This window comes from Ceratotherium simum, chromosome 13 (assembly GCF_057802395.1).
Source record: "Ceratotherium simum simum isolate JZ-2026a chromosome 13, ASM5780239v1, whole genome shotgun sequence".
Classification (NCBI taxonomy): domain Eukaryota; kingdom Metazoa; phylum Chordata; class Mammalia; order Perissodactyla; family Rhinocerotidae; genus Ceratotherium; species Ceratotherium simum.
In genome coordinates this window covers 7,540,095-7,675,386 of record NC_141912.1, presented here as the reverse complement: position 1 = coordinate 7,675,386, position 135,292 = coordinate 7,540,095, and the positions used below count along the sequence as shown (strand labels likewise).

Here is a 135,292-nt window from a genome sequence, read left to right as displayed (position 1 = left end):
CAGTTGCAAACAAAGCTGAATTAACTATGACAGTCACACTTGCATGAAAACATCTGTTCTTACATGTGTGTCAAGATATCCCAACATCTAAAACTGAAATATGAATGATCCATTGTTTAATCTGCAAAAGGGCAAGATTGTGTAAATGAAAATACAATAGGAAAAAAGGTAGAAGAAAGAAAGTTTCCTCTATGCAGAAATAGAAGTATAATGATGTACGCCTGAAATTTATACAATGTTATAAACCAATGTTACCGCAATAAAAAAATTAATTAAAAATTAAAATAAATAAATAAAAATAAAAATAATCACGCTGACGTAAAAAAAAAAAAGGGTTCCAGTAGAAACCCTCTAATAAAAAGTCAAACACATCCACAGAGACTTCACCCAAGATGTGGAACAAATATCCTGAGGAAGAAAGCAGGAAAATGAGAAAAGGCCATTCAGTGGCTCAATTGCCTGAAACAAAAATAGAAAGCAGGAGGGGTCCGTTAGGCAGGCGCAGCGGGAGGAAGGGGCGCACGCAGGAGTGCCCGGAGGACTTCAGCCTCTGCAATCCACCTTGGTTCCCTGGCAGAGCCACTCCCCAGTACACATCAGTGAGAGCCAGCACAAGTCCCCCAGTCCCTTTATCCAGGGTTGTTGCCCCGCGCCCTTGCTGCAGGAAATTTTTGGGGCTGCCACTTCAAGGAGGCATACAAAATGCTAGGGGTTGCTTAAAAAAACAAACAAACAAACAAATGAGCAGGCAGATTAAAAAGCAGTAAAGAAAAGAGGTGGAACGCCTCGTAGCATTATCTTCCTGGTATAACAGCAATGATCATTTCATTATTCTGATTATGATGAATAGCTCAGACTATATATTTCAACCTCATTTGTTTTGCCATCAAGACTCGCCAAAAAATAAAAAAGCAATCAAGTCAACAATTAAAGCCAGAGGGACTCCCGGTTCTCCCATTTCCAACATCGCCTTGTGATGTGGTAGATCCTTGTGGGGGAAAAAAAGGATCATCTACAGCCACTCCCTTCAGAGCCATTTGGTCCAGACACTACTAAACTGCTGCTGAGCAGCCGAAAAAAAAACAATGGAAGAACAGCCAGGAGGAACGCTAGGTTCCCCCCCATGTGCTGCCTCAATAGCAGGCTCAGAGAGCTAATTCGAGGGTGGGGGTGGGGACCCTAGCAAGATAAGCAAGCACCTTCAAAAGCACCGAGTCTTAGTACCAAAGACTTCCACAGCCACATTCACTTACTATAGGCCATTTTTAACGCGCGCATTCTAGTAGCTAACCAGGTCAAGAGTAAGGAAGCTATCCGATCACCAGCTATCCCCAAGGTCTGTCTTACTGAATGGATATGTCCTCCACCTCTCCTCTCTGTTTTCTGATTTGTCTGTCACGTGAAAACCTCTCCTGTGCTTCCTCAGAAATGTTTAGAGTCAATTAAGTACAGTCTCTGTGTTCTGCATTCAAGGCCCTCTGCAAATTGCCTACGTTCACCATTTCAGTCTTACTTTCCCTGTTCCTCTGTACACCCCCTGTAACCCTGCTCAAGAGGAACACTTGCTCTTTCCAGAACACACTCTGAGTTTCCTTCCTCGGTGAAGCTCTCCTCCATCTCTGGTGATACGTGAATTCACTTCCCTATGGGCCCGCATTCTACTTTCCTTCCCTCAGCACACAGCCTCTCCCCCAGTTCTAAGATATGAAGGGTCACCTTCCCAATATGAAGGCTACAACACTTCCCTCAAGGAGTTCTGGAACTTTCTTACTTCATGTCACACCTTCCACCCCTTCTGAGAGTTTGCTCCTTGATGAAAAGGGAAGCGGTCATACTCACTACCTCAAGCAGCTAATGTAGCATCTTGCACATATAGTCCTCTCTCAGTATCCATGGGGGAGTGGTTCCAGGACCCCCTGCCCCCTCATACCAAAATCCGCGGATGCCCATGTCCTTTACATAAAATGGTGGAGTTTTTGCATGTAACCTACGCACATCTTCCCATATACTTTAAATCATCTCTAGATTACTTATGATACCTAATACAGTGTAAATACTATGTAAATAGTTGTTATACTGTATTATTTAGGGAATAATGACAAGAAAAAAAGTCTGTACATGTTCAGTACAGATGCAGCCATCACAGGCCTTTCAATTGGTTGACTCCATGGCCGCGCAGAACTGACTGTACTCGTTACTTATATATTTGCTTGAATGTTTATGGTTGAACTGGATTGAATGGTAAAATAAGGTTTATGTGGTTTAAGCTTCGGGTACCCTGGAGCTAGTTTCATAGAATCCCGGAATTTTAATGACAGAGGGAATTTAAAGACCATCTGGTTGACCCTACATGTGAGGAGACTAAGGCCTGGAGAGATGACTGACTTGCCCAGGGACACATGATCAGAAACAAAAACCCAAGACTGGGAATAAGTTCCCCAGGACTTAATCCTGACAACCCTATGGAATTTTAAGGCACAATATCAATATGTTAATTTTAGAATATCTCTTGAGGAAATTGTCTGATTTCTCAGCCATATATGTAGAGCCTGCTGTGTCCCAGACACTGTGCCAAATGTTCAGGGGAGGGAACCACCGCCCTACAAGTGTGTCCGTTAAAATAGTTATTATCATCCTTAGAAAGGCTGAAAGTAGACGGTCATTCCACCAAGATCCCACATGGTCAGGCTGCGTGGAACCAGAGAGACCCTTACTCCCTAACTCAGCATTACTGGGTGTTTTTAACTAATCATATTTCCTCCATACATGCGAATTTCACTTCCGTTCCCCTATTTGTTCTCATCTGCGCCTTCTGAAATAAAAGTCTTAGTTTTAGATCCACGACTATATGGCTGTCTGCTTTCATTTTTAACTCCTCTAACATCATCCCTGGCTACAGCTGCCTGCGCTGTGGCTTGGGCTTTAATGTGGATGATAAAGAGCCTCAGATTTCTGACATCGTTGAGGTTATGTTGGGTCATTTTAATCTAGGAGATACACGCCACCTCCCCAGCTTCCAAAAGAAGGAGAAAAAAGAGAGTACATACCAATGATTTGAATGATTTTACTTCCTATCTTGACCCATTTTTTTCTTTCCCTTTTTAATCTTCCCTTTGCTTTTTAATCTGTTCAAACTCACTGTCTTCTAACAGAATATGAAAAAGAAAGGGATGCTTAAGATGTATGCTAGACTAGAAATTTGTAAATTAACCTCTGTTACATGTAATTCTTCACGGCTTCTCCTTTTCACTTTAATTCCTTCAACAGACATGAGTGCTTTTTTGAAGTGTCACAAGTACAGCTACATGAGCAGCGTGACTTCTTTACAGGACATGGTTCCTTCCACGTGCATTATTTAGGAGGTAATTCCTCCTGCAATCCAAATCACCTCCATAAAGCTGACATTTTATTCTTGGTATGACCCTTCTTTTTCAAATACCCAACCATTTTCCAAGCATGGAACATCACACAAAGTGTCAGAACTCCAGCCAAGTCTGGGCGGAGAGGGGTAGGTCAGAGACAGTCTCAGTCATATTTTAAATTTTCATTTCTTCCATTGGCTTGTGTCCTAAATTCTATTTAATAGTAGTTAGTGCCAATTTCCTTTGTTTCTGGGGATGTATCTAATGTGTACCTAACATGAATTTAATTCCTTATCAGAGTCAAAATAAGAGTTTACAGGAAGAATCCGCAATCCTCTCCATAGATTCAAGAGTGAACAGTCTTGGATTTATCGCTGGGTTATGGGTTCTCCTACCTAAGAGGGTTTTGGCTGCTCTCCCCTCAAGCAGAGAATGCAGAAATGGGACACATCGTAAAGGATTTATAGAAAATAGGAGAAGCCTGAAGACAGCCAAACATAAATCAATAAGAAACATTAGATTCCTTGATCAACTGGGTGGGTATCTCTCAAAGAACATTCTGTAGGTGTATAATTCCAAATGTTTTAGATGCAAATTAGTAAATATTGTCTGTTTTCCTTTGCTCAGAAAATATGTCTGTATTAGTCAGGGTTCTTCAGAGAAACAGAACCAACAGGATATGTGTACACACACACACACACATACATATGGAGAGAGAGAGAGAGGGAGAAAGAGAGAGCGATTTCAGGGAATTGGCTCATGCAATTGTGGGGGCTGGCAAGTCTCACATTTGCAGGGCAGGTCAGCAGACTGGAGACCCAGGGAAGAGTTGATGTTGCAGCTTGAGCCCAAAGGCAGTCTGGAAGCAGAATTCCTTCTTTCTCAGGGTACCTCTGTCTTTTTCTCTTAAGGCCTTCAACTGACTTGATGAGGCCCACCCACATTACAGAGAGTAATGTGTTTTATTCAAAGTCTACTGATTTAAATGTTAATCTCTAAAAAAATACCTTCACGGCAACATCTAGACTGGTGTTTGACCAAATATCTGGGTACCGTGGCCTAGTCAAATTGACCTATCAAATTAACCATCACAAAGTCATATGTTCAATTTGAGGTTCTCTATAAGAAAATAAAAACATTATTATCTTTTGTGCAGTATCTTATAGTTTTCAAAGCACTTTATTGTTTTGACCTTTAAGACATTATGACATGAAAATTTTACAGTTGGAACCGCTTGAAAATTGGAAAGAATAGGCCCTTTTTCAAAAGTTTAAGTTCTTTGCTTGGAATTTGCAACATAGCAATTGCAACAATTAATGTAATTAATAGTTCGATTTCACCTACTTAATCCATCATATACCTGAAAAGTGTAAGACTGGTGGTTCTCTTCCAGGGACACCTAATCATCATTTGTAACACTGTGTCTATGGGGAAATACATTCAAAACTGTAAATCAAAACACCAGTGATCTCCTGCCTGTGCCGGCCTCCATAAATTACTTATGACTGTGGGGATGCAAGAGGAACAGAAACGGGGAGAGTGATGGTGCTCTCGGCCACCAGTAACTTATTTTCTCTCTCTATTTGCATAATCATGAAACGCAATCACTCTACATTTTTATCAGCTGATATTCCCCAACCCAAACACTCTCTGGTACCCAGGTGTCCACCCCAAAGACCAAAGGAAAAGTGTTCTAGTAAGAGATCCTCTACTACACCTGTTTCCATATAAAGATTGTTTATAAAGAAGGGCCAGCCTGTCTAGGTAAAAGGCGAGAAGTCGTTTTAAATGTTAGACTAACAGCCTTCAGCTGTGGATGTGAAAATAGGAGTTAATTTTTTTGTCTTTGAATATATAAAACCATGGAAACAAGGACAGAAAATCTAAGCTGTGTGAGGGAAGGGGAAGCCTGCAAATCCCGACTGTGTGCCAACACAGCTACTCTGTTACTGGGCTAGAGCTGTAAATAGAAGCGCCTGAGCAGACAAGGGCAGCAGACGCAATGCTCTGCATTGACCCGGTCCCCCTTCACTTCCCTCCTCCCGGCCCACATTTCCCAGCCTTGGAGCAGTTAGGGACGCGTGACTGGAGAGTACTCCAGGAGAGCTGTCAATGATTAGATAAGCCTCTTTCAGGCCAGGACAATGACCCACCCCGCCCCCACCAGCAGTGTTGTCCACAATCTCTTCTCTTCTCTTGGCAGTCTCTTGGACCACACATTTAAGTGTCACAAGATAAAAGGATCCTGGAACCCCAAGACACTGCTTGATAAAGAGCCACCAAGGAAAACCATCTGACTAGCATTACATGAGCAGGAAAAACCCTTTGTGGGGGTAAGCCACTGAGATCTGCGGTTTATTTATTAGACAGCATGACCTGTCCTCTCCCAATAGAATACGGTACCTGATTGTTGTTATCTGACAATAGAAAACAACATCTCTTAAAGCAAGTGGTATATTCTCAAGAAGATTTGTCATGTGAAGCATCATTCAGAGAACAACAAATAGCATAATGGATTACGTACACTGTTCACGGCAGCTTTGCCACACATTTGGAAGCTTCCTTCATTCAGCTGATTCTTATATTAGCCAAACTTTTAGCATGGCATTCAATTCCCTCCGTGGCCTCGTCATTTCTGCCCTTTCTAGTCTCATCCTCCACTCCCTGCTTCTCATTTTATTTCTAGAAATATCAAGCCACCAGTGGTTCCCTGCGTATGTGTACTCTGCCATTTCATGACTCTGCTTTTTCTTTTTCTCTGCCTGAATCATTTTTTCCCGGCCATCTTTAACTGGTCTACCTGTCAAGCTTCGACCAGAGAAGTAGAACCACTGGAGTGATACAGAACAAAGGGTTTATTAACAGGGATTTGCTCAAATGCAACTGTGGGAGCTGGTTAAAAGATTTACTCATGGCTATTGTTTCTGCATCTGGTGCTGAGCCTGAAGTCAGCAGGGCAGGCAGCTGGGAAGGAGAGATGGAAGTGAAGTGGGGAGAGCAACGGGAAACTAGAAGCCACATAGATAAGCTGGAGCCCAGAGGGTGAACAGAGCCCACGTTGGTCTCTCACACCTCTAACTTCAGTGATGCTGTAGGGGAGGCTGGCATCCCCCATCACAGAGCTAAACACACGTCCGGCCCAGGAGTCAGAGAAGCTGAAGGAGGAAGTGCGGCGGAAGTGGAAGGAGCGGCAGGCCTGGTCGCTGCCTCACCCCAGCGAGGTAGCTCCACAGATCTGCAGCCACAAGTGTGAGCTACGGCGACGTCTGGCCCTGCAGGGACGTTCCAGGCATCAGCACGGCTGCTGCTTGCCTTCAACCTTCCAGACCCCACACAAATTTCTCTTACGTCAATCCTACTTCAGAACCATACTGGAAGGGAATTCTGGGGAACGTAGTTCCATCGTAGTACAAGATCACCACATTCGCTAACTTCGACTTGTCTTTTAAGATTCAACTAAGGCAACACCTTCATCAAGAAGTTATCTTCAGCTCCCAGACGATGCTCATTGTCCCTTCTCTGTGCTTTCTTAGCATTCTGTGCATACCACTGTCATAGCATTTAACATGTAATGTTTAACTTGCTTATTTATGCGTCTGTCTCTTCTGCTGGAATGCAAGGGCCTTGAGGGCAGGGGCCATGTGTTGTTCATTTTTCTGTCCCGAGCACAGCGTCTGGCACATGGTGAGTCTTCCATAAATGTGAAACAAAACTGTCTACCTCCATGCTTCAATGATCTACTCCTACCACTCCTCGGACTAGGATGATATTTAGAAACACGGGAGAAGAGGGCAGGAAAAGTCCCCCTTCTCCTCTCTGTGCTCAAGTCTGAATGCAGGTGTACCCCACCTTGAGCTGACCCAAGAGAGTCACAATGTGGAACAATCCCCCCAACCAAGGGGCTGAGGATGGGTGAGTCTAGAATAGGAACTAACAGTCACTGAATGTTTCTTAGGCGCCAGACATTATCCTAAATACCTCACATGCTTGGACTTCTTTTGATTCTCACAAGAGTTACATAAAGTGGGTATATTACCCCAAGGAGGATGCAGGGCTGTTAAGTAATCTGCCCACAGCTGGTCCAGATCACAGCTGGATTTGTCTGACTCCAAAGTGCAAGCTCACTCTGCAGCACTGCCTTCCCTCCCAGCCCCAGTCTGGGGACTGCAGGTGGCTGGAATGGGGCTGTGGCTCAAAGGGGCTTTAAACTAGAGGAGAAGGAAGTGGTGCCATCAGCTGGTGTGGTAAAAAGTCCTGAGGTGCTTATAAACAATCCTCCCTTAAAGGGCCCCACTCTCCTCCCACAGAGCCTGGCAGCAAGGGTGGGACTGAGGCTGGCTGTCCAGAACACCGCCTCCCTCCCATCCCCATCTCTGTCCTCCACACCCTGGGCATCCCCTTCCCATTAGCTTCTTTCTTCCTCCCACATCTTTTCCTAAAGCTGGCTGGCGTTGTTGGTGGTTCTGCTGCTGAAGCCTGCCCTGGGTAGTCATATTTTAAAGAGATCCCTCCAGTGACATCAGGGAGTGGATCATAGGCTGAGATTTACCCGTATCCCAAACACCCCTCAGGCTGGCCTGATTTTATTCCCAAGCTCTTCTACTGTGACTATACAGTATTTCAAATTGCTTGGCTTTATGAAGGCAGCATGATCCCTTTGGGAAGATCATGGAGGGCAGCATGGTGAGGTGGCCTTTGGACTCAGACCAGCCTGAGTGTGAGTCCTAGTCATGTCATTGGCTAGGTGACCTCAGGCAAACTGCTTACCCTTTCTGGACCACACTTTCCTCACGTCCAAAATGAAGGCGATGCCCATGCTTGGCTGGTTGGGAGCGTACTGGAATGGAGACACGGGCAACACTTAAGCACAGAGCTTGGCACACCGCGATCGCTGTTGGGGAGACATTGTGGCGGCTGCTAACAGCGCTATCCAACTGGGAGACGTGGAGGGAAGCGGCTGGCCTGAGAGCAAGTTCCTGGTTCTCACAGCACTCAACTGTTCAACACACGGAGGGCTCAGAACAATGCAGCTAAAATGAAACTACGTCCACTTTTCAGTGCAAAGAACAAACACTGCTTCTCTCCTTGATCAAATGGGAGTCAGTCATTCCCTTGAATACCTACTGCGTGCCAACCACCGTGTCACCCACTGGATGTGGGGAGATATCTAAGGATATTTCCTGGCTTCAAGGAGCTTTCAATCTAAATGTTCCTTAAAAGGAAGGGATTGGGTCATGTGAATAAGGGGTTAACAGCAACTCTTTCTGCTTTTATGCAGTGTTACTTAACAGCAGTAAATTCTCCTCTGAACTGCAACTGACCCTGTGCACACAATCATGTTATTCATATTCTTATAAACAGAGGGTACAGTATGTATAATTTCCTAGATTTCTGGGAGGGGATGTATCATAACTAAACTCCAACTTTTCCTTTGGAGAAACAGTCCCATTTGTTTCTGGTTAGCTTCAAAGCAAAAACTAATTTTTTCCTTTTATGTGTCAGTAACTTGAGTGAAATTTGTCACTTGTTTTTATGAAAAATTCTTTGCCGTTGCCTTCACTGCTTGAAAAAAAAACACCCACAACAACTCACACTTCCTACATGGTACAAGGCACTTGAAATGCAGTGACAGGATGGTGGTGTCGTTTCTAGTCATGGAAACTAACAAGAGTCCCACAGAATGGCCTGAACCCGTCTGTCTGACAAGAAGCTATTTTCAAGTGCCTACTATGGGAGCAAGACCACTGGTGACATCTTGTTCCAATTTAAGCAAGGTTGAGCTGTGGGCCAGCTCCTTCAAATCATAACCAGCACAGAAATTACCTCCTACCAAAAAACCACACGGGTTAGACTCTGTAAGAATGACTCCCGGAAAAATTGGAACTCTCGGATCCAAGCATATTTCTGAAGCAATCCAGGCAAGAACAGCGTTTTCATTTTCTTTAGTTGGGGGATTTCTTGTTTGTCCTGGGATGAAGTATAAGGGCGGTTGGGGATGATGAAGAGCAGCTTTATTTTGCCTTGAAAAGAACTAACAACTCTTTCACTACTTCACTTGGAGCCAGAGCTATTTAGAAAATGCTCAACCTATTTTTACCTTTCTATATACATATTTAATAGAGATACCATGTCATTAGCAAATTACCAAAAAACACGAGCTGACACACTCTCTCAGAAATGACTCAGAGTGGACAGGATGTCTCTCTAGGAGCACAGTTCTCCCAAGGGACGGCTTCCTCTGGGCTTCATTCTCTATCCCTGGGCATGCCTCAGTTCACCCAAAGGACCATGAAGATTGTGACATTCCAGGGAGGTTCCCTGTTCTCATCCCAAATCCCAAACTTTATTATATACACTGTGGCTTTGAACTCTCAGTTTGCTTAACCTCTTTAAGTTCAATGACCAATGAGCAAGGAAAGAAATAGGAGTGGCCTGAGATGATTCAAATATGTTGGGTACACCCAGGATAAATGAGGAGCAGTCAGTTCCCATTTAGGATCCAGGAGCGTAATGTATCTGTCACTATGGGGGATGATGTAAGGGACTGAGGAGGGAGGGAGAGAGCTGAGGGCCATGCTCAGTGGTGGCCACCTGGACTGCTCTTGCAATACAGATGGGAAATACTGATTGTAGACAACCACCTGGCTCTACAGCCCATCTGAGATGGTCACTAGTGTTATGGCCTGAATTGTGTCCTCCCTCCCAAAAAATGCATGTTTTAAGTCCTAACTCCCAGTACCTCAGAATGAGACTGTATTTGGAGATAGGACCTTTAAAGAGATAATTAAGTTCAAGTGAGGTCATTAGGGTAGGCCCTATTCTAATCTGACAGGTACCCTGATGAAAAGATCAGGACACAGACATGCACAGAGAGGAGACCATCTGGAGACACAGGGAGAAGATGCCATCTACAAGCCATGGAGAGGGGCCTGGAACAGGTCCTTCCCTCACAGCCCTCAGAAAGAACCAACCTTGCCAACACCTTGATCTTGGACTTCCAGCCTCCAGATCTCTGAGACAATAAATTTCTGTTGTTTCAGCCACTCAGTCTGGTATTTTGTTCCAGAAAGAACGGCAGCCCTAGCAAACTAATAAAATTATCTACTAGGATTTGCAAAGTCAAATTATTCTGGAATTGCTGCCAAACTTCATATATTTTCAAAATTTTCTCAAATTAAGCAAATTGAGAAAAGTCTTTCTTTGGGATTTTAAAGTTAGGAAAAGCGATAGCATTTGAGACGCTCTTATGACCACAGTCTCTATCTATTTCTATTTTCCTCACTCCTTTCATTGTCAAAGCTGGGCCTCTACTTCCTCTAATCGAATCCTGGGTCACCAGGCTCCATCCTCCCTCCACACCACCGAACATGCCCCCGAGTCACCAACAGCATCTCTGAGCCACTTCTAACTGCTTTCCCAACGATCATCTTTGTCTCTGTAGTATGACATCATCATCTCCCCCAACTTTTCTTTAAAAGAAGGAATACTTGCTTTCTGTGGAAATTTCACACACTACGAAAGCATATGGAGTTAAAAGTGAAGACCCCCCCCTGTTCCCCAGCCTCAGCCTCTTCACAACATTGGTGCGCAACTTGGGGCAATTTTGCCCCCAGGAGACATTTGGCAATGTCTGGAGACATTCTTGGTTGTTACAACTGGGAGGTGGGAGGGAGGAGGGAGGGAGGTGGGACATGCTCATGGCATCTAGTGGCTGGAGTCCAGGGATGTCACTAAACATCCTACAATGCACAGGCCAGCCTCCACAACAAAGGATTATCTGGTCCAAATGTCAATAGTGCTGAGATTGAGAAACGCTGCCTCAGGGATAGCAGAAGATGTGCCCTTCTCTCACCTCCATGATGCTGCACTGTGGTTTTCTTCCTCTGTTTTCTTCTGCTGGCACATTCATTCATTCAAAAAATATTTATTCAGTACCGACTATGTGCCAGGCACTGTGCTAGGTACTGGGAATGAAACAGATATGGTGAAAAAAATAGACAGGGTTCCTGTCTTTAGAGCTTAGAGCCCAGGGGAGCAGACTAACAAGTGCACACACAAATAAACATGTAAAAGTGTACAATGTAAAAATATGAAAGTAGAGAGAAGTGTTTCATGAGAAAATAACTAAAAAGACCTAATTTAGTTTGGGGCAGTCAGGGTGGGCCCCTCTGGAGAGGCAACATCTGCGCTGAGACTTGAAGGATGAGTAGGTATGAGACAGGAAAGAGGGAGAACATTCTAGAGAGAAGAAACAGCATATGTAAAGGCTCTGGGGCAGGAGCTTGAAGCAAAAGGCCATTGTGGATGGAGCTTAGTAAGCAACGGGCAAGAATACCATGAAATGACATGAGATAGTGCAGGGACGTGCTCAAGATTATATATTTTAACCCAAGTGTGAGGGACACCTGTGTAACCATTATGAGGAATGAGCAGGACTCACAAAACAACTTTTTTGTTGTTGTCCCCTACTAACTCTTTTATGGGTTTAGTTCTTCCCTACTCCCTTGGACAAAATCTAGGACAGGCCCCATGAGTTTTCTGGTCACTCCCAAGAAACAAAATGTCCTCTGATCACTTCAAGTCACAGAACAGACTCATTTCGGTAACTAAGATGTCCAGTGCCATACAAAACTCCAAGCTTCATTGGAGCTAGAACTTCTCCATTCTCCAGCTCAGCCTGCTGCCACCTGGCCACGCGCACTGGGAAGGGAGAATCTGAGGAGCGTCTTCACTTTTCCCTGGCCACTGCTCGTATTTTTCCTCCCCTGCTCTTTCGCCTCCTTGGGGGACAAAGCAGGATGACAGAATGCGAGGGCAGGAATGGTCTCACTTGTCTCATCCTATTGTGACCTGGACTTCGCAGATGTTAAAGCTCATTCTTTCTTTCACTGAACACTATTGTTAGTTCTTTAGAGACCACCCCATCTCTTCCCATTTCTGGATTGTTCCCACCTATGTGTTCTTTGAGATAAATGCATGTTCTCCTCCAGTTGGTCTCTGATGCCTCCTTCCTCAGCCCTTAGGGATCTGGAAGGTTACTCCCAGCTTCCTCCTGCTGGGACTCCTCAGGCCTCCAGGCAGCCCTCTTGAGCAGAGAATTAGTTTTCTAGGGCTGCTGTGACAAATTGCCACAGACTGAGTGGCTTAAATAACAGAAATTTATTGTCTTACTGTTCCAAAGGCTGGAAGTCCCAGATCAAGGTGTCAGAAGAGTTTCTTTCTTCTGAAGCTTCTTTCCTTGTGTTATGAACTAAATTGTGTTCCCCCAAAATTCATAGGTTGAAGCCATAACTCCCAATGTTTGGGTGACTATATTTGGAGATGAGGCCTTTAGGGAGGTAATTAAGGTTAAATTAGGTTTTATAGGTGGGGCCCTAATCTGATAGGATTAGTGTCCTTATATGAAGAGGGAGAGGCATCAGAGTATGTGCTCGCTCTCTCTCTCTCTCTCTATCTCTCTCTCTCTCTGCAGGCAGACAGAGGAAAGGTCATGTGAGGAGAGAGTGAGAAGGCAGTTGTCTGCCAGCCAAGAAGTGAGCTCTCACCAGAAACCAACACTGCCATCACCTTAATTGTGGACTTCCAGCCTCCAGAACTGTGAGAAAATAAATGTCTGTTGTTTAAGCCACCTGGTCTGTGGTTTTACGGCAGCCTGCGTAGACTAATACACTTTGGCCTGTAGATGGCGGTCTTCTCTGTGTGTCTTCACGTGGTCTTTCCTCTTATGAGGACACCAGTTAGGTTAGATTAGGGCCCACCCTAATGACCTCATTTTAACCTAATTAAAAAGACCCTTCTCCAAATAAAGTCCCCTTCTGAGGTACTGGGGTTAGGACTTCAGCATATGAATTGGGGGAGGACACAATTCAGCCCATGACAGGCAATATCTAAGATAACCCTGTAGGAACTATCACACAGCAAGGCACACATCTGCTCCATGGAACTCTCTACCCTTGAGAGTCCAGGCCATTCTCGGCCATCGTCTCACACCCTTTAGATTTTTTAGGCATGAATCACACATCAGTCCATCATGTCTCTTAAGATGTAGGAATTAAATATCCAGCTCTTCGAGGGGTCCCATGAATGCCCCTTTGCCTTGGGCTGGAAGTGAAGGTGAGAGTGGGAATCACAAGACACTAACCACACTCTCCAAAAACCTTTTGTAATCACAAACCTCCTGGATACGCGCTTCAATCTTTTTATACTCTTGGATATATGAGTGGCCAAAGGTTGCAAGCCTGGTTTTTTGACATCTCTCTTTCAAGTCCTGATAAGTGGTCTTCCTTTGGCTGTGGGAGTAGTTGCCATCTGTTGTCTCAGTGCCTTGGCTGAATACGAAACAGACATAGCTCTGCTTTAACATCCTCTTATTCCTGTGGTATGGTTCGGATGTCTTCAGCTGCAAGGGATAGAAAACCCTAACTCACATTGATATGGGTAATAAGATCCGGAATTTTTCACATAAGAGTGCCCCAGGAGGGCAGCTTTAGGGCCATCGGGATGCCAGCTCAATTCTCTGTGATTCTCTTGGCTCTGCCCTCCTCCGTGTGTTGGCTTCATCCTTAGACTGGTAGCAAGATGACTATAGCAAGCACAGACATCACGTAGACAGGACAGGATCTACGAATCTTTTTACAGAAGTTCCCCTGGGGATATCTTGTCAAGTCCCACAGACCAGAATTGGGATATATGTCCTCCTTTACACCAGTCACAACCACATGGGAGTGCTGTCACCATATTATTTTAGTTTTTTTAGGATTTCCACCTCCTGAGTGTGTCCAGAGTGGAGGAGAGACCAGCTCTCCCCCGACCCCCACCCCCTGGATCAAACCCAGCAAAAGTCTATGTCACCTCACGACGGGACTAGCCAAGTAAGACAGTTCCTGCCCTTCCGTTCTCTCCCTCCCACACTCCAAATCCTGAGGGAGCCAAATGAGGGGGAGAGAAGGAGCATCTGCCGGCATTATTTTTAAGACACACAGACTTCTATGAATTTAGAGGAGAGTCTGGTAACCAAAGAAATGGAAGCTGAGAGGGGAATTTGGGTCTGGATCACTGCTGCCCAGCTGCAATGGTGACCTCATCATGGACAGCAGGTGGAGCACAGATTGCCCCAGGGACAAAGTAGCTGAATTACTGGGACTTCTACCAGAGGCAAACTGGCAAGGTATGTTGGTTAGAGCATCAGTTGGTGCAACATATCCGGTGTGTGCTCAACCTGGTGCGTGCACATTTAAAGACATGATTTTTCTAGGAAAATATAAATTGCAAAACCAACCCCAGAAGAAGGGGGAAAAGGTGGCAGTCTAATTACCATAGAAGGAATTAAGACATCTGTCAAAGAGCTAACCACCCCCACCACACACACACACGCGCGCGCGCGCACACACACACACACACACACACACAGAGAAAGCACATTGACCTCACAGAGGCCTAAGTCCATAAGGACTAAATAACCCCCAAACCTGTTTAAACTTTTCTAGAGCATGGACAAATAAGAAAACATCCCAATTCTTTTTTATGAAGCTTTCATGCCTTCGTACAAAAACCTGTCAAAGATAATAACAGAAGAAAACTCCAGATCAATCACCTTTACAAATATCAAAGAAAAGATCAACATTGGGAAATCTATTAATATAAGCCACACTGATATAATAATATATCACTATAAAATATAGGCAAATCGACTGAAAAGTGTTACACAACAAGAAAATGCAGTATAATGTGGCTATATACATATAAACAGCATCCAGTCAGAAAAAGATGAAAAAAATTAGATTTATAATAATAATAATAATAACATGAAATACATAAGAAACCATTGCCTAACCCAAGTTCACAAATATTTACACTTTTATTTTCTTCTAAGAGATTTATAGTTTTAGATCTGAATCAGAAATGTAAAAGATCTTTATTAAAAATTTTTTGGAAACTGAGATTTGAGTAGAGGATAAAATATATGCTGTTTTTAGATAGGAAGCCTCAATTTTATTAAATATCCGTTCTCTCCAAATTAATCTATAAAGTTACTATGATTTTGACCAAAAAAATCAGATTTTTTTAAAAAAACTGAATTCTATATGATCCTTAATTGGTTGTAATGTATTCTTTTTAATGTGCTGTGGACTGGAAGGATGTGTGGCTATGACATACAACTATCTACTGGGGCTTTGGGAAAAAAAAAAAAAGGAGGAGGATTGGCAATAGATGTTAGCTCAGAGCTGGTCTTCCTCAGCAAAAAGTGGAGGATTAGCTTGGATGTTAGCTCAGGGCTGATCTTCCTCACAAAAATAAATAAATAAATAATGTTCTGTGGGGTTCCCTTTGCTAATTTTAGAATTTTTACATTGACATTGTTTGAGAAATATGGAGGAAATAGTAACTATAAAGACAATGGCATTGGATGGCTATTGCCAAGCTCAATAGAGCTCTGGGGGAAAAAATAAAAAGCTGAGAATGATTAAAACTGGCAATTAAAAGCTGAGTGTGATCAAGACAATTAAGTGGAGAAAGAATAGTCTTTTCACCAACTGGTGCTGGGACAATTGGAAATCCACGTGCAAAAGAATGAAGTTAAACTCCTACCCTACATCATACACAAAAATTAACTCAAAATGGATAACAGACCTAAATGTAAGACCTGAAACCATAAAACTCCTAGGAGAAAACAAAAATATATCTTTGTGAACTTAACTTAGGCAGTAAGTTCTTAGATATGACACCAAAATTACCAGTGACAACAGAAAAAATAGATAAATTGGCTATATTAAAATTAAAAACTTTCATGATACAAATGATACCCTCAAAAGTATGAAAAGACAACCCACAAAATGGGAAAAAATATTTGCAAATCGTATATCTGTTAAGGGACTTATATCTAGTCTAGAATACATAAAGAACTTTCACAACTCAACAATAAAAAGACAAATAACCCAAATTTAAAAATAGGCAAAGGAGGGGATGGCACTGTGGCCTACTGGTTAAGTTTGGTGCATTCCTCTTTGGTGGCCCAGGTTCAGTTCCCAGGCATGGACCTACACCACTCATTGGCAGCCATGCTGTGGTGGTGACCCACATATAAAATAGAGGGAGATTGGCATGGATGTTAGCTCAGGGCAAATCTTCCTCAAGTGAAAAGGGGAAGATTGGGAACAGATATTAGCTCAGGGCAAATATTCCTCAGCAAAAAAAAAGAAAAAAAAAGTGGCAAAGGATTAAATAGATATTTCTACAAAGCAGATAGACAAATGGCCAATGGGCACATGAAAATATGCTCAACATCATTAGTTAGTAGGGAAATGCAATCAAAACCACAGTGAGATACCGCTTCACACTCATGAGGATGGCCATAATTAAAAAGACAAATAATAAGTGTTGGCAAGGATGTGGAGAGATTGGAGCCCTCTAACATGCTGGTAGGAATGTAAAAATAGGGCAGCTGGTTTGGAAAACAGTTTGGTAGTTCTTTAAAATTCTAAACATAAAGTTACCACATGATCCAGCAATTCTACTCCTTTGTATATACCTAAGAGAAACAAAAACATACGTCCTCACAAAAGTTGTGCGTGAATGTTCATAGCAGCATTATTCACTTATAGTCAAAAAGTGGAAATGAATGTCCATCAACTGATAAAGGGATACACAAAATGTGGTATATCTATAATTGGAATGTTATTTGGCAACAAAGAGAAATGAAGTATTGGTACATGCTACGGTATGGATGCACCTTGAAAGCATTATGCTAAATTAAAGAAGCCAGCCATAAAGGACTACATATTATATGATTCCATTTATACAAAATGTCCAGAATAGGCAAATCCACAGGGTGGAAAGCAGATTAGTGGTTGCCCGGGGCTAGGGGAAAGGGCAAATTGGGAGTGGCTGTTAATGAGTATGGGATTTCTTTGAGGGGGAATGAAAATATTCTAAAATTAGATTGTAGTGATGGCTGCCCAACCCTGTGAATATATTAAAAAATACTTAAATTGTACACTTTAAGTAGGTAGATTGTATGGTTTGTGAATTATATCACAACAAAGCTGTTAAAAAATAGCTAAGTGTGGGGCCGGCCCAGTGGCTTAGCAGTTAAGTGCATGCACTCCGCTACTGGCGGCCCAGGTTCAGATCCCGGGCGCGCACCGACGCACCGCTGGTCCGGCCATGCTGAGGCTGAGGCCCACATACAGCAACTAGAAGGATGTGCAACTATGACATACAACTATCTACTGGGGCTGTGGGGGAAAAAAGGAGGAGGATTGGCAATAGATGTTAGCTCTGAGCCGGTCTTCCTCAGCAAGAAGAGGAGGATTAGCACAGATGTTAGCTCAGGGCTGATCTTCCTCACAAAAAAAAAAAAAAAATAGCTAAGTGTGAAAGCCAGAGGGTCTCCTTGGTAGTTTACAGAGTGACTCTCATCTCCTGCAGTGAGAGGGCAGAGCAGGCCCAGGACAGGCTCAAGAGTTTAAATCCTAAGAGTAGGATTGAAGTCCTAAGAGTAGCTCAGCTCAAAAGAAGTTTAAGCCAACAAAGGTAGGTCGTCTCTCCCAAGGTCAGGGCCCTCTTTGAGAAACAGCAGGACCCTGACACATGTGATGAGGACATCTGGGTTGATGCATCCCCAAATCTTGAATTCCCAGATTTCCCTAAACGCTCTGAGCCCACAGAAGGGACCCTCCCTCTCCCTGTGAAGGGCTAGCACTCCTCCTTTGCTTGAAAACAGTGCAAATGCCTCTTCCTACAAGATAACACATCTCCCCCTCTCCACTCAGAATCTGTCCACCTCCCTTTTTTGCCACCAGGTTGATAAGCAGGGCTAAGTCACTTCGTCACAAGGCTGGGGATGTGCCAGTCCTGCTAAGTGAGGAAAAGGAGGCCAAGCTGCAGCTCCTGGCCTTAATGTACCATCAGGAGCGGGGTGCACACACATAGCACTGGTTCTGAGGGTGCTCTATCGAGGGAGCCAGGGGAGAGGGTTGGGTGAGGGAGGGTTTATTGCTTTGGGAGCACCCTCCTGGGAGATAGGATTTAACACCCTGCAAGGCCCCAGGAGATGGTGCAAGCACATCCTGAAAGCATGGAAAAAGCAATGGCCCCCACTGAGCACGGTAGATATGCCAGAACCACCACGGCAGGTCACCACCTGCCATGAAGGGACTGAAAAGCTCAGAGAAGTGGGTGTGCTGGCGTGGACAATGTTACAGGGGAAGCCCAGGGGATACCCCACTTCCCAAGGCACTAAGGAAGCCACTGGTGAGAGGGGCTCCAGCTGTGCTCGGGAGTTCAGTGGTGGCTCTGCAGGAGATGCTGCCACAGACCTGGGCTCACTGACAGGAAAGGGGATGATAAACCATGTGGCCACATCACCATCAGAAGTCAGGTGGAGGCAATTATCAGCGTGAGTGTCTAGGTCAGAGCGGGCAGTTGGCGGCCTGATTCACAGATCAGACGGATGAGCTAGAGGCTGAGAGCAGTTGCCCCAATAAGCAGTCATCATCACTTTCTCTGTTTGTAGACGTCAGGCAATTTTCAGACCCAGAACCCATTGATTAAAGGAGAGGCTGGGTCCCAAGAAAAAGAACCTTGAAATACTGCAGGAAGTGTACATGGTAATGAGTCTCCCAGCTCTTCCCTAGAAGGACCTGCAGCCGTTAACTCAGGTAGCTGGACACTAGAGAAAGGGAAACGCTCAAACATTTCAAGACTCTTGGTTACAGAGTCCAAGCTGACACTGATACTTGATGACCTGAAGTGACATCTTGTCCCACCCCTTGTTAGAGCAGGACACACACGGGGGCCAGGAGTCCTGGCCTTGGCCCAGCTCTCTGTGGGTCCCCTGGTTCCACAGACTCACCCAGTGGTCATTTCCCCAATCTCTGAATGTGTAGTTGCAATAGATGTACTTGGTAGGCACTTCCACCAGTTCCTTGGCCTGTGGGATAAGAGCTCTCCTGGTAGGGAAGACAAAGCAGAAGCCTCTGTAACTGCCTCTCCCCAGACGACAATATTATATCCCAGGGAGAATGGCTGAGATTACTGCCAACCTTAAGGACTCAAAGATGAAAGTGTGGTGATCCCCGTCATATCTCCAGTCTGACCCCTGTACCTGACAGACCCTGGAGGATGACTGTGGATAACTGCAGGCCCAACTATTGAGTAGCCCAGTTGCAGCCACTGTGCCTGATGTAGTGTCTCTCCTGGTGCAGATTAGCATGGCCTCAGGTACATGGTCTGTGGCCATCGATCTGGCAAATGCATTCTCTTCTATTCCTATCAAAGAATAGACTTAGAAACAAACATTCACTTGGAAGAGACCACCATGTCACATTAGTGGCCTTGGTGCAAGGCTATGTTGATTTTCCTGTGTTCTGTCACAATATAGTCTGAGGATGACATCATGTTAACCAAACTGGATAATCAAGAAGTGGCTAGTACGTCGCAGGCCCTGATAAGATACACGCACTCCAGAGGGTGGCGTAAACCCTGCAAAGATTAAGGGCCTATTTTACATCAATAAAACCTGTTAAACATCTCATGGTCTGGGGCCAGGACACCTCCAAAATAAAGGAGAAATTATTATACCTTGCACCTCTCACCATAAAGAAAGAAATGCAATGCTTGGTAGGCCTTTTCAGGTTCTGGGGGCAGCGTGTTCCACACCTGGGAATACTGCTCTGGCCCACATCCTGGTAATCTGAAAAGCTACCTGCTGTGAGGCAGTTGCAGAGCAGGAAATGGTGCTGCAGTAGGTCCAGGCTGCAGGGCAAGAGGCCCTGCCCCTTGGCTATACAACTCAGCAGACCGTAGGGACAACATAGGGTGTTAGAGGCGTTGGAGGTGGGAAAAGTTGCCATGTAGAGTCTGTGGCAAGAATTACAACACAGACTCTAGGGTTCTAGAGCAGAGATGGGTTAGCAAACTTTTCTATAAACAGCCAGATAGTAAATACTTTAGGCCTAATGGGCCCTACAGCCTCTGTTGCAGTTACTCAGCTCTGCCATGACAACACAAAAACAGCCATAGACAATACATAAATGAATAAGCATGGCTATATTTCAATAAACCTTTATTTATGAACACTGAAATTTGAATTTTAAGCAATTTTCACATCATGAAATATTAATCTTCTTTTGTTGTTTTTTTTCATCCATTAAAAAATGTAAAAGCCATTCTTAGCTCAAAAACAGGGAGTGAGCCAGATTTCACCCACAGGCCATAGTTTGCCAATCCTGTTCCAGAACAAGGCCCTGGCATCTGCAACAGCCCATAATATACAGTTTCCAAAAACAATAGCTTCTGGTATTCTGCAAGGCCTGAATAAAGACAGAGCACTTGATCACACAGACACAACTGCTTGTCATAAGCTGGGTTCTATCACGTATACCAAGTTATAAGGTCAGGCAGACCCAGCAACAATCCATCATAAAATGGAAGCCGAGTACCCAAGATTGAGAATGAGCAAGACAGGAAGGTACAAGCAAGCTGCATGAGCAGGTAGCTGATATCCCCACGTCACCCATCACTATTGCCCTTCTCCCTCTACTCATATCTATGGTTATAGGGTCTTCTTTATGACCAACTGACAGAGGAGTAAAGAAAGCCTGAGCTTGGTCATGAATGGGTTAGCGCAGTTGGTGGGTTCAACTAAAAGTGGATGGCAACCGTACTCCAGCCCCACTCAGGGTGGCCTTGAAAGAGAGTAGTGATGAGAAACTCCCAATGGCAGAGCTTCCAGCGGTGTACCTGGTCATCCACTTTGTGTAGAAAGAGAATTGACCTGAGGTTGGAATATACATGGACTCATGAGTAGTGGCAAATGGTTTGCCAACTGCCTAGATGAAGAAAGATTGGAAGATCAGAGACAAGGAGATCTGGGGGAGAGACATGTGGATGGATATATGGGAGTGAGCAAAAGTGTGAAGATTTTTGTATCGCATGTTAGTGTCCAGCACAGGAGTCCACGTAGCATCATATCAGAAAAGGAGATCTACTATATAGCAAAGGAGATGTGAGAATGAGTACATGGCCATGGGATCCACTGGCTATATCACAAACTGCCCAACTCAGAAGCTGCTGCCCTGAGAGAGGGCAAAACTGAAGTGCCAGCTTGGACGTGATGTCTTGTGAGAATGGGTGGCATTCTCCAGGATGCAGTGTACATTTTAAATAAACGACCTTCATATGGCTCTGTGGTCTCATTTGGAAGTCCACATGGTCCAGGATCCAAAAGGCAGGTGCAGGAGTTACCAGATGCAGTGACTTTCCATCACTCCCAGTAATCCACTTGGGAAGTTGGTTCTTCCTATCCCCACACCTCTGGGCTCTGCAAGTTTTGAGGATCCCAAAGGTAAGATTCCCACTAAACTTTAAGCTGTGACTGCCAAGTGGACACTTCAGACTCCTCCTGCCAAAAGACCAACAGGCACAAAGAGGAGTCACTAACTTGGAAGGAAAAATTGATTCTGATTGTTGGGAGGAGGTATGGCCACTGCTCTACGATAGGATCAGGAAGTAATATGTTTGGTATTTGGGTGATCTACTTGGGCATCTTGGTCCTGCCTTATCATATTTGACAGTAAATGCAGCAGCCATGGTCTGGAGAAGGCATGGTGACCAGAAGTTCAGATCCTCAGGGATGAGGGTTTGAGACACGGCCCCAACTAAGCCACTGAGACCAGCAAAGGTGCTAGGTGAGAGTGAAAGGAATCTAGAATGGATAGTAGAGGAGGGTGGTGATGAGCATTAGACCAGCTCCAATGGCAAGAGCTGTAGTTTATCCCACTATCTTCCCTCTTCTAAGTTTCCCTGGAAAAGAGACCCATCGGAACCCGGAGGAACTGCTCCCAGATCTTATAGGAGGAAGTGGATTCTAGCAACACGGGGTAGACTGTGGTGGATGCTGTGATGTACTGCCCAGATCCCCCTTCAGCCCCCACAGGGATTACCTCAGCTGAAGGGAGGTGCTTCACTCAAGACCACACCCACTTCCCAGAGTGACTGGAATCCAGTGCCTGATTATTGCAGGCATACAAAGGCCTGGCACCCTCACCCCAATTTGAGACAATTCTGAAGGCTCATCTCAGCTCCAGAACAACCTGTAGGGCCATCTGAGGCCTCATTGAGACTGCACCACAGCTCAGCTTCTCCCTCTGCCCAATCCCAATTCCTTCCTTTCCTGAGTACTGATCCCAAGAGCATCCCAAATAAATCTCCTGCATACCAATCTCCTTCTCAGAATCTCCTTCACAGGGAAGCCAACCTGTGATAAGACAGATCTGGGTCTTCATTTCCTCTCATATGTAACACCCATATAATATTCATTATTCCCCCTACATGCCCTCTTTCAAGAAACTACAGAAAAGTGCGCTCCACCAAAACACGGGAGCAAACCAGGAAAGAGAGCTGGAATCCAGGAAGCAAGGGATTCAGCAAAGGAAAGAGGTGAAAGGAAGCTCCAGATATGTCTGTGAAGTGGGCCTGCAGGGTGACCGTTCATTCTGGAGCTGGAGGATAGAGATATCCAGGAGGGACAGCTCCAGGAAAGAAAAAGAATGGAATCAAACACCTGACGTGCTTGGGTATATTTAGAACATACTGGACTTTCACAATTCCAGCAGGGGGTTTGGAGCCATAGGTTCCTAGGAAACTGAGCTAACGAATAGATGACCAGATGAGACAATTATTAACATCTGAGAAACCAAAACATTTCACAAGACAGAAAATAGTCTCTGAGTTCACCTTGGCTGGGCTGTGAGTATTTACCTGGTTCTCATAGTGCAAACACTGAATATTGATTTAACAAAAAAATGAAGCTACTGGGAAAATAGAAAAAGAGGCGAGTTTGTTTGTGTGGAGAGTGAGGTAAGAGGGCTAAATCCTCCCTTTCTTCAGGAGGAGGCCAAAGGGTTATAGCTAAAAATTGGAAAATAAAAGGGAAAAAATAGGATAAGCAGATTATTTTGACATATGGAAATAAACAACCTGAGAAAGAGCTAAAAGAGCTGGAAGTTGCCACTCTGGCAAAAGGAAATCCATGTGGGAAAGACAGGAGCAAACACCACAGCCACTTGCTCATTTTTGTTGTAAATTGTGTAGAACTATTTGACTTCTTACAACTTTGTACATGTGTTACTTTAAAAGAATAAATATTAACTTCTTAAAAGTAAAGGAGTCCCATAAATTCTTGATTGATTGAACTGATTTGTCTAATATAAACCAATGGATTATTTGATTTTCAATGAAAAGTGCCAGGAGTAAGGAGTGGATCCTAGCTATCGAATGAACTCCCAGCTCATCTCATCCTTCTTTAACCACAGGCCCCTCCCACCCTCGCCCAGCGGAGAATTAGGAAGCCAGCCACAGTCAGGGCCCGGAGTCTCCGCTGGGCCTACCAAAGATGCTGCACCGGAGTGCTGGCGCTGCGTCTACTTATTTAAGAAAGTCTCCAATTCAGTCCCTTCGTTCAGAAACTATTCTCTCTTTTTTAACTTTTGTTATGCACATGTCCAAACATGCACAGAAGTGAAAAGAACCGCCATTTATCCACTTCCTACCTTCATCAATTACCAACATTTTACCCATTTGTTTTATTTGCCCTTCACCTCACCCCAACCCTGTCCCATTTATTTTGTCTGGAATATTTTAAAGCAAATCCCAGACATTACGGTATTTTACCCATAAATAGTTTAGTATGCAGCTCCAACTGATGGGATATTTTTCTTTTTTTTGCATAATCACCATGCCATCATCACACCTAATAAAATTAACAGTAATTCTTAATATCATCTAACACCCTGACTATAATTAAATTTTGCTACTTTTCTAAAAGGTGTGATTTTGCAGCTGTTTTGTTTGAATCAGGATTCAAATAAGGTCCACACATTGCGTTTGCTTGCTGTGCCTCTTCCTTCTCTTTTATTCTCTAACAGCTCCTCTCTGTTGATTTTTCATACCATTGATTTGATGAGGAAACAAGGTCATCTATCTTGTAGAATGTCATGCATTCCGGATCTGGCTAGTTTCTTCTTTGTGCCATGTAACTTGTTCCTCTAGCTCTTGTGTTTCTTGTAAATGAGTTGTCAGGTCTAGATGTTTGAAGAGATTCAGGATCAATTTTTGGCCAGGAATATTTGCTAAGTGGTGGCATGTGCTTCCTATCATCCTGCATCACAGGGCTCATAATTCTGGTTGCCCTACTTGGAATACTGCCCAGACTGGATATTAGATTCACATTGTGTCAGCCCAATCGCTCCAGCGTGAAGTTCTCCACCAACTTTTCACCTAAAGACTTTACAATATGTGATATATTGTTTCTGAAGATCACCACCAGCAATTCCTCCCACCTCTGGCCCCAGATTTATGGGAACTGGTGACGTGAGTCTGTCTGGATTCAGAATTGCTATGAACGAGTAACTTCTACGTGCTTCCTATTCTTCCCTCTTTTCACCAGGAATCCTATTGCAGTCTCACCATTGCGTGTCCCGTGTGTGGAGGGGAGATAACTTGCCTTCTTAGTTCATAGGTCTCAGATCAGTAAGAGCCACTCCTGAGGACTTGATTTAAATAACAAGATCCTGGGGGCCGGCCCGATGGCGTAGCGGTTAAAGTGCGCACGCTCCGCTTCGGTGGCCAGGGGTCTGCAGGTTAGGATCTCGGGCTCACACCAACACACAGCTTGTTAAGCCATGCTGTGGTGGCGTCCCATATAAAGTAGAGGAAGATGGGCACAGCTGTTAGCCCAGGGCCAATCTTCCTCAAAAAAAAAGGGGAGGATTGGCTTCGGATGTTAGCTCAGGGCTAGTCCTCCTCACAAATAAATAAATAAATAAATAACAAGACCCTGGACTTTGAACTGATGCCAAAATGGAGACATTTGGGAGAGAGGTAAGTGCATTTTGCATGTGGAAGGGATGTGGACTCTTGTGGCTAGGGGACAAACAGTGGTAGATTGTTCCCAAGGATGGCCATGCCTCCCATCAGAGCTGGAGTCTCTTTTCCTTCCCTCTGAATCAGGACTGACTTTGTGATTTGCTTCAACCAATAGAAGGTGACAGAGATGACACTGCGTCCTATGCGGGTTTAGTCCTTAAGAGACCTGCCAGCTCTAACAGCTTCTGCCTCCACCCTCGTGGGAGCCAACCACCACATGAAGAAGCTTGAGACAGAATATGAATGATGAGAGGCCACCTGGAGGAGAACCATGGCTCCCTGGTGACAGCCAGCACCAAGGCCCCCAATGTGAGTGGGGCCATCTTGGATTTTCCAGCCTTGGCTGAGTTCCAGAAGAATGTAGCTACATGAGTGACCCCAGCTGACCCACATGAAGGTGATTTGTCTGCATCAACAGAGAGCTGAGATAGGTGATAGATAGAGAGATAGAGAGATAGATGATAGATGATAGATAGATAGATAGATAGATAGATAGGTAGACAGATAGATACATACGTATAGACATCTATGACTATTGCTACTGTTTGACTACTGTTTGACTACTGTTGCCTGGACTCATTAATGGTTGCAAAATGTGATTTTTCTAATTTCTTCTTCATTGATTAACTGGAAATCTGCTAAAAAAAGGAGAACTTTCTCCCAACAAGTATTTGGGTAAATATAAGAAAGCGAAGACAAACACATGATGCGTCCCTTTACTTTTGAATTTTCGTAGTGCCCTATAATTCCAATTCACCATTGAGGTTTAGGGTTTTTTTGCTTTTATTGCTTTTATTTTTTTAGTATCATTATGAGTCTGTGGATATTTATATATGTAAAGTATTTCAATCCATTGCAGTTATTATCCTTCCTGATACTCAAATTGTCCCCTCTTTGTCCCATGGGAGCCTCCTCAAGTTGGATCTGCATCCTTGTGACATGGCCCCATTAGTCTTGATAGCTTCCTTGCTTTCTGGCATAACAAGATGCCCTAGGTTCACCATATACATTTCCTACCCCAGACCTGGAGTCAGCAGTTTCTCCAAGGAGTCTTAGTTCCTTTAGTGGGAAATTATTCTTAATTTACATTCAATTCAAACAAACTTAGAAATTAAATTTCCTAGCCCCAGATGCTTAGAAATATTACACTAGAGATGGGCTGCTATAGACATACAGTCACGGGTGACAGGGACAGCTCATAGCCTATTAATAAGAGAGAAAACTGGAAAAAAAATTTATGAAAGGCAGACATAAGAACTCAAAAATTTCAGCAATCTGGCCCAGCTGCAAATTTGCATTCTCCAAGAAGAGATCTTCAATATTCCCATTTGAAATTAATCTCCTCTTCCAGCCTTTCCTTACATCATATTTGTACCTCTATTATACTATTTATCAAATTGTTGTTGTTTTGGTCTGTTTGTCTAGATCAGTACCCCAGAGGCCCATTAGAATCATCTAAGGAACTCTTGATTAAAAAAAATAAAAATTTTTTTTTAAATTGAAACCATAGTTGACATATAACATTGTATTAGTTTTAGGTGCACAGCATAATGACTTCATATATGTATATATTGGGAAATGATTACCAGAATAAGTTTAGTTAACACCCATCACAACACATAGTTACAATTTTTTTCCTTGTGATGAGAACTTTTAAGATCAACTCTCTTCACAACTTTCAAATATGCAATCCAGTGTTGTTAACTATAGTCACCTCTTGACCACCTTCACCCATTCCGCCCGTACCACATGCCCTGTCAACTGCCGATCTCGTCTCTGTGTCTATGAGTTCAGCATTTTTTATATTCCACCTGTAAGTGAGACCCTACAGTAAAAATAAAGTAAAATGATGTCTGGGTCCTACTCCCAAAGAGTCATATTCGGCTGGTCTGGAATGGGGCCTAGATATCCACATATTTTTAAAACTTGCCAGATGATTCTGATAGATAGCCAGGGTGAGAATCACTGGTCTAGCCTGTGACCGTGGTAGAGTAGAGACTCACTAAGTAGTCCTTGTATCTCCCATAGCTGTGTCACCCAGAACTGCCATTCAATAATTGCTCACTGATCTGAAATGAGATCGAAGCGACTAGGAACCCTGAATCAAAAATGACTAACCACTTCCAAGATAGCAAATTGAACAAATTCCTCTCCATCCCCTCAAAGGACTGGACCCATAGCTACCTGGGAAACTTGACAGCTCAGAACAAAGTATTTCCAGAGGTGTTCAAATAGCTCAGGCTTTCATTTATTTAGAAAAAATTGCTATCTTTGAGAAGGTTTTGTCCCAAAACATTAAATCTCCAGAAGCATAGGTTGGAAAGACCCCTACAGATGCAGAGTAGAAATCCACATGTAGACAATACTAATGTGGGAGGTACGGTAATGTGGCTTGGAGATAAAGCTACTGTGATATGGCCAATGGTCAACAGAAGGTTTTCTGAACAATGCCACAGTGACCATCATGGTGGCACATAATCCTAAACTGCCTTACAATGCTTCCTATCTATCCTTGGTGCATATGTGGCTCATTGGAACTTCTGGTGAGAAGGGAATAAATGTATCTTATGTAACATACTTTTTTGTATTCCTTCAGCACTTAGCAGTGTTGTTAGATGTAATACATACTCAATAAATAAATGTTCAGTCTTTTAGAAAAGAACTATGCATGTGCTTCCCACCTGCCCTCTTGTATGAGTGCTGTATCTAACCACAGATAGGGTCACATATTTTTACTATCCTCATTAACATGATACAGCCACAAAGGCATTGAAAATATGATCCTTTCTATTTTAGAAGAAACAAAGAACTACAATTTTCTCTAAAAATAACCTAGATTGGAATTTTCTTCCACCCATGAGAGCACTATGTTTATGAACACACAGTCCCAAGACCTGTGTCAACAACATTCTGAAACAATGCTTCACTTTGATAATCACATATAATAAGCATTTGGTTTCTTAAGTTTTCATTAGTTTTGGAAATTGTTTTTATCCTAACAAAGCCAGGATCTTTTTTTCCTCTTATAACACAGCCTGTCTGGTCAAAAGCAGCCCTACGCTAGGGTGCCTGCAGAGGGATGGAAGTAAGTGATGGATAACAGTGCCCCACCCCCTGAAACTGGCCCAGGCCAGGAGGGCCAAGACTCCAGCACCTGTTCCATACAGACCAGATCTGGTCCTGGGAAAAGCCCCATTTTCAACTCACATCTCTATTTCCAATCCCTAGAAGCAGAATAGCTTAGGATAAACTCTAGACTAGACTCAAGTGCAGCTTTGAAATGGGATTAGGCACCTGGGGTCCCTTAGGAGAATTTTCTGGAGCTATTCTGGGCGTGGATCGAAAGCTTGACCAATCTAGACTCCAAGTTACACTATGCAGAATGAGCTACTTCTAGTAGAGAATGAGGGAATTATTTATCTGTTGTCTATCCTTCAGGATTCTTCAGGAAGGTAAATGTAGATTTGCCATTTAACTCCCAGACACTCTTCTGAAAGTATGTCCTTATTCCTCTTAGTGCTCCTCAACCAAGTGAGGTGTTTGACAGGTACAGGAGCAGTTTTGGTTGTCACATTAACTAGAAGGGTGGGACCCAGGGATGCTATACATCCTGCAGTGCATAGGACAATCCCTCTTGCCTACATACTGGGAACGCCTCCTCTGAGCTTAATAATTAACCTGCTTAATTACCAAGTTGGAAATTAAGACACTAAGATCCATAACGCTTATTTGGCTCTTCTATTGTAGGCAGGTTGTGAGCATCTATATACTATTTTATTGAACAGAACAGCCAAATCCATCTGGAAAAAGGAGAGAACAATATAGCTCTCTCCCAAGTAGACAATTATCCATTGTTAGGGGACATACTCATCAGTATCTGTCTTTAGCTGAGGCCACTGTTTATCATTAAGAAACATTCAGGGAATGTGACAGTAATTCCACCTTCTACTCAGCCCATACTCTGAATTTGAGGATGGCAATAGGAAAATCTAGAAACCAGCTTCAGCAAAACTATGCCAACAAAAAGACAATTAAACCAAAAGCAAGTCCAACGCCAGGCTAATGAAATGGAGACAGTCTGGGAAATTATCAGATGAATTAAATGACTGAATACAATGATTATTTACATGAAAGACGTTTTCTGTAATGAAGGAGCCTGATCTAAATTCTCTTACATGTTGATAGTTACTAAATTATTCTGCTTATGAGGCAGAAGGGCCTGGTTCTCTTTTGTATTTTTAGTTCATATTTTTTGTACCAAAAAATAAAAATGAGCACTTATAAAATTGAGTGGAATTGCTTTCAGGAAGATACAACCCAAGGTGGAAGTCTTGAGATTCAGTGCTTTGGAGAGACATGCCTCTAGAGGAATCTGCACTGTTTTTACCTGGCTCAGGCACAAATGATGAGGAATGTGCTCAGGACAGCCTTTAGGTGGGAAATAGAATCCAGAATCCCAGATAAGTTCTGAGTTTTAAGGTGGTGCTCCAAATGAAAAGAAGTGAGGTGCATTTTGATTAAAGTACTAGATGTCTAGGAATGTTATAAATGTCTGCCAAAAATATGTAAACAAACACATGTTCACGTATTAATCAAATATTTGTTGAGCTCTACTATATATCTATGTCATGGTGCCAAGAGAACTAGAGATTTTTTTTCCAGTATTCATTCTGATTCCACAGAGCTCAACAAAAGAATAAGGAGCAAAGGAGTGGGGTAGCGATAGAGCAGACTAGCAGAAGACAGGAGAAAATGACCCAAGCAGGATGCAGCAGGGCTGGTTGACTCCATGATGCAAGTTATCATTGGAAACAGTCTGTCAGTTTTCAGCAAAAGCAGATGGTATAGTTATGTCCATAGAAAAGCCAGCAGCATCTGGCTCCTTCAATGATCAATGATCTCTTCTGTTTTCTGGAGCCTGTGCTTTGAACAGCCTCTTGGTGCCCTAAAGGGTGGGCCGCATCTCTTCTTGGTAGGCCTACAAGATTCTGTGATACAGAGAATCTCAGTTTGACTCTGTGTCTATTATACATATAGCTATTGAAATACTCTTCCAGGTTATATTTGAGGATATGGTGGAATTTGGATAATACTTTCCAGAACCAGGATATAAACTGGGCCATAATAAGATGGCTAGGATGCTCTATGAGGCAGAATCTTACCTCTGTTTACAGGCTACTGTGGCGGGAATGGATGGAGACCCAGCAAAGGGGAAAACACAAGCCATCCCTGGAAGTGCCTGACCTTGCTAAAAATTCTTGTGGGTCCAGGAAGCAGCAAGAAGTCCATGTGGATGTTTTCCAACAGAGTTCAGGAAACACGGATGGAGCTAACTCTCTAGATCTTCCATTGTCTGAAGTAAAAATGTCACAGTTGTTTTAACAAAGGAAATCATCCTGGATGCAAGGCTTCCAGAAATTTCTGCAGACCAGGATCAATATTTTGTAGAGTAAGGTCATAGCAGAAATGCAACCCTGAAGTTTGAGCTCTCCTTTCCCTGGATATGTTAACTGGTTATTTTGGCAGAAAAAGTCCTTCCTGAATGCTAGATCTTTTGGGAGATATAGAAGAATATTATCAGAACTTGAAATATTGAGGTAAATGCCTAAAATCATGCGGGAAAGTTTAAGGATCTCTTGGATTGAAGAGGCTTTTGCCCCTTCCTCTTCCCTCCTTAGAAGGGACAGAGAACGGGAGTAATTTAATTCTATAGGAGACACCATATGTTTCTACTTCATAACAAGATATTTTTAACTGAAGACAAAACAACTCTCAAGACAGGATATAATTGCTTTCACTTTTACTGAGGCCATTTAAAAGCAAAACATTCAAACAATTAAGCAAACAACAGGAAAGAAGGAAGATACAACCAAGTGGCGATGTCTACTACTTCAGCAGTGACATCTGGGAAGGCTTGGCTACCAGTGAGAGGTCGTCTGGGTAGTAGATGGCCCAATAGGTGTGCACAGGTGAAGATCCGGCTTTAACACATGCACACACATGCACGCACACTCACACACACATACTGTCTGCTCCCTGTCTGCTATCCCACTGGCCATTTACCCAAGGCAGGCTTCTATGCCCCAAAGTTAGGTTCTCACAGCCTTGCTGTTTGGGGGCCTCAAGGCCCCCAAATTGAAGTAAATATCCCATCAGTCTACAGATTTCATATCTACTCCTTTCTCAGACCTATGTCAAGGACAAGACAGGAACAGATATACCTGGTTGGCAAGCCAACTGTCACCCAAGTTAGCCTCCAAGATAATTTTTACATTTACTGATTAATTATTCTACTCCTAGGCATACACAATTATCTACAGACTCTAAGGAAGAGACATCTATTACACAATATTTTTCCAGGAGGAAGGACCCCCAGACAAAAATCCTCAGGTTATCTCACCACATTCTGTTGCAACACATCTTGACCTGGTTTCCAACCTATATGAGTACAGATTAGATTTGGAATTCAAATATGTCAAGGATTGGACTCACCTCATCAACAGTGAGCTTCAGCTGTCCTGTATTGTCTCAGTTTCCTCAGAAGAGGGTAGTCAGATTCCACGTTCATTGAGTTCTGGATCCATCCAAGTTTGGGTCTTCACTGCTTCAAAGTTTTGGTTTTGAAAAATGTCCCATATTCCACTGGTAAATTACACTCCACCCCTTTTGACTACCCGGAACACACAAACACACACACACACGCACACACTCCCTTCCTTTCACACCTTAAAATTTCTGTACCTACTTAAAATACCCTTTCTGCAAAAGAAGATAATTCAAATCTAATCCAGCACCAAGCCTAGGATCTCTGGATGATGTGCAATTTTGTCAGTCAAGGAAAAATGTCATGACTCATAATCTGATAGTCTATAACTAACTTGTCATTTCAATAACCCCTGACACACTCGGTATACAATGGTGGGGAGAAAACAAAATAACTGCCATAAAATCATCATTTGGGAGAGGTGAGAATTGGAAATAACTCACAGTGCTCACCAATCCAAAGCACATTATCATGTCCTGCTGGACAGGAACAACAAGGCTTACTTCCTGACATTGGACTTTAATCCTTGGTTAGCTAATCTGGATGGTCTGGGGAGGCTCTCTCTTGTCCATCTCCTTCCATGGCCCTTGGTTTCTCCCTCTTGGAAGATCTGCTTGTCCATTATCCTCCACAGTCACATCTGAGGTGGTCTTTAGAGGTGATGCGTTATTTCTAGGCTATACTCTATCAACTCATTTCTTAGTGCCATGAATTTAGGCCTGGGAAGTGTCTTCATAATTAAGCAATCACAAATTGTACTTGGCTTAAGCTTGCATTTTTCTTGTAAGCACTCACTGACGGCCACAAAAAGTAACCAGCAGTCTCCAACACCTGCATCTCTTCCTAACAAGTCCCCTGAGGTTACCCTTGGTAGTCTATGGTGTGAGCGCCAGCACACAGCAGGTAAAAATTTGACGAGGATTTTCACTACCCCTAACAAGTATCACCAACTTTACAGCCTGGGATATAGGATTCCTTGTGACTTCCACTCAATATTTCCTCAGCCACTTCCCTGTTCCAGAATCTGCTACTTGCTAATTCTTACTCCTGGTGCTAATTTATCTATCACCCATTCATTCAACAAATATTTCTTGAGTATCTATTATGTGCTGACCATTGTCTCAGGTCTATGGGTACAGTGGTCAGTTAGGCAGGCAAGATCCTTGTTTGCATGAAACACACAGTTAGAATTCATGCAGTTCCAAAAGACCAAAAATCCAACCCAAATAGGCTTAATCCAAAAAAAAAAATCTAACTTATTAGTTAAGATAACTGAGAAGTTCAGGGGTAATATTGGCTTCAAGCACAGCTTTCTACAAATGCCAAACAATGTTGCCAGGACCCAGTTTCTCTTCATCACACGGTCTAATGGCCATGGTCTATTCTGTGTTTTGGCCTTATTTTCAGACAGTCTCTCTCTTCCTGATCATAACATGTCTACAGAAGATCTAGACTGTATATCTTCCAGGCTTTAAGCCCAATAGGATTTTATTGTATTTCCTTTGATTGAGTCATATTGGGTCCCTGGCCAAGGAACTGAGACACCCTGATTGGCCAGACCTAAGTCACATGTTCTGCACCTGGAAGGAGCCAAAACCACCAGAAGGAGATGGAATGAAAGTAGATTAGGGGTGGTTCCCCAGAGGGATATGGGGTGTGATTATCAGAGAAGAGTGAATGGATACGGAGCAGCACAACACATCCACCAGACCCAGAGGAGTGTGGACGTCCTGACTCACACACACATCCAACCCAGGGTCTCCACCCCCTGGCTTTCCAAGTTGACCAGGAGTTGGTGGTGTTACATTCAGAGAAATATTTGATTCAACGATTCACAAGAGGACAGTGATTACATGAAGTTGAAGTCTCAAGTCAGGAAGTCATTGAAAGAAGGTATGGGTGCTGCATATGCCGAAGGGCATTCTGACTATCTTGAGCTTGTCTGGAAAGTTCTTTTCCACTCGTCACTCTCTAAGATCTGGATGAGGTTATGTGTCCCAAAGATTCAGTTTTACAAAGGCTTGGGCTCCTCAGATTTTCTCCAGGAGATCGGAGATTGGAGGGAGGGAAGTACTAAGGCTGTAATTCCATATTACCAGGCTTCTCTAACTCATTGCCAAGAAGTACTCAAAGCAAGAGAATAACAGGATATCAAGATGAATATGACACGTCTTTTCAGAAAATATATTTTGCTCGGTAGAGTGTAACTCAAAACATTATTTACATAATAAAAAGATATATCATAGAGTAGAATGCAAAATTTACATTAATTTAAAGATAAACCATAAACTTCAAAGAAATTTTCAAGCTTTCTGTGGATACCCAAAGTAAAATAAGTTGCATAATGGAGAGGGAAAAAACCAACTTCTTTTCCCCAGATTAGGAAGCATGAGTCTTATCTAAGAAGTTAATCCAGCCTCTCTAAGCAGACAATTCAGTATATGGGCAAGGTCTTTTTAGTAGCCAAGAGAGCAGCCATTGAGTAGGGCTGAGTAATGGGCCTGTTTATCATCCCCAACAGACCCACAGGGAAATAGTTTGAAATCTAAGGTGAAGAGAACTCCATTGTAAGTAAGCAGGCCTTGTAATTACAGAACTGTGAGGAAAGCATTAATCTCTTTCTTTCTGTTAGACAATCAGGAAAACTCACACTTTTGCAACTCACACTAGTGAGTAGGGCAAAAAAAGAACAACCTTGGAAAGTCTGCCAGGCCAGTCTTGTATAAGAGTCTGGTACAGGATATATTGATGCAGCGTTACCAAAGTCCATTGCTTGAACAATTCTGGAGGACTTGGAGAGGCAAAGGCCACACAGTCTGTTCTCCCAGAGCCCCTGGGATGCTGTTTCTAGACTGACTTGCTAAGACTTTGGGAAATTACTGGTGGAAGGAGACAAGTGTATCCTGGGGCACAACAATCTCTGTGATGGGGCTTCCCAAATAGCAAGCAGAGAGTCAAGGTGGAACTTAGAGGAAGGAGGCACATGGCGCAGGGGTTGGGGACCTGAGGGCAGAATCTGGCTGTATCAGAACAGAGTCCCCTGTGGAAGGCTGACTACCTTGCATGCTTGTCCTCAGACCAATGGCAACGTCAGCAAATGGTCTGCAGTTCTTTCCACCATATGTTGTCATTCCCTTTAGTGTTTTTTCTCCAATCCTTCAATAAAATCTGATCCGCCCTATAACTATGTGTGGTAGGTTGTAAAGAGAAGCTCCCCAGAGCTACAGAGAAGGGCATGAGGCCTGTCTCACTGTAGTAGAAAGAGATTGAGAAATGGGGTGGCCGCCCAGCTCACAATTCCCATGGTGATCATGCCTTTGCCCTCCTTCCTTTTTAGAGAAATTGCTTTACTCTAACATGTGGTCCATGTGTAAGTTGCACAGTGCCACCCTCATGCCACACGAGTCCAAGGGAAGCTCTTGGCCAGAGCGAGGCTCTTCCAGCTGGTCCAGGATGCAAGCCTGGCCCATCAGAACCCTTTCCCAGTTTTGATCAGCTGAAGCTGGAAGAAATCTTCTCCTCTCAGAGGGAAAAGTCATGAAGATGTGTGCCCAGTGCTACCAGCAGCCATAATTCTAAACCTAAGGAGAAAAACAATTCAGGAGAATGATGGCATGTAAAAAGAAAGAGGCGAAAGAGAGAGCCTTGGTTATGGGCACCCCTGTTCTTTCTACCACTTGCTTATGAGAGTCAATACATTCCCCCTTTTCCTAAACTGGTTAGTGTTGGATAATTACCACTTGAAAACAAAGATCTTGTTTAATCAGTGTCCTTTACACCACATGCGCAGGTGCACGCACACACACACACACACACACACACAAGCACTCATGCACACCACAGTCAATGGATTGACTGAGACCAACAATGAAATAAGTGGATCCTCAAGTAAAATTGGTGGGAACACAGCTCTGAGAAGTCAAATGAACACCTTTGGGAGCAGATGGGAGACATCCATCCTTCTTTCCCAAATATTATGGAGGAAAGGGACTTTTTAAAAGTGGAAAATTGACAGTTTAGATTTGCAAGTTCCAGAGTCAGAATAGAACCCAAGCTTTGAGGCATGTAGACTAGAATTCATTCTACTACACCAAGTGGACCCCACAAGTTAAAAAGAATTTTGAATGGTAACAAGAATATGTGTTTATAGTAACAATTTCTCAAAAAAATGATAACAATCATTAAAATATACCTCAGTTAACTTTTACACCTAAGGCATCAGAGTAAATCTGGTGTTTTATAATATGCAGTCATTATCTAAATAAACTTTGACATTTCTGAGAAGTTTCCGGTAAAAATCACTTTTCAGATACTGTTAAAACCAAGGTACTGAGAAGTAATTCTCTTCCTAAGGATGTCCCAGAAAACCAGAGCTGACATTCTATTCCAGAAGAAAACTTACTAACAGAAGCTGAAATGGACTGAATTGTGTCTCCCAAAAATTCATATGTTGAAGCCCTAAGCCCCAATATTAGGAGATGATATTTGGAGACAGGGCCTTTGGAAGGTAATTAGGGCTGATGAGGTAACAAGGATGGGGCCCTCATGATGGGATTAGTGCCCTTGTAAGAAGAGGAAGAGATTGCCCTCGCCCTCACCTTCACCCTTGCTCTCTCTCCACCATGTGAAGACGTACCAAGAAGGCACTCATCTGCAAGACAGGGAAAGAATTCTCACCAGGAACTGAATCAGCTGGCACTTTGATTTTGGACTTCCAGCCCCCAGAACTGTGGGAAAATGAATTTTTGTTGTTTAAGCCACCCGGACAGAGGTGCTTTGTTATGGCCACTTAAGCAGATTGATACAGATCTTACAATCTCAGGCCCCGGGTCTTTAGCCTCCAGTCTGGACTTCCAGTAGTCTATCACACTGTCATAAGGCCCCAGACCACATGCCCCCTCTTCCTCATTTGAAAAAAGAAAGAGATGGGAATGGATCAGCCCTGAGGGTCTGGATGTGGTAACACATAAAGATCTTTCTAAAACTCTGAGACTCAACCTAGCCATCCTCAGTGGCTTCTTATTAATAATTCTTGACCTAGAGATTAGTTTGAGCAATTTAGATTTTTTAAAAATATGAAACATCACTATAGATAAGATCCATTTTCAAGGGAAGGGGAAAAACCTATAAAATTGGAACAAAAACCTCTTGGTTCAGAAAGTTCCTGGTCACTTGCCTATTCAGAAACTGTCAAAATCTTACCTTATATTCCAAAACTATATTTTTATTCTATTGTGGAGAAGTGAAAGGTTGGTTTTTTTTTTAAAAAGCATTTAGTACTAGAAAATGAACAGATTCCTTAGTCAAAAATCTTTTTTTTAAGACCTGAAATAATTAAAATGGTTTGGATAGTGGGCTCTTGCAAGCTTACATTTTTGAGTCACTCTCCTGACCTCATGTGCTCATTTTGAAGTGCAAAAATTATTTCTGAAAATTGGTTGTAAACACAAGCAATGACGGGGTAACCAACCATGAAAGCAATTAATTAAAAGAGCTCCCACTTAGTTGCATGTTTTCTCTAGTAAAATACTTGCAGAAAATTGCTCACATTATAGAGTCAGACGTACTATTAGTGAAACCTTAATTTAAGAAAATTACAACAACATACAGTTACCCTCAGAAGCCGGCATCAATGTAGTGTCCCACCCCAGCCATGACAGCTAGTTTTCTAGGAGCCCCAGGCCATGGTGCAATTTTGAGAAACACTAAGGCAAAAATAAGTTGGGAAGGGAGAAATTGCAAGTAAACATATGAATGCCATTATAACAACATCTTATATTCACGAAATTTAAGCAAAAAGACAACATGGGGAGTAAACAAATTGCCAGTGATATTTTTTATTGTGGCAAAAAACATGTAACATGAGATCTACCCTTTTAACAAATTTTTAGGTGTGCAGTATAGTATTGTTAACTATAGACATAATGGTATACAGTAGATCTCTAGAACTTTTTCACCTTGGAAATCTGAAACTCTGTACCCATTGAACAGCAACTCCCCATTTCCCCTTTCCCTGGCCCCTGGCAACCCCCATTCTACTTTGTATCAGTTTGACTACTCTAGGTACCTCATGTAAGTGGAATTATACAGTATGTGTCCTTTTGTGACTGGCTTATTTCACTTAGCACATCTTCAAGCTTCATCCATGTTATAGCATGTGTCACAATGTTCTTCCTTTATAAGGCTAAATAATATTCCATTGTGTAGTCACATTTTCTTTATCCATTCATCCATCAATGGACATTTAGGTTGTTTCTACCTCTTGGCTATTTTGCATAATGCTGAAATGAACATGGGAATGAAAATATCTCTTCCAGATCCTAATTTCAATTCTTTTGGGTAAATACCCAGAGTAAGATTGCTGGATCATATGGTAGTTCTATTTTTAATTTACCAATGATATTTTATGCATATTAAATCTGCAGTAATGGTTTTCTACTATTAAGTTCTATTTAGTATCCTCTAATAGCTGGAAATCTTTCACAATCTCTCTTTTGGTTTTAGCAAAATGCTTGTTGGTTTTCCTTATTACAGATAAAGAGTATGGAAAAAAACTTTCATTTTTTGTAACTCATGCTATGACATGGAATTTTTTTTCATTCTTGTTGTGATTCTAGAGACACAGAGGAGCTCGGATGTTTGAGAAGCTTCGTGTAGCCCTTACTCTTGGGCAGCGTGGGTGAGGAGGTATTTCTCCATGCCCTTTCCTGCTGCCCGTAGTGACACAGCTGCACTTGCCCAGCATCCTTCAAGGCAAATCAGAAGCTGTCAGCAACTCTGACTAATGTCTCAGCTCCCTCCCTCCCAGAGGCAGGAGAATAAGTTCCAAGGCCCAGCTTAGACTTTCCTCATCTTCCTTCCTTTCTCCCACATTTTAGTGGAAAAACCTCTCTTTCTGATCTGCCATTCACTTTATCCTCCTTTTCTATTCCCAATCTCACAATTTTATCCTTTTCTAACTCACAAACATGAGAAAAAAAGTTCTTGCAGTTGAAAAAACAAACGGTACTCAGACATAAACCGTTGCATATGCAAGCATAGCGGGGAAGGAATTACTCCTCTCCTCTGCAACCATGTGTTAAAGAGGTCAGGTGAAATTTGAAAGCAACTGCAATGGGTGTCCATAAGCAACTGTGTAGGCCACTCCTTAGATGTTAATTCTGTTTTAACGATCTTGAGAACCCATGAATAACAGAAGTATAGAAATTGTGGCAGATTCTGTTTTCCAAACATGGTCACAACAATATCTCACATCTCACACCATTTACTTGCAATTGACTTTGATAATCCTCCCACAGAGATGTGGGAACTTTCACAATCCTCCCACAGAGATGTGGAGTCTATGTTTCCTACCCTTAAATTTGGGTAGGCTCATAACTCCAGTGAAAGGGATGTTGTGTGACTTCAGAGACTAGGTGGTAAAAGGTGAGAGAGCTTCCCCCTGGTTCTCTTGGGACCCTTGCTTCTGGAGGTCTGAGTTACCAGGTCAACCATCTATCTGCTCTGAGGCCACCATGCTGGGAGGGAGCCCAAACTAGCCCATGCAGAGAGACCACATGGAGAGTCTCTGAGACTAAATGAAAGGAGAGACATCTGGCCAGCCCCAGGCTGCTCTGACCACTGTTTGACCACAACCACACAAGAGACTGGAACCAGAACCACCCAGACAATCCCTTCCTGAGTTCCTGACCCACAGACAGCATGAAAGATAAACCATTAGGTTTTGGGATGATTTGTTGCACAGCAATAGATAACTGATACAGAATTACCTATCTTTTTCTCTTTCTCCTTTTAAAATATTCTTTCACATGGTCTTTCTTAAAATTGAGTATTGAATGGACTTGATGTTCACTCAAATAATTTTTATTATAAAGATACTTAGTTATGTATTATGGAGGTTAGAGAGGTGACTCTGGAGTCAATCTGCTGGACTGGAATCCTAGCTACCACTTATTAACCACATTACCTTGGGCAACTTACTAGTTAGGGTGAAAATTATAATTACTTCTACCCTCAACTCCATTTCAGCAGATCTCCATTGTGTAGCAGCCACACAGTTTGTGTGGGACTAAGTCTCCCTCAACTCCATGGCTAGACGTTGTTGAATCGATGGAGCCAATCATGATAATCCCATCCCCAGTGGCACAGTGATTACCTCAAGCCTATCCTAATCAGTGTGGGACATTCTCCTGGCCACAGAGATTGGTTTGAAGCAACCCAATCACAGCAAAGCCAGTAGCAATGAGGAAGTGACTCTTTCTCCCTTGATGTAAATGAGGAAACACATTGTCCTGGCAGATGAAGGTAGCCATCTTGTGATTCTGACAGAAGCCAACCAGAAAATGAAGCTGAGAGATAGTTGGGGTTGAGCCAAAGTAATTACAGAGAAACTGAGCCAGAGCCCTGGCCAAACCATACCTGAAGTTCACTATACCTCTCGACTTTTCAATTGTGTGAGTTGAAAAATCTCCATTATTATTTAAGAAATTTTGAGTTGAGTTTTCTGTTACTTAAGGTTTACCTCTCTGTGCCTCAATTTTCTCATGTACAATGTAGGGATAATTCTAGTACCTTCTTCATTGATTTGTTGTGGAGAGTAAAGGCAATAATACATGTAAAGATTTTAAATCAGTGCCGGGCACAAGGAATTGAGCTTAATAAAGTAATGTATATGCAAACATGAAGCTAGGACTAAAGTGGTGGGTATAGTTCTTATGCAGCTATAAATTAAAAACAAATTTATATGCCATATGATTTCCTTCATTAAGTAGTAGATAATAACAACAATAAACAAACACATAGAGACAGAGATTGGATTGGTGGTTACCAGAGGGGAAGGAGGGAGAGAGGAGGGCGAAAGGGATAATTCGGCACGTGTGTGTGGTGATGGGTTGTAATTAGTATTTGGGTGGTGAACATGATGTAATCTATGCAGAAATAGAAGTATAATGATGTACACCTGAAATTTATACAATGTTATAAACCAATGTTACTGCAATAAACAAAAAATTAACAATAAATAAATAAAAATGCAAGTAATTGAAATATTAAAAAGAAAAATTTATAAATTAAATTCAAACAAGCAGAGGCATTGAAAGTATGTGGCAGTACTTGGTTATAATGTAGTCATTCAGATAATTCAGAATATGCTAATATTAATTTTCTTATAATGTCATAGAAATTAAAACAGAAAATATAAACTCCTCATAGAACACTCCTGAGTCTCCTAGAATACACACACTACCCTAACAGAAACCCAAATGTCAACTCAGTACACGTCCAGGACATTCCTACTGAATGCAGGAGCATCACAAGTGTGATGTGAGATCTTTTCTAGGGAAATTAAACCAGTTGATTTTTTTGCTTTCTCACCAGAAATCCTTCAAATCAAAATGTCACCATTTAGTACAGAAAAAGACTCATAAAATGAACTTCACAAAATCGAGAGAAAATTTAGTTTCACGCTACAATTTCTAACAATGGAAAAAGAGTTGGTAAAATCCTTAAATAGAGTCCATTATATTAACCAATTTAACATTATTTTCCTTAGTGAGAGATAACGCCTCAGAGATAATGCTGGTCCTTCAGATTTTTTCACACAGTTTCGTAATAAGCCATTACACTCAGAGGACCACCTGACAAACACAGTACAGCTAAGGCGGCTTAAACTCCATTACACGTCCGTGGTTCTAGAGCCAGGAGTTGTTCATGCCAAGTAAATAATGTTGATTTTGTTTATTTTATTGTCTGCATGATATATACTGAGGCTTGAGCAGCTGGTAAATTTTGTAACTTGTTAAGATATATTTTATCCTTATCTACAAAGCTACATTCCACTGTGTTCTTTTCATTCCCTCAACTATAGGGGTACTTGTTTTTGGAATTCTCATGGTGAAAATTCCTAGTTAAAGACAATTGTGATACAGATTAGGTTTACATTTGATGGGAGACCAACCTCACCCATCACTCTTTTGTCACTCTTTTGTAATGGGAAAGGAGTCATTTGACCCAGGAGCATTTAACAGATCAGAGATGCTGACCTTGGGTACAAGTGGGATACTGTTTTGACAGCACGTCCTAGCTTGAGCCCAAGCTGCGTGACTTGGGAGATTCAGACCAGCGATTTGATGGACTGGGAGAGCTCGTCCATTGGAAGTCTATTTGCAAGGGGGCTGAGACAGACTTAGGCAGACATGTAACCTGAGCACTAGTCGAGTTTGGGCCTCTGATGGATGTCTGTGACTCTCCTCTGGAGAGAGGGGAAACGTTTAGAGGAATCCCTCTTTCTGGGTTTGGTTTTCTTACAGGGCAATCTCCGCAAATAGACTCCATCAAGGTACTCCATGATGATGTCTGAACTCTCTGCCTCTTTCCTGGGTGGCAGCCATGTCTGTTCCAGTTATTTGTTGATGCATAAATAAACTGTCCAAAATGCAATAGCATAAAACACAATTATCACCCACAATTTTGTGAGTCAGGAATTTGGGCAGGATTCAGTTGAGCGATTCTTATGCTCCTTGTGCTGTTGACTAGGGTCACTAGATGCTGTTCAACTGGTGGCTGGTCTGGATCTCAAGGGTCTAAGAAGGCTTCACTCACATACTTGGTGTCTTGACAGAAATGTCTGGAAGACTGGGTTCAGCTGGACCCCTCTCCCTCTCCGTGGATTCCTAGGGCCTTTCCATGTGGTCTTTCCAACAGAGTAGTTGGACTTCTTACCTGGCGGCTCAGCAACCTAAGAGACCAGAGTGGAAACTGCAATTCTCTCAAAGCCTAGGCCTGGAACTGCCATAGCATCACTTCTACCATACTGGGTTGTTGGAACAGTCATAGGCCAGCCCAGATTCAAGGAGATGGGAAGTAGACTCTGCCTCTCAATAGAAGTGCCAAATAAATGGCGGCCATCACAATGCCCTCCCTCTACTGGACAAGCACAGACCCGGAAAGCAGATGAAGATTGAGGCACAAGTGAATCCTGGCTCAAGGTTACCATTAATGGAATGAAAATTGGACTGAGATCTTCTTCCTGAGAAGCTGGAGTGGTTGGCCTCGGCCAGAGCCCATGTTTCAGAAGTCACGTTCTCCTTCTATGGACCTCAGTGAGACACTCTAAATGATCAGCCAGGTTCTTATCCCAGTGCTGCTTCTGTCATTCTCCATTGCTCATCCAAATTTCCTCCAAGTTAAACAGATCATGGATCTCTCCTGGAACATTTCACTCCCTTAGTCTTCATTAGTTGATCAGGTCCCTAGTGTCTTCAAAAAACCTTCACAAATATTCAAATAAAATGTAATGAGGTCTCATCAGAAAGGCAGATTTTTTGACCACCAAAAAAAAAAAGAAAAGAAGAAGGAACTTCATGTTTGAAAAAAAATATGGATACTTGGTCAGCTTCTGCAGAGAACTTCAAAGAAAGAATGTTATGTCTGAATCAGAATCTGAACATGAAAGTTCAAAAGATAACATGATAATACTTGCTTGGCAGTCCCGTCTTCCTGATGGAAATGCAAACAGGCAAGGGCAGAGCCTTTTTTTCTCCTAAATGGATTGTAAACACTAGTCCTACCAACATGCTAATTTAAAGATTATTTTATTACTGTGTACTTTTCAAGGCTAAATTGGAAACATCTGTCTTCCTGAGAATTAACTGGAAAACGATTACAATTGAGGATGAGATGACAAAGTCCATTTCAATTGCCTCATGCTGAAGGTGTGTACATCTCTCGGATGTAGGAAATGTTTTCTTTCGTGTACCCCATTATTTCATAAACTGTAATTAAGAACATACTACAAATACATAATGCCCCCAGACTCCTCTTTATGAAACAAGTTAATTCTTTAGGTTGCTTTTTTTTTTTTCATTTTTCCAAAAGGCATCTGGAATCAGATGACCCCAGGCTGTACTGACTTACGTGTTTAAATTAATCATGTTCTATTAACTCCATATCTAGATGCTCTGATTCCTCACTTGTTTGATTTTCATTGCCTTGAATCACAGGAAGACCTGTCTTTTCCCATAATCCCCTTCTCCAGTAGTCTCCAATCTCCGTGGGAATTACACATGGAACTAGATTGTTCCCTAGGCTTTCTCTCTAGTAGCCTCAAGGAGTTTACCGATAGTCAGGGCTGCTACCCGCAGCTCTCTAGACCCTCTGTTCCAGGGTCTACTGCCCTCTCCCTCCCTCTGCCCCACTGACTGTTATTTCTCTGCCTCCCTCATCCCAGCTACCACTGATCTTGGAACACCCCTCACCTCCTTCTGCCCACAAGTCTTCCACACCTCCAACTTCTGCGGATCTCTTCTTCCGACCTATGAGAAATGCTTCCTGATCCTCACGACCAGCTGTTTCAGAGGGACTTCTCACACCAGAGTTGTTGAGCTCCTGAGTTGGATATGGTTGTTTTCCTTATATGAAAGCCCTTTTCTCCCTAGTATGCACAGGCATTGGAAAAAATGGGACGAGGGCAGATGGAGAGGGAGCCACGAGGTTGAGGATTGTTCCAAGCACAGTCTCACCCCACACTTGGAACCACTGTACCTTGGTCAACCAAACTGTGCTGTTCAGCCTGCCAACTCTTCCAGCCTTCTTTCTGACCATCGTTTTTCTTTTTCTCAGCATCCAAGATGTCCTTTCTTGAAATATGGCTTCCTTTAGGGACCCCACCCCCCCGCCCAGTCAAGAATGGCCATTAGGCTCAAGTAAGATGACTCTCTGTCCGGAGCCCCATGTTTTAGAGGGCTCTGCTCTGGCTTTCTGGACATGCTCCATCAAATAGGGTGAGGAGTCCATAGGACCAAGGGAATATGCTCATTCAGAGATCATGGTCTTCCATGCCCCAGGCACCCAGGATCCAGGAATCCCTGCCCAAATGGCCCCAAGATCACTTCTAGAGACTGCACACCCTCTTCTCTGGAGTCTGTCCTCCCAAGGGTAGGCTGCACCTCCAGGGCATGCAGCCTAGACCCAGGAGTGGCCAAGAAGCAACAATTTGGGGGATGCTGAGGACAGAGCTTGGAAGTGGGGTCTAAGATATCCACATATGTGCATTCAAATCGTCTTGCAGTGACAGATGGAGCTGGGTGTGTGAACAGAAGACAGGCAGAACACAGGCCACAGACTCTCCCACACTGTGATGTTCAGAAGTGGAAGTCTAAGAAGTCTAAGAATTCTGAATTTGAACTTGGCCTTCCAGGTTATTATGAAAGTATATTTGTCAAAGTTGAAGCATAGAACATACTGTCTTTGATAGTTTATTAGGGTGATTTATAACTGTAAAATATGTGGCCATATGGTTGTGGGGCTCCCTTTATTCTCTTGCCCTGGTCCTGGCCCATGTCTCTTGGAAGGTCAGTATATGCCTGAAGTTTATCTGCAGATGAGGCTCAATTTACTTCCCTTGAACTTCTGAAACACCACAAATCGAGAGAGGTAGTTGAGCATCTGCTATAAGTGTAATAGCATATTGTGACACCAAAAATGATATCCCAAAATTTTGCGATAGAGGGAACATGATCAACAGCACCAGTGGACCCCTAGGGGGCAGTGTTGCCTAACCCTCAGCTCTGGCCTGGTCAAGGGACCCTGGTACATCCAGAAAACTTCAAAATGGAATCTGGTGATTCTCCAGCTCCTACATGAGTTTTCCTCTCTCACCAGGTGAAATCTTGGCTGTTTCTGAGACTCAATTTTACAAGATGAAGTTCAGTGAAGGAGGAAGAGCCATTTTCTCAGACTTACTGAGGGTAGATTTGAGTATCACTTCCCTTCCCTTTCAGGAGACAATTTCCCTCTTCTCCGTCCACCCCACCAAGGGAGGCAGTATAGGGACCAGGCTGCATGGGGACATAAAGGGACCCCAGAAGGGACAGGTTTGTTGAGCAATGACTGTCATTCACCTTTCAGGCAGACAAACTCCATGGTCCTGGGGGCTCTGGGTTCCCCAGGAGTCTGCCCTAGGTGTCACCAACACTAGTTCCTCTGGGTCAAGTACCGGGAGGCCCCTAATTAGAGGAATCGCCCTTCATCTCCTTGTGTGGACTGAGCTACTGTTGATCCAGGTGCCAGCACCAGGGATGGAATAGAGAAATCGACCCTAGGGAATATGTCAGGGCCTTGTAATCAGGAGATCCTATTGTTCCTCCAAAAGCTAACATGAGAAGTAACTTTGCCAGGAAAGTTGTGACCACCAGCCTCAATTAACACCTTTAAGAGCATGGTGTCAAGTGGGAGGGAAGAACCATTGGTTGAGCATTACTCCATGCCAGACAGTTAGGACTATTTAGATATCTCCTTTAGTCCTCACAGCAGCCATATGGCTGATAGCTGCGTTGTCTATATCTATCCCATGTTACAGATGAGGGACCAAGGTTCAGAAAAATTGTAACAGGATGTTAAAAGGCAAGTTTTGCCTGAAGCATGAAGACAACACATACCATATTCCAAAGAGAGGTAAGAGATGGCCATACAAATTTTTTAAAATTGATTCATGACTCTTGAGTCTCTCACCCACATAGAGAGAAGGGCATAGGGGAGTTGAAAAAGAGGTATGTATGGAGAGAGTATGCTGTGTGGAGAGTCTTCCTTGGGGTGGGATGGGGATGCTTTGCCCTTACCTCAAGCCTAGGGAAAAGGGCTTTAGGGTGACCACTCAGAAAGCATAATGTGTGTCCCCTGGTAGTTCGGGGTACCCAGAGGACTGGTGTCTGACTCATGCCTGTAAGTCTAAAGGGAGCAGTGTTGGTTGGCTTCTGAACTGTGGGCAGAGGCTGCTGCTGCACTGGGTCTGGCCTGAGCAACCAGAATACGTCGTGGTAAAAGATACATGAAGGACAAAGGATGCACCGTGAGTGGGAAATAAGGCTGGAGAGGGGTTATCTTAGAGCCTGCCCTAAAAGGGCTTCCCCAGAGGGGCCAGGGGACCCCTAATTAAAAGATTCTAGAAGGGTGCTGCCAGATGTCTAGGGACTGTGAAGGGGTCACAAGGGACCAGCTGTCACAGAGATGTACTCACTATGTCAAGAGAAACAAGATGAGAGATCCCAGTTGATGGGGGCCCTCCCAAGAACCCACAAGAGAACCCTCAAAAAAATACTCAGCTTTAACCATCTGCCAAATCTAGAACACACCAATTCTACATCTCTAGGTCAAAATGACTGGAAAGGCCACCGATTCTCTCTGAATGTTCATCCAGGGGCAGGGAAAGAACTAGCCCACCCACAGGCCCATGGGACACAAAAATCAACCTGCTTCTGATTACCCCTCCAGACGATAACAGCTCTTTTCCCAAGACATGGGATTATAGATTATTTTAATTTTAGTTTGTATATATTTGCTCAATCAATTTTTAGCACTTACTATGTGCAAGGCATTGTTTATTTTTTTATGAATTTTTTAGAAGGTTAATTTCAGAGATGCAGGAAAAGAAGTCACTGGAAGTGGAAGCCATCTATGCCTGTTTCCTTGGCAAGCAAAATGGAAGGCAAGAATCCGAGTGTCAGCAGCGAGCATTTGGCATAAACCAGCTCTCCACGGGTCTTATCCAGAAAACACAGCTGCATAAGGCTGATGTGCGAAACCAAGACCTACTGGAAACATCCCTTAAGTGTTAACACATGCTACATAAATACAAAGCTTGAGTTTTCAAATTCTGTGGACTCAAGAAATCAAGAGTTTACCAGAGCAGCATCTAACAATACAAGACAGCGACATTTGCATCTTAAAGTCCTTTTTCTTCTGCTATGCATTGTACATAATGTCATATCAGCCAAGTAACTTAAAAATTAAAAGACATCCCACTGACAGACCCTCTCCTCCCAAATATTCAAATATTAAAGAATGATCTCAAGTGTTCATGCTTATGTTTCTAGCCTCATCTCTCCAGATTGCCCTTCATATTTATAGAGACACACACACACACACAATTTCTCTCCCTTTCCTCATCTCTCCTCCTTTCCCTACCCTCCATGGGTCAGTCATAGTACATTTTTTCTCAGTTTCTTAAATGCATCATGCTTTCTTTGGCTTCCATACATTCTCCACCACCGTTTGTCACCAGGAAACCTCCCATAAACCCCAAATCAGAGTTAGGTACAAGCCCCATCACATAGTCTATCTCTACATTTGAATTGTCTATTTTTTGTGTATCCTCTAAACTATAAATTTCATGAAAGCAAGGAATCTGTCTTTCATGCATGCACTTAACAAATAAATATTGAGTACTCTTTCTGTGCCAGACTCAACTCTGAATAAGACATCACCTAGCTCCCTGTGTGGAATACCAGAGGTACTGTCCAAAATGGGCTGACTAGATGGATGGATGGATAGATGGGAGGGATGGATAGATAGATGGATAGGTATGGCAATTAGGACTATGTCAGCTAAGAATGTGTTCAGCTGCAGCCCAAATAAAATCTAAATAAAATTTAAAATTTATCCAAAATTTAAGTGGCTTAAATAAGGAATTTATTTGATTCACATGACAAGAAGGCATAGGTAGGCTGTCCAAGGTTGGTAGTGGTTCCACAAAGCTATCATGGGCTTCTATCTTCCTATTCTCTATCCTTAGTGTGTATTATGACAAAAAGATATGTCCATGTCCTAACCTCTGGTACCTGTGAATGTGGTCTTATTTGGAAATAGGGTCTTTGCAAATGTAAATCAAGTTAAGATGAGGTCATACTGGAGTAGGGTGGGCCCTAAATCCAATATGACTGGTTCCCTTATAAGAAGAGAAGAGACATAGACACAGAGAGAATGCCATGTGACAACAGAGGCAGAGATTGGAGTGACGCTTCTACAAGCCAAGGAACAAGAAGGATTGCCGGCAACACCAGAAGCTAGGAAGAGGCAAGGAAGGGAGGCAAGGCTCCCTCCCCTGGAGCCTTGAGAGGGAGCATGGCCCTCTGATACCTTGATTTTTAACTTCTGGCCTCCAGAACTGTGAGAGAATAAATTTCTGTTGTTTTAAGCCACTCAGTTTGTGGTAATTTGTTACAGCAGCCCTAGGAAACTAATACAGTGTGTGACTTTCATCCTTACAGTTATAGGATTTCTAGGAGTTATAGGACAACTACTTTTCTAGGCATCTGTGGTCTGGTCAGAAAGAAGGGGGAAGGAGCAAAAGTCTGATGGGCCATTCCAGTCTAGTTGGCACCTTTAAGAAGCTTTCTTGAGAGTCCAATCAGTGATATTAATGTACATCTTGTGGACCAGGACTGGTCACACTGTCTGGTCACTCTTTAGCTGCAAGGGAGTCTAGGAAAGCGAGTATTTTTAGTTCTCAAATTCTATAGTTGAGGAAGGCAAAAGGGATTGTAAATGACTTTGGGTTTGCCAATCCATAGTGACATAATTATATTAAGTATATCATTGTCCTGTTCAGGGCACTAGTGTTCATACACCTCTCATGTTTCTCCTCCCCTCACCTCTCCCCAATATATGTTTACTTAAACAAATAACTACTGCATTCATGAGAACAAGCACTGTGGCACAGTTGACTGTTGGAACATGACAATTGGGAACAGGCGTTTCATAAATGGTGGGTGTGTATGCGACAGGTAGGAAACATCCCTGTGTTCTCTCTCATCCCCTTGACCAGTGCTGGGATGAATCCAGGGAAAGAGCACTGTTGAAGGGGACAGCTGCCAGCCCGCAGCTCCTGCTCACTCTTCCCTCACCCACTGAGGTCTCCCTGCCTGAGGCTGCTGCTCACGCCCCGGTAAAACTGGAAATCATTGAGCTTCAAACTAAGCTATTCATAGGCCAGGTAAGAGTACCTACAACCTCCTGGTGTTTGGTTTCTACACTTTAAAATTATACAAGTAAAAATATATTCTCCTAAAAAATCAACAATTCAAAGATTTACAGAGTAGAAGTGAAAAGTCTCCCTATACCAGCACCCCCACCACCTGCCCCTAGTCACATGTCCCTTAGCAGATGTGACCACTGATAACAGTTTGTGTGTTTCTTCCAGTTTGCTCTCATCCGTGCATTCACATACGTACACCACACACACACAAACAACACACACACACATACATACACCACACACACACACAACACACACACACAACAAACACACATACATACACCACACACACACAACACACACACACGTACATACACCACACACACACACAACACACACACACACGTACATACACCACACACACACACAACACACACACACATACATACACCACACACATACACCACATATACAGTTTGAATATTTTATAAATGGGATTATACTACCACCCATTTGTTTCATTTTACAATGTTTTTGTTTTCCTTGTAAAGATTTTCTATGATTTATCTACCCAATCCTATACTGGATGTAGGTTGTATCACAAGTGATGTACAGCACAGACTTGTGTAGACTGCCTAGGGTCACATCAGGTCACGATTCTACCTCCTGCCAGCTGTGAGACCTTGAATAAGGGGCTTCTTCACCATTTTGTGTCTCAGATCCCTCATCTGGATAATGGGGACAAGAAAAGCACTCACAGTGTTGTCATGGAGGATCAAGTGAGTTCATTTATGAGACATGCTTAGAAAAGTGCCGACCCAGGGAAGGCCTGATATAAGCATTAGCTGTTATTCATAGTAGACAGCCCTGGTGGTCTAGTGGTTAGGATTCAGCCCTCTCATCACCAAGGCCTGGGTTTGTTTCCTGGTTGGGGTACCACACCGCCCATCTGTCAGTTGTCATACTATGGCGGCTGCATGTTGCTGTGATGCTGAAAGCTATGCCACCAGTATTTCCAATCCTAGCAGGTTCACCCACGGTGGACAGCTCTCAGTGGAGCTTCCAAACTAAGACAGACTAGGAAGAAGAAACTGGGCATGCATTTCTGAAAAAATTGCCCATGAAAACCCCGTGAATAGCAGCAGAGCACAATCTGATATAGCTTGGAAGGTGAGAGGATGGCGCAAAAGGTCACTAGGAGTTGGAATCCACTCCAAAGCACTCACAAAAAATTATTCATAGTAATAGCAATATTCCAATTTTTCTATTATAATATTTTAGCAAACAACTTGTAAATAGTTCTATTGAAGCATGTATGAGTATTTCTAGGGGACAGATTTCTATTAATAGAAATGGAGTTGCTATATTAAAAGGCATACATGTTTTAATTTTGCTAGACTCTACTAAACTGTGTCTCCAAAAGGGAGAAAACATAGAGTGTTTATTTGCACTGGCACCAATACTGGACGTTATCTCCGAGTCTTTGGTGAGCTGTGGGTTGAAATAGTGTTTTGACATTTTATTTGCACTCCCCTGATTACCACTAATGGGGGGTGTCCTTTCACAGGCTTGTTAGCCACCATCCATCCCTGTTCCCCTTTTTCTTCTGTGAATCCACCAGCCATGGTTTTTGCCTATTTTGCCACTGGTTCACTTTTCTTTTTCTTATTGATTTGTATTTGCTTTCTACATATCATGGCTATTAATCTTTCGTGATTATATACGTTAGATTTTCACCCAGTGAGTTGTTTGTCTGTTATTAGTCTGTCATGCAAAAGTACCAAATTTTTAGTGGTCAATTCTGTCAGTTTTTTCCTTTGGCATTTTGTGTCTTGCTTAGGAAAGTTTTTTTCCACCCTAACATTATGGAAAATAGTCCTCATTATCCGAGGATAATTGGTACCAAGGAAGGAATGAAAAAAAGTTTCGGTTGAAATTTTATCTGGAAAGATGAAATTAAATGTGTTTTTTATATTATATCTAACAACAGTTCCACTATAATTTGAACCATAAACTAATTTTCAAAATGAACAAGAAATAAATCAGGCTTTTATGGAGGGGGATAATTTTTTGATAAAATTCTAAGATTGCATAATATAGCCTCCTTCATTTTTTACAGCACAGTCATTTTCACAGAAACATTTGCAGACATCATCAATTCTCCCAAGGCTTTCTCTTAATCTTTTGATGTTTAAATCATCCTCTTTTGAAGAATCTATCTTGATTTTCTCATAAACTTTCTCTTCTTCGTTCCTTAACTGGTCTCAAGCTTCCAGAGTGCCACGCCAGTGGCTTTGCATGAGATCTGAGCAGTGATCCACCATCATTTTCATCAACTTCATGAAAAATCCTACCTCTTTTGCCAGATTTGCATCGTCATTCTGCAGTCTGTTTGTTTTGGCATGATACCACTGAATGTTTATAACACCAGACTCTAATCAGAGATATTTGGTATCTGGGACAGATGTTTGAGTGGAGGAAGATTTTATGCATGGATAATCCATTACTTAATATTTTCATGATGTGTCTATTTTGCTTTCTGTGCAACTTTATAACTTCAGGAACTCAGAGAATGAGGATAGTGAGGACTCCTTGGGCCTGCCATTCCATTTAATTCACCCAATATGAAGGGTGTGTGCTGAGCGCTATTCTAGGCACTGTGTTAGTCAGGGTTGTCCAGAAAAACAGAACCAATAGGATATATATATATATATATATATATATATATATATGATATAAAGATATTTATTATGAAGAATTGATTCTTATGATTATGGGGCTAAGTCCCATGATCTGCTGTCTGCAAGCTGGAGATCCAGGAAAGCCAGTGGTGTAGTTCCAGTCTGAATACGAAGGCCTGAGACCCAGGAAAGCCAATGGTGTAAGCCCCAGTCCAAAGGAAGGAGAAGACTGATGTCCCAACTTAAGAGTCAGGCAGAGAGAGTGAATTCTCCCTTCCTCGGCCCTTTTGTTCTATTCAGGCTCTCACAGATTGGATGATGCCCACCCACACTGGGGAGGGCCATCCACTTTTTCAAATGCTAATTCCTTCTGGAAACACCCTCACAGACACACCCAAAACCAGATACCTGGGCACCCCGTGGGCCAGTCAAGTTGACACATAAAATTAACCCTCACAGCACTTTTGACAGTTGTATTCCCTTTATCTGCAGCTGTATTTCCTTTTCTATTGAAGGAATGGAACACACTGAACAACCCTCTCCCCTAACCCCACCCTCCATTCCCCCCAACACTCACACACATATACCAACACCACCAGCCTACTTCCTCCTAATAATTCCAATGAGAACCTTGAAAGGTTATTTCCAAAACCATCAGGGACAAACCAAACTTAACACCTGTGAGAATGTAAAATCCTGGTCAGGGCAAGAGGAACATTCGGAAGTGAATTACATAATAAACAGATGGGCCTGATTCTCTCACCCGAAAAATTGGTGGATGGGGGTCAAGCTGGGAAGATGAACCCCCGCCTCCTTCCAGCTCTAGCTTTCTATAGTTCAGCATCTGGCTGTCTTGAGCCAGGGACTGACTCATGTTAGACCAAGTTCCCAAATATACTGTGTCTGAGCCTTTGACAATGGCAGACACAGTGGTGAGAGGAGAACGATGATAAGGCCGTCTCCAGGCTCTCAAGGATCTTACAATATAGTTGTGGGGATGAGTAACATTACAGCAAATGTCGTGAGGGTCATGCCTGAGCCGTTAGGGTGGGGGCGTGGATTTCACACTGGGTTCCCAGAGGCTCCATGGAGGTTTCTACAGGGCCACCATGAGGACCAGCCTCTAGGCTGCCTCCCACCTACCCAAACTTTGCCCAGAACAACTGTTTTTATCAGGTTTACTTACCAGGAATTATTGAAGATTATTTAAAGAAAAGATTCTGTTTTTAAATATTAAAACCCTGTGATCTAGAGCAAGGGTCAGCAAACTACAGCCTAGGGACCAAATCTGGCCCATTGTCTATTTTTGTAAATAAAATTATATGTATTGGAACCCAGCCACACTCATTCACTTATCTATTGTCTGATTGCTCTGTGTTGCAAGCGGGGAGGTGAGTAGTTGTGACAGAAACCGTATGGCCCGAAGCCTAAAATGTTTACCCCCTGGCCTTTTACAGAAAAAGGCTGCAAATCTCTGACTTAGGAGGAAAGACACGTGGAGCTGGACAAGCTCAAATATCTGTGCTTCCACGGAGGTAGTGAGTTAGGATTTAGAGGAAGGGCAAGCCCCAGTCGCCAAAATCTTCCTCCCAATGGTCACCCAACATTCGCCATTGAAGTTTCGTTCCTTCAGCCGCCTACTCCCTTGCAAATACGTCTGCCTGCTCCAGGAATGCTGGGGAAGTGGCCTCTATCCTCCTTCTCTTCCACCTGCACTCTTCCTCATGGATGATTTGCTATGAGGAGATGAAGCGTATGCCTCAGGGCCCCTTCTGAGGCCTGGTACCTAATTTCATAATTTTTTTCTTGAAGAGGTCTCCAAAAAAATGGAATCTGCTCCCAATTTTATTTAATATGTTCCAGGTAGTACCTGCTCTGGCAGGCCTTTGCCTTCCACTCCTTAGGACCTCCTGAGTTCAAGGACAACGAACTCTCCACCTCCATCTCCATGTGGTAGGCCCCTCCCTGCCCACCAAGCCTCTTGCCAGGGAAGAAAGATCAGTCCGCAGTTGTGACATCTGAGCCTAGGTGGTTAATTTTATGTGTCAGCTTGGCTGGGCTATGGTGCCCAGATATGTGATCAAACATTATTCTGGATGTTTCTGTGAGGGTGTTTTTTGTATGAGATTAACATTTAAATTAGTAGACTTTAAGTAAAGCAGATTACCTTCCATAATATGAGCCGGCCTCATCTAATCAATCAAAGGCCTGGACAGAACAAAAGGCTGACCTCCCCCTAGCAAGAAGGAACTCTGCCAGCAGGTGGCCTTCGACTTGAACTGCAACATTGGCTCTTCCCTGGGCCTACCCTGTAGATTTTGGACTTGGCAGCCTCCATAATAGCATGAGCCAATTCCTTAAAATAAATCTCTCTCTCTCTCTCTCTCTCTCTCTCTCTCTATATATATATATATATATATATATACACACACACACACATAGTGATGCGCCACATTATGACACTTCAGTCAACAACGGTCCACATATACAATGGTGGTCCCATAAGATTAGTCCCATACAGCCTAGGTGTGTAGTAGGCTATACCATCTAGGTTTGTGTAAGCAAACTCTACGAGGTTCACACAACAACGAAATTGCCTAATGACGCATTTCTCAGAACGTATCCCCGTTGTGAAGTGACATATGACTATACATACATATATATCCTATTGGTTCTGTTTCTCTGGAGAACCCTGACAAATATAATGGCTAAGTTAGGCCCGGCTTTCTGTCCGTTCACACAGGTTCAACGTGGAGAAGGACGTGGGATTGGCATGTCTGGCACTGCAGGGCCAGGCACTTTGAGGGTTAGCAGGCACTTGCTTTGTTGCCATTAATAAAATCAATACTTCAGGCCCCATTTGGGCCCCTTGAATCTCTTCTTTTTCAAGTACAAGCAGCTGGCACTTTTAACCTTGGACATTTATCATAATCGGTTTCAAAAAGGATCTGAAATTCACACAGAAAAAGGTGTAAAGACAGGAGGCTGTAGTAGTTTTCCCAGAGAGATCTGAATTTCAAAGGGAATGAATTTTACCAGGTTTCATTTTGTTCTTTATACTTTTGTGAATTTTCCATATATTCCTGAATTAGTAGGTATTAGGTTCATACTGGAAAAATAAAATTTAAATGTAAGTTCACTGTGTTTCACCACTGCCTCTCCCCAGCAATGATACTTTCCCCTTGTGTTTGATACTGAGTGACCAGCATCCTAACCTAAGGCCGGAGATTGGAGATGGACTTCCTTGTGTTTGCAGACCCCTTTATTCACTATTGATTCATTCAGCACATTTCTACCCAGCACCCCTGTGTTTATGTGTGCCAGGCACGGAGCCTTAGCAGGCCCTGGGCCGTCTGGGTCAGTTCGCCTGAGTTCATATCCTACTTCTGCCTCTAATTAGTTGTTCAAGCTCAGTCAAGTCACTTAATCTCTCTGTGCCTTAGTTTTTGGTTTTGTTGTCATTGTCATTGTTGTTGTTTGTTTAAGTAAAACAGGGCAAATAATAGATGAAATGAGTCAGTAAGTGAAGCATGTAGGGCAAGCCTGGGTCGTCGTAAGCTCTCAATACGAATCAGCTCTTCCAGACGCTGAGAATGGAACAGCGTTGGCGGCAGTCAGATGGAAGAAGTTTTTGTCTGTTGGTTTCTATTTTCAGAATGAAGGGGGAAGTTGTCAGGCTGTCATTTTGAGGAAAGCAAAGAAGATGTGAAGAAAGAAGGAAATTAATGGGGTGGAGGGTAGTGATTGGGGTCCATACACCTCTTGTGGCACCAGGCTGGGCTTTTGTGATGCTCTGGGGGGAACAAGGGTAGGAATAGAGAGAAAGACTTGGATGAGTCCAGGCTGGGTTCACCCAGGTGTGATGGAAGGCCATCAGAACCAGGAACACGGGCAAGAGAGTGGGCGACGTGACAGACAGAAGCAGCATACACAGGAGTGCAGCATACACAGACCGTCTGTGTATGCAGCATACACAGACTGTCACATCAGCAGAGTGAGCCTCTCCACCAGCCTCGGGCTCAAGGAAGGCAGCATCACTTTTGTTTTTCAAATTGAATCTGGCTCAGGCTGCAACATCCAGATCAGCAGGAGGTTCAATGTCTCCTGCTGTGGCTTTCCGCCAGCCTCTCAGCATTGTCCAAAAACCCCCATGTGCCGATTAGTGTCTCCAAAGCCAGTCCCATCCTGTCACATGAAGCAAAACTGAGACAAATGCCCTTGGGGCTGAAGGAAACCACAACCACCCCCAGAATGCGGCTGCTCTGGAATTAGCTGCCTGGCCAGGCAGGGAGGATCACAAGAGCTACAATTAAGTACTCAGCTTGTCTGCTTCAAAGAAACCATTGGTGCTACTGTGCGTTTCAGGACACAGTGATTCTTCAAGGCAGCTACATCCCACTTTCCAAGGATATCTCTACCCCAGAAGCTCCGGACCCCCAAGGTCCCACCACAAGCATGCACCCCACACCGGTAGATAGGTGCCCCCACCCAACACTACTTCAGAGCCATCTTTTCCCCCCTGACACGCTAGGCCATCCCATTGAACGCAGGTCACCTGGCTAGACTCCCCCTTCCCTCGTGGCCAGTGGCCTGAGGAAGACCTTAGAGGTTCCTTCTCTCTGGAGACCTTCCTCAGCAGGAACCAGCTCAATCTGTAGAGGTCCAAGTAATGTTCAACCTCAAAGGGGAAAAGACTGGAGTTTCCATTTGTTTCCTCACAGGAAGTTCATCTTCCCACATTTTGGTGACCAGAGGGACGGGTAGCCTCAGTCAAGTCACCAAAAAGGCCCTGCCTCTCCCCCACGGGGCAAGGCTTGCTGTATGTTTATAGGAACAAAGGGCTCACCTGATTCTCCCTGGAACACAGAAAATCTGACTTGTTGTCTCCATCTAGACAGAGAAACAACTAGCAATGGCAGATTCTCTCCATGAAAAAAAAGAAATTAAAAATTGATTAAAGAACCAGCCCTGATGGACTAGTGGTTAAAGTTCAGTGCACTTGGCTTTGGCAGCCCAGGTTCGGTTCCCGGGTGTGGACCTACATCACTCATCTGTCAGTAGCCATGCTGTGGCGGCAGCTCACATAGAAGAACTAGAAAGACCTACAACTAGAATATACAGCTATGCACTGAGGCTTTGGGTGGGCGGTGGGGCAGAAGAGAGGAAGATTGGCAACAGATGTCAGCTCAGGACAAATCTTTCCCAGCAAATAAAAAAAAAAAGATTGAAACTCAACAATAAGAAAATAAGCAACCCAACTAAAAAATATGCCAAAGATCTTAACAGACATCTCACCAAAGATATACAGATGGCAAATAAGCATACGAAAAGATGCTCCACATCTTATGTCGTCAGGGAAATTCAAATGAAAACAACAGTAAGATACCACTATACAACTATTAGAATGGTCAAAATCTGGAACACTAACAACACCAAATGGTGAGGATGTGGAACCGTAGTATAAGGGAGGAAGACAATTCCTCTACCCTCTAGGTCCTTCTGGCTGGTCTGAGAATTCAATTGACGTGAGGCAGAATAACAGGAGAAAATCAAACAAAGTTTAATAACATGTATACATGGGAGAAACCCAGGAAAACTGAGTAACTTGCCAGAATGGCTGAAGCTGCTGCCTTAAATACCATCTTCGGCTAAAGACAAAGGAGGATGTTGGGAGTAGTGGTTTGAGGCTTCAAAGGGGAGGAAGACAATTTACATTTACATGGAGATGGAAATGCAAATGTTTGATAAACCAGTGTTTGCTGTGCCATCTATAGACAATGTGACCCAAGAGACAGAACTTTGATAAAAATGGCTTGCTGGTGCCTTTCTATCTATCACCCCTATTTTACATTATACTATAGTTATGATATTAGCTCCTTCCTGGAACAGGCCCTCTATCTTAAATTCTTTTAGGCAGTTAGGTGGAAGGTCAAAGTTTCTTTCAGAGTCTTTTGTTCTTAAAAATAATCAAGCCAAAGAGACACATTTTGGGGTGGCTAATCCTGATCCCCCACAATGGGAACTCTCATTCATTGCTGGTGGGAGTGCAAAATGGCATAGCTATTTTAGAAGACAGTTTGGTAGTTTCTTACAAAGCTAAACATAGTCTTCCATATGATTCAGCAATCTCGCTCGTAGGTATTTACTCAAAGAAATGCAAAACTTATGTCCACACAAAAATCTGCACACGGATGTTTACAGCAGCTTTCTTCATAATTGCCAAAACTTGGAAGCAACCAAGATGTCCTTCAGTAGGTGAATGGATACACAAACTGTGGTACATCCAGACAATGGAACATTATTCAGTGCTAAAAAGAAATGAGCTATCCAGCCATGAAAAGACATGGAAGAACCTTACATGCCTATTACTAAGTGAAAGAAGGCAATCTGAAAAGGCTGATTCCAACTATATGACACTCTGTAAAAGGCAAAACTATGGAGACAGTAAAAGGATCAGTGGTTGCCAGGGGTTAAGGAGGAGGGAAGGATGAATAGGCAGAGCACAGAGGATTTTTAGGGCAATGAAAGTACTCTGTATGATACTATAATGAGTGATACATGTCATTACACATTTGTCTGAACACCATAGAGTATACCACACCAAGAGGGAACCCTAATGTAAACAATGGACTTTGGGTGACTACGATGTGTCAGTGTAGGTTCATCCATTGTCACAAATGTACCACTGTGATGGGAGATGTTGAAATGCGGGAGCCTACGCATATGGAGGGGTACCGGGTATATGGGAAATCTCTGTACCTTCCCTCTCAATTTGGCTGTAAACCTAAAATTGCTCTAAAAGAAAAATAAAGTCTTAAAAACATTTATAAATAAATAAATGATTAAAGATACTGTTGCTGGGGCTGGCCCAGTGGCTCAAGCGGTTAAGTGCACGTGCTCCGCTGCGGCAGCCAGGGGTTCGCCGGTTCGGATCCCGGGCGGGCGACGACGCACCGCTTGGCAAGCCATGCTATGGCGGCGTCCCATATAAAGTGGAGGAAGATGGGCACGGATGTTAGCCCAGGGCCAGTCTTTCTCAGCAAAAAGAGAGGAGGATTGGCAGATGTTAGCACAGGGCTGATCTTCCTCACAAAAAAAAAAAAAGATACTGTTGCTGTTGCTTTATTCAAGCAGAAATAGGTGGGTTAGAGAGGATATGACCCTTCTTTCGGAATTAGATTACCTTAGATGCTGGTCCTCATTCATTCATCCAACAAATATTTATTACAGGCCTACTATGTGTCAGGCACTCCTGTAGGCACTGGGGATACAGCAGTGAGTAAAAAGACCAAGTCCTCTGCGCTCATGAAACTTACATTCTCGTAAGCTATATTAGGTAGTTGAAATGCTGTAGAAGAAAATAACAGAGTCAGGGAGAAAGGGAGGGAAGAGCACAGTTTTCAATAGGATCAGCTGGAAAGGCCTCTCTGATAAGATGACTTTTGAGTAGAGAACTGGGGAACGTAAGGATGAGCTTTTCACGCAGAAGGAACAGGGAGGGCAAAGGGTGGGAGCAAGCCTACTGTGCTTCAGGAGGCTGGAGCAGGGTGGGTAGGGAGGACGGTGATAGAAGGTGAGATCAGAGGCTTGGGGGTCTGCACAGACCATGTAGGACCTTGATGGTCTTGGTGAGAATTTTGTATTTTACTCAGTGTGAGATGGGGAGCCACTGGATGGTTTTGAGCAAAGAAGCGATGTGGTCTTACTTCCATTTTAAAAGGACCATGCTGGCTCTTGGCTCCTACATGGAGAAATAGGCCATAAGGGGGACACAGCAGAGGCAGGGAGATCTAGTTTTTTTCTAATAGCCTGAGGGTGATGTTGACTTGGACTAGATTGATGGCAGTGGTGTTGGTAAGAAATGGTAAAACACTAGATGAAGTCAATAGGATTTGCCCATGGATTGGATGTGGGTGTGCGAAAAAGAGTGAAAAATGAGCCATTGGAAGAATGATATTGTAATTTACTGAGATGAGGAAAACTGGAGAAGGGCTGGTTGGGATGAAGAGTTGGGAAGAAATCAAAAGTTTGATTTTAAATATGCTTGATTTGAGATGCCTATTAGACATGCAGTGATAATGCCAAGTCTGGAATTCAGGGGGAAAGGCTGGAGTAGTTTGGAGTGGTCAGCACGTGAATGGTACTTAAAACAGAGGGACTGGATGAGATGGCCTAGGGAGGGAATGCGCACAGGGAAGAGGTGGGAAGATTGAGCCGTGGCCATGCCAATGTGTAAAGTTTAGAGATAAAAGGAGGAACCAGCAATGCATACTGAAAAGGAATGGCCTATGAAGTAGAAGGGAGACCCGGAGAGAGCAGAGTCTTGGAAGTGAGGAAAGTGTTTCAAGAAGGGACTTGGCAATGATGTCAACTCTACAGTTGGATCAAGATGAGGACTTGAAGTTGGCCATTGGATTTGGCAACGTGAAAGACATTTTTGACCCTGACCCGGAAGTTTGGGTGGAGTGTTGGAGGCAAACACTTAATTGGGAATAGCCTCAAGGGATAAGAAGAAGAGACAAAAAAAGAACAGAGGAAGTGAGGACAGTAAGTATAGAAAACTCTTTTGAAGAGGTTTGCCATAAAGGAGAGCAGAGAAATGGAGTGGTAACTAGAGAGAGAGATAGGGTTAAGGTAAGGTATTTGTTTTATCGTTGTTGTTGCTTTGTTTTGTTTTAAGATGGATGAGATATCAGCAGGTTTCAGTGCTGATGGGAATGAGTCAATAGACAGGAAAATTGATGATGCAAGGCAGAGGAAAGTATTATGAACACTGTCTTTGGTTGAGTGAGAGAGGACAGTTTCCAACGTATAAGAAGAGGTAGTGTTCTAAGATCAAGCACAGAATGACTCCTTCGTTGTAAAAGGAGAGAAGATCAAGCTTTTAGAAGTTAGTAGAAATTTTTGTGGGAGTTTCTTTTCAACTTTTTGCCATAAGGTGGCAGTAGACAGCTTCATATAAACCAAAAATCTGAAGTTGATTTTGGAATTTTTTTTTTTTAGAGACTCAATGGGTGTTCCAGAAGACTATAATAGTACCTCTTTGTCCTTCCAGCATCATCTTAAATAGCATCTTCTCAGTCAGCCCATCCCTGTCCAACCTTCCTAAGTGGATTCACAAGGCTTTCTGAAGGTGATACCTGATCAGACTCTTAAAGGCTGTATGGTGCTCCTTGGAAGAGCATGGGGAAGAGGTCCAGCAATTACCTAGGCAACCACAACCGGGACTGATTTGAGGATGAGAATGAAGGCAGGAAGGGCAACTAGGAGATGGCTGCAGAAGTTCAAGCAAGAGAGGCTTGCTGCCAGGACTACAGCAGGGTAGTAAATCTGGAAAGGACAGGATGGGCTTAATACATATTTAGGAGACAAGATAGAGCAGTAAAGGAAAGGGAGAAATCAAGACTGGCTCTCAGGTCTCTAGCATGGTTGAACAGGAAGATGGTGACATGAACTGAATGCAAAGTTCAACACAGGAGGCAGAGCTGGTTTGGGGGAAGGTGATGGCCACAGTTTTACACTGTGGAGTCTGAAGTATGTGGAGAGCATTTGGGGGAGCTGTGCAATTTTACTCATAAACATGGTACCTGGAAGGGAGGACTAGGCTGAAATCATCGAATTGGTTATTGTCAACACAGTTGTAGGAGAGGAAGACTTATCCTCTACCCACTGTGGGTGCTTTCTGTCTGGTGTACAAATTAAATTGACATGAGACCAAATAGCAGGAGAAAATCAAACAAAGCTTTATAACATGTATACATGGGAGAGACCCAGGAAAAACTGGGTAACTCGACAAAATGGCGGAGCTTCTCATCTTAAATACTATCTTTAGCCAAAGACAAAGGAGGATGTTGGTGGTGGGAGGAGTCAGCTATGAAAGATTACCAGAAAAACACAGTAAACAAGAGTAAGGTTAATATGCAGATTTAAGTCCTTGCCTTCTGCACTGATAAGAGTTTCTAGAGATAAGGTCATCCCCCCTTCTTCCTGGTACAGAGAGGTACATACCTTTACAAATAGAGATTTCCCTTATAAATGTAAATGTCTCTTACAAAGGATAACTTCTACTTTTACTTGGTTTTCAGAGCTTTGATAAGAATGGACTTAGCAAGGACCATCTCAGTCTATCCATACCCAGAGTTATCTATGGTGATGCCCTGTCCTGGGGACAGGCTTTCTATCTTAAATTCCTTTAGGTAGTAGCAGGGGGAGGTCAAATTTTCTTTCAGAGTCTTCTGAGCCTTTATTGTCTTCAGCTCAAAATAATCCACATACCAGAGTAGCACATCTTGGGGCAGCCTGCCCTGAACCTCATCATAGTCAAATACAAGAGAATTGGTTACTGTCAATATAGTTAAGACATAAGAGTGGGTGACATCTGCTGGGCAGACCACGTAAAATGAGAAAGGACATTAACCCTGAAAATCACCAATATTTAAGGATGGTCAAAGAACAAGAAGTCCATCCACACAAAGCAGTTGGAAAAGTGTGACGAGAACCAGGGAAATGTGGAGCTATGGGAATCCAGGCAGTAGTGAGATTCAGAAAGGAGGCTGTTTTAGTCAGCTCAGGCTGCCATAACAAAGTACCACAGACTAGGTCGTTTAAACAATAGAAATTTATTTTCTCACAGTCCTGGAGGCTGGAAGTCCAAGATCAAGGTGTCGGCAACTCTGGTTTCCTTTGAGTCCTCTCTCCTTGGCTTGTAGATGGTCATCTTCTCCCTGTGACCTCACATGGTCTTCCCTCTGCATGTGTCTGTGTCCTAATTTCCTTTTCTTAAAAAGACATCAGTCAGGGGCCGGCCCAGCGGCATAGAAGTTAAGTTCGTACCTTCTGCTTCGGAGGTCCAGGGTACACGGGTTCGGATCCTGGGCGCAGACCCACTCACCATTCCTCAAGCCATGCTGAAGCAGCATCCCGTATAGAAGAGCTATAACTCTACAACTATGATACACAACTATGTACTGGGCTTTGGGGAGAAAAAAAAAAAAAGAGGAAGGTTGGCAACAAATGTTAGTGCAGAGCCAATCTTCCTCAAAAAAAAAAAAAAAGACACTAGCCATATCGAATTAGGGCCCACCCTAATAACCTCATTTTAACTTAATTACCTCTTCAAAGGCCCTATCTCCAAATAAATACAGTCACATTTGAAGCGCTAGGGGTTAGTACCTCCATATGAATTTGAAGGGACACAATTCGGCCCATAACAGTGGGTTTGATAGATAGTTACACATAGCACAGAGGCCCAGTAATTTAAAGATTCCAAGCGTCCTTTGGATTTGGCAATGCAGAAATCATTGTTGATCTCAGTAGTGCTTGCTGAAGCAAGATAGCAGTGGGTCACCACAGTGGAAGTTCTAAAATGGAAACAAATACTCTTTGGTGAAATGTGGATAAATACGTGTGCACAAAGAGTTTAGAAGAGTAGCTATTAATATCTCTGTCCACTTTTCTCATTTGGAAAGCAAGGTATAAGGATATTTGGTACCAAATAATTGAAATGTTAGGAATATTACGAGATGATCTCTCAAGTAGAATAATTTCATTTATTGAGCACTTTTTATGTGCTAGAAAAATTCATTTAAACCTCACAACAAATCTATGAAGTATTTATTATCTTCATTACCAAGCTGAGGACCTGAGGCTTTGGGGTTTAAGCAATTTACCGGTGGTGGCGCGCTACAGATGGCCGGGCTGGGAGTCACCCTCATACCTGTGTGAAAGCTCCAAAGCCCTTAATAGGCCACTTGCTTGGATCCTGGAATACATTTTCCCATTGAAATGTGATTGGTGGTGACTGACTTCCCACCCGCCCACAAATGCATATTTAAAGTATAAGCCATGAAAAATGCTTTTTAAATGCTACTAAAAAAAGAAAAATCTAAGGCTTTGCCATAATGATGATTAAATAAAACAGCAAAACAAGAATATCATCCGGCGAGAAATTTTTTTAAATGACCTTAAATGCTTGGACTTGATTAAATATTGATAAAAAAGTGAAGTAGGGGAAGGCTCTGGGGCATTTTTTCAAACATTTGCATTTGAAATCCATTTATTTATGCTGCTTAACTTACCTCAAACATTTGGTTCCCCTCCCTCCTTGATTCAAGTCATTCATTGGCCATGAGTGGGAGTTTCTTGACAAATTAATGCAATTTTAAGATTACTAGAAATTTTTCTCAAAAATTAGTTAATATATGTAAAGCAATGCCTGGCATATAGTAATTAGATTATATGTGCTGGTACTCTTCTAGACTCTTTGAATGTATTAACTCTTTTGTATTAACTCATTTAATCCTTATGTAACAATTCTATTGTTGCCCTTGGTTTATACATTTGAGAAATAGAGGCCCAGAGAGATAAGTATCTTTCCCAAGATAACACAGCTAGTCAATGGTAGAGCTCAAGTCCAAACCCAGACTTTTAATGCCTTTAGATGGGAGGAAAGAAGCTAATGAAGATGTGTGTATCCATTTGTGATGGTTAATCATGTAACAACTTGGCTAGGCTATGGTATCCAGTTGTTTGGTCGAACACCAGTTGAAGTGTTGCTGTAAAGGTATTTTTTAGATGTGATTAACATTTAAATCAGTAGGCTTTGGGTAAAGCAGATTACCCTCCATAATGTGGGTGGGCTTCATCCAATCAGTTGATGGCCTTAAGAGCAAAGACTGAGGTCTCCCCCAAGAGGAAGGAATTCTGCCTCTAGGTGCAACATAGAAGTTCTGCCTGAGTTTTCAGCCTTCAGGATCAAGACTGCATCAACTCTTAACTGAATTTCCAGCCTGCCGACCTGCCCTGCAGATTTCAGACTTGCCAGCCCCAACAATCGTGGCAGCCAGTTCCTTAAAATAAATCTCTTTCTCTTTCTATAGATATACAAATGATAGATTAGATAGATAATAATAGCAATAGATAGATAGATGATAGATAGATAGATAGATAGATAGATAGATAGATAGATAGATAGATGATAGATGGATATCTCGGTGGTTTCTCTGGAGTACCCTGACTAATACACATGTGACAAATATTGCCTAAGGTCAGCAATAAAACTGAGAATGCAAGACAGAGGCAAAAGGAAAGGCTTAGCATGTGCCACTCTGCCTGCTACAGAGGAAGTTGTGGTGGGGAAGCGTTCGTGTTGGCTCACCTTGTACTTGGAGCCAGACCTCAGTTAGCAGTGTTAGAGCAAGACAGCTTGGCTACTCACTAGTGGAAGAAGGGGTGTTGGAGAAGGTGAGGGGCCTCCTCTGAATGGAGCACTGGGGTGCAGCTCGGTGGAGGGAGGGAGTGTGCAATACACAATTCAAAGCATTAAAGAAAAATTGACATTAGCAACCTGGGGAGTCCTTTACACATGTCTCTCAAGTATTCAGGAACTAGCTATTCAATATCTACTTTCCTTTCATCTTCCTTCCTTCCTTCCTTCCGTCCTTCCTTCTTTATGATTTTTCTCAGCTTTTTTGAGGTACAATTTACACACCATAAAATTTGCCAATTTTAAATATACAATTTGATGAGTTTTGACAAACATACAAGTCGTGTTACCAACTGCCACAATCATGATATAAAACATTTCCAGCACTCCGAAAGCTCCCTCATGCCCCTTGGCAGTCAATTCCCTCTCCCCATCCCTGGTCCCAGGCAACCACTCTGCTTTCTCTCACTGTAGTTTTGCTGTATAGAGAATTTCATATAGGTAGGATCTTATAATATACACTCTTTTGTGTCGAGCTGCTTTCACTCAGCATTACACTTCTGAGCTTCATCCACATGGTTGCGTGTATCAATAGTTCATTCATTCAGTTTGCTGAGTGGTGTTCCATTGTATGGAGATAGCAAATTTGGGTTCCTTTTACCAGTCGGACATTTGGATTGTTTCCAGTTTGTGTCCATCATGAATAAAGTTGCTATGAACATTCAAGTCCAGGCCTTTGAGAAATATGTTTTCATGTCTTTTGGGTAAATACCTAGGAGTAGGATTGCTGGATCATGTGGTAAGTGTGTATTTAACTTTAGAAGAAACTGCCAAACTGTTTTCCAAATTGCCCATATATGATTTTTAATTTACAACAACAGGAAGAGGAGAGAGGAGGAAAAACAATTTTGCTGTTGTTTAGTAAAAATCAACAACAACAAAAAAGGCTTTAAAGGAGGAAAAGCAGTTTGGGATCAGCAATGAGTTCCATTGCTATGTGCTACTCTTTTCCCCGGGCCGCAAAGTCAAGAGCTGATTGTACTTTGACCTTTTCAAATTAACATAATGCGAGACAGGTATGACCGTCCTCAGACCTCAAATTCAAGTATCCCAGAAAAAAAATGTATTTAAAAATTTTTCTTTAGATCAAATTAATTTCACCTTGGTGCCCACATTCCCCAGGCTAGAGGGAAACTCAACCGCAGTCACTCTTAAGGTTCTCTTCCTGTCTCCAGAGAAGTGACAAGGTGCCAGGTCTCACCTGGGCCAGGGCAAGGGATGGGTCCTGCAGTCATCAGTCATTAGCACCTCTGGGACACCAAGTCCCCAGGTCACTTGGCTAAGCTATTTCTGCCGATCTTGGAGGTTTGCTGACAGGAGGCCCCTGTTGGTCTAAGTAGTTCCAAATGACAAGCACCCCTGATACTCCTGTGAGATTCTTGGGGCACAGGAATGTCTGACAAGGCTAGAGATCCCTCACCCCGTTCCCCTTAGAGGTGTTGCCACCTCTCAGAGCAGGACACAGTTCCCAAAGAGGTTCGTAAATGAAAATCAGGGGGGAAAAGGTCTTGGAGAAAAACATCTACTTTCCACCCAAGTAACCTGCTAGGTACTTGAATTCGAGAAGAGAAAGAGAAAGATACAAAGAAGGAAAACGTAAATTAATACTACAAAATGATCCTGCCAATACAGAGTAATGTTTGCAACATGATTAATAATAAGTCATGTTTTTGAAGAACAACAAAATGAACACGCAAAACTACTGGAAATACAGACACCAAATGAAAAAGGATTAACCGTCAGCTCACATTCTGCCTGCCAGAGATGAGGATACCCTTCAGGACACCCTCTAGCCGTCCTCAGACCTCAAATTCAAGTATGGCCTTCAAATTGCTCACCCAGAATCAGCAAGCATCCTTAACTCAAGGGAGTCAAAGCTCAAGGCTCACAGGCCTGGGGGAAGCTGAGAGGAGAACGCGAGGACCAAAGGAAGCCTCTCCTACAAGGGTGGGAGGGGTCATCTCCGGCAGCGACAGCAGACTGGGCTGGGCTTTGGAGCTTTTCTCCCCTATAGACATGGCCTTTTAATCTCAGATTTTCAGCTTTTTCATGAAACAGAGAGAGAGTAGAAGCTAGACTCAGGTGGAGAAGTGAGAAAACTTTGGAAGAGGAAACTATAGGCGCGGGTATGATGCGGAAGCTCAGCAGGTGGCTAATGGTCCGACTCCACTTCCACGGCGGTGGTGGTGAATTGTGTTTGAGAGACTATCTCAAAGGATAGTCACTGGATCTCTCCACCAACCGTTGTGGAGTGATGACAGTGGAACCCACTGGTCAAAGTGGCTTTCAAGAGGCCTGAGTGTCATTAGCTGGAGTATCTGACTCCACTCAAACTGCTCGTGGAGAGGGACCTATCACCTCCACTTTGCAGATCCAGCAACAGTATTCAGTGCTCACCCCCCGGAATCACTTGGCAGCACTCATCCCAGCACAGGATCCCTTCTCTTGGCACAGCCTCTTCTCTTGGCCTCGTGACATCGCCCGGTTTTCCCCCTTGATCTCTGGCCGCTCCTCCGCTTTGCTGGCCCTCTGATCTCCAGTTGACCTCTAAATGGTGGCGTCTGCCCAGCTCAGCCCTTCCCCTCCACTGGCCTGCTCAACAGTCTCACCGTATGCGCCTGTTGTATGCACCTCTCCTCCCTGAGCGGCCTCTCTTTCTTCGGCCTCTCTACGGTGCGGAGGTCATAGGTGCCATGTGTCAGGATTTCCTGTACTCATTTCTCCCAGAGAGTGTTTCTGTGGAGGGCGGAGTTAGGCGTTGCAGGGAACAGCATGGAGCTGCTGAGTGTTTCTTGGGCATTCATTTCTTACCTTATTATTGACAATCGGCCCTTTCCTTTTTTTGTTGCAGCCCACAGTCTTACCCTATCAGTACTTAACCATAAAGTGACCTCAAATATCCCAGATGTTCCAAGAGGACAGAAAACATTCACCCTGCACGTATGTGTGCGTGGCTCTGAGGCAAATGGAAAAGAACAAGGAAGGGATGCTTAAAGGGAGGCGATGTAGATCCCTTTCATGAGAGCCAGGCTGGCGGGAAGCGTTATTTAAAATGACTTCCTCAGAGCCTGATAAATGCCACTCTCACCTGTCGCCTCTTTTTGGCTTCCACTTTGTCTTCCCCTCTTTCACTCTGGCATGTGAATTAGTTATTCCCACCAAGATGGCCACGAATTTCCACAGCCGCAGGAGTCGCAGGGCCCTGAATAAAGGAGTTCCCCACCAGTGTGGACCACCAGCACAGCACAGACACTCTTAGGATGGTTCTCACAAGAGAGCAAAAAACCGTTACAGTTGACTAGTTCCATCTGAGTACACACTGTCCCGATGACAGAGTTCCGTTTTAGCTCCCTTTAATATTAAATGCCCGTAAAACACAACAAAAATTATCTTCTAAGGCATTCAGTCTTTAAGAAGCACAAAAGAAACCATGGATTCACAACCTGATAATTCACTTTCTTTAGACATGAAATCAATGTTATTATCTTTGCTGAACTGGAAGTCTCATTTATTTTCTACTTTGTTTTTAATACCACTAGGATAAAATCTGAGCATTTACCATAAGACCACTTTTTACGTGGGGAAAAGCTTTTATCAAATGACAAATGTTCGAGAGTTTGTCTCTGCGGGTAAACCTCTGCTGCCTTTCCTTTACCCTTTGGGCATCTACACGTGTGTGGTGCAGCGATCGTGGAAGCGCTGGGATAACAGAGACAAGAAGTCAGCAGGCAGAGAGGGGCCAAGCATCCCCTGACTGCTGCTCATTTGCCTGCTCTGAAATAACTGGCACCCCAAGACTCTTCCCACAAATTCATCTCAGGATTGTCAAAAATAGCCAACCATTACTATTCTTGGTTGATTTAATGACTGTTTTATCAGCCAAATATGGTACAGCACTCTAGGTAGGAGAGCAGACCCTGATGGAGATTTATTGAAAATATGTTTTTAAAACAGGCGATCCCTGTTGCACACTGCACCAGCGAATGCGGAATTGAACTACCACTATCGGTTACCTCATAGCCAGTGGGTGCCCCAGAAGGTCCCCATGATCCGAGCTTCCCTGAAGCCTGTTGTGTTCTGTGGCTCTCCAACTGGGCCGGATGTCTGGGGATTGGAAGAAACGATTGTAACTAATTTAGCCAAAGCCCATTGTTTTTAACAAATGCTTTTATCAGTACATACAGGAATCCCACTGTTCTAATAACCCATGGACTTTTGAAAGGAGAATACCTTGGGCCAGGTGACCCAGCAACTCTTGTGAGTTTCAGCTGCTCCTTAGAGATCTTCAAGTGTTACTGCCTCGGCCCCCCTGGGTCTGCTGCTCTAGACCACCCAGGTCCTTGCTTGTTCTTAGAATAGCTGAGACAGGCTAGTAAGGAATTTTAAAAGATTATTATACCATAGGATCAAACAAAAGGGAGAGTACAATCAGAAGAAAAATAGTTCAGCTTTACGCAGAGAAACAGAGAGTAGAATGGTGGTAACCAGAGGCTGAGGTTTGGGAGAAATGGGGAGATGTTGGTCAAAGGGTACAAACTTCCAGTTATAAGATTAACAAGTTCTGGGATCTAATGTACAGCATGGTGATTATAGCTAATAATACTGTATTATATGCTTGAATGTTGCTAAGAGAGGAGATCTTAAATGTTCTCACCACAGAAAAGAAATGGTAATTATGTGACAGGATCAGAGGCTGTAGCTAATGTTAGGTAGTCATCATTTTGCAATATACAAATGTATCAAATCACCACATTGTACGCCTTAAACTTACACAATGTTATATGTCAATTATATCTCAATAAAGCTGGAAAAGAAATAAATTTAACTTTTTTTCAATTTAAATAAATAAAAACTAGTTCAGCTTTGAAGGTTGAAGGTTCCAGTCCCACTAGAGTTTGCTTTATTTCAGGTCCTTTTCAATAACTCATAGGATCCCCTCAGTGTGAGGACCCACAGGGAACCCTCTTTCTAATACTGCAGCTCTTTTTCTTGTTTCCTAGTTTTTGACATAGTGAATAACCTCCTCCCCGCCCACTTGTATACAGGGACTGCCACCGTTTCCAGGGCAGAGCCAATAATTTTAAAACACCTTTTTTTTTAAGGTTGTGAATCTCTGATTTGTAAGACAATACATATAATAGTTTAAAATAAGGAATTTTGGAGAAAAAGATAAAAAACAAGGTATTTGAGCTCAAACTGCTCGTATATAATAAATATACTTTCCGGAAAAGCAGTTTCCAAAAGAAATTTTATTTCAGTTTCCAGCACAAGAACATAAGTATCTCCTGACTCTAAACAAAATAAAAACATCCTGTGGTAATACAAGTTCCTAGTAAGATACAGAAGAGAGAGAATCCAATTGCACAATAATGTGTTTATAGTCACTATAAATTATCCCCTCTGGGATATGCACACATTTGTAAGAAGTAAACAAGGCTTTCCACATAGGTGATTTCTACTTTCAGCAGATAATTGGGTGGACATGGGTTCTGCTTCTGCCTCTGATCCTCAGAGCATGCAGACACCATCTTCAGGATGTCCCATGTCATCTATTTCATGCATATCACACATACCTCTTCTAAGTGTCGTCCCTTCATTGCTGAAAGCAAGTGGCACCACAGTGAAGGGCATGCCAATGAACGGGTAACTTGGTCCCAAATATTTACAAATTCATTAGAACCCCTCGTAGCAGAGTGTTGTGGATATTGTGAAAGGAAACAGCACTGACTGGATAAATCTGCCCGATATTATATTCCTTTAGTCTCTGATCTTTGAATATACGCTTCTTTGTAGCTCGGGACTTAGGTCAAATATTCAACAGCCATCTGGCGATTAAAAGAGCTTAACACATAACTTTGCTTGGGAAAAGTCATACACAATGAGTCCAGATTTAAGATTGAACTCCCTTTTCTCTGCACATCACCCACAGTCTGGGGCCAGCTGTTCCCACAACCAGCCAGTTTCGCCATATCGAGGGTGTAGATGCCTCTTCAGGCTGAGATGAGGGGCCTACATTACAAGGAGTTCTGGGATCCCTCCATTTAACTAGCTGATTCCAACTTCCAGTAACCATCACATTCCCTTCTGGACAGTACTCAAAACATCCAAGAGAGGCATTGTCTTAGTTCCCCCCAAAGCAGACCTTGGGATAAGATGTGGATCTAAAGCAACCCATGTGCCTTGACGATGGATGGATACACAAAATGTGGTGTACACATACAGTGGAATGTTGTTCAGCCCAAAAAAGGAAGAAAATCCTGTCGTATACTACAACATGGGTGAACCTTGAGGACACTATGCTAAGTAAAATAAGCTAGACACAAAAAGACAAATACTGTATGATTCCACTTACATGAGGAACCCAGAGTAGTCAAATTCATAGAGGCAGGGGGGAGGGGGAGGGGTTGGGTTGGAGGGAGGGGATGTGGAGTTAGTGATTAATAGGTACAGAGTTTCAGTTTGGGAAGATGAAGAAGTTCTGGAGATAGATAATGGTGATGGTGTCACAACAATGTGAATGTACTTAATGCCACTGAACTGTACACTTGAAAATGGTTACAACATTTAATTTTATGTTATGTATATTTTACCACAATAAAAACATTTATTAAAAACAAAAAGATAGATGGATCCAAGTCCTTTGGGAGGAAACCCCAAGAAGCACTGTGAGGGAAGAAAAAAATTTAATAGAGGATATGTCAACAACTTCCCAATGTAGGCAACTGGGGCTCAATTTCTCTGGGCAGAGCACACCTCAGAATGGTCCCGAGAGTGAGAGAGCTGAGGTATTTATCCACCATCTGCAGCCCTCGTTGATTGCTCCAGGAGCATTAACTCTCTGGCCCTGCTAGTCCGCCTGTACCCAGGCAAACCATTTCCCAGAGGCCAGCAGATGCTCTGGCACAGAGAGGTGCAGGAGCCACAGGTGTGTGCAAGGACTGTCTGCACATGACCTCAGGGGTAGGCCAGGGAGATGTGAGTCAGGCACCAACAGTGTCTGCTACAGGCACAGTGGGTCCCAGGAGCTCAAAGTCATGTCCCTCTGAAAGCGAGTCTGTTGCTTCTCCATTGCACAAGAAGGGCAGCATAATATTTTGGTTGGAGAAAAAGAATCTCCAGCCCCACCTAATTTTCCTAGTCATTAAAGCTTTATATGCATATTGGGTGGGTTTCTTTAAAAGTGCCTCTATTTGTCACTACTTTCACAATAGCAAATAACATAGTTATGTTTGGAAAATGTTTCCTTTTTACCTCCCTAATTTCAAAATTCACCCTCTGTAAACATTTCCTTTGAAAGATAAAAATTTCCATGTGTAGAATATTTAGTATAAGGGTAAATGTTTTTGGAAGGATTGAAGAATACTCCTTCAATCAAAAGTTGTTTCACTTTTATTAAGTTTGGTAATGTTTAAATTTGAAGACTTCAGCCTGAAAATGCCATGAACTTTTTTGGAGAAAGAATTGTGCTTTTTTAAAAAAAATTGTAGTAAAATGTACATAACATAAAATCAAACATTTTAACCATTTTTAAGTGTAAAGTTCAGTGGCATTAAGTACATTCACATTGTTGTGCAACCATCATCACCACCCTTCTCCAAATTTTCAACTTGCAAAACTGAAACTCTGTCCCCATTAAACACTACCTCCCCATCCTGCCACCCCACAGCCCCTAGCACCCCCATTCTACTTTCTGTCTCTATGAATTGGACTACTCTAGGGATCTCGTATAAGTGGTATATCATCTGGTATTTGTCTTTTATGACTGGTTTGTTTCACTTAGTATAAGGTCCTCAAAGTTCATCCATGTTGTAGCGTGCATCAGAATCTCCCTTCTTTTTAAGGCTGAATAGTATTTCATTGCATGTATATACCACAGTTTGTTTATGCATTCATCTGTCAGTGGATACTTGGGACGCTTCCACCTTTTGGCCATTGTGCTTTTTTAAAAAGAATCAAGACCAATGGTTTGCTGTAGCTATTAGTTTCAAAAGGAGCCAAAAGCAATGTCTTCCTATGGTCTGTGGACCATTCAGCACCCCAGTGAGACTGACCAGTTCAGTTGGAAGAAACATAATCTGTAGAATATAATGTCCTTTTTTTTTTAACATAGCAATTGGACTATGTTAGGTTTAAGAATCAGGGACTTACTCTATGGGGATAGGGACTTAACCAAAATAGTATTTCTTAGCCATTCAGAGGGACTTTCAGTTTTTTGTGCTTTCTCTTCCTTCTCCCTCTCCCTCTCTTGTTCACTGACTCACTTTGTGGCTGTTAGTACATTAATCAAGCAATCTCATATTGTCCGGTCTTTTAAGGCAATATTTTATTTTAACATGTAATTATGCTAATGGTCCATATTAGATTCATCACTGGTGAACTTAGATGTTAACTACAATTACCCTTAGAGGAATATGTTTCTTTAAATAAATATTTTTTATTGTGGTAAAATATTTGTAACATAAAATTTACCATTATAATCATTTTTAAATGTACAATTCAGTGGTATTAAGTAAATTCATAATATTCTGCAACCATCATCACTGTCCATTTCTAGAACTTTTCCATCAGCCCGAACAGAGGCTCTGTACCCATTAAACTATACCTCCCACTTCTCCTCTCCCCCAGCCCCTGGTAGCTACTATTATACTTTCTGTCTTTGAGTTTTCCTATTTAAAAAAGATACTTTTTTAAGCTACAAAAGAATGAAAATTTCATTTTGGATCAATAGACTAATTAGATAAATGCTTCACATTGATTTGTTTCCTCATCAATAAAATAAGGATGAGAATAATAGTGCCTTCCTCACAGAGGCTGGGATAGATGAGGACAGGCTGAGTTAACACACGCAAAGCACTGGGAACAGAGCCTGACACATAGTAATCACTCAATAAATGTCAATCACTATTGTTAACATTACCATGATGACCATTATTGAGAATCTGCTTTCAATCTACTCATTCATTTCTTGGTCTGAGAGTCTCGTGGGGCCTTGAGAGTCCAGCACACAGCTTCTGCTCGTCATCACAAATCAGCTTATGAGGCTAGTGTGTTTCATGGTTAAATATCTACATAGTAACTAGCCATTTTAATGATGTCTTAAAGAATATCAAATGACAAATTTGTTCAGAATATGAATAGTAAGATTAGTAGTGGATTAAAAGTTATATGTATAGCATAATCTCATTCAAAAATATATTAAATCTTTGTCAATATATATTATAAAAGTATGCATATTATTCCTTTGAAACACTAGAAGAACAATGGTCCTGGGTTTCTCCCCTGGGCTGATGCAATATCCTCCTGATTTTCTCTGATTCCTCTCCGGCCTTCCCAGAATTAGTTCCCCATTCAGAAACCAGAAGGTTTCAAATATCCAAATCAAATCCCAGCTCACGGCCATAGCCTATAAGGTCATGGTTTGTCTTTCAAGGTCTGGCGACTCCTGAGTGCTCAGCCTTGACCTCTAGCCCCTCTCCCCCTCATGCAGCGAGCTCCTGACAGGTCCACCTCATTCCTGCTTTGGGGAGTCTCTTCCTGGAACAGTCTCCCCACTCCTCATCTGCACAGAGCTAGCAGCTGCTTGTCAGTCAGTTCGCAGCTTAAATGTCTCCTCCTCAGGGAACTCTTCCTGACTTCCTGACCACAAGCCATCCCCAGGCAGTCACTCTCTAGCACAGCATACTTTAATTGTGTGCAGAGAATGTAGCACCAGCTGAAAGTTTTCTCCCCGGTTCATCTGTTCCTTGCTCCCCCTGGACTGTGGGTCCCATGGGAGCAGGGATCTTGTCCCGTTCATGGCTGTACCCAGAACAGTGCACGGACACAGAAGGTGCTCAATACACATGCTGAATGAGGGAGAGAGGGAATGGAGACCAAACGTAACAGTAGAATCTCTGAGTGGCAGAATTAGTCTACAGATGATTTTCTTTTTTGCTTGCCTCTATTTCTCAAATTTCCTACAATATGGAGAAAGTGTGTTTTTGTAGTTTAAAACATTTTTTGTATTTGGCAAAAATGAAGTAGTTTGCACTGATAACTGCGCCTGCAGCATAATAAAACTGGTGCAAGAATAAAATCTTGAGGGGCTGGCCCCGTGGCTTAGCGGTTAAGTGCACACGTTCCGCTGCTGGCGGCCCAGGTTCGGATCCCGCCCGCACCGACGCACCACTTCTCTGGCCATGCTGAGGCCGCGTCCCACATACAGCAACTAGAAGGATGTGCAGCTATGACATACAACTATCTACTGGGGCTTTGGGGGAAAAAATAAATAAATAAAATTAAAAAAAAACAAAGAATAAAATCTTGAGAAATCATGCAAATAGGGCTCACCCACATCCTTGGTTCCCTTGCTTAGTGTCTGTAACCTCTCCCATTCTCACCCTCCTTGGGGCACAGACAGGGGCTTCTGCCTCATTCCAGGGTTCTGAACACCAGCAGGGACGCTGTATGTGTCAACAGTCACTCATTCATACAGAAATTCGAACTGCGCGTCATCAGGGTGCAAGATACAGAGCCTGGCACTGGGTCTGTGCAGGGGTGATGACAGCCCCGCTATCCATCAACAAACAGATATTGAACACTCGTCATGCGCTTGGCGCTGGAGCTGGGGAGGCAGCCCTGAGCACGCCAGCGAGGATCAAGACATGGCAGAGATCGTTTTCGTGATAGCTACAATACAAATATAGAGTGACACAGCCAGGAAATGATGCTGGCTGAAATGATCAGGAATCATTTGAGACGACACTTTCATGACGAGTTAATGTCAGCATTGGAGATGTTTCATCTGAGTAATTTTTATTTAGTCAGATTTAGAGGGAGGTTGAAGAGTCATTTTCCTCTGGTCACACTCAACATAATCTGAATACGGATAATGGCGGGCACCAGTGTCTGAGGGGAAGGAGTAGAGGCAGGGAGACAGGATTGCCACTCGTAGTAGTCCAAGGGAGAATAGAAACATGTGTTCCCTTATCACGATGTGCCTGCAACCTTATCAAGAATCCAATGTGAATTCCTAGCTGTAAGATTGCAATAAATCTGTCAAAGTAGTGTATGTGAGAGTGTCTATGAGTGTGCATATACATTTACACATACACACATTGAAATGGTGCCCTTGCACTAGGGTGGGAAGATGAACTCTGAAAGTAAAGCATGACACATTTTGTAATCCTGAGTAATGTGTGTATTAAATATTAAAATGAAACCAAACAATTACAGCGGTTGAGCCCATTCTGATGTATAGGAATAGTCTCAGTAACTGTGAAGACACCTAAAGGCAGCGACAGCCCTTGCCAGGAAGCGACTCGCATTATAATTGAGGCTGCCTCAAGAGCTGCTTGATGATGCCAGGAAACCAGGAAGAAGACAGTTTGTAAATAGAAAAAGTTAGTCAGAGTTATCACAATCTTTTGCATTTTTTAATTTGTGTGAGGAGTCAGACTCTGAAAGATATCCCTTGGTTCATGCTGTAGAATTTAGCAATTCTAGAAGTCATACAATGAGGAGACAATGAGAGGAGTGAGTGAGGAGATAATAGGGCTGAATGTGGAGACAATGGGGGTAAGTGTGGAGATAATGGGGGTGAGTGTGGAACTAATGGGGAGCTAGTGTGGATATATGGGGGTGAGTGAGGAGATAATAGGAGTGGATGTGGACATAATGGGGGTGAGTGTGGAGATAATGGGGGTGAGTGTGGAGATAATGGGGGTGAATGTGGAGATAATGGGGGTGAGTGGGGAGATAATGGGGGTGAGTGTGGAGATAATGGGGGTGAGTGTGGAGATAATAAGGGTGAGTGTGGAGATAACGGGAGTGAGTGAGGAGATAATGGGGGTGAGTGAGGAGATAATGCGGGTGAGTGTGGAGATAACGGGGTGAGTGTGGAGATTATAAGGGTGAGTGTGGGGATAATAAGGGTGAGAGTGGAGATAATGGGGGTGAGTGTGGAGATAACAGGGGTGAGTGTGGAGATAATGGGGGTGAGTGTGGAGATATGGGGGTGAGTGTGGAGATAATGGGGGTGAATGTGGAGATAATGGGGTTGAGTGTGGAGATAATGGGGGTGAGTGTGGAGATAATAGGGGTGAGTGTGGAGATATGGGGGTGAGTGTGGAGATATGGGGGTGAGTGTGGAGATAATGGGGTGAGTGTGGAGATATGGGGGTGAGTGTGGAGATAATAAGGGTGAGTGTGGAGATAACGGAGTGAGCGAGGAGATAATGGGGGTGAGTGAGGAGATAATGCGGGTGAGTGTGGAGATAATGGGGTGAGTGTGGAGATTATAAGGGTGAGTGTGGGGATAATAAGGGTGAGAGTGGAGATAACGGGGGTGAGTGTGGAGATAACAGGGGTGAGTGTGGAGATAATGGGGGTGAGTGTGGAGATATGGGGGTGAGTGTGGAGATAATGGGGGTGAATGTGGAGATAATGGGGTTGAGTGTGGAGATAATGGGGGTGAGTGTGGAGATAATAGGGGTGAGTGTGGAGATATGGGGGTGAGTGTGGAGATAACGGGAATGAGTGGAGAGATAACAAGGGCAGGTGTAAGAGACGAGCCAGATTTCCTCTCTTGTGTGTCATCTCCGTTGCCACCACCATGACTCTGACCCCCAAGAGACAAAGAGTCTCTGGGATTATTGCCTCAGGAGAGGAAAATCATTCCCTTTTTCATTAATCTTCCTCAATCTTATTTATCTTAGCAGCCCATCTGGAACAAACCTAACTGGCCTCACCACCAGGGTAGGATTGACCTAGGGGGTGACTATGTGCAGATAGGAAATTATAGGTACAGAAGGTCAACCCTGACAGGCCATCTTAGATATCCGGCGCCACCTTCCAGTTCTAGATTTTCGTCCAGTCATCTGAGATCAGCACAGGACTGTCTCTTCCTAACACAGGTCCAAACACTAACCCAGGAGCCAGATGAAGTGGGGTGAGGACCTCCACCACTCAGAAGCCTGCTGGGAGCGAGGCTGCAGAAGGCAGGCGCACGGTGAGTTCCTGCCCTCCCGCGACATCATCTCTCAGGATGGAGAGACCATGGAGGAGAAGCTGTGTCTGCATGGAATTCAGACCACAGGCTGACGACCTCGTGAGGAGGAAGAGATCCCTCTATCATGGAGCCCACAGCAACAAAGAAGGGGGTCCTGGGCACGGATTGAGGTGGAGCCTTCACTTTAGGAACAGAGATTTCAAACGCCTCAGGAGAAACAATGTCGCTGTGACACGGCTGGAAAGGTTAAACGTGACTGCAACGCTGGACAAACAGGAAGTTCTAAAACTGAAATTGTCTTTTCTCAATCACAGCATGGAGGGGGCACAGCCCCACTCCTGGCTTTTCCTGTGAAGTCACCGCAGGAAGTTTTCCTGTCCCCTCCCACCTGCTTCAGCCTCCTGGGGACATAACCGACTGATAGGTGAAGTTGGGAGGGGCCCTGAGGATTCTCAGCCTGCAGAAAGCTGTGTGCTGTGCTTCTATCTGCCACGCAGGATGCAGCCTGAGGGTGAGGGCTGCACTCGCCCGGCTATGCCAGCGCCTAGGCGGAAGCCCGGCCAGCTCTGGGGATGAACACTGGGATCCCTCATACTTCAGCCATGTTTTCCTAGAGCTTAAGCCCTAGTAAAGCTGACATTAGCTCTCCATCTGGCCCATTTGTCTACCCTGTTCTGAATTTGGGTAGGGAACAGGGATATCATAAGTCATACCAATTAAGAAACAATGGGCGTCCAGAGTAAGGAAATCTAGACAGAAAGTAAGTCAGTTGTTGTCAGGGTAGGGGGAAGGGAGGAATGGGGGGGGTACTATGGACTGAATTGTGTCCCCCCCAAAATTCATAGGTCAAAGCACTAACCCCAATGTGACTCTCTTTGGGATGGGGCCTGTACAGAGGTAATTAAGGTTAAATGAGGTCTTAAGATCAGGGCCCTGATCTGATAGGATTAGTGCTCTTATAAGAAGAGTCCCCTGAGAGCTTGCTGTCTTTCTCCCTGAGCGTGCACGAAGAAGAGATCCCGTGAGCACACAGGGAGAAGGCAGCCGCCTACGAGCCAAGGGAGGAGTCCTCAGAATGAAACCTACTTTGCCGGCACCCTGATCTTGGACTTCCCAGCCTCTAGTACTGTGAGAAATACATTTCTGTGTTTCGATGGTATTTTGTTACAGCAGCCCGAGCAAACTAGCACAGGGAGTGACTGCCAAAGGGTACAGGTTTTCTTTTGGGAGTAATGAAAATATTCTAAAATTGACTGTGGTGATGGATGCATAACTCTATGAATATGACAAAAGCCATTGAATTGTACACTTTAAATGGGTGAATGTACAGTATGTGAATTATATCAATAAAGCTGGTTTTTAAAAAAGCAGTGATAACATTTTATACAGAGATTTTTTCTAGAATTTACAAGTAGTGAAACAAAGCTAAAGTCAACACAGGGCAGATTCTCCCAGTAAAATGTAAAATGAGAGGAGTAGGCACATAAGTTAGGAGGTTTGGGGCTTCAAGTAACAATGACTTAATGAGGATGTTTTACCTCCCATGTTAAGAAGTCCAGCTGTGGGGCCCTTCCAGGGTTGCTTCATTCAGAGTCTCAATACCGTCATCAGGAACTGAAGTCCTCCCCTGCTGCAGTCTCCAGCGTGTTGGTTCACCTTCTTATGCTGATTCCACTCATGATCACAAAGGGCTACCAGAGTTCCAAGCATCAGCCATGTGCAAGGTACAAAAGTGGATGTTTCTTTTCTAAAATATCTGTTTTTAAGAGCAAGGAAAGCCTTTCCCACGAGGCCTCCCAGGAGACTGAATCTCACATAGCATTGGCCAGAACTGTGTCACATGGCCACTCCCAAACCAATCACTGGCAAGGTGGATGAGATCACATGATTAGTTAGACCAATGAGGATTTATCTTTGAGCCCAGGGAGGTCTTTCCCCTGAGCACATGGGCTCCTTAAGCAAGAAAGAGTGAGGAATGGATTCAGATGTGCAACCAGTGGTGTCTGCTGGTGAGCTGAATGATCTCTACGGGTCCTTGCATCTCGAATACCCAGTCGCTACGTGAAAAACCAACATGAAACCCTGGTTAAGCAGTGCTCCTAATTTCTAATATAAACATGTCATAGGATTTGCCTCTTTGTTCTTTTACACCAGCTCTGATCTTCCACCAAGAATCTCAGAAGTCATCTGGATTCATTCAAGAGCCCAGCCCAAGACAGGTATTTAGTGCCATATTAAATGTACCCAAAGTCACTACTTAGGATAACCTAGGATGTGCTGTGGTAACAAATTGATCCTGAACTATTAATAGCTTAACATAACAAAAATTTATCTCTTCTTCACATTACACATCCAACGTGGGTCGGCAGAAGGCTCTGCATCACTCAGGAACCCAGGCTGACAGAGGCTCCACCATCTCGTGATGCTACTATATCAACACAGCTTCAGGGTTTGATGTGACTTGGAGTATTAACATTTGCTCATAAGTGCCTCTGATTGGAAATGACATTTGTTCCTTCTGCTCACAGCCCATTGGCCAAAACTAGTCATATGGTCCCAACATAATTGTTAGAGATCCAGGAAGTCTTCCCACATGCTCAGGAAGTAGAGAAAAATCAAACATGGTGAGCACATCTAGTCTCTATCATAGACACTTTCCTTCTTAAATCAACAGAATATGGGCCTTTAGCTGAGCATTTCTAGGTTCTGGTTCTACATTGCCATCTGCCATCATTGAGTTATCAATGAATAACTTTGCATTTATATCTGATGATTTAATGAAATTTTTTTAAAAAGCAAAAACAAAAAAAGTACTCCCTCGGTTTTATTTGCTTGTTCTTTTTTGAGTCATGAATGTACCATGTGAATAGAGCAGATGACCAAAAAAGTGAGCAACAAACTGTGAAGGTTAGGTATCCATGAACAGAGTCTAGAACTATAATCAAACAATTGTATATTAAATAAATATAAGATGACATATTCAATTACAAATATAATCATTATTTTGCTCCATGGTAATAAGCCATAAAGGGTGAGAAGTCCATATAAGATATTATACTTCATATTCATTCTAGGCTAACGGTGTTCTGACACCAACTCTCTGACACCGCTGGGTGTCCTGCAACACAATTCTGACACTAACTACCTGGAGTTAGCATCACACTCCACAGGCTTAAGGACTCAGCCTTCCACCACAAGAGTCCCCTCACTTCAGCTGCCAGCCACAAGTAGGGTCCCCAGGCCACCTGCACTGCTGATCAACCGGCTATACATTTGGGGGCTCCCACAACCCCCCTCAGGTTCAGTAATTTGCTAGAACGACTCACAGAGCTCACTTAAAACTTTACTTGTGAGTACAGTTTATTATAAAGGATACAACTCAGGAACAGCCAGCTGAAGAGATGCACAGGGGGAGGTCTAGGACAGCAGGGGGACAGAGAGCTTCCATGTCCTCTTGTTGGGAGAGACGGAGAATCTCCCTCTGCCCTTTTCCTTAAGGTTCTTATGGCTGCCAAATAATTAACAAGACAGGTTAGCAGGAGAAAATAATACCAAGTTTAATAACATGTATACATGGGAGAAACTCAGAAATGAGCAACTTGTCCCTCTGTCTAAGCTGCTTGCTTAAGTATTGTAGCTAAAGGCGAGGAAGGTGTTGGGGGTGGGTGGTGGTCTGGGACTTCAGAGGGCAAGAAGACAATTCTTTTTAGGGTCATCTATAGATAATGTGGTCAGGGAGAGATAGAGTTTTTTGATAAAAATGGGCTTGGTGCCCCTCCCATTGTAACATCTATTTTACTTTATCATTACAGCCATCATGATAGAAGATCTGTTCCAGGAAGGAGCCACCATGTCAAATTCTTTAGGCAGTTAGTGGGGGAGGTCAAATGTCCCTCAGAGGAAACAATCAAGGTAAAGAGATATACTTCAGGGTGGCCAAATCTTGATCTCCCACCCTCTCCTCATGGAATCTGAGCACACCACCCTGCCAGCACATCAACGTCTTCACTAACCAGGAAGCTCCACTGAATCTCAGCATCCAGAGTTTTTACTGGGGTTTCATTACGCAGCCGTGATTGGTTAAATCATTGACCACAAGACTGAACTCAATCTCCAGCCCCACTCCTCTCCCTGAAGGTCAGGCTGGACCAAAGTTCCAATCCTCTAATCGTATGCTTGGTCTTCCAGGTAACCAGCCCCCAACCTGAAGCTATCTAGGTACCCATAAGTCACCTCATCAGCCTAACAAAGACACCGCTGCTGCTCAGGAAATTCCAAGGGTTTCTGAAGCTCTGTGTCAGAAACTGGGGAAAAAAACAGATATATTCTTTATTATACCACACAAAAAACCACATTTCAGTTTTTCTTTTCATGCTCCGTTAAGTCTACAGTGTTTCTAATCAGTGATGATAATGACCATTTTCCTAATAGGATCATAGACTCAAACTTATATTATTGGGAAGGATCTTAGAGATTTCCCTTTTTTACGGATAAGGAAACTAAAACTCACAGAAGTGACATTACTTGCCTAAAGCCACAGCTGGTTGGTGAAAGAATTGGGATTAAATCCTGAGTCTTCTGTTTGGCCTGTGTACTTTATAGTGAACCATAATGTTTCTTAATGCTATTTGGCTAACACACATTTTTGGAGAGGCTCAACTCTTCCAACCTAGAGTTCCCTACAAACCCACTCCCAGAGCCTAAAGCTAAGCTTCTCTTGGTCACATTTGGTACCAGCCCTCTGTCCTCCAGCCCGAACTGGCCTGCAAACCACTAATGGCACAATCCCCCCACTTATGCACAGGATGAAGATGAGATCCAGGCTCAGCTTCGGGAATGATAGAAAGCTGGATTCACAGTGGGTTCTTAGAGCCGAGGAATCATGAGAGAAGGAGATGACCCTCTGTGCTCAGGCAGGCAGGCTCCAGGTCCTCACTACATCTGAGAAGAGCTCTCTGCTTCCTGATGCTCCAGCAGACAAGTCAGCCCCAAACTTCTAACCTGGTCCTTTTACAGGAGCAGAGAGACGACTGAGAGAAGAAACAGCAGTCCCCCCTCCAACCCCAGATACCACAGAATGATCAAAGCAGGCTTAGAGCCAGCCTAAGCAAGGGTGTATGATTACTATGATCAAAACCCACCACCCCTTGGGAAAAAAAATCCCTCTACCATCATCTGCATTCTAAGACTTTCAGTTCCTTTAAGGTAAACAAATTCTTTCATTTTCTTTTTTTTTTTTTTTTTTGTCAGAAAGATTAGCCCTGAGCTGACATCCAACGCCAATCCTCCTCTTTTTGCTGAGGCAGATTGGCCCTGGGCTAACATCTGTGCCCATCTTCCTCTATTTTATATGGGACGCCACCACAGCATGGCTTGACAAGTGGTGCATCGGTGCATGCCCGGGATCCAAAGCTGCAAACCCCGGGCCACCAAAGCGGAGCACGGGAACTTAACTGCTATACAACCTGGCCGGCCCTTTTTCATTTTCGGATGAGAGATACGTTTCAAAATTTCGAAACCCAGCAGACAGAATGCATTTATGCAAACTCTCACTGGAGTGTGACTGACAGCTTTCTGATTATGAGTTTTGTTTTACATTTCATTTTAAAGAAAGAGAGCATTAACAAACACAAGGGCACTAAGTACATTAAGTGTATCCCAAAATTGTGCCCTGAGCTCATCTCAGCAACACTGAACGTGTTTGTATTTCATTTCTAATCCCTTCTCTCTGCTTATGATGGTGATGTTAATGAGAATGAAGTAGGCTATGAGAGGAGAGGCAGGAAGTGTATATCAACTGTAAATTGACTAATAATGTCTTGAATTGCCTAATAATCAAGAATCATTGCCCAATTTCCTAATAATCAAGAATAACCAAGAATCCTCATGAATCATTGCCTTCTTCCCTAGAAGACCAATGAATAAAGATATGAGGGGCCAGCCTCGTGACGTAGTGGTTCAGTTGAGCACACTCCACTTTGGTGGCTTGGGTTCGTGGGTTCTGATCCCAGGCCTGGAGTACACCACTCGTCAGCCATGCTGTGGTGGCAACCCACATATAAAGTGGAGGAAGACTGGCACAGATGTTAGCTCAGGGCTAATCTTCCTTAAGCAAAAAAAAAGAGAAAGACTGGCAACAGATGTTAGCTCAGGGCTAATCTTCCTCAGCAAAAAAAAATAAAGACAAACCAGCATAAACATAAAAGAAAGATATGAGCTTCTAACATGAGAGTAAAATTCAATATTAAAATAATTTAAAAATTAACTCATGTAAATTTATGTCTTTTAAAAGCACAAACACACCATGTTTATTCATCTAGGTCTTTCATCAAGAGAAATCTTTTCTACACATTATACATCCCTTCCCTTCTAAGGAATAAATGAAATAATTTTTTTTGTAGACAATTCTTTCCTCCTCTTCCCCCAACCCTAATTAAACAATTGTCTCAAAGATCAGAATTTTTTAAGACTCCAGAAGAAGGATGAAATGGATTAAAACCTGATTTCTTTAAGCCAACGGATCGAGGCAGTAGTTCTCCAACGCTAGTCTGTGAACTGGGAGCAGCCTGCTTCATCAGAATCACCTGCGGGGCATTGTGACAATGACATTCTGGGGGCTTATTATCTGAATGAGTAAATGTACTGTGCTCCTGTTTGGGGCACTCAGTTTGATCTGTAATATATCAAAATTATTATTAAACAACAATTGCTCTTCAAGTTATGTATAGTTCATTTAATCAAAACTGACTTTTTTTTTACCTCTCTGCATTTTTTCTCAAAATAATAAACTCATGTAACACTTGGCCATTATTAAATGGAAAGACTATAAAAAGAAACATTGGGGCCGGCCCCGTGGCTTGGCGGTTGGGTGCGCGCGCTCCGCTGCTGGCGGCCCGGGTTCGGATCCCGGGCGTGCACCTATGCACCGCTTCTCTGGCCACGCTGAGGCCGCGTCCCACGTACAGCAACTGGAAGGATGTGCAATTGTGACATACAACTATCTACTGGGGCTTTGGGGGAAAAATAAATAAATAAATAAAATTATAAAAAAAAAAAAAAAAGAAACATTTACTAAGTATCTGTAATATGGCTAAACTCTGCACCAAAAGCAAAATTCATAACTTTTGACCATGTTAGTCTTTAATTCCCAAAAGAATGCCTTGTTTCATTGCCAAATAAATATTAAAGAATTTCAGTACATCAAAAAGAGTGACTATTTTAAAATGCTAATACTTGGAGTGGAAATAAAAGAGCAAAGACAAGTGCAATTTATCTCCCTTTTTATGTGCTAACATTCTCTAATGTGAACAAATAGCTCCTTATAGTTATTCAATAAAACCACTAGGCTACGAGTCATAAGAATAGAGCGGCTACATAATTTGCAGGGCAATGAGCAAAATGAAAATGCGGGGCCCCTTGTTCAAAAAGCAGGAAAACAGAGCAAGCCCTGATGACCTAGCGGTTGGGGTTCAGCGTGCTCTGCTTCAGCAGCCTGGGTTCCGTTCTGGGCATGGAACCACACTACTCATCTGTCAGTAGCCATACTGTGGCAGCGACTTCCATAGAAGAACTAGAAGGACTTATAACTAGAATATACAACTACGTACTGGGGCTTTGGGGAAAAAAAATAAATAAAGAGGAAGATTGGCAACAGATGTTAGCTCAGGGCTAATCTTTCCGAGCTAAAAAAAAAAAGCAGGAAAACAAGAAAGATTTTTCCTTTCTTCCACGATCCCTCTCTTGACCTGTGGTGGTGTTTTTCTTTGTTTTTAATGTCACGCTCACTTAGGCATGAGGATAGTCACAGGTCAAGTGCTGACCCCCACAGGAACGCCCCGGGTGAATGCACCCATGCTCCCACCAAGCAGAGCCGGGGAGTGAGGGGCTGACAACCATCCTAGGGAGGCAGGAAGTGGAGGGAGGCAGACCACACGTGAACCCCAGCACATGCTCCATTGTCCCATCAGACTACACTTACGGGACACAAATTCGAAGATAAAATCATTAAGAATTTCAAGACGGCAATGGCAGAACATTGAATCCCAAGCACAGGTTCCCCTTCTGAGCATGGGGCTCCGTGTGATGTCCATGAGGCTGGCCTGCAAGAGCGCGCGGGTTATAGGAATATGCTACATGGTACCAGGACATCCAGAAAGTTGTCAGAAAAAAAGCAGCAGGATGCTGTTACTTATTTTAAAATACACATACGATCTATCATTCTCAAAAGAGAACAAATCCCAGCCTTTTTGGTCAGGGTGGGCAGATCTTTTCTGTAAAGGGGCAGATAGTGAACATTTTAGGCGATATGGTCTCAGGCACAATGCCTCACTCTGCCTTTGGAGCTCCAGCACAGCCACAGAAGATATGCAAACGAATGGGCATGATTGTACTCCAAGAAACATTTTTATGGATGCTAAAGTTTGAATTTTATACGATTTTCGTGTGTCATGAAATATTATTATTTCGATTTTTTTTCCAAGCCATTTAAAAATGTAAAAACCATTCTTAGCTCATGGGCTGAGCAAAAACAGATGGCCAGCTGGATTTGGCCTGTGGACAGTAGCTTGCTGACCTCTGCTTTAGAACTTAGTAGACTCAGGATGGAAAATTAAAGAAGCCCATAATACCCCCTCAAATCTATAACTGTGTCATTTCATTAGTGTGATCAAGAGAAGCAATATTTATAAGAATTCAGAAAAAGGAGTGGGAACAAGAATTAGGAAGCTTGGATTCTAGACCCGGTTCTGTTACACACCAGCTGGATGCTATGGACTGAATTATGTCCCCCCCAATGATTCGTATGTTGAAGGCCCAGCCTCCAGTGTGACTGTATTTGGAGATAGTGTCTATAAGGAGGTAATTAAGGTGAAATGAGGCCATAAGGGTGGGGCCCTGATCCGATAGGATTGGTGTCCCTATAAGAAGAGACAACAGAGCTCTCTCTGTCTGCCATGAGGATTCAACGCAAAGGCAGCCGTCTGCAAGTCAGGAAGAGAGCTCTCATCAGAAACCAAATCAGCCAGCACCATGACCTTGGACTTCCCAGACTCTAGAACTGTGAGAAAACACTTTTCTGTTGTTTAAGTTACTCAGTCCATGTGTTGGCAGCTAGACAGACTATTACACTGGGCAGCCTCAGTTTCCTCACCTGTAAAATGAGGGGAGAAAAATGATCAGATAAACTCCAAAGGCTTTTCTGGCTCGTAAACATTCAAGGATGTGAGAGAGTATTTAATATAGTCTTTAAAATACATATACATTTTTAAAGCCCTCCTTTCACTCATCCTTTCCAAGGAAAATCCCTGAGGGTTAAGCATGGTGCAAGGTCCTGTGTTCCCACCTGCAACATATAAACTAGAGGGCTCTTCCTGTTTCTTGCAAAGTTTTCCCTCCCTAAATTTCATTCATTTCTATGACTAGTATACATGGTATGTGAAGGGGGGAGGGGTATGTGAACGAAAGTTTTAGTAGACTGTGCTTTTAAAACGTGGAGTTTAGGGCCGGCCTGGTGGTGAAGTGGTTAAGTTCACATGCTCCTCTTCGGCGGCCTGGGGTTCACAGGTTTGGATCCCGGGCCTGGACCTACGCACTGCTTATCAAGCTGTGCTGTGGCAGGTGTCCCACATATAAAATAGAGGAAGATGGGCACAGCTGTTAGCTCGGAGCCAATCTTCCTCAGCAAAAAGAGGAGACTTGGCAACAGATGTTAGCTCAGGGCCATTATTTCTCACCAAAAAAAAAAAAAGTGGTGTTTATCTAAAAAATTGGGTTCAGCCCCTTCAGAATCATTGAGTTTTAATTAAACAACATCAACGAAAACACACAAGCTGTGTGACTGACGATTACAATAGGATCCTATTTCTCTTTTTCTCTTCTATTGGCAAATCTCTAACACAGATCAAGTAAAATAATCATAATCTTCCTACACCCTACTATCCTCTTTAATTAACCACTCTGGTTCTCTATCTATAATTTCTAAATCCAGTTAGTATATAAGTTTAACTGACATGAGAATTATTTGGAAAATTTGTTTAAAATACAGATTTCTGGTTCCTATCCCAGACCTGGTATCTTCAGCGATGGAGCCCCCAGATCTGTATTTTTGATTAGTCCCCTCTGTGATCTTGATGCAGCCAGCCCAGTACAGGTTCCTGGGCCAACATTTGGGAAGAAGCACCAAATTACACAGGCCCAGTCTTCAGGGACCAGGACTCTAAGACTATACTGGCTCTTCTGTACATTGACACCCTGGGTAACAGCCACGTAATGACCAAAGGTCGTTCATTAAGTGCTTACTAACGACCCACTGTAGGATGAGAGCTATGCTGGCCAGCCCACCTCTAGCCCCTTGTAGGGAATTCCGGTTCTACCCAGAGATCTAGAACAAGATGAGACATAGGAGGAAAGATTGTGGCTCTGCACCTGGATTTTTTCACCAATTAAATAGAGATACTAATATATAGATGTGCACCACACTCCTGCATGCCTGCCCCATGGATGGGCCTGCCCCGTGCAGGTGATGATGCATTTTGGAGGGAAGCACGGTGGCCCTGCCCTGAGGAGGCAGCTGCTGAAGATCAAGGACAATGGGTGTGCAGTGGGATAGGTCACAGAGGGCAGTGGAGGATGAGCTTGGCCAGGCAGTGGCGTCAAGGTCCCAGAGGGAGATGAGCAGCTCCCACAGCCCCTCTGCTGGGGCTGTGGTGTTTCACCCCCTTTGGGGAGATCAAGGCCAGGGGCAGCATTGTGTTGAAAAGAAATAGCCCTGAGCAGTGGATGGATGTTGCTGCAGCCCACAGCCACGGTGACCACGCAGTGGGCATGCTCAGTACCTCCCTGGGGGCCTGCAGCAATAGTCATGCAGGAGAGACTGATACATTCACATACACACTGGTGTTTGACTTTGCCCAGATCAACAAAAGAGAAGTGACTGATGCGCACAGTGACTGATGGTGGCCATGGCCATTGCATGACCAGCCCCATCGCCCACTAGCAACGTCATGCTGCTGGCCCTACCAGCCACAGGCCGTGAGCTGGGCCATCGGTGCGGGGGGTGGGGGGGCGTCCTACAAAGACTTGGTGCTAACCAGGTTCCTTTCTTTGATGTTCCTTAAGATCTCTGTCCACAATCATAAGAAACAGCAGCTACACCTGAAGTTTGTCACTGGCTGCACATTTTTCCTGCAATAGTGTCTCCCTTCAGACACCAGGGGAGACCTCATTGCCTATTGGGAAAAGGTCACGTATCAGCTAAGACCCCCAGGAAGTGTAGCAGTGCCCATGCCAGCACAGCTGGGGACACAATAGGCATGCCTGTGTTGAGGCAGAGAGCAAGCCAAGCCCAGCAGGAAAGCCCTGCTGACCCGGGAGGGTGGGACTGGGTTTAAAGCTGATCCTGCAAAGCCCCCAGTGCCCTCTGAGGTCCAACAGTAAAACATACTGCATTTGAAGGGGCTCAGGGCCTGGAGTCACCATTGGGGGATTTGTCACATTGGGGAGGATCTTAGGGCTTCTCCTGAGTGTAACACAAAGCTGAATTCCCAGCTACTCTAATCTTATTCCCAACATTGTAGCCCCCTCTGCAACACCCTGGTGGGCCATGCTTTTCTTGAATACTTACTGCCCCAACTCAGACAGTCCCAGCTATCGTTAGACATTTTTAACTACGAGGAAGTCCTTCCTTTGTTTGAGCTGTAATCTGTCTCCTCATGACTGCCATGCACTGAACTGTGTACAGTATAGCGTGCGTATGTATGTGCACCACCAAAATGTGTGGCCATCAAAACGTAAAGTATGCTTGTGTGTATGCCCTGACCAGCAGTCTCACTTCTACGACTCTGTCCTACAGAAAGATGAGCACAGTGTGCAAAATAGAAGCGTCCAAGGATTTTCAGAGGGAATTGCAATCGTGCTCTCCTGCTGTGCTGCAGAACGGAGGGCTCCTGAGGTGGGTGCTGGAGAGGAGATCCCTGCAGTAAACAGGACAATGAACTTGACAACCTCAAACAGTCTTCCCTTACATGCTCTGGATTTGCAGATGCTTCTGGCCTCACTTTCTGTCTTCTCTACCTCATTTCTTTCTCCTCCGCTAGGGACAAACCAACAGCTCCACGGAGAGGGAATGAAGGGAAGGTCATTTCACATGCTCCCTGAAGTGTCTGAGGCCACTTCTTCTGGCTGTGCTGGGGGAGGGGCGAGGGGAAGGGAATCCACGTGCCCCCCACACAGACCTGGGAATGCCCCGTCTGTCCGCCCCAGGCTCACTCCTTCCGCAGTCACCCAGTTTGCAGTTGGGGCCAAAGGGGCCACAATATGAGCAGCAGCAGGGGCGGCGGTAGCAGAGGCGACAACAGGCAGCAGCTGTGAGGGCAGCAGCCCTGAGTCTGCAGCCCAGGACGGGCAAACGCAGCAAAGACAGACAGGACCCGCCCCAGGCCCGAGAAGAGGCGGGGCGGGGGAGCGGCGGCCAGCGGGTCCTCGTGGTGTCCTAACGAGGTCGTGGTGGGTGCTGCCGCGTGGCCGTGGGCTGGACACCAGGCCCTCCAAAGGGGGCAGGGCGGATGCGGCGACTGCAGGAGCAGAGACACCAGCAGGTCTATGGTGAGACAGCTAAAGGTCCAGCAGCGGGAGCCTCCTCGCCCTTGCAGAGGGAAGGCGACGGGAGCCATTGCGATGGCAGCCAGAGAGTCTGCTGGCTGGTGCTGACACCCAGGAGGGAAGAAGCGGGAGAAGGGAAGAAGTTCATCACCACAGAGCAGGGGCTGACACGTCAACCAAACCATCCTCCAGCTGGCCCCACGAGAGACGACAAAACCGCCAGCCCCAAAACAGTGTGGACATTCCCCAGTCGGGGGCGCTGACACAGCCAGCCCAGGCTCCGCCAGTGACAGAGCAGCGGGGCCGGCTCTTCCTTGAGGAACGTCAAAGCCAGCCCTCTGCAACACAGCCATGGAGTGGCTGTCTGAGGCCGCGGGGGAGCATCAGGGCCATCGTGGAGAGACCAGAGGGCGGCCAGGGGCCGAGGTCCCTGCTGCTGCTGTGACATCCAGGACCAGGGAGGCGGAGCCAGAGAAGGAAGCCTCGCAGTGGGCCCAGGGCCGTGTTCCCAGAGCCCCCGCTTCTCTCCTCACTGCAGGCTCAGCAGAGGGACCCAGATAAAGGAATCTCAGAACGTCCTCTGTTGGACTCCACGTCCCCCAGCCTAGCAGTGACCGCACAGTGCATTCCCTGATGTCACTGTGCTGCAGCCCGAGTCCCCAGTCTCCAGAGAGCCCCCTCATACCCTCGCTCTGAGAGCCAGTGTGAGGGCACCCCCTTCCCTGTGCAGTCCTGGCTTTGAGCCCCCACGCTGCCGGCTGGGAAACACCCCATCTCCTCCCTCTCCTCTCCCTCATCTCTCTCCTCTCCCGCAGGGCCCTGAGCGCAGACATTCAGTCCAGGCTGTAGACCAAGCAAGGACAGGATTCTGTCCCCTCGGGACGTTCAGGGAGGGAGGAGGGACACATCCAATTCATTGGGAAACAGAGTGGGAAAGTCTATCTTGTCGACTTAGTGGTTCCAGAGGCCTGAGCTCTGGAGAAATGCTGACACGTGCTCCAGGAGACACGCGGGGAATGTTCGTAGGAAAGTAGTTCGTAGCAGCAAACACCGGGAGCCCCAGACGTCCTTGAACAGGGGGACAGAGCAAGTGTGGATGCGCACAGAGAGTACAGTCCCAGAGTGAAGAACAGGGGGCAGGGCTGCACCTCACATACCGCTGAGTGGAAAAGCAAGTCACAGAAGAATAATTCAAAGACAAGACCAAAAATGTATGTTGAGGGCACGTCTGGAATAACAGTAGAGAAATGAGGGTATGAAAAACGCAGAAGTCAGGAGCGTGGGTGTCCGTGGGGTTAGGGGAAGGGAAATGTAACCAGGGAGGCTTCAACAGAGTTGATATATGACAAAAACTTGTTCAAGTCTGAAAGACCCCTTCGAATAAGATTAAAAATTCCAGGTGACAAGATAACAAGATAATATATACTGTGCAGTGCTATTGAGGAGTAGAAATAATGCATATAAAGAGCGTGGCACAAATTTATGATGCTAATATTATTATTGTTATCATTATTAATATAATGGTTCCTTTTCTCAAAGGACTTACAATCTAAAAAAATATATAGACATAAAAATATCCACTAAGTGTTTAATGAGATGATAGAGGTGGTGTTTTAAGGTTTCAGTGAAAAGTGAGAGCTGGAGTAACCAGGGAAGCCATCAGGTGGGATGTAAAGAATGAGCATGATTTAGTTAAAAGGAACGACAGGAAATTTAATTTAAGTCAGGGGGAAATGAATATAATGTATTTGTGAAAAAATCATGTGAGACCATGGTCTCAGATCATGGTATGTGAGACCAGACTGCTTACAGCAGAAAACTAAAAAGAAATGACATTTAAAAGAGACTTTTCAAATTGACAACATAAAATGAAGTTCATTTGGAAGATGGATTTACCATATTATTTTTCCCTCACACATACATTGTACCAGAAACACACAGGACGGGCAAACAGCCAGGTGACCACGTAGCCCATTCAAGGTTTCTAGATAGGGGGACCAAGTGGGGAGGGAACATACTGGGTTTGCAACCTGCATCCCCACCGACAAGCTGGTGACCTTGGGCAAGTCATTCGAGTCCTCTGGGTTCCTTTTCTTCAGCTGTGAAACTGGGGCCAGCGGTGCCTGCCTCCTGGGATGGTTGCAAAGGTCAAATGCAGCATACATCGTACATCAGCTACTGCTCAGCTGCCGACAGAAGAAACCACTCTGCCTCCTCTAAGTAGAATAGTTCCCAGGGAATCTAACCTAAGAAGTCTATACAAAAGTGCCTCATTAATTGAAAGCACTCAATACCAGGAAGCTAGCATATTTCGAGTCCAAGAGGCATCAATCACAAGATGCATGCTATAGACTGAATGTTTGTGTCCCCCCAAAATTCACATGTTGAAACCTAATTCCCAGTGTGACAGTATTGGGAGGTGGGGCCTTTGAGAGGTGATTAGGTCACAAGGGTGGAGCCCTTATGAATGGGATTATAGAAAGGGGCCCCAGAGAGCTCCTGAGCCCCTTCCACCAGGTGAGGGCACAGGGAGAAGACAGCTGTCTGTCTGTGAACCAGGAAGAGGATCCTTACCAGAGACTGAACCTGCCAGCACCTTGATCTTGAACTTGCCAGCCTCCAGAACTGTCAAAAATAAATGTTTGTTGTTTAAGCCACCTGATCTATGGTATTCTGTTATAGCAGCCTAAATGGACTAAGACAATGTATGTTATTAACTGAGGGATTAGGTGCATACAAAATCATTGAAAGGGCTGCAGGAGGGGCCCCAGGCTAGGCTTTCAAACATAACTTCCAGGGCCCGGCCCCGTGGCGTAGCGGTTAAGTGCACGCGCTCCGCTGCTGGCGGTCCGGGTTCAGATCCCGGGCACACACATAAGCACCGCTTGTCAGGCCACACTGTGGCGGCACCCCATATAAAGTGGAGGAAGATGGGCACAGATGTTAGCACAGGGCCAGTCTTCCTCAGCAAAAAGAGGAGGATTGGTGTGTATGTTAGCTCAGGGCTGATCTTCCTCACAAACAAACAAACAAACAAACAAAAAACTTCCAGAACAAAACCCCAGAACTGGCCCGCCAAAAGAACTGCCACCTCTGCCACACCCAGGAGCCTGGGAATCAGGAAGTGCCAAGTGACAAAGATTCGAGTCACACAGCTTAGCAAACATCCATGATAAGGAAGACACTGCCACTGTGGCTCCAGGAACAAATGCCTTCTGCTCAAAGAGCACCAGGAAATCTCCCCAAGAACCACACCCTCAAAGCACATGCCCTGCTTCCTACCTGGATGTCTGCTCACACTGCTGCAGAGAAAACAACTTCTGTTGGTATCAAACCAAGTGGGCTCGCCTCCTGGTGAGTTAAATAAGACTCTATACCAGTGGAAGTTGTCTCACAAAGTACAGTGTATTTCCAGCAAATAGGAGGCCATGAGGAATCACTTCCAAAGTCATGGCCTCCCCGAACAAAGGGGAAGGAGGAACTTTTATTTGGTTGGGGAGTGAATATTCAAAATGGAGAGGTGGGTATTCGCTTGCACAGGCTCAGCTGGTGTCTTGACATGAGTACAGCCATGTTTGGTCATTCCATTAACCTACAGCCACCAGCACACAAAGAAATACAAAGCTGCTTTCTGTGTGGTGGGAACTGGCCTTTCTCCCACAAAAATAGTTGCAATTTGTAACATTTCAAGGTCCTTTGGGTGTCACAGTCAAGGGCAGACTGGCCATCTGTGCCAGGCTGGGACGATAACCAGGGAAAACAGTGCACGTATGCCACTGCCGGGCTGGGACAATAGCCAGGAGGCTCAGTGCACGTATGCCACTGATAACCATTTGTGCATGGGAACATTGAATGCTTGCTCTGTAAACTCTGTAACTGCTTATATAAACTGCTGGAAACTGAGGCCTGGTGAGAGTCTCACCTGTGGAGGGGACGCCCTGCCCAGGACCTCTGATGATCAGATTCCCACCCAGCCGTGTCAATTGAAGGGACTCTCCCTGGCAATGGGGTGTGGATGTTGTGAGTAACCGATCTGATGTGTTCTCTTTTCAGTCAACCTGGTGTTTCTCTTTCTGGTTGATTTGTGTCCTTTCCCTTCAGTCGATGTGGATGTTTCCCTTTCTAATTGATCTGATGTTTTTCCCTCTCATTATATGATCTATTCAAATCTGCTGCTATCTCAGTCGATGTGGATGTTTTCCCTTTCCAGTTGGGCTGATGTTTTTCCCTCTTAATATTTGACCTATTTGGATCTGTTTGCAGACTATCGCCTTTACTATCCTCTATATAATAAAATATACCTTCAGTCCATTTGTTTGGAGTGGAAAGTTTCTTTTACACCTCCGATCGAATCCCCGAACCTCTCATAACAGCTGGGGAACATGTTTCCACATAATGACGCCTTAAGCTCCGCCTGGAGAGATCTTTGCATTAAACATAAGGCAAAAGTCATGGGCATAGCTCTTGTGGTGTGGCTTGGTCAGTTTCAGGATGGCTGGTGGTGACAACTCCCTTGAGTGCCTCGCTTGATCAGTTTCAGGATGGCTGATAGTTATATCTCCTTAACATACAAAAGGAAAAGAAACAACTTGGAAAAACAGTTAATTGCTTCCAAACCCACCTTTGAGTTTCTCGAGGCACCTAGTTGGTGACACTGTGACCTGCTTGCTAACAGCAGCAGCAGAGGCAGAAGCAGCAAGGCCCCCATGTCACTTCTGCCTTCCAGATCGCCCACGAGTTCATCTGATTGGCTGACCCGCCATTTCATCATGGATTTTTGCTGCAATGGAAGCCAGAAGCGTGGCTTTTGGCCTCCAACCTCTATAGTCCAGGAAAGCAAAGAAGGAGGGTAGAATGAGTGCCAATCCACCACACCCGCCCCAGGGAGCTTATGTAAGGAAGCCAGCACTGTCTGTTACCTAGTAAGTGCTCAGTACATTTCCAGCTCGAGCAAACAGCTGGAAAAATAGTGCATGTTTTCCCTCTTAGCTGAGGGAAGAATTAAATAAAAGGGGAAGGATAACATGTTTCTTTGCTCCTGTGACTTTTGTTCCCAAGCAGGACTGTCCCACTGTTACACACCCAGCAATAACAGATGCTTTTTTGAAGTAGCTGGTTTTCAAAGTAGCTGAGAAGGTGCAATTCCCAGATAAAGCAAGCAAAAGAATTCTCTCTTCTCCTAAGACAGCTGCCTTTCACAGTTCTCATAGCAGATTCATTGCAAAACTATTTTTTTCCTGAAAATACATTACTGCTTCTTAATGATTAATTAAACCAATAAAGCCCTAGAAATTTCAGAAATTTTCTGAAATGTTTTACTTCTTGCTTCCCGTGAACAGCTTCAAGACTCATGACATTTGTTTCTTCAAGAGTGAGGAGACAGGGATCCATCTACCCAGCACCTGCCCTGCTCACCTCCACGTTAAAGGGGGACGGCAGCCCGCCCTTCTGTTACGAAGCCTCCTCTGGGATATGTGTGGGGAGCACAGGGATGAGGTGACACATCCATGCTCTGGACCTCAAGTCACCCCTTTGCATGAATCTGGGAAAACTACTGTCTTCCCAGCCCTCGGTGTTCCCACCTCTGAAATGGGGACTCAGCCTATTTTCTCTACCACCTTCCACGGATATTAGGGCAAACCATAAACAAGGTATAGACTGTACACATTTTAAAGCAGTAGCTAGTTTGCCTTGCCCCCCCACTACACCACAGTAGTCTAAATCCTTGCTATCTCCTCAGCAATTTTTTGGTAAAATGGTATTCTTACTGCTTTTTTTCATTCTAATAGAAAAATTCTTACTACGGCTAGAAACCACACATTGCCCTCTTTCCTTCTTACCTAAGAACATAATATGAGAGACTAAGAGGACAGCACCCAGGCCCCAGGCACTGGCAGCGAGGCTCCATGGTAAAAAGCCGGTCTTGGTGTCAAGATTGGATCTGAACCCTCTACAATGGGCTGTGAGATCTCATAGCAGCTGCTCGATCTCTCCAAGCCTCAATTTCCTCATCTTCAAATTGGGTGACAATGATGGTAGTTCCCACAGGGTGAAGAGTGAATGAGATCACAGATTGTAGTGTTCGCTGTGGTGTGCCACCCACGTCTCCCCTTCAGCAGGGAGGTGCTTCTCCTCTGCTGCCAAGAGAGATGGCTGATGACAGCTTCCATCTGAGACACTCCCCCAAATTGTCCTTGGTCAAAGGGAGTCCACACCCAAGGTTACAGCCCATCTGGGGTGTTAGATGGAGAGTGGAGCTTGCATCCAATACATGGCTGACATGGAAGTATAAAGGCCTGCTCCCCAATTGCCCCAGCTGGGTACAACTTTGAAGGATCATCCCAGTCCCAGAATCCATACTCCCTATAGGATCAGCTAAGTCCTTTGTTCTGACTGCACTGTAGTTAAATTTCTCCCTCTGACCAATCCCACTTCCTTCCCCATCCCACAGGTGCAGATCCTGCAAGCACTCCCCCAACAAACTTCCTACATCAAATCTCAGGCTCAGAAACTGTTCCCAGGGAACCTGACCTGAGACACATATGCAAAGGGCCTCAAGAACAGGAAGCACTCAATACAGGGAAGCTACCATATGTCATTGAGTCTAAGAGCCATCAATCACAAGATGCCCATTATTTTATGCACCACTAAGAAAGAAAAAATACCCAAGATGGGAAGTCTAATAGGATACACCCAAATAGAGCCGGGACACCAACCAAAGGTGTCCTATTCCCTGCAGAATAGGACAGCAAGAAAATGTGCAGGGCTCAACCACGGTTCTGGGTACAGGAAGTGGGCAAAACTGCCCTGATAACCTGCACTGAGCTCGCTTCAAGCAAAGAGTTGAATTGAAGGATCTCAGGTCAGTAGCACCCCTAGGATACTGGCAGAAGAAAGTGAAAATCCTCTCCAGAAAAACTCAACTTCTATTCTCACCAACAGTGATCATAAAAGCCGCTCAGATTTCAAAGATGTGAAGATGAGAAAGAAAGGTATGTATGTTAGAATCAATGAAGTACAGCATTATTCTGTTCACAAAGACGTGAGCACACCCAGCTGTCACTCTGCAGCAGTGGTAACTCCCATCGTCCCCTGTGGAGTTCACCATAGTCAAAACTGACCATGGAAGTGACCAGGCTTCATGTGGACCCGGAAGCTGGTGGATCCAAGCAGAAATCAGAGATAAAAGCATAACCCACTCTGGGCAGAAATAACATATTCCAATAAGACTGATAGCGGCAGGGAAGAGCTCAGACTGGAAATTGGGAGAGCTGGGCTCCAGTCCATTCCCCCTCCTAGTTAATTAGCTATTGGACTTTTAAACTTTTCTGAGGCTCATTTTTCTCACACCTTCCCATCAATGAGGAAAAAAAACTATCCTTCCTGCTCAAGTATTATATCAGAGGAACTAGAACTTTGAAAAGTTAAATAAATACTAATAGTTAACATTATTATTAAATATGTATTGATTGAACACTTCCTACATGTTTTAGATCCCGGAGATGCAACACTTACAAATAAAACAACATTCCTGCCCTCATGGAGCTTACATTCCGGTGGATTCTAGCGTCACTATCTTAAATCGGTTCTTCCTTCTGTAGCAGGATTTGCCACGTTCCTCACGGTTATGACACCCAGAGAAGGTTCAGTTCCAAATGGACATGGCTTTGAACAACAGAGGTACACAGTGTGGAGTGTGGTAATTGCATATTTCCACACATACTATTTAAAAACATGTGTAAACCAGCTGCACACTTGGCTTCTGATAATGAACCCATTTATTTGCCTGCAAGTCATGTGGGGCAGGGGAGAATTTGGAAGGGGTGGAGGCATCCGGGTATAGGGCTCCGAGCCTGGAACTTCTCTAATGGGCCGCATCCGGCCGCCTCCATTGTCAGGGGCATTGGGTCCAGAGGCCTTTCCCAACTCCTGAGCCCCTCTCCCTGGTCCCCTTAGATCACAATCTACTTTCACTCTGGACTGAAGCAAAGCAAGGGATCGCTTTCAGATGACTGCAACAGGAAGCAGGAGGTGCGGCAGTTGGAGCAGAGGTTCCAAAGGCAGACCCTTCTGGGTTGGGATCCCTTCCCTGAGACTTGGCAACTGTGCAGTTCTGGGCAAGCTACTGGAACTCTCTAAGTCTGTTTCCTCATCTGCAGAATGGGAATGAGAATAGCTCATACCTCATAGGGTGTGGGGGGATTAAGTGGAATAATGCACGTTAGGTAAACTGTACTCCAACAGAAAAAGTGCCCAATAAGTGATAGCTGTTACCGTTGCTGTTGTTGCTATGGTATTATTACCACCTCCCTCCCGTCTAGATGTGTGTCTCAGCGATGTTCCTGACACGGTCTTTGGAATGTTCTCACAGCTGGAGAGTTTCTGCCAAACTGAAGAGGATGCCATAAGTTCTGGCACTTTTCATTGCAGCTTCCTGGGAAAAGCACAATGGTTAACACTTCCGCGATCCTCTGCGAGATGCCAGATGTGGAGGCTTGCCTGTCCTCCCTGCTCCCTGTGAGGGTGTCAGCCGCTGATCTGCTCATCCCTTCCTCCCTCCATCAATCCCTCAGGCACCCAGATAACACCAGTTCCGCTCAACCCCGGTTCCTTCCACAGACCAGGAAGAGGATGGGCCCCCAGGCCCAGGTTAACCCGAGGGAGACAGGTAGGAAAGGTGAGACTGGCAACGTGCACGGCGCCCCCTGGGAGCAGCGATTCCCGTCATCAGAGAATCCCACCACTCACTTTTCCCAGTTCAGAAGCCAATGCTCTGACATTTAGACTTGCTTCTCCATTTTGACTTTTAATGTGATTTCATCAAAAGAAGTCAGTCTGGAGCCAGAAAAACACGGCAAATTGTTCCATTCATGTTTACACATTACCCACAAACCTCTCACCTCCCAGAATTTTTTGAAAATTCCAAATCTTGATTCTTTCCTTGTCAAATACAGCCACTTTTTAAAAAAATAAACTTTATTTCTTAGAACAGTTTTAGGTCCACGGCAAAATTGAGTGAAGGTATGGGGAGTTCCCATACACCACCTGCCCCCACATGCTCAGCCACTCCCCACCCATTAACATCCTGCCTAATAATCACTTCAAATAAAATGAACTATCTAAAGGGGTGGAATCTTTCCTTATAAACCTCCTGGAATAATTTTCCTTGTGTCTACAGTCACATTCTAAACTGGCCAAAAATTATGGGAAATGTATCTTTTTTGTGTGTGTTTGAGGAAGATCAGCCCTGAGCTAACACCCATGCCAATCCTCCTCTTTTTGCTGAGGAAGACGAGCTCTGAGCTAACATCTATTGCCAATCCTCCTCCTTTTTTTCCCCAAAGCCCCGGTAGATAGTTGTATGTCATAGTTGCACATCCTTCTAGTTGCTGTATGTGGGACGCCGCCTCAGCATGGCCAGAGAAGCAGAGCCTCAGTGCACGCCCGGGATCTGAACCCAGGCCACCAGCAGTGGAGCGCATGCACTTAACCGCCAAGCCACGGGGCCGGCCCTGGGAAATGTATCGTTTCTTGATAAAATTATAATTCAACAAAGCTATAATTTTGCCTCCTTGGCTCCAAATTCTACTTTTTCTCCAAAGAAATCAAATAAACTCTTTATACGTATGACAATGTTTTTTGGGAGGTGGGGTTGTTGTTTGTTGTTCGGATGAGTTGTCCACAGACACCTCCTGTAACAGGAGGAAACTCTTTCCTTTCCTCCCGCCTCTCCAGGACTCAGCGTCCATCTCAAATTCGATGCCTTTCCCTTTGCTGCCTCAGAGTTCTTTTCCTTCTGCTGCTCTGGGTTATTATCAGCACTACTAGGTTTGGTACTTCAACTCCAATGGACAGCTACTCATGACCCACAGGGATATGCCCACAAATATTCTTCACGTGGAATACCCAACTTTTCTGTATTTAGTCTCTATTTATTCACCTTTACTATCAACTTTCCAGTACTTCTCAAGTGTAGGTTTTTATTCTCCAGACGACTGCCCTAAAGTGTGTTTCTCTCAGATCCCCAGCACAGGCTGGGCACACTGTGTGTATTCCAGCTAAAACACAGTTGCTTTAAACTGCCTTCGACAGTCAGAGAAGAATCCAGAGTCCTTCCAGAGTGAAGAATCCAGCCAGAGTCCTTCCAGATTGAAAAAATAGGAAAGCCTCAGTTCCCTTTCCTTCCCTGAGGAAAGCTGGGCTTGCTTCCCTCATTCCCAGGGCGTGGCCGAGCATGCCCGGTCACCACCCTTGGGCGTGGGGTTACAGCTACCGACTGTGGGAGTGACACAACATGTTGAAGTGAACCACACCTGAGCCCTAATCACACGTTAGGGAGTGATTTTTTTTTTTTCCAGAAGTTTATCTTAACTCCCTGTGTAGACCAGGAGCACCTAGAGGAGAGACGCCATCATACTCTTTTTCTTTTTTCATTGCTAAGTATAATTTGAATATAATAAATTCATCAATTTTAAGTGTATGACAATAAATTTTAACAAATGTATTCAGTCCTGTAACCAACACAATAATGACACAGACCATTCCATCATCCTAAAAAGCCTCTTTATGCTACTTTGCAGTCCCCTTTCCCCACCCCCAGCCCCTAGCCACCACTGATCTGCTTTTTGTCACTATAGTTTCACCTTGTCTAGAATTGCATATAAGTGGAATCATATAGTAGATAATCTCTTATGTGTAGCTTCTTTCACTTAGCATGCTTTTCAAAGTCATCCATATTGCCGCGTGTATCAGCAGTCGCTTCCTCTTTATGGCTGGGTAGTATTCTGTTGAATGGATAGAAAATTTGTCTACCAATTCACCAGTTGATGGACATTTGAGTTGTTTCCAGTTTGGAGCTACTATGAATAAAGCTGCAATGAACATTTGTGGACAAGTCTTAGTGTGGATATGTTTTATTTTTGGTAATACAGGAGCAATCTAAGAGTAGATTGCTGGATTGTATGGTAAGTGTACGTTTAACTTTAAAAGAAAAACTCTGGCAAACAGTTTCCTAAAATGACTACAATTATAGAGTCCTACCAGCCATAAATGAGAGTTCCAGTTGTTCCACGTTCTCACCAACACTTGGTATTATCAGTCTTTTAATTTCAGCCATTCTAGGGTGTCTAGTGTTCATTGTGGTTTTAATTTGCATGTCCCTTACTAATGATGTTGAGCATCTTTTCATGTGCTTATTTACCATTCGAGTATCTTCTTTTGTGAAGTGTTTACCCAAATCTTTTGTCCATTTTTGGGAGGTTATTTGCTTTAAGAGTTCTTTACATATTCCAGATACAAGTCCTTTGTCTGCTATATACTTTGTGAATAGTTACTCCCATTCCGTGGCTTGACTTTTAATTTTCTTAACAGTATCTTTTGAAGAGTAAAAGTTTAATTTGACGAAATCCAACTTAGTGATTTTCTCTTTTATGGGTTATGCCTGATGTGTCCTATTTAAGAAATCTTTGCCTAACTCAAGGCCACAAAGAATTTCTGCTGTTTTCTTTTAGAAATTTTTATTTTAGCTCTTACTTGTAAGTTGATGATTCACTTCAGGTTGATGTTCGGTACATTGTGTGAAGTAAAATTCAAGGTTCATTGTATTCCATGTGGATATCCTGTTGTTCCAGAACCATTTGTTGAAAGTACTATCTTTTTCTCATGGCGTTACCTCGGTAGCTTGTCAAAAATCAACTGATCACATATCTGTGTTTCTATTTCTGGATTTGCTCTTCTGTTCTACTCATCTACATGTCTATCCTTATGCCAATACCGTTCTGTCTTGGTTACTGAAACTTTATAATAAATCTTGAAATCAGGTAGCATAAGTCTTCCAACTTTGTTCTTTTGTCCTCCCTAAAACGTTCTCTCTTGGGTCCACTGCATTTCCATACGAATTTTTTAATCAGCCTGTCAATTTCTAGGGAAAAAAAAAAAAAGCCTGCTGGCATGCTACAACATGGATGAACCTTGAGGACATTAGGCTAGGTGAAATAAGCGAAACACAAAAGGACAAATATTATATGATTCCACTTACATAAGATACCTAGAGTGGTCAAATTCATAGAGACAGAAAGGGGAATGGTGGTTGCCTGGGGCTCGAGAAGTGGGAATAGGGAGTTAGTGTTTAATGGGTAGAGTTTCAGGGAAGATGAAAAAGTTCTGGAGATGGATAGTGACAATGTGAATGTACTTAATGCCACTGAACTGTACACTTAAAACTGGTTAAAGTGGTCTTTTTTTTGCTGAGGAAGATTCACCCTGAGCTAACATCTGTGCCAATCTTCCTCTATTTTGTATGTGGGTTGCATGGCTGCCACCAAGTGGTGTAGGTCTGCACCCGGGAACCGAACCCAGGCTGCTGAAGCGGAGGTTGCTGAACTTAACCCCTAGGCCATGGGGCCAGCCCCTAAAATGGTAAATTTTATGTTATGTATATTTTATCACAATTAAAAATGTATTGTGCTTTAAAAAAAAAGAGGCCTGCTGGGAATTTATTGCAATTGCACTGAATCTGTTGTTCAATTTAGAGAGAATTGGTACCTTAAAAATAGTCTTCTGATTTGTGAGCATGGTATATCTCTTCATTTATTTAAATCTTCTTTAATTTCTCTCAGGAAGATTTGTAGTTTGTGGTGTACATGTCTTGCACATTTTGTTAAATTTATCCTATGTATTTTATGATTTTTGATGCTATTCCAACTTTCATTAGTAGTATATAAAAATTATTATAGATTTTTTCTATTGACTATATCCTGTGGCCTTGCTAAATTTATTAGTTCTAGTAGCTTTTTTTTGTAAATTCCTTAGGATTTTCTACATAGATGATTATGTCATCTGTGAATAAAGACAGTGTTACTTCATCCTTTCCAATCGGTATACATTTTATTTCTTCTTATTGCATTATTGCATCAGCTAGGACCTCAATACAATGTTGAAGAGAAGTGGCAAGAGCAGACACCTTTGCCTTGCTCCCAATCATAGGAAGAAATTATTCAGTTGTCCACTATTAAGTACAATGTTAGCTCTAGGTTTTTTGTAGATGTCCCTTATCAGGTTGAGGACATTTCCTTCCATTTCTAGTTTTCTGAGAGTGTTTTTTTTTTAAACTATGAATAGGTATTGAATTTTATCATATGCTTTTTCTGCATCTATGAAGGATCATATGATTTTTCTTCTTTAGTCTGTCAATATGGTGAATTATATCAATTGAGTTTCAATGTTATACCAACCTTAAATTCCCGGGGAAAAACTCACTTGGTCATAAGGTATTTTTTTTTAATGTATTGCTGGATTCATTTGTCTGCAAAAATTTGCCATGTTTTTGTTAAGGTGTCTATGTTCATGAGATATATTGGTCTTTAGTTTACTTGTAATGTCTTTGTCTGGTTTTGGTATCAGGACAATGATGGCTGGGAAAGTTTCCTTCCTCTTTTTGTGAAGAACTCATATTATTCCTTCTTAGATGTTTCAGAGGATTTACCAGTGAAGCCACCTGGAACAGGAATTTTCTTTGTGGGAAAGTTTTTAACTATGAATTCAATATATTGAATAGAGATAGGACTATTTCAAGTTATCTGTTTCTTCTTGAGTAAGCTTAGGTAATTTTTGTTTTTCAAGGAATTTATCCATTTCATCTAAGTTGTTGAATTTATTGGCATAATGTTATGCATAATATTCCCTTTTTATCATTTTAAAGTCTGTACAATCTGTAGCAACATCTCCATGTTCATTCTTGATATCAGTAATTTGCATCTCCTTTTTTCTTTCCTCCTGGTTAGTGTCTGGTTACATCCATCTGCCTAGAGGCTTGTCAATTTTATTCATCATTTTTAAAGAATCAGCTTTTGGCTTCATTTATTTTCTCTATTGTTTTTCAGTTTTCTATTTCATTGATTTTTGTTCTTTATTGTTTCCTTCCTTCTGCTTAATTTGATCTTCTTTTTCTAGTGTTCTAGGATGTAAGCTTAGATCATCAATGTGAAACTTTTCTTCTTTTCTAATATCAGCATTTAAGCTATGTTTCCTTCTCACCACTGCTTTAGCTGCATCCCAAAAATTTTGATATGCTGTGTCTTCATTTTGATTCAGTTTAAAATATTTCCTGATTTGCCTTATGATTTATTTTTGACATATGAGTTATTTAGAAGTAGGCTGTTTAATCTCTAAATATTTGAGGATTTTCCAGATATCTGTTATTGATTTCTAGTTCGATTCTGTAGTGGTCCGAGTATATATTTTGTATGATTTCAATCTTCTCAAATGTAGTGAGAGTTGTTTAATGGCCTAGAACATGGTCTATCTTGGTGAATATCACAAGCGCGTTGAACAGAATGTATTCTGCTGGTTGTTTGGATGGAGTGTTCTATAAATGTCAGGTCAAGTTGGTTGATAGTGTTGTTCAAGTCTTCTATCTCTTCACTAATTTGCTGTCCACTTGTACTATGAATTACTAAGTGAGGAGTGTTGAAATCTCCACCTATAACTGAATTTTCCTATTTCTCCCTTCAGTCCTGTCAATCTTTGTTTCATGTATTTGAACCTCTCTTATTAGGTGCATACATATTTAGGATTGTTGTGTCCTCCTGATTAATTGAATTCTTTGACATTTTGAAACGTTCTTCTTCATTTCTGGTAATATTCATTGTTCTGAAATCTACTTTGATAGTAACAGAGTTTTCTTTTGATTAGCATTAGCATAATACATTTTCCCCCATCTTTTTACTTTTAACCTATTTGTATCCTTATATTTAAAGTGGGTTTCTTGTAGACAACATGTAACTAGGTCTTGCCTTTTTATTCAATTTGAGAATCTTTGCCCTTCAATTTGAGTGATTAGAACATTTACATTCAATGTTTAATAAGGTCAATACAAGTGGGTTTAAATCTACCTTCTTGCTATTTGTTTTCTATTTGTCCTATCCTTTTCTTCTCTTTTTCCTCCTTTCTTGTCTTCTTTGGATTGTTTTTAATGATTCCGTTTCCTCCCTACTACGGCTTATTAGCTATACCTCTTTTATTTATTTAGCAGCTTCTCTAGGGTTTATCATATACACTGTTAACTTACTATAGTCTATACTCAAATAGTATACCACTGCATGTATAGTGTGAGACCCTTACAATATATTTTCAATTCTCCCTTCCATTCTTGTGTTACTACTGTCTGCAGAGAACTGTGGCTGATTCAAGTGTGTGTAACCACGTCCATGACCAGTATTCCCACAACACAGCAACTACACACAGGGCCCCCTATACAGGGCAAAGCAAGAAATGGAATAATATGTCCCATGTTAACAATGACATCATTATTTGGGGGAAAGGGTGACTGCATAGTCACCAATTAATCAGAACAGCCACCAACCAGCCTCAGCCCTAAAGCAGGGTGCTCCAAGGCCCCCAGCTGCACAGGTCATTGGCTTTATTTGCTGGATCATGGTGGTGTGTAGGAGAGGGTCACTTCCAGAGCAGACGGGAAGAAGGGAGGTAGGGCTTGGAACAGCAGTTATTTACCAAGCAGTTTAAGAGTATTTCAGTATTTTTACACTGGTAATATGAAGCACCCCCTATACACACTTCCTTATGTAGTCTTCAATAACGTATGGCATATTTGCTAAGATTATAGTATGAGAGAATTCTCTGAGGCATGAGAGAGGTATCTAGGTTGGTCCATAAGCAAAGCCAGACATAGGAAGCAGAACAGAAAGAAAAAGCTCACAAGTGTGTTACAACTCATAATAATGGCAACTATTTAGCACTTGCTATCAGACACTGTGAGGCAAGTCACATTCATTATATCCAAACCTCACTGCTACCCTTTGAGGGTGTCTTGTTATTCTCAATCTACAGATGAGGAATAGGAGGCATGGAGATATTAAGAATTTGCTCAGGGTCACATGGTGAAGAAGAGGCAGACCTGTATTATATATATCTGACTCATCGCACTGCCCCCTTTGATCAAGGCTATTCCTTCCAGAAGGTGAAGAATTTATTATTTAAAATTATTTCATTTGTATTAAATAGTGTCAGTAATACCAAATAATGCCCAGGCTCATGCTTCATCTCTCTGTATTCTTGAAAGCCCCCTTAATTACCTTTCTCATTCTAGAAGAGGAATCATGGCTTGAAGCTGGAGGAACATGGGTTACAAGCTCCATGATTATGGGAAATTAGCCTCATAAACATAGTACTCAAGCAACCCAACCCCAAATCCCTTAACTGTGCCACAAGGTGTGACCCTCATAAGGCAGGACTTTCCAGTGCCTGGAGCCTTTCTTAATTTAACATTGTCCAGATTGTGTGTGTAGCAACTCTTCAAACTGGAAGTGCCTCCTGCCTTATATTACTAAACCAAAGGACTGAAAATAAGCTTAGTTTATATTCCATTTTAAGGCAGCATCCTTTCTCTTAGGTGGCCTTGTTTTTTGAATGGAAAGTGGCTCAGCTTTCCCATTCAAAAAGTGTCTCATTAAGTAAAGATTAATCCAGCTTGCAACTTCTCAAGTCTGACAAATCTTATTTTTTCTTTCCTGAAAAGGAGCACTAGAAATTAGTGGTCCCAGTCCAAACATGCAAAAGCTGTGAGGACTTTCCGTAACACCAAACTCCCAAATTTGTGACCAGAGTAGGAAGTATAATTGCTAAGGTAATAAAACAAGTGTGGCTTAAAAGAGCTTTAACAATTAACACATCTGTCAGCTCAATAAGCAACTCAAAAGCAAGCTACATAAAAGGAAATTAGCCTCATAAACACACTCAAACAACTACAAATGGATTTTATTTTTTATACTCAGAATGCAACAAAGCTTTACACCAGAACTCTTGGACCTTTATGAATTAACTAAACATAAAAACAAAGCATCTTCAGACGACAGGGGTAAAGCCCCTATGCTTGTTGTTACAGTATTAAATTAATATTTCTGTATGATAAAATACATAGGTGATTAGAAAATATTTTTCAATGCCAATTTAAAATATTTTACCCCAGTGAGCAGAGGGAGCATCATGGCAGAATGAGCTTTCCCATAAACTCTTCCCCCAAGAAGATACAACAAAAGGGACAGTCACAGACCAACAATGGACTCCTAGACAGCAAAAAGGAAGATTGGAAAGATCCACACTGCCACATATCTGAGAGTGGTCATGCTGGGGCCCCCAGAGGAAGTGGGGAGAAGTAAGGAGACCTCCTCTCCCTCCCCATCAGATCAGCATCCCGGTCTGCAAGGCTCCCAGAGAGCGGGGAGGAGTGGCCCTCTGCGGGGAAACCGTAGCTCTTCGGGCTCTCTCAGCCAGTGGGAAACTCCCACACAGAGGACTCAAACTGCTGCAGGGGTGCCATCAACACCTGAGCACCCCAGGAGAGCGGATAACAAGGGGCGATCGAGAAGCCCCCCACGCCAGGGCCCCAGCGGGCAAAAGAGAGAGCTCCCCCCACCCACGCATGCCCGACACTGCAGCTCAGCTGACCAGACCGGACATAGCAGCCAGGCTGATCGCAGCGAGCAGCCGAGGCAGAGCGCCGGGGTCTCAGATTACACAGCTCTTAACCCCTACATGGTGGCAGCAGGTGGAAACTGCAATCAGATATTTCAAGGATGAGGAAAAACAAAGCGAATACAGGAACCACAATGCAAAGGTACATGAAATCACTAGACCAGAAGGAAAATGACAAACACCCAGAAACCAACCCTGAAGGCACAGAAATCCACAACCTAAACGACAGAGATTTCAACATACCTATCATAAAAAAATTCAACAAAATACAAGATAACACAGACAAACAATTCAATGAAATAAGGAGTTTCTTCACTAGAGATTGAAATCATAAAGAAAAACCAATCAGTACTGATGGAGATGAAGAACACAATGGAGGCAATAAAGGAGAATATGGAATCTTTAAAGAATAGAGCTGACAATATGGAGGAAAGAACTAGCATTATAGAGGATAGGAATACAGATATGCTCCAGAAGGAGGAGGGGAGAGAACTAAGACTAAAAAGAAATGAAGAAAGTCTCCAAGAAATATCTGACTCTATTAGGAAATGTAACATAAGAATTATAGGTATTCCTGAGGGAGAAGAGAGGGAAAGAGGAACAGAGAGCCTATTCAAGGAAATAATGAGAACTTCCCAAATCTGGGGAAGGAACAGGAAATACCAGTAAGTGAAGCCAATAGGTCACCTAAATACATCAACAGGCAAAAGCCCACTCCACGGCATATAGTGGTAAGGCTGGCTAAAGTCAATGACCAAGAAACAATATTAAGGGCAGCTAGACAAAAACAAAAAATAACATACAAAGGAACTCCCATCAGGCTCTCAGCAGATTTCTCAACACAAACTTTACAGGCTACGAGAGACTGGAAGGACATATTCAAAATACTGAAAGACAAAAACTTTCAGCCAAGAATACTCTATCCAGCAAAAATATCCTTCAAATATGATGGAGAAATAGTAACTTTCCCAGATAAACAAAAGCTAAGGGAGTTCATGGCCACGAGACCCCCACTACAAGAAATACTCAAGAAGGCCCTCAGGCCTGAAAAAAAGAAGAGAAAGGGAATACAAAGCTTACAGCAAGGAGAAAAATAGGTAGACAAGATCAGAAAAGTAGTAGATGTTTACTGGAATAGGTTAGCAACCACTTAAATACCAAAATCAAAGATCAAAGGAAGGAAATCACCAAAAATAAATATAACCTCATCACTATAAACACACACCCACAACACAAGATAGAATAAGTTGTAACAAGAATGACTTAGAAGGAGAAGAGGAAAGAGATTGAACTGACTTAGTATAAGGAAATAAGAGGCCATCAGATAAAGGACTATCTCATACACAAGATTTTTTATACAAACCTCAAGGTAACCACTAAACAAATAAGCAAAACAAAATCACGTATGATAAACAAAGAGAAAACTAGAAGAGTCATAAGACAGAACACCCAAACTGAATTGGCAGTCCAAAACATATGGGATAAGAAACAAAGGAAATGCAAAAGAACCAGAAAATAAGTGACAAAACGGCAACATTAAGCCCTCATATATCAATAATTACCCTAAATGTAAATGGATTGAACTCTCCAATCAAAAGATACAGAGTGGCAGAATGGATTAAAAAGCAAGACCCAACAATATGCTGCCTCCAGGAAACACATCTCAGCTCTAAAGACAAGCACAGGCTCAGAGTGAAAGGATGGAAGACAATACTCCAAGCTAACAGCAAACAAGAGAAAGCAGGTGTTGCCATACTTATATCAGACAAAGTTGACTTCAAGATAAAACAGGTAATGAGAGACAAAGAGGGGCAACATATAATGATAAAAGGGACACTCTACCAAGAAGACATATCAATTATAAATATATATGCACCCAATATAGGAGCACCAAAGTACATAAAACAACTATTAACAAACCTAAAAGGGGATATTAACAACAACACAATAATAGTAGGGGATCTTAACAACCCACTTACACCAATGGATAGATCATCCAGACAAAAAGTCAATCAAGAAATAGTAGACTTAAATGAAAAACTGGACGAGATGGACCTAGTAGACATATACAGAGCACTCCATCCCAAAACAACTGACTATACATTCTTCTCAAGTGCGCATGGAACATTCTCAAGGATAGACCGTAGGTTGGGAAACAAAGCAAGCCTCAATAAATTTAAGAAGATTGAAATCATAACAAGCATCTTTTCAGACCATAATGCTATGAAACTGCAAATCAACTACGAGAAAAAAACGGGACAGTGACAAAGATGTGGAGATTAAACAACATGCTACCGAACCACCAATGGATCACTGATGAAATTAGAGAAATCAAAAAAATATCTGGAAACAAACGAAAATGAAAATATGCCATACCAAATCATATGGGATACAGCAAAAGCGGTCCTGAGAGGGAAACTCATAGCAATATGAGCCCACCTTAACAAACAAGGAAAAGCCCAAATAAGCAACCTTAAATTACACCTAACAGAACTAGAAAAAGAACAAAGCCCCAAGTCAGCAGAAGGAGAGAAATAATAAAGCTCAGAGCAGAAATAAATGAAATTGAGACCAAAAAAACAGAAAGGATTAATGAAACAAAGAGTTGGTTCTTTGAGAAGATAAACAAAATTGACAAACCCTCAGCCAGATTTACTAAGAAAAAAAGAGAAAAGGCTCAAATAAATAAAATTAGAAATGAAAGAGGAGAAATTACAATGGATACCACAGAAATACAAAGGATTATAAGAGAATACTATGAGAAATTATATGCCAACAAATTGGACAATCTAGAAGAAATGGATAAATTCTTAAACTCATACAACCTCCCAAAACTGAAACAAGAAGAAATGGAGAATCTGAATAGACCAATCACAAGTAAAGAGACTGAAATAGTAATCAAAAACCTCCCAAAAAATAAAAGTCCAGGACCAGATGGCTTCTCCAGTGAATTTTACCAAACATTCAAAGAAGATTTAATACCCATCCTTCTCAAACTATTCCAAAAGACAGAGGAAGATGGAACACTTCCTAACTCATACCAAAGCCAGAAGAAGACAATATAAAGAAGGAAAATTACAGGCCAATATCACTGATGAACATAGATGCAAAAATCCTCAACAAAATATTGGCAAACCGAATACAGCAATGCATTAAAAAGATCATACACCATGACCAAGTGGGATTTATACCAGGGACGCAGGGATGGTTCAACATTCGCAAATCAATCAATGTGATACACCACATCAACAAAACAAAGAATAAAAACCACATGGTCATCTCAATAGATGCAGGGAAGGCATTTGACAAGATACAACATCCATTTATGATAAAAACTCTCAACAAAATGGGTATAGAAGGAAAGTACCTCAACATAATAAAGGATCTTTATGACAAACCCACAACCAATATCATACTCAACAGGGAAAGGCTGAAAGCCATTCCTCTGAGAACAGGAATGAGACAAGGCTGCCCACTCTCACCACTCTTATTCAACATAGTACTGGAGGTTTTGGCAAGAAAAAGGAATAAAAGGAATCCAAATAGGCAACGAAGAAGTGAAACTCTCACTATCTGCAGACAACATGATTTTATATACAGAAAAGCCTAAAGAATCCATTGGAAAACTATTAGAAATAATCAACAACTACAGCAAAGTCGCAGGGTACAAAATCAATCTACAAAAATCAGTTGCATTTCTGTATGCTAATAACGAACTAACCAAAAGAGAGCTCAAAAAGATAATACCATTTACAATTGTATCAAAAAGAATAAAATATCAAGGAATAAATCTTACCAAGGAGGTGAAAGACCTATACAATGAAAACTACAAGACATTACTGAAAGAAATCAATGATGACGGGCCGGCACCGTGGCTTAGAGGTTAAGTGTGCGCACTCCGCTGCTGGCAGCCCGGGTTCGGATCCCAGCGCGCATCAACACACTGCTTCTCCGGCCACGCTGAGGCCCCGTCCCACATACAGCAACTAGAAGGATGTGCAACTATGACGTACAGCTATCTACTGGGGCTTTGGGGGGAAAAAATAAATAAATAAAATCTTTTAGAAATCAATGATGACATAAAGAAATGGAAAGACATCCCACACACATGGATTGGAAGAATAAACATAGTTCAAATGTCTATATTACCTAAAGCAATCTACAGATTCAATGCAATCCCAATCAGAATCCCAATGACATTCTTCACAGAAACAGAAAAAATACTAAAATTCATATGGGGCAACAAAAGACCCTGAATAGCTAAAGCAATCCTAAGAAAAAAGAACAAAGCTGGAGGCATCACAATTCCTGACTTAAAAACATACTACAAAGCAACAGCAATCAAAACAGCATGCTACTGGTACAAAAACAGACACACAGGTGCCAGCCCAGTGGCCTACCGGTTAAGTGCACGCGCTCGGCCACTGGTGGCCCGGGTTCGGATCCTGGGCACGCACTGACACACCACTTGTCAGGGCATGCTGTGGCAGCGTCCCACACAAAGTGGAGGAAGATGGGAACAGATGTTAGCCCCCAGTCTTCCTCAGCAAAAAGAGGAGGATTGGCACGGATGTTAGCTCAGAGCTGATCTTCCTCACCAAAAAAAAACAACAGACGCACAGATCAATGGAACAGAATTGAAAGCCCAGAAATAAAACCACACATATATGGACAGCTAGTTTTCCACAAAGGAGCTAAGAACATACAATGGAGAAAGGCAAGTCTCTTCAATAAATGGTGTTGGGAAAACTGGACAGCCACATGCAAAAGAATGAAAGTGGACCATCTACTATTGTCATTCACAAAAATTAACTCAAAATGGATCAAAGACCTGAAAGTGAGACCTGAAACTATAAAATTCATAGAAGAAAATATAGGCAACACACTATTTGACATTGGTCATAAAGGAATCTTTTCAGATGCCATGCCTACCCAGACTAGGGAAACTAAAGAAAAAATAAGTGGAACTTTATCAGATTAAAGAGCTTCTACAAGACAAAAGAAACTAGAATCAAAATGGACAGACAACCCACCAGCTGGGAGAAAATATTTGCAAAACATATATCTGACAAGGGGTTAATCTCCATAATATATAAAGAACCCACACAACTGAACAAAAAAAATTAACAGGCCAGTCAAAAAATGGGCAGAGGAAATGAACAGACACTTCTCCAAAAAAGATACACAGATGGCCAATAGGCATATGAAAAGATGTTCAACATCACTAATCATCAGAGAAATGCAAATCAAAACAACACTAAGATATCACCTCACACCTGTTAGAATGTCTATAATCACCAAGACAAAAAATAACAAATGTTGGAGAGGATGTGGAGAAACAGGAACCCTCATACACAGCTGGTGGGAATGCAAACTGGTGCAGCCTCGGAAAAATGGTATGGAGATCCCTCAAAAAATTAAAAATAGAAATACCCTATGATCCAGGCATCCCACTACTGGGAATCTATCCAACAAACCTGAAATCAACAATCCAAAGAGGCTTATGCACTCCTATGTTCATTGCAGCATTATTCACTATAGCCAAGAAGTGGAAGCAACCCAAGTGTCGCTCAACTGATGATGGGATCAAGAAGATGTGGTATATATATACACAATGGAATACTACTCAGCCATAAAAAAGACAAAATCATCCCATTTGCAACAACATGGATGGACCTGGAGGGTATCACGTTAAGCGAAATAAGCCAGAAAGAGAAAGACAAACACTGTGTGATCTCACTCATATGTGGTATATAAACCAACACATGGACAGAGAAAACTGTAGTGTGGTTACCACGGACAATGGGGGTACGGGGTGGGCACAAGGGGTGAAGGGAGATACGTATATGGTGATGGACAAAAATGTACAATCAAAAATTTCACAATGTTATAAACTATTAAAACATCAATAAAAAAAATTTTACCCCACATTTACCATTTGACAACTAATTTTCACTAAAAGGTTTGAGGTTAATCAATCAGCCTTACTCAAAAGTGGCAAATACTTAGAGATCACTGATCCAAGTTAAAATTCTGAGTGACGAGTTCAGTTTCTCATTGAATATAACCAGTGCCTTGTGCTCTGCACAGCAGCCACCTTGATAATATGTAAATTAAAGTGACCAAGGTCAGTCTAAATATTTGAGAAGCTTCCTTAATTTCTTTTGCTCACAAATGCCTCCTCTCTCGAACTTCAATGAGCAGCCTGAAACCACACCCACATCCTCTTCCTCAAGATAAGCAGGAGACAGAACGCAGCGGACAGGAGAATAAAGCAGGTTTGAGTTTCTCCTCAGCTGATTCCACCTTCCTTATGTCGGTTGAGATTCTTTCAAGAATGTGGCATTTCATTGTCAAGCAGTCTTAATTTTAGCAGGTGCTGTGAGATTGTTTTTGTCTTCATGTGGAATCTTGCTAAGTAAAGTTGATCTCTGGTGCATAACTAAATGGTATCAAGACACAAAGCAGGTTCATCTGTGGATCAGTTTGAGTTTTAACAAAATGGCAGGTGATAAGATGTTGTTTTTTGGATTTTATAAAGCAGTTCTGAGAACTCTGGTGGACATGAAGAGGCTGCTATGAAATGGCAGACACTACCATGATGTGAATTCATTAAAAAGGGTCCACAGTTAATCAACACTTATATGGTGGTGAACAGCAGGGCCTCTAGTTCCAATCTTTGTTGTATTGTTTGTATGACGCTGGGGAAATAACTAAGCAACTCTATGCCTAAATTTCCTCATCCACAAACATTTATCACCTACATCATTCAAGAATTATACTAAGCACTTTGAGGATTCAAAGATAATCATCACAAAAATTTTAAAACCTAGTTGGGGATAGAAGCAGTATGTAAGTAATTATAAGGGAGAAAAATGGCACGAGTGTGGACCCTGGGTCAAAACTGCCTGGGTCGGAATTCTAGCTCCCCTACTTTCTTTGAGAACTGCAGCAAGTTGTTTGACTCATTGAATCTCAGTTTCCTCCTCTGGAAAATGGTGATAATGAGAGTATTTACACCTCAGAGTATTTTATGAGAATTAAATAAGCTTAAAATCAAGAGCTCATCAAAACCACAATGAGTTGCCACTTTATGGTCATAAGGATGGCTATTACCCAAAAACAAAAAACCACCAGAAAATAATAAGTATTGCCAAGGATGTGGAGAAACTAGCACTGGATCTCTGGTGCATTGCTGGTGGAAATGAAAATGTACAGACGCTGTAAACAATAGCATAGTGATTTCTCAAAAAATTAAACAGAGTTATCTTATGACCCAGCAATTCCACTCGTGGGTATATTCTCCCAAGAACTGAAAGCAGGGACTCAGATATTTGCACACCCATGTTCACCGCAGCACTATTCACAACAAGCAGAAGGTGGAAACAAATGTCCAAAAATAGTTGAACGGATGAGCAAAATATGGTATATACATACAATGGAATATTATTCAGCCTTAAAAAGAATGAAAATTCTGACACATGCTATAACATGGATGAACCTTGAACACACTATGCTAAGTGAAATAAGCCAGACACAAAAGAACAAATATTCTATGATTCCACTTATATGAGGTCCCTAGAATAGTCAAATTCATACAGAAAGTAGAATGGTGGTTACCAGAGGCTGGGAAAAGGGGTAAGTGGGGAGTTGCTGTTTAATGGGTAGAGTTTCAGTTTGGGAAGATGAAAACGTTCAGGAAATGAACAGTGGTGATGGTTGTACAACAGTGTAAATGTACTTAATTCCACTGAACTATATACTTAAAAATGGCTAAAATGGTAAAAATGGCTGAAATGGTAAATTTTATGTTATATATATGTTTACAGTAAAAAAAAGGCTCAGATCAGAGCCTGCCACATAGTAAGTGCTCAATAAACGTTAAATAGCCTTAGAGCTTTTAAAAGAGTTTAGGAGAGAAAATTACTTAGAGCCAGTAGATCAGAAATGCAAGTGTAAAGGTGTCATCCATGCCAGGACTTAATGGATGGGTAAGATGGATAGCAGTCATAATAATTACTAGTATCAGCACTTTATGAATCAAAAATTAGATGTGAGGTGACAGGGGCTTGCAAATGCTTTTGTCAAAATTTAAAACAAATTAACAACTATTCTGTGCTAGGCATGGGAGTCATATTAACGAAGATATAAACTCTGCTCTCAAGGAGCTCATAACCCAGTGAAGGAGCCCAAATCACAAATAGATAAGCATGGAAAATTAATACGCTCAAGGATCAAACAAATGCCTCATCATCTATTTCTACATTTTATCGGATAGTTCAAAAACTTGGACTTTAAAGAACTCTGGTTCTTTTAGATCATCTTAGATTTTAGATCATTTTAGATCATCTCTTTTCCCATACTATCTTATTTTCCCCCAATCCCACTGACCCACTTCTCCTTTCCACTTATTTCTCTCTTCTACTAAAAACCCAAGTATGCCTTTGAATTTTATTTTAATTTCTTTCAGTTAGTAAGATCATTGAAATCATAATAAAAACTAAAATTATCAATTAAGTTATACTATATGAAACTGCTGGTAATTCAAATGGTTTTGACCTACAAGAGCAGCAATTTCATATGGTTCAACATTATGGTTAAGGTCAAAGTCTTTGTTTTAAGATTTTTAAATCTGAATTTTATATATTTAGAAATTAAGTACAATGGCAATAATAGGACTTCATATTGGGAAGTGACCTGATTTCCAACATAAATCTGAAAGCTGTGTTCCATACCTGAAGCCTAACAGCCACACTGATCTAAATCCAGTCAACCTTTCTGTCATTGTCAGTTACTTATTGAAATATCATTTCTATCTTGAACCCGCCTTGGAATCTTAAACCTGGGTTTCCAAGATTCAAGATATTGCTATTCAGACATGAGATGCTTAACATTTAATGCGAAAGTTTCACCTGAATGATCTATCATACAACACAATATACTACTAGTAACAAAAAGGAATAGACTACCAACACACACAGCATGGATCAATCTCAAAAATATGTGGAGTGGAAGGAGGCAGATTACATAGTGTACTATTACATTTATATGAATTCTAGAAAAGATTCATCTAATCAACAGTAACGAAAAGCAGATCTGTGGGCCGGCCCTGTGGCTTGGTGGTTAAGTGCGCGCGCTGCGATGCTGGTGGCCCGGGTTCGGATCCCGGGTGTGCATCGAGGCACCACTTCTCCGTCCATCCTGAGGCCGAGTCCCACATACAGCAACTAGAAGGATGTGCAGCTATGACATACAACTATCTACTGGGGCTTTGGGGGGAAAAAATAAAATAAATAAAATCTTTAAAAAAAAAAAAAAAGAAAAGAAAAGCAGATCTGTGATTGCCTAGGCCTGGGGCAGAGAAATTGATTGGGAAAGGGGTACAAGGGAACTTTTGGGGGCAAAGGAAATGTTCTCTATCTCGACTGAGGTGATGGTTACATGGGAGGAGGTAAAAGTTTGTCAAAAGTCAATGAAATGTACACTTAAAATGTGTGCACTTTATTTTATGTAAACAGTACCTCAATAAAGTTGATTTACAAAAAACAAAACAACAGTATACTTTTAATTAACAAGTGCAACATGAATACCTTATTTTAAAAAATTAATGTATTATGGATAAAGCTAAAGTTTCCTTTGACTAGTCTCCCTATCCTGGTTTCCACCCCTTCTCTCTCCCATCTACACCTCCTCCCCCAATAATCACTGTTACGAGTTTGGTATGGGGTCTTCTGAACCTTTAAAAGGACTTTGGTGTTACCATAATGTTGAACCATATGAAATTGCTGCTCGTGTAGGTCAAAACCATTTGAATTATCAGCAATTTCATATAGCATAACTTAATTTATAATTTTATTTTTTAGTATGATTTCAATGATTTTACTAACTGGAAGAAACTAACTATACATATATTCGAATATATATATAGCCACAGAAACTGTACACTATTGTTTTGTCCATAAATATAACTTGTACATATCTTCCCATTACTTGCTGTTTTCACTTAGCATGTTTCTGAGATCTATTCACGTTAATATAGATAAAGTTTCTTTTAAATCCAATATAGTAATCTATCATATGACTATACTATATTTTATTTATTTAGCCAGGCCATTCCCTTTCTGACACATATTTAGGTTGTTTTTCCCTGTTACAATTCCCCAGTGTAGTGGTAAATAGTAGTTACCACCAGGGTGGCCACAGGGATGGCAGATGATGTTCCAAGGGGACTTCAGCCTTATCTGTAAGGTTTCTTTTGTACAGTGAGAATGTATTCACTTATTATATAGTTTAAGTATAGACTTTAATTAAAGCATTTTCTGATACATAAATTATCACAAAGAATGAAACAAAATCAGAAATAGGAAGCAATCATCTGTTAAATTATAAGGAAAACAAAGTTATAGGGCATCACAGTGTACTCATGGCTTGAGACATAAGTATTTATTGAAAAATAATGATCTGAGCGCTAACAGATCACAAAAATACATTCTCCTACTCAAAGCCATTATAATTAAAATATCAACATGTTAGTTATCATGGCATAAGCATATTTAATACATGCACAAATACTTCATTTACATTTTTTGCTTTCTTCTTTTATGACTATGATGTCTTTCCCCATCCCTGAAATGAAAGGAGTGAAAAAACACTATTATAACTGATGGACATTTTACTATCAGAGCTTTAAAGTAATAATTTACCAGTAATATACTTACTTTAGATATAAACCAGAACAAGTTAAAACATGCATTTAAAAATGAACAGTGATTTTTTTAAGAGTAAATATGAAAAATGTATCATTAAAACTAAGGGACAAAATCGAAATGGGGATAAGCAAAATGGAATTTTTTTTTTTTTTTTGGTGAGGAAGATTGGCCCTGAGCTAGTATCTATTGCCAATCCTCCTCTTTTTGTTTGAGGAAGACTGTTGGTTAGCTAACATCTGTGCCAATCTTTCTCTACTTTATATATGAGATGCCACCGCAGCATGGCTGGATGAGCAGTGCTTAGGTCCACACCTGGGATCCGAACCCGCAAACCCCAGGCCACCAAAGCAGAGCACATGAACTTAACCACTACACCACCAGGCCAGCCCCACAAAATGAAATTTTTTTAAATTGCACTTTGAAGTTCTGCTTTAAAATTAACTTCAAATATATGTATGTGATTGATGACCAGAGAATTCATTTCAAATAGAATATTAAAGTAATAGAAGGAATCCAGAAATTGTCTAATTTCCTTATCCTGGTTCCTACCTCAACGCCCTACAATTCATTCCAACTCAGGGGTGAAATCTAAGATCAGCCTTGCCCCATTGAGAAGTATTTCCTCCTAATACTCAGTTTATCCTCCCTAAAGGAAAATTACTTCATGTTTAGATTTTGAGGCTGTCTAATGGATTTATGTCAATAGGGATTTATCAGAGATCCCAAAAATTACTTAAATGGAAGAGGCACTAACAAACCAGAAAGAAGTGAAAGAACACAATTTCTGATAGATAATTAAGAGTTAATTTGTGTATAATTATCACAAAATATCATTCATTATATGAATCAAAAGGGATTATTAGGCAAATATTTCATTTTTATAAGAGAAGGACTAACTCATAGCCAGCTTTAAACCTATGAACTGAATGATAGTAAGATGAGCAAAATTATTAAACCAATAAGCGTTACTAATTCCTGATCACCTGTGGCCCTGAACAGACAAGACATCATTTGGGAGCCTATTATTAGACAAGCACTGTGCACAAAACACCTGCCTTCAAGGAGCTCACTGTCCAGTAGGGAAAATAATAACTTAAATTCAATAAAACGTATCTGCTAGGTAGAGTGGTGACGAAAATGGAAAAGATCAGCTCTGCTTGAATGAGTGAAAAGAGGCTTCATGGAAATGACTAAACCGGGGTCTTAATGGATGAGGAGTTTACCAAGCAGGCTTTAAAAAAAAAACTAGGCAGCAGAACATGACATGGAAAGGCATCGATGTGGCAGTGTGGATGAGGAACTGTAAGTACTCCAGGCTGCCTGGAGCATAAGTTATGCATTTCATGGGGGCAGTGGCTAAACACAAGGACAGGGAGGCGGGTGCCCTGATCCTGGAGGTCTTAAGGTCTAAAGAATGTGAATTTTGCCACTGAAGAGTTTTAAGAGGTGAAAATTCACTCTGGCTGTAGGGTAAGGCAGGATCCATGTGGGACCAGCTTACAGAAAGGCAGAACAATCAGGAAAACTACCATCCTTTTCCAGATGGACAGCAATAAGGACAGCGAGGAGGAGGTGCATGTGTGGTTATCTTCAGGTAGAACTCATGGCAATTAAGACTAGAGAGTAAGGAATAAAAAAGGAGTATCTAATATGACTCCTTGATATCTGGCTTTGTGAACAGATGATGGTCATCTTTAACCAGGATAGGAAGTGCTGGGGAAAGAGGAGCAGATTGATAAAAGGGTAAGTTCAGTTATAAACCTGATAAACTTGAGATCCAGGTAGATGCCCCAGTAAGCAGGTGTATTACAGGAACAGATCTCAATTGATTTAAATTTATTATTTTAGTATTAGTTCATCTCTCTCCAGCTATCAAAATTTTATCAGGGATATTTAACAAGGGCAAAATTAACTGACAACGTTTAGATCTTCTCTCTGACCCCATATACCCTTTAACGAAGGAATTAAGCAAGAGAAAGAACAAAAAAGAGAGGGAGGAAGGGAGGAGCAGAAGAAAGAGATCTAGGCAAACATCTTTTTAACACAGTTAACTTACCACCTAGACATTACTTTCATATGTCCCGGTTAGAAAACAAGTAATAAAAAAGGGAAATCCATATCCAATCAGGCATATAGAGAACTATGTCACCACAGCTGTAATTATTTGAACTAAAACAGGATGAATGTTAAGAATCTTCATCAATTATTTACTCTCCTACCTTACTTTACTCTTAACAATCCATTTTCTCAACATGGTCTACAACAGAAGGAAATGTTTACTTTTCAAAACTAAACTACTCAATACTGGATGATGCAGAGTTAGACTTACCTCTCTTTCCTTCTTCTTGAGTCCCAGTTTTTATCCTTATCTTTATTTCTTTTTCGTTTATGTGGGCTCCTACTCCGATCTCTCCTATGTCGTGAGCACTCAGCATCCAAATAGCTTCCACCAGACTGTCGGGAATCTACTGAAGCTGACCGCCTTTCTTCATTCCTGAAACATAGAAAAGAGCATTAATCAGTTAGTTGTAACCACTGGTCTCCAGTTCAGACCAGCCTAAAGTCCAATATTCTATATCAGACCAATGATAGAGCCTAAATAAATATGTCTAACCTTACATTCCACATATATGTATGTATAGCCTTACATCCCATATAAGAGACAGTCAAAGAAACACAGCTCTTAACAATGTTTTACAACTCTGGTATAATAATCCTGAGCAATGACAACAAGAAACAATAAACATTCTGATGAATTATGCTGTGCTACTGACAGTCTTAGAAATGCTAAAATTTAAACCATTATAGGTAACAGATTAAAAAGAGAATATTTTCACCAATAAACACAATGACATACTTCTCAGCATCATCCTCCGCTTTTTCCTGCTCTTCTTGCCATTGACTACTGAGTTCTTCCATGTGCACATTAATCACATCCCGAATCACCTTAGGAGAGGTAAGCACCAAATTTCAGATAAGAAAGCTGCTCAAAAAACTAAGACTACAAAGCTAGAAAAAAAATCACTGCTAACAATCAATCACATCTTTACTAAGAGCTATGATATAATGGACTGCGGGATGTGTGCAGTTTAGAGAACATAAAAAGGCAGTCGTCAACTGGAATATGAATGGTAGACGGAAGTACTGCATCAATGTTACATTTGCTGAAGTTGATAACTATACCATGATTATGTAAGAAAATACTCCTATTCTTAGGAAATACATACTAAGTGTTTAGGGATAAAGGATCATGATGATATATGTAACCTACCCTTAAATACTTCAGAAAAAAAAATTATGCATAGGTAGAGATTGAGAGAGCAAAAACTGTACAGATAGAGACAGAGAGTGCAAATGACAAGCAAATGGGGCAAAATGTTAACAACAGGTGATCTGGGCAAAGGATATTCAGGAGTTCTTTGTACTGTTTTTAGTTTTGCAACTTATTTGTATGTTTGAGATTATTTACAAACAAAACTTTTTTTAAAACCTTATAATTAAATAAGATGACAGACAAAATACAAAACTTATAGTCACTTCACAGATACTTTCCCAGTGAGACTATAAATCCCTTACCTAAGAATCACTTAGAAGTTTTTTTCTTTCATCTTTATCCATGTCATCAAGCACAGGGCTAGTCAATGGCAAGGCACAGATGAAACTAAAAGAAACTCACACTTCCCTCATGCCTAATCAGGAGATGTTTTAAGAAGGTATGGGGGGAATAAAGAGGCAATCTCAGAGACACACACTATAGTTCAGGTCTGACTGCGTTTCTCCCCACCTCAAAGAAACTTTCAACGGCTCCCAAAGTAAAATGGAACAATGTCCAAAATGTATAGTCTTCGAAGCTTTCCCAGATTTCACTGCATCACATAGTAAAGCCAGCCTTATCTCTCACTGGATATTCTTCAGAAGCCCTAGGTTCTCGCCACCCTGGATGACTAATGGGTCTCTGGAAAACTCCCATACTTGTATTTATTTTTAGGAACACTAGTCCTTCTACCTGAAAAATCCTCATCCATCATTTCCCCTCCTCCACTATATTCTCCTGTGGAAAATCTAAGACACGCCAAGGTCTACCCCCAGGAAGTGACACGAATCACACGCAGCTGACCTCCACTTCTAGCTCCAGCACCTCCAGAGCAGCCCTACCTGACCCCTGACCGGCAGCTCTACCTGAGCTCCATGAGCCCTGAACGTGACTGGACGCAGTTTCCATAGCCGACCTAGCACAGGTTCACCGCATAGAAGAGAGCCAGTAAACAGACATTCCCTTACCCCTCTGCTTCTCTTTTTCTCTCAAATACTGTCTTCTCCATGAAGCCTACACCAGTCTGATCTTTTAAAAAGAACTGCTCCCTCCTCCCACATACTTTGATCTCACCTTATTTTAGCACTTAACACAATCTGCATTTTGAGAGGTCTGTTTCACTTGTTAAACTACAATAAGCTCCTTGAGGGTAGGGTCTGTGTGCATTTTTCTTCACGTATCCCACAGCACTGTGTTACACAGAGCAACTACAGCACGTAATAAATTTTTGCTGAAATTTGTCAAAGTTCAGGTTCTAGTCCAGAGCAAACGAAAATTATATAGGATACGAATGAAGAGAGGAATGGATAAAATGTTGAAAAAGCCATGACCAGAGATAAGATAGAGCACTAAAAAGATTTGTAAACACTGAAGTATTTACAGATGAAAGACATCTGTTTCCAAGGTTACCAAGTGTGGGGGTGGGGGGTAGTAAGTGGAGGTATAAATAAAACAAGGTCATATGTTGATAACTGTTGAAGCTGAGTAATGGGTACTTTAGGGTTCATTAGACTATTCCATTTGATTCCAGCAGAATCAAAACTCAAGCCCACATCTGTCTAAAGCCAAAATCCATGCTGTTATCACGATGTAACATCACTTTCTCAAAAGGAGGTATTCTTTTAAGATTGCACAACCTCGTTATACAAGATTTGTGTTCTCTGGAAAGCCTCTGTCTAGTAAAGGGTGGGTCTGAAAGTGACAGAGCAGATACCAATCGGGTGTGGCCCCCTGAGACACTTTCTGAAAACCTCGAAGGAACTGTGGAAATCCATCAACAGACTTAGAAAACTATCTAAGGGAAATTTCTCTTCTCAACAAAGCTCTACACGATTATGTAAAACTTACTTCAGTATATGATTTCTTAGTTATGTGAACATTCTTAGCTCTATAGGACTGGCGTCTTCTTTTATAATCTCTCACTTCTGCCAGTATTTCAAGGTAAGATTTTGGACTTTTTCGACTATTATCTGATAAAAGAATAAAATAAAATTATTATATCCTTAGAAGCTTTTAAATTCTTATGAATTAGCAGAAAGGAACATCAGACCCATCCTATATTTCAACATGTTTCAATGTAGCAAACAAAAATATTCTAAAAATTCTATATTGTATCAATGGGCTAAGCTTTATATCATTCCTTTTCTGTAGCCATTAGTTGAACATGAGAGTTTTTAGGTACATAAAGTAACAACACAAATGTAAGTAATGTTCTTACAGAACGAAGGTACACAATGTAAAAATCAGAGACCAAAATTTCATGTACTCAGTAAACATCTTAATATATATACAAATATCAAATGATACAAAACCATACCATTCCAACTCAAAGCGGACTAACAAATCATCTTAATAACACTCAAAAGATAGAATGACAATTAAGAAATATAAAACCATGATATTCATTTCAAACCTTGATTGACTTTGGCAGCCAAGTCTACAAAGAGATCACTGTCATTTTCAATAATGTGAGAATCAGAGCGCTTTTTCTTTGTCTCCTCGATTACAAAATCATAGAGGGCCAGACGATCAGCTTGGGTTAGATCACAAACAAACCGTTTGTGATTCAGAGGAACTTCAACAGGCAATGAAGAGTAAGTCCCTAAAGTAAAAATAAAATCACAATAATAAACAATACATGAAGCATTGTGGACTTAAACTCTACTACTTATCTTTAAACATGCGCCGTAAGAACGTAATATTCACACAATTTTTTTCACAGTAATCCCTAAATATACAAAATATCAATCTATGTGATAAATGGTAAACTATGACTCTATTCTGAATGCTATATCCACAGAAAGGATGTACTGTCGATGTTTGGTATTCTCTCCAACAACGTTAAGACATATCTCATGAACGCAAGCAGTAATAACCATGAGACAATTACTGCATAAGAAAAGCTTTTAGGTAACAATTTTAAAAAGGCTACCCAGGGCCGGCCCCGTGGCTTAGCAGTTAAGTGCACGCGCTCCGCTACTGGCGGCCCGGGTTTGGATCCCAGGCGCACACAGACACACCGCTTCTCCGGCCATGTTGAGGCCGCGTCCCACATACAGCAACTAGAAGGATGTGCAGCTATGACATACAACTATCTACTGAGGCTTTGGGGAAAAAAAAAGGAGGAGGATTGGCAATAGATGTTAGCTCAGAGCCCGTCTTCCTCAGCAAAAAGAGGAGGATTAGCATGGATGTTAGCTCAGGGCTGATCTTCCTCACACACACACAAAAAAATGGTTACCCGTATTATAAAAGTAGACATTAACTTTCTTTCTGTTTATATGCTTTCCCCCATAAAAGCTGGAAAAAAATGCTTTTAACAGGTAACACACATTATAGTTCCTTTGAAAATAAATTATGGAAATATGAAAAATGTGTAAAAAATGTTGTTTTTATATGAGACATCAAGCTAGATGTTCCATATTCAAAATATATCCCACTTGTGCATTGACTGAGAGCTAGGGACCAAAAAACAATTAAGTAGCAGAAATCCCACACTTGCTCAGACCAGAGAAAGACACACTGAACTGAGACTAAGCTTGTTTTAAATTTCCTGAAGAGGAAGCAGATTGGCTTAACCAAATTAACTGAAAAAAGTTAACAGCAGTACCCCCAACAGTTACAGAACTTTCTAAAATCTGCTCATAATGAAAAAAAAAGTAAATACAATACCTTGATATGATGTATTAAACATTGAAGAAAATTTTTAAGATTCAAATTTTCTCATAGAAATAAAAAATTACTGTAACTGTAAATAAAGCAATTTAAAATGACTCTTTCTAGACTTCATTATTCACTACTAAAAACAAAGAACAGGAGCTACTAAAGGAATCCTTTTAACGTTTGCTAGGTTACCCTAAAGGAATAACCCTGGTTCACAGAACAATGTAAAATCATTAGCTCTTCCCAGATACTTATATTTGATAAAGTCTAACCTTGCTGACTTCCTAGGCAAAGAGGCAAAAGAAAAATTCAAATAAGAGCATACTATGAACTAAGCATTACAACACAAAAAAAAGACATGACTTTACACTTGCCTATAAATTAAGAGAGCTACACTGAATCTGAGTTCATGGTTTAACAGTTATGGATAACAATTCACGGCCATTTGTACTAGTCAAAGGGTTTTGAATTAGTGGGGAAAAAGGGTTCCCTTTCAAGTCATTCAATTTTACTCTAATTCTCATAGACACTAGGAAAAGCCTTTTTTGTTAAAACATTTAATTTTATACTATAAAAATGAGTTAGCTTTGATGAACCTAATTCCTTTGCATATAGGCTATAAAAATCTGGGATAAAAATACAAAGATTAGAAAATACTGATATATTATAAACAAGCCCCACATAAACCTTTGCTTGTTATTTTTAATAAAGAAATATAATTTCGCCCTTAAAATATTTTAGAGTTTTCCTTATTCATCCTAAATTTCTGTATGGTGAAGATTTATACTAAATTCTTTGAAATTCAACTAAAATTCCAAATCAAGACTGTAATATTGTGACAGTGATTAAGATAAAGTTTAAAAATTTGAATGATACTTTTAAAAGGATATCATTTGCAAAAAGGATACTGCATATCTTTAAATAAGGAGTACATTCAGGTTCCTAATTCCTCTTTATACTCACCCCAATTACTGAAAAAGAAAAAGTACAGGAAAAGTTAAACAACAAACTGCATTTAAAGCATTCAGAACACAGATATTTCTGACAAAGAAAAAATGGATAAACAAATAAGCTTACATTTCCATAAAATGTAAATTTTCAAATCAAAGGTTCTATATGATTTAGAGGTAATGTGAATGTGCTGTAATCATACTAATTCTGTGACCCTCTATCCAGTATTTTTATAGTTTTTTTAACCTATGGTAAAATACACATAATACAAAATTTACCATTTTAACCATTTTTAAGTGTACTGTTCAGTGGCATTAGTACATTCACATTGTTGCGCAACCATCACTTCTATCCATCTCCAGAATTTTTCATCACCCCAAACCAAAACTCTATTCTATTTTTTAAATAACTCTACTTCTCATTCTTCCTCTTTAGTCACTTTTGCGATCATGGGGCATCTTAAACATATGAGATGCAACATCAAATACTAATAAGAGGTATTGTGTCAAGGATACAAATTAGGAATTTTATGGAAAAGTCACACAGAGTCAATTTCCTAATAGTAGAGATAAAGAAATTAAGCCCCATAGAAATAAAATGTCTTGTTAAAGTCTCACAAGTGGTGGGAACAGATTAGGTCCAGACCATTACATCCTATCTCTTTAGGATTCTTTAGCATAGTCCACTGATCTTCAAATCATGGCCATGACTCAAATACACGCCATGAAATTGAAGTACAGCAACTTGAATCTTTAATACTGAAGGAAAAAGATAAACCACTACATATAAAATGATTATTTATGATAGAAATTAATCTTAGTTATAAAATTAACCAAAGTAACTACATCTGAAAATAAGTAAGTAAATCTAACGTTTGTTCAAGGTTTCATAAAGATTAATGAATTGAGAATTCAGTACCCTGAGTTTAGACCTGAGATGACCGATGAAAGAAAAACATAAATACTACCTCATCAAAAAATCTACAATTTAGTGCATAACAAACAAAATATGAATTAAATGAGAAAATGTAATATTGTTCATGTTAATCATTCTTCCTTTAAAGTAAATACATCGATAAGAAGATATTAAAGAGATTTTTGTCCTGGGGGTAAAAGATTTTAAAATGTCTAAGACATAAGTGGACCACAAAAAATAATCTCTATTGAGAAATTGTAGAACTCTACAGAGGACGAAAAAAAATTTTAAAGGAGGGTTATAGATCAAATAAAAATAGTTACAATTAAATCTTAAGATAGTGCAAAAATTCAAAATCAAATAAAAGTTTGTCTTAACTACCTATTGAAAGAACTATCCATTCAAAGTAATTCTTTGCTTTTGTAAAGAACTATAAACTTAATGTCCAAATCTGCCTTATTAACTCAGTTATATAAATGCAAAACTTAGAACATTTTCTAAATTACTCACATACATAAAATTCTCACCCCTTTCATTAACTTAATGTTGCTTTCTATAAATTAATTTGCTTAGAAATTAAATTGCTTAAAAATAGCAGCTACCAATTATTAGAGTTAGGGCTGGTTTAGCACTCATTATCTCTATTGTTTTAAACACCACAAGATAGTTTTATATTACAGACAAGGAAGCAAAAACTCAGACAAGTCATTTGTACAAAGCCAAGCAGATAGTTTATTTCTTTAAAACAGGCTTACACAAAGTAGAATAAACAACGAACAGTACTAATAGTAGCAGTGAGTACGCACAGATTTGAAGTTTGTGATATTCTTCTACTTAACCATGATAGATATAATAAATAACAAATACATTTGAGCAGTATCTAGAATCCTAGTCCATGAATTTCACTAAATGTAGCATTTCCAACAGAAAGCAGAGTAACTCAGTTCAGAGTTCGTGCCAAAATTCAGAATTTGGTTCTCAATCCAGCTTTGCTCTTGTCTAGGAAAAAAGTGTTAATTCACTTCTCTGCACCTCTACTTTTTCACCTAACATGGAGGGGAAAATACCTGCCCAGCCTACCACAAGTTTGTTGTGAAAGAGAAATGAAATATATAAGAGCTTTGAAAAAAGAATCTCTTTTAAAATACAAAAGTATTGAGGACGTTTAGAACACACACACTAGAACTTTATCATCTCTATCACGTGAGGTTTCCTTATCTGTAAAAAGCAGACTCTGGATTAGATGATCTCTAAGTCCTCTTTCAACTCTAAAATAAATTCGGTAAATGTATCTTAACTAATTACAGTCAAATAAAGTCCTTTAACTTTCAACCCCTCCAAAAAACCAAAAACAAAATCCTCTACTTTTTAATTGGTTTATTAACTAAACAGGGCAATGGGTAGAACCAATAACAGGGGCAAAAAAAAGGCTTGCTTGATCACAGCTCAGCAATCTCTTCGAATAAGATGGGAGTCAAACGCCTCCCTCAAAAAAAAAAAAAAAACCTGGAACTTAGCACAAAAGTACATAAAAATGGGAGCCTCAACACAAGAAACCCGGGGCCGGCCCTGTTGCATAGCAGTTAAGTGCATGCGCTACGCTGCTGGCGGCCCGGGTTCAGATCTCGGGCGCGCACCGACACACCGCTTGTCAGGCTGTGCGGTGGCGACGGCCCACACAAGATGGAGGAAGATGGGCACGGATGTTAGCTCAGGGCCAGTCTTCCTCAGCAAAAAGAGGAGGATTGGCAGATGTTAGCTCAGGGCTGATCGTCCTCACAAAAAAAAAAAAAAAAACCAGGAAACACAAGAAAGGTGTTTGTGGCTGTTGTAAGGAACCAGAGTAATGCAGACTCAGGATGAGAGACTTCCTCCTTCTGAAGCCACAGGGCAACTGAGGGAGAAAGCAAGCCCAGATACCAGCTTAGAACAATGTGTTAGACCGGTGAACTTCAACAAGGAAAACAACAAGTCCTAACTATGGGCTGGTTAATATAACTCGGCTAGAAAGAAGAGTGAAGGAAAAAACATACGATGTCCAGAGAAAGCTACCTCCAGAAGGTTCTAAGATGACAGCTCAGAAATCCTTATAAAAGGGGCCAGTCACGCTTTGGCTAGATGTTATACTCAGGTTCAGAAATCTATTAACTCTATTTACTTGTTTACTTCCATATTTTTGATGGATTAAGTTTTCTTTCAATTTCCTAAAAGCTGATACTTAAAAATTCTAACCTAGTCTTTGCTGAAGTAAGTCCCAGACAGAAACTCTAAACCCAGCTCCAAAGCTGGGCATGCAGAGATCCACAAACCCTCTGAAATGGAATGTAAAACTCTGTGTTTGTGCTTCATGCTGAGGGGAAGCTGTGGAGACTGATCTCTTTCTGCCTACGCTTTTCCTTTCACATCGCATTTCAACATTCTTACATTTAACATTGGGCTAATGCTCAAGACAGGAAAACAAGGTAAGACAGTCTCACTCAATGGGATTTATTTATTAAATAGCCATAATAAAAATAATTATCTACAAGACAATCTCACCTATTAGGTAATTCCAAAGCATGAACCCTTAGCTAAGACTGTCTTAGTGAGACTCTGGTGTAGTTGAACAGAAAATAACAAAGGAACCTGACACCAAGCACGTTAGTCTAATGTTAAATGTAAAACTGAACCTTTCCCATGTAACTGTTTCCACAAGATTTTTCCTGAAAACTAGTAACTATGTGTCTGTGGGAGAAAAATAGTTTGATTCATTAATTAGCTCAAACTATGATGCCACTTACTTTGATTATAACAATCACCATCTTTTCCAACTGCAGTTCTAGCTTGTTTAATTATCTGGAACTGTGAGTCCTTATCTGTCAAAAAAAAAAAAAAAAACCCATAACCATAATATGAAACATCAGTGTCCATAACTAAATTATTAACTGGTTTCCAATCCAAGCTCTTTGGGCACACTGACAAACCTTCCAGAATCTTAAGAGAGGAAACACCCACATCACTGCCTAGGCAATCTGAATGCAGAATTCTTTCAGATCTAGCTAGAGCCCAGTAAGTAACCAGACTTCACTATAATTAGGCACGCAGCAGTAGCCGCTACAAATTTTAGCAACCAATAATAGCTAACATTTCTTGAATCCCAGCTAAGCATAAGACACTGTTCTAAGCATATTATATATATATCATTTAATCCTCACAAAAGTGCTATTATCATCATCTCCATTTTATAAAGAAATTTAGGCAACAAACAGGTTAATTACCTTCCTGAAAGTCACTCATCTATTAGTGACAAAACCACGAGCTGAATCAGGGCATTCCGATTCCAGAGCCCAAGATTTTAACCTCTATGAAGATTTTAACCCCTACGTATGCTGTGAACACTTGGAACACATTTCCATCCTCAGTCTTCTCTTCAAACTGTGTTGTGGCCAGATTTTTGTTATAACCAAGAAGGAAGGTATCTATCCTACTGTGCAATGCTCTGCAGTTTTCACTGTCTATTAATATAAGCCTTGTCTCTAAGTTTCAGATTAAGCAAACTAATTTCACTGTACATTAATTAATCCTACATTCTCTGGTTACAAAACGTCCTTTTTAATCATAAACATACTTATCAAGTCCATTCTTTTGATAATTCAAAAATGAAATATCAATACCTATACTAAGATATTTTAAATTATAATCTATTAAATTAATACTTACTCAAAGTAATTGAAGGTATCTTCGCATTCTCATAGAAAAAATCAGAATTATACATTTTATCCTAAACAGTAAAAAAAAAAAAAAAAAACTTAGTGTTCTTGAGTAACAGATAATGACTATTTTAAGATTTGACATAAACCAACAATAGATGAGTATCCTTTAAATATTTCTTGCAATAATTTGCAAAATTAGGCAAGTACCCTTCTACCCCTTAAATGACTACTATTTTATGTCAGAAAACCTCACACCATCCCTTCTGAATACTGCGAACTTATTAATGCATGGACTATACGACGTGTACATAGCATATATGGGGTACCTCTTCTTCTTTGGTGTAGCCCAGCTTCCTCAGTCGACAAGACACCATGTGCTTTGCTAAAGACGATTTAGGCATGTGATGATTGGAATCATAAGGGCATATCACAACTTCATCCTATAAAAATCAAACAGAAGCAAAGAAAAAAGGTACATGATATTTAAAGAAATAACTATACCATTAGATGTTTACTACTTGATTAAGTGGAACTATCTAGTTCTCTCCTCTTCTGCAAAAAGAGGAGGATTGGCAGATGTTAGCTCAGGGCTGATCGTCCTCACAAAAAAAAAAAAAAAAACCAGGAAACACAAGAAAGGTGTTTGTGGCTGTTGTAAGGAACCAGAGTAATGCAGACTCAGGATGAGAGACTTCCTCCTTCTGAAGCCACAGGGCAACTGAGGGAGAAAGCAAGCCCAGATACCAGCTTAGAACAATGTTAGACCGGTGAACTTCAACAAGGAAGACAACAAGTCCTAACTATGGGCTGGTTAATATAACTCGAGGCAGTGGCTGTAAGCTTTTCAAAGAGTTGAGCTTTGAAGGGATGGAGAGGGGGCAGAGCCTATAAGGGGGATGGAGATGGAGGGAGGTTTTTTTAAATCTGCACATAAACTCACACAGGGGATTCTGATATGCCCTAGCTTAAAATACTTCCACGTGTCTTCCATTGCCCTCATTAAAAAAAAAATCTGGGGCTGGCCCGGTGGCGCAAGTGGTTGGGTGCGCGCCCTCCGCTTTGGTGGCCCGGGGTTCGCCAGTTCGGGTCCTGGGCGTGCACCGATGCACCGCTTGTCAAGCCACACTGTGGCGGTATCCCATATAAAGTGGAGGAAGATGGGTATGGATGTTAGCCCAGGGCCAGCCTTCCTCAGCAAAAAGAGGAGGATTGGCAGATGTTAGCTCAGGGCCCATCTTCCTCAAAAAAAAAAAAAAATCTGGATTCTTTAATATGGCTGATACAAGGACCTTTTAGATCTGGCGCCTACTCACCATCATTCCCCTCCTACTCCACATCCTATGCTCTAGCCATCCTTAACTATCTGAGGTTCCCTGATCTGGTCACACCATCGTCTCTACACATGCTGCTGATGCTTCCTCTGTGCTTCACCTAGCTAATTCAGCTCACTTCTATTTATCAGCTTAGAATTCACTTTATCCAGGAAGTCTTTGCTGTCCCACCACAGCCTACAATAACCTCTACTACACCAATTCCAACCCACTCTTCATAGACTTTATCACATTATAATACAATGGCTCAATTCTCTGTATTCTCCCTCACTACCACCAGACAGTAAGCCCTATGAGGACAGAAACTGTGACTGTTGTTCACTTAACTGTAGTATTACAACAGTCAAGCAGAAAAGTGAAGATTCATTAACTATCAGGACTGCACCTATTCTAGGAATTATGGAATCACTTACCAGGATTTTTAAACTGGTCACTCTCCTGAATATCAGATGTTGGTTTTGCAAAAGTCAGACGTATACTCACAGCTGATTGTCCAACTTTTGGAATTTTACAAAGGAGTTTTACAGAGGCAGCATAGCAATTAAGCACACAGACTCTCAGGAGCCAGAATGCCTGAGTTCAAAACTCTAACTGCCATTAACTAGCAGTGACAAACTACACCTCTCTAGGTGTGTTTCCTCATCTGTAAAATGCAGCTAACAGCACCTACCTCTTAGGGTAATTATGGTTATTAAATGAGGTAACTAACATATAGTAAGTGGCAGAGATAGGCAAAGTGCTACTTAAGTGTTAATACAAGAAATCCAAATTTACTACAATGCTGAGTAAACAATGGTGTGGAAAGGCTTGGCAGGCCTCACTCAATGGAATTCACAGCTTCAAATACCCCTCCAAACAATAAATATATTTTTAAATTTTCCACTCCTCTTTTTAATATAATAAACGCTTAATATAATAAATGGTTAGTCTATAAATCAAACATACTTCAAATGCCTCTGGGGAATCAGTTATGTAATTTAAACCTGAGATAAATTATTACAGTATGATGAACCCAGAAAGAATATTAGAGATCATGAATTATCCCACGTTGTGGCACTTCCCTTCCTCCCATCCCATTAAAAGATATATATATACCAGGATGGTTCACTCTAATACACTTGCTTACATATTTTTTAAAGCAATTCTAATGTCCAGGAGAGTTGCTAATCACCATCTCTTACTGCTATTACTTAATAATCCTACAGTCGGTGCTGTCCCAAACAGAAGCGAACAATTTTATGGCAGAGAAAAGTGCACTGAACTCCCAGGCTCTTCTGATGTCAAATCTGGTGCAACTGCAGAATCCATGTGACAGATGACAAAGCAAACCGCCAACACCTCCGCTAGCAGCACTGAGACCCATTCGTCTATTTTCTAAACAAACCCCAGACCTGCCATTCCTGCCTCGCCCACCTCATCGTCACGCTTTAAGCCGGAAGTTCCGCGGCGGGGGGGCGGCACAGGAGCTGGGTGCGGGCCGCCGCAGCGCGGGGTCCGGAGACGGCAGGGCGCTCCGAGCGCCGTCCGCGGCGCCCCCCACGGCTCTGCAGGCGGGGGCTCCCACGCCCTTCCCCGCGCCCGTCCTCTACCGCCAGAGAAGACCGCGGGCTGAGCGCCCCCAAAGGACCCCGCGCGCCCGCACCCCTCACCTCTGCCGTCCCCTCCTCCCCGGGGTCCAGCCGATCCAGGCTCCAGCCCAGGGACGCCGTCACCTCCTCCAGCGTCCGGCAGCAGCTCTCCACGAACTCGCTCAGCTCCTCCTGCAGCCGCCGCCGTTCCTCCACTGGGGGAGGATCGCCCTCCATGGCGGCGCCCAGCCTGCCAGGAGAAAGCGGCCGAACTGCCGGCGGCGCGCGCGCGCGCGGGCCTCTGGGAACTGTGGGCGGGGCGCCGTCACGTGACTGGAACCGCCTATAGGAAGGGGCCCCGGCAAGGGCGGGAGCTGTTGTCTTGAGAGGCGTTTCCGGTCTCTTCAAGAGGTTGATGGTTTTGCAACTGCTCCTTGGTGCAATTGCGCTTGGTGTTTCCTGAACGGCATTTCCCCCGCCGCCCCACTTTTTAAAACAATGGTTTATCTCTACAGAGAAGTTTCAAGACTAGTACAATGAGCTTTCGC

At 42.3% G+C, this 135,292-nt stretch overlaps 1 protein-coding gene and 1 non-coding gene across 14 annotated transcripts; one reads left to right on the top strand and one right to left on the bottom strand.

The window, feature by feature from the left end:
• Nucleotides 1-62,863: 62,863 nt before the first annotated feature.
• Nucleotides 62,864-135,011, bottom strand: SNRNP48 (small nuclear ribonucleoprotein U11/U12 subunit 48). 13 transcript variants are annotated; one of them, XR_015553947.1, is made up of 15 exons: nt 134,826-135,011; nt 132,172-132,285; nt 131,853-131,913; nt 130,934-131,008; nt 125,038-125,226; nt 124,473-124,594; nt 122,169-122,257; nt 121,641-121,805; nt 93,687-93,737; nt 86,494-91,216; nt 82,749-82,819; nt 80,054-82,023; nt 69,758-69,896; nt 69,541-69,631; nt 62,864-63,623 (listed from the first exon to the last, which is right to left on the bottom strand). XR_015553947.1 is itself a non-coding variant. In XM_087437962.1 (10 exons), coding segments are annotated over exons 1-10 (1,023 nt in total). In that variant the 5' UTR covers nt 134,982-135,011; the 3' UTR covers nt 93,352-93,366. The 13 variants fall into 13 exon arrangements, 5 of the variants coding, with proteins under 5 accessions (XP_087294088.1, XP_087294090.1, XP_087294091.1 ...); XR_015553946.1 differs by having other exon boundaries at nt 69,541-69,896; nt 80,054-80,262; nt 81,892-82,023; XR_015553948.1 differs by lacking the exon at nt 86,494-91,216 and adding an exon at nt 95,734-95,933 and having other exon boundaries at nt 69,541-69,896.
• Nucleotides 73,475-73,601, top strand: LOC147915363 (small nucleolar RNA SNORA2/SNORA34 family). The gene has a single exon (XR_015554203.1). It is a non-coding gene; the product is annotated as a small nucleolar RNA SNORA2/SNORA34 family (small nucleolar RNA).
• Nucleotides 135,012-135,292: the final 281 nt, after the last annotated feature.

Bases quoted from the DNA above. Each gene is read 5' to 3' on its own strand.
- SNRNP48 (XM_087437962.1), bottom strand. From the start codon at position 134,981: ATGGAGGGCGATCCTCCCCCAGTGGAGGAACGGCGGCGGCTGCAGGAG. The intron at 131,009-131,852 runs GTAAGTATTAAT...TTTTTTTGACAG, and splicing joins GATACCTTCAATTACTTTGA to ATAAGGACTCACAGTTCCAG. The intron at 124,595-125,037 runs GTTTGAAATGAA...TTCTTTTATCAG, and splicing joins GGCTGCCAAAGTCAATCAAG to ATAATAGTCGAAAAAGTCCA.